General features: G+C 36.4%; 3 protein-coding genes and 1 long non-coding RNA gene across 9 annotated transcripts; 1 reads left to right on the forward strand and 3 right to left on the reverse strand.

The window, feature by feature from the left end:
• The first annotated feature begins 440 nt into the window (after positions 1-440).
• Positions 441-37,998, forward strand: LOC121979952. The gene is made up of 8 exons (XM_042531924.1): positions 441-707; positions 800-1,411; positions 2,216-2,299; positions 13,517-13,585; positions 15,258-15,312; positions 16,224-16,333; positions 36,836-37,015; positions 37,834-37,998. Exons 2-8 carry the CDS (start codon positions 800-802, stop codon positions 37,996-37,998), a joined length of 1,275 nt encoding a protein of 424 aa, XP_042387858.1. The 5' UTR covers positions 441-707.
• A 13,284-nt stretch (positions 37,999-51,282) lies between these two features.
• Positions 51,283-60,958, reverse strand: LOC121981548 (exocyst complex component SEC10a-like). The gene is made up of 12 exons (XM_042534132.1): positions 60,679-60,958; positions 60,381-60,608; positions 60,218-60,292; positions 58,821-58,922; positions 58,616-58,666; positions 58,414-58,519; positions 53,655-53,774; positions 53,458-53,549; positions 51,935-52,103; positions 51,778-51,854; positions 51,576-51,674; positions 51,283-51,465 (listed from the first exon to the last, which is right to left on the reverse strand). Exons 1-12 carry the CDS (start codon positions 60,739-60,741, stop codon positions 51,298-51,300), a joined length of 1,350 nt encoding a protein of 449 aa, XP_042390066.1. The 5' UTR covers positions 60,742-60,958; the 3' UTR covers positions 51,283-51,297.
• Positions 60,959-61,878: 920 nt separating this feature from the next.
• LOC121981549 (ATP-dependent DNA helicase Q-like 5) lies at positions 61,879-81,040 on the reverse strand. 2 transcript variants are annotated; one of them, XM_042534134.1, is made up of 21 exons: positions 79,911-81,040; positions 79,300-79,419; positions 79,164-79,217; positions 78,459-78,571; positions 78,127-78,339; positions 77,949-78,027; positions 73,464-73,517; positions 73,297-73,371; positions 73,099-73,152; positions 72,846-72,890; positions 72,657-72,751; positions 72,451-72,580; positions 71,804-71,902; positions 70,620-70,675; positions 70,428-70,530; positions 69,460-69,588; positions 65,089-65,267; positions 64,984-65,008; positions 64,764-64,879; positions 64,517-64,606; positions 61,879-62,307 (listed from the first exon to the last, which is right to left on the reverse strand). In XM_042534134.1, the coding sequence occupies exons 1-20, from the start codon at positions 80,955-80,957 to the stop codon at positions 64,519-64,521; spliced, it is 2,874 nt and encodes a 957-aa protein (XP_042390068.1). In that variant the 5' UTR covers positions 80,958-81,040; the 3' UTR covers positions 61,879-62,307; positions 64,517-64,518. The 2 variants fall into 2 exon arrangements, with proteins under 2 accessions (XP_042390068.1, XP_042390069.1); XM_042534135.1 differs by lacking the exon at positions 73,099-73,152.
• Positions 81,041-101,251: 20,211 nt separating this feature from the next.
• LOC121981550 lies at positions 101,252-103,641 on the reverse strand. Of its 5 annotated transcripts, none has more exons than XR_006111854.1 (3): positions 102,049-103,636; positions 101,793-101,906; positions 101,252-101,421 (listed from the first exon to the last, which is right to left on the reverse strand). It is a non-coding gene; the product is annotated as an uncharacterized LOC121981550 (long non-coding RNA). The 5 variants fall into 5 exon arrangements; XR_006111858.1 differs by lacking the exon at positions 101,793-101,906 and having other exon boundaries at positions 102,049-102,131; positions 102,256-103,635; XR_006111856.1 differs by having other exon boundaries at positions 101,252-101,906; positions 102,049-102,131; positions 102,256-103,635.
• Between the last annotated feature and the right edge of the window lie 24,650 nt (positions 103,642-128,291).

A 128,291-nucleotide genomic window follows, 5' to 3' on the forward strand; every position in this document is an offset into this window, starting at 1 on the left:
AGTTTACAAATTTACTCATTTCAATTTATGCCATTAAATTCAGATAAAAATATAAAGATAAAAATATAAATATATTAAAGAGATTTTTAAGAATACATTAGTTATAGTTGAAATATTTATGTTTTCTAAGTCTATTAAGCAATTTTATGATATTTTTTTTTACTTAAGGGAGTCTTAAAAATCCATTGATTTATTGATGATATTGATTAATTATTATTATTGCCTAAGTTTTATAATGAGTTTGTGATAAATTTTATTAAATTTTTATAAATTTAAAAATTTATTATTCTTAATAAATTTAGATATAAAAAAATAAGTATATTAAAAAAGTTTTTAAAAATATATTTATTTTGATTTAAAATAATTAAGAGTTTTAGATGCATTATTGAAAGTCGAGGGAGCGGTAGAAATCAAATGCGACGCATGATTTCAATATTATAAAAATAAGGGACTCTGAAACTAGTTTCGTCATTCGGGCACGGTTCAGCAAAATCCGGCGCTCGACGTGACGCCTGCGCTCCTCAGATTCCTAGCGCGCATTTCGAGTCACTGCTTCAAAATCCCTCCTCTTTTTGTCCATTTGGAATTCGCCCTCCCGCGGTCTCTTCTCAACGATCTCCACTAGTTCTACTGTTCCCCTCGCTCGATCGATCCGCGGTTTCTTCCTTAACTCAGATAGAAACCCTAGCTGTTCGCGCGGTTGGAAGGTGCCCCTCCCCCAGTTTCTTAGATTCTTTGAAGTTATTAGTTCATTCATTTATTTTTGTTTGTTGTTATTATTATTGTTGTTGTTGTCCAGATGGTCGGAGACGCGAAGGAGTGCGTTCAAGCGGCTCTGTCGGTTGAACCGCTGACAGTATCCACGAGCTGCGGAGAAGATGCGCCGATGGCGGATTCGTCGCTGGGCAAGGCCGGGAGGCGATTTAGCGCCAGGTTGCTGGGGAAACGACATCATTACGGCAGTCCGAAGCAGTCGGAGCCAGGTCCCGGTGACAACATAGCAAAAAAAATGGCAGGAGAGGGTAGTGTTGATGGTGGAGATGGCTGCTCCCGGAATGGAGCTGCGAAGAGTGACCATGGCGAAGCTGCGACCACTGAGTTGCCCACTGCCAAGGTCGCTACCCGATCCAGTCCCAGGCTTGCAGAGAAACAGCGGCCAAATTGCAGTGACAAGCAACCCGAGAAGGGTCCTAGGAAAGAAATCGTGAAAATGAGGGCCATAAGGGACCTCTCGCTTATGCAAGCTACCAACAGTGAGGATACGGCGGCTCTTGGCAAGGTTGATGCTAACGCACAGGGTAGTGTTGATGGTGTGGGTGGTACCTCCCAGAATGGAGCAGTGAAGAGTGATCAAATGAAGGTTAAGGAGTCACTGCGGGTTTTTAACAGTCACTATCTTCATTTTGTTCAGGTACTGCCTCATTAATAAAATGGGAATATGATATAACAAAGCGCTCTTATGTTTTAACTAATGATAGCATTGTAGTTCCAATTTATATTTGAGAAAGACAGATTGTCTCGGAAAAGATAATATTTAGATTTAGGGAGATCAATATAATAATCACCTAGCATAAGAAAAAATGGCTTTGGATGCTTGTTCTAGATGCACAGTTTACTGTGTTTTTTCATCCAGCTGTTGACAATGTATTCAGTTTATTTGAAGGAAAATGTAAATTTTATATATTTGCATGAACTGATTTTTTTTAATCTTTATTTTTGATTTGGTGCCATGACCAGCTATCTATTAGCTTTTATTATGAGAATGATTGTATAATTAAGATATTTTGAGAAAAGAATCCTATATGGTCACTTACATTACATTTATTTGGTAAATCATGTTGAGTTGTGAATTTGGTGAATTCTTGTGGAAATAACTAGACAGGCAAAAAATGCTTCACTTCGTCCTCATTAATAGTGCTTTGGGTGTTTTACTTAAAAAACCAGGTTCTAATGCCAATGACTTTAACATGATTGTTTTTTTTTTGTTTGACAATGTTTGCCCTTGTATTCATGGTGTTGTAATTATGAACATGTTGAATGTGCTCAAACACACATTCATTTATTTTCTACAATTTTTGTTTGTCAAAGAATTTTGTAAAGCTTGTCATGATAGGCACTTGGTCTGCTATTTAAAAGTTATTTATTTGCTAATCTATTGTTGTAAAAATGGATGATGATTTTTATATAGTATTTCTCTTTTCTCTTTATGACACAGGTGGAAGAGCAGAGAGTAAAGCAAGTTGAAGTCAAACAATTAGCAAATTGTAAGGCTGCAAAAGTCAAGGTTCCAAAAAAGAAGGTTTTGCTCAAGCTATGTTTGTTAATGTGACATTGACAATAATCACCGTAATATGTTTACCAAAATTTAAAATTGCGCTTTTATTAAAATAGTTTGCAATTCTGAGTACTTATTTATGCAATAATAGTTACTGATAATAAGAACCACAATAGCATGAAATTTCAAACAACTTACGGCAGGACATAGCAATCTTTTTGTTGCAATGTAGATTTCTATAATACTATCTAGCTATCTCGAATTATTATCACATTTTTAAATTCTTTTCACCAATTACAAAGTGTGCATAATTGCAAACATAAGGTATCAACAAGATATATCTGCATCACTTTATATTTTAGAAACAAGTGTAAATTAACAAAACTATGTCCATGGCGAATACTTCGACATGGCCGGTTCCAAGGTTGGATAAAGGACGAGGGTTACGTTAAGTTGCCAATCAACTTTTAAACATAGACAAATGCTATATATGGATCAATTAAGTATTGTCTTAATGCTAGGTTATTTTATAAAAAGAACGCGTTGCAGGGTCTGACTATAATGTCTTGGTAAGGACCTCTACATCTCTATGAGAACCTAGGTATAATGTTAAATATGCAAGAGTATTCACTTCCTATGTTGGAAAAGAACAAACATTATAAGCAGTTTTGTAAATGGCGGTAAGCAATGACGGAGCGGCCAATGACCTCGTTGGTTGAATTTTTTTACTATTTTTATATGAAATATTATAAATAGTCAACATTCTTTATGATGGCTATGCATAAATAAGGTTCATATAATACAATACAATTTATATAAGGCACAAATAAATATATAAATGCAACTAACAAGATAATAAAAATTGGGAAGAACACTTAGTCACATTCAAAAGTGGGAATAATATATCGCAAATTGACTTTTTTATGGTTAGGAAGAAGGATAGAAAGATTTGTAAAGATTGCAAAGTCATCCCTGGAGAAAGCTTAACTACCCAACATAGGGTAGTAGTGTTGGATATATGCCTCAAACATAGTATCAATAGAAATAAAATATATACAATTCATAGATTTAAGTGGTGGAAGTTAAAGGATGAGAAACAAAATATATTTAAGGAGAAGGTAGAAGTACAAGCATTAGGTGAAATATATGATGACTCTAATACAACATGGGATAAGATGATATCAAAGTTGAAAATAGTAACTAACAGTGTACTCGGTGAGTCAAAGGGACATACACCACTAAGTAAAGAATCTTGATGGTGGAATGAGAAAGTACAAGAGAAAGTGAAGGAAAAACGAATAGCTTATAAGAATTATATATTTGTAAGAATGAGGAAAACTTAAAAAAATATACAATAGCCAAGAAAAAAGCTAAGAAAGTAGTGAGTGAAGCAAAAAATGAAACTTTTGAACGGTTATATCAAAAATTGGATACAAAAGAAGGGGAAAGAGATATTTATACAATAGCTAAATTGAGAGAAAGGAAAACAAGAGATCTTAGCCAAATAAAATGTATTAAAGATAAATGTAATAGGGTATTAGTAAATGATGGAGAAATAAAAGAGCGGTGGAAGAGGTATTTTCATCAATTTTTTAATGAATGTTTAGGTGACCAACTTAACTTAGGTAATTTAATTAGGTCAAATGAACATAGAAATTTTAATTTTTATCGTAGAATTCAAACTTCAGAAGTAAAACAACAATGGAAAAGCCGTTGGATCATATGATATTCCGATAGAGGTATGGAAGTGCTTAGGGAAACAAGGTATTTGAATGACTTATAAAATTATTTAACATGATATTGAAAACGAAAAGAATGCCTGATCAATGGAGGATAAGTACTCTAGTTCCCTTATATAAGAACAAGGGAGACATACAAAATTGTGCAAACTATAGGGGTATTAAATTAATGAGTCATACTATGAAACTTTGGGAAAAAGTAATAGAAAAAAGATTAAGGAAGGAGATCACAGTGACAGAAAATCAATTTGGGTTCATGCTGGAAGGTCGACAGTAGAAGCTATACATCTCCTTAGACAATTAATTGAAAAATATCGGGAGCAAAAATAAGATCTACACATGGTATTCATTGACTTAAAAAAAGCTTATGATAGAGTTCCAAGAGAAATTATATGGAGAATTTTAGAAAAGAGAGGTGTTAGCGTAACATATATTGAATTAATTAAGGATATGTATGAGGATGTAACGACCAGAGTAAAGACTTCATGCGGAGTAACTGAAGCATTTCCAATAAAGATAGAGTTACATCAAGGATCAACCTTAAGTCCCTATTTTTTTACACTAATTATGGACGAACTCACTGCGCATATTCAAGACACAGTACCGTGGTGCATGTTGTTTGCAGATGATATTATTTTGGTAGATGAGACATGTGAAGGAGTAAATGCTAAGCTAGAATCTTGGAGGGAAACACTAGAAGGGAAATGTTTTAAGCTTAGTAAATTAAAGACAGAATATATAGAATTTAAATTTAGCAATATTAGAAGTAATGAAACAATTGTTAAGATAGGAGAAGACGAGTTGTCCGGAACCGAGAGATTTAAATATTTAGGATCATTTTTACAAAATGATGGAGGGATTGAGAGAGACGTCTTACATAGAATACAAGCAGGATGGGTGAAATGGAGGGGAGCGTCAGGTGTTTTATGTGACCGTAAAGTACCTCTTAAACTTAAAGATAAGTTCTATAAAACCGCTGTTAGACCTGTTATGTTATATGGAGTTGAATGTTGGGCTATGACTCGAGCTCATGAGCATAAGATGAGAGTTGCAGAGATGAGGATGTTAAGGTGGATGTGTGGGCATACGAAGATGGACAAAATAAGGAATGAGAGCATTAGAGAGAAAGTCGGAGTTGCATCTATTGAGGACAAACTCCGAGAGACACGTTTAAGATGGTACAAACATGTACTTAGATGACCAATAAATGCTCCAGTTAGACGATGTGAAACTATGATAAACATGCATATCAAACGAGGAAGAGGAAGACCAAAAAAGACTTGGTTAGCAACAATAAAACAAGATAAAATTTATTTAAATATAGATGATGATATAATGAGAGATAGAGCTCAATGTCGTAAAAGGATTCATACAGCCGACCCCACCTAGTGGGAAAAGGCTTGGTGGTTGTTGTTGTTGTTGTAACAAGATAATAAAAATTCATTACCATATTAATCCTAAAAAAAGTACCAAAAGCCTAAGTTCAAAATTCAAAGTTTCAATCCATCATTGCAACAAACCAATAATGACTAGACTAAAAATAATTAATCTTCTAAATTATCTACACATGCAAAATCAACTACATTCATAATCCTCTCATCATCAGACTTAAAATCAACATCTTCTTCATTCTCCTCCTCTGATGTATCTAAATCCTCATCAAGTTCTCTAATGGGGATGTTCTTTGCGCTTCTCCTTGGTTGTAGCACTTCATCCGCTCCCGAGGCCTTCACCACTGTTCTCTAAGTGAGTCTCGACCTCATCTTCATCACCACCATCAACAAGCCAACCTTGAACTTCACTAGCCAGAGAGGATAGAAGCAAAGGTTCACCCATTTATCTTTTACTCTTCTTCATAAGATTGACGTTGAATTTGACATATATACAAGATCATTTAATCTGATGTCTCAAGCCTACTCCTCTTTTTAGTCTGTATCTAAATAATTAGAAAATTATTAAAAAAAAAAAGGAAAAAAGATAATATAATTTATTAATTGCTATTTACCCCTTTAAATTCGCTCTAATTTCTTTCACACTCTAATGAACTACTTGTTAAAGAGAGAAATCTCATTGTCATTTTTTTTGTAAGTTTAGAGTTTCACCACCATAATTGGACCATCATCCAACTTAAAAAAGTAAAGAGTCAAAAAAATAATAAACCCAAGAATAGGTAAAAGAGACATATATGTTAGTGAATAGAAATAAAGGAAAGAGATGTATCCGAATCAAAGTCATGATATACATCCACCTTCTCATATGCCGCGACCGCCATTTTTTTGCCAAAGTTTTCGGATTTGCTCTTATATTTCAACAATTCATCATTAGAAATGGTGGATTGTATGTCCTCGTTGTCAGGGAAAATTCTCTCAACACAATTTTAAAAATCATTCATAACATTGATGTCATTTTGTATACCTGTATCTTTGAAGTAAAAAATCGGATTCAATAAGTAAGCGGCATAATGGAAAGGACTATGAAGTTTACTCTTAGACTTCTCATCAATCATCTTGATATTTTCTTCTTTTTTTGAAAGTCTTTCTAATTTTTTCCTTGGCTTGTTTAAGTGCACCCAATAAAAAGGCCATTAAGGATTTTTTGTCACCATTAACAAAGGCATAAAACTTTCACTAAAGGGGTGAAAACATTCAAAGCCAAAGAAACATCATTCCAAAAAGAGATACTTGTTACCATCGTCTCTGCCGTTTTCCCTTCACACTACTCCTTAATTTTGTGTTGCTCCACACCTTGGATGTCAACATAAGTCTGATCTTTTTTTGCCTTTGAGACTTTCCAAAGTCAAAAATAAAATAGCAAATCTAGTGACCCTGGGCCTCACAATACCCCGCTTATTGGTATATTTTCTTATAATAGCCAAAGTTCTATGATGTGCATGGATGGATATTATTAGGGCCTTTGCTTTTCTCAAGCATTCGCTAGACTTGGGTAGCTTTCCAATTGCTTCAAGCATGATGTTGATTGTATAAGTCACACAAGAGGTCCAAAAAATTTGAGGTTGTGCAACCTTCAACAACTCTGCTGCCGTCATATTGTTTGTTGCATTGTTCGTCACTACTTGAACAACATGTTGAGGGCTAATTTCATTGATGTAGTTTTCCATAAACTCAAAGATGTAAGTTCTAGTGTGTGCCTTAATGGATTCTTCTATGGAACCGAAGAATGAAGTGCCTAGTTTGCACTTAACACATAGATTCATAATTGAACATTCCTCTTGTGATCCGTTCATATCTGTCATAATTGAACATTCATTTTTTATCCACTCTTCTTCATACTTTTTTAGATTTTATTTGGTCCTCTCAACTTCTTGCTTCAAAAGTGACTCTCGTAAACGATATTGACTTGGAGGTTTGTAGCTCGGGCTAAATTGGCCCACCGCCTCTACAAATTGTCTAAAGCTTTGATTGTCAATTGCATGAAAAGGAATCCTCGCTTCATAAATCCATCTTGCAAGGTATTCATTCAAATCATTTGTAAACTTAAACTTTAATGCATCATTTATGTTTTGTTGTCTTGTCTTTTGTTGGATCGATTGTTGATATCCACTTATCAATAGGCCTCAACTGCTTTGTGTTCTTTTTAGAAGATTCTTTCTCCACCTAACAATCATCATCCTGTACATCAACACTTATATTTACTTCCGCCCTCTCTTTTTTAGGTCTTCCACCCTTCCTCGCTTCTTTTCTTGTTATTTTCAAGATAAGCTTTTACTCTTTTTTTTTTGTCTTCATCGAATGCTTTAGGACATGCTTCAACTTGTCCTATAATACCCGTAATATGACGCTTCATCCGATAAATGCCTCCCTTAATAAGTCTCTTACACAATTTGCATGTGATCGAATCTCTTTTTTCTTTGCAATACAACACTCCATAATCTCAAACAATATCAGTAGACTTTTGCTTCAATTCCATTTGCGGTTGTTTCTCATTTTCTGTCATTAATCTTCAATAATTAAATAAAAGATAAAAAATTAGAACACAAACTTACTTTAAAATATATTAACTAAAAATAAAAAAGTTAATCTCAATATATGTATATATATATATATATATATATAAGATAATTTTATTAGATTTTAATTAAGTTTATTTAAATTATTCTAATCATATCTAGGATTTGATTAAAATCATCAATCTAAAGTTTTTCAATTAAATTCTAAGTTAAGTTAAAAAAAAAATGAAAAACCTCTCTGTTTCGACGACTTCCGCGTCTCGGCTTCGGAGGCAGGATGCGTCGTAGGATCAGGCGATGTGTCTGGACCTGTCGTTGTATCGGGTGATACGTCCGGACTTGTCACCGTATCAGGCGATGCGTCCAACTTGTCGCTTGGAAATGATGAGTCCGGACCCGTCGCTTTGGCCAACGACGAGTTCGGAGCTATCATGTGAGCTTGGACACGTCGTTCGAGCCAGACGACGGGCCCGGAGGTGTCACCCCAACCCGGCGACAGGCCCGAATGTGTCACTTGGGTTCGACGACACGTTCGATGCGAAACCTAAACGCTGAAATGTCGAAACAGAGAGTTAGGTTTTTTGTTTGTCATACTGGAACCGAAATATATAAAAGCCTAACCTAAAGACGATAGCAAGCGATGGCGGCGATAGTAACGATGGTTGCGTCAACGTCGGTGGCCGGCAGCATCGATGGGGTAGTAGCGGCGACGGTTTGAGGCGGATGGAGGGGTGAGTTGTTTTGAAATCACCTAAAGCACTAGGGTTTTTTAACCTATTTTGAATTGCCTAAAACATTGCCTTCCATAAAAGCAATGCGGTTGAGGTCCACCTCCTGCCTAGGCGGTCGCCTCAACCACCATTTAGAACACTGATTATAAGAATACTAATTATTTTAAATTTGAAATAAGAAATGTAGCAATACTTACAGATAAAGTAATGGAATTAGTAGATACTATTACTAGGAAAAGAATTAGTTTTTCATATTTACAAGAGATAAAATGGATAGGAGAAAAGACAAAGATGATAGAGAACTTAAGTTTTATATTATGGTATATGCGAAACAATAAAACAAAAAATGAAGTACTAGATAGTTTGAGGACAAAATAGAAGTAGTAAACAGAGAGATGAGACTATAACATTTAAGATAATGGTAGCTAAACAAACTATTAATATATTTAACATATATGCATCTCACCAAACATAAGATTTTGGAAGACCTACATAAGATTATACATAAGATTTCAATAAATGAGTTGATTTTAATATGAGATCTAAATGGACATATATGAGTAAAAAATAAGGAATATGATAAGGTGCATGAGACTATGTTTTTGGAATAAGAAATGAAGAGCGAAAAGCCATATTGGATTTCACAATAATATATAAACTTATAATAACTAACATGTTATTCAAGAAAATAGAAGAATATCTATTTACGTTCAAAAGTGAGAATAATAAGTTATAAATTAATTTCTTATGATCAAGAAGAGAGATATAAAAAGACTGCAAAATCATCTTTAGAGAAAACTTAATCACCTAACATAAGTTAGTAGTGTTAGATACACGCTTCAATCATAATATCAGTAAAAGGAATACGTGTCCTTATGGGACGAGTCATTGTCTGGGGCGTTGCCATCAAGAGGTATAGAGGTCAATTCTTGAAAGCGAAATGCTTGCTAAGTTCCTGCCCTCCCCCATGCACTGACCACGGTTCAAAAGGCAAAAAAAAGCCACCTTTGATTTACCTCTCTACAAATGATCGTGAGACCAGTTGTGTGGGGTGCCTGGGGTGTGCGTATGACCTTTTGCCACCAAGTAGAAGGAAGACGTGCATATCTCTTAGGATTAAGTGGTAGAAGTTAAAAAATGAGAAGTAAATTATTTTTGAGAGGATAAGAACACAAGTATTAAGAGAAATATATAGTGACTCAGATACAATATGAGAGATGACATAAAATTTAAAAATAGTGGCTAAGCGTGTACTCGATGAGTCAAGAAGACGGACACTACCAACTAAAGAATCTTAGTAGTGGAATAAGGACTGGGACAGGTTTACGGGGGCGTTGGGGGCGAGCACATTCGCCTTTTGCCAACTTAGTAGTGGAATGCATTAAAGAGAACTTTAAAAAACGAACTTTAAAAAGTATGTAGTAGCCAAGAAAAAGGCTAAGAAAGTAGTGAATCAAAAGTAAAACTTTTGAACGCTTGTATTGACAACATGATACAAAAGAAGAGGAAAGAGACACGTATAGAATAACTTAAGCGAGAGATGAAAATAAGATATCTTACCCAAATAAAATGCATTAAAGATTAATCTAATATAGTACTAGTGAAGGGTGAGAAAATAAATGAATGATTGAAGAGGTATTTTTATCAACCTTTTAATAAAGGTTTGCATGACCAACTTAGCTTAGAAAATTTAAGTAGGTCAGTGGTATAAAATTTAAATTTTTATTAGAGAATTCAAATTACATAAGTGGAATAGATGTGAAATGGGATGCAAATGGCTAAGTAGTTGAACCATATCATGTTCCAATAGAGGTATGAAAGTATCTAGAAAAGTAGAGTATTGAATGACTTACGAAGTTATTTAATTTGATATTGAGAATAAAGAAAATGCTTGACTAGTGGAGGGTAATTATTTTAGTCTCCTTGTTTAAAAACAAAGGAAATGTTCAAAATTATGTGAATTATAGGACATTAAGCTAATGAGCCATACTATGTAATTTTGAGAAAGAGTGATCGGAAAAAATTAAGGAAGGAGACTATTACAACAAAAACAACAACCGAACCTTAGAAGGAGACTATTGTGTCTGAAAAATTAATTTGGATTTATGCGTCGATGATAGAAGCTATACATCTCCTTAGATAATTGATTGAAATTATTGGGAAAAGACGTAAGACATAAATATGATATTTATTGACTTAAAAATCTTATGATAAAGTCTCAAAAGAAATTATGTGGAGAATTAAAAAAAAAGGTGTTAGCACAATGTATATTGAAACAATTATGGATGTCTTATTATGTAATGATAAGAGTAAAGTGCGGATTAATCGAAGTGCTTCTTATAAAAAAATGATCAAGTCTAAGTTTATATCTTTTTACATTAGTTATGAACTCACACATCCAAGATACATAACTATAATGCATGATGTTTGTAGATGACATTATTTTCACTGATAAGACACATAAAAGAGTATATGTTAAACTCGAGTTTTGCGTGATACATTGAAACTTAAAGGATTAAGGCTTAATAGAGTAAAGATAAAATATATGAAATTTAAGTTTAGTAAAAGTAGAATTAGTAAGACAATTGTTAAGATAGAAGATAGATAAGTTACCTTTACTACAAGTTTTTAAATATTTGAGATTATTTTTTTTTAAAAGGATGGAGGGATTGATGGAGATGCTTTACATAGGATATAAAAAGGATGGTAGAAAGGGAGAAAGGTGCAATATTCTTTATGGTTGTAAGCTACTTTTAAAGTTTAAAGGGAAGTTTTATAAAATGGACCGATTATATTATATAGAGTTGAATGTTGGGCTATAAAGTGAGCACACGTGTAGATGATAAAAGTCACATAAATGAGGATGTTAATGTGGATATGCGGATATATGAGGATGAAAAATAAAAAATGAGAATATCAAAGAGAAAGTGGGTGTTCATCTATTAAAGGAAAAGACCGAAAGACACGTTTACGATTGTTCAAATTTGTATTTAGGCGACTGTTAAATACTCTATGAGTCCATGATAAATACATATATTAATCAAGGAAGAGAGAGACAAAAAAAAAACTTAGTAAAATATAAAATAAAATAAAATTCATTTAAATATGGATGAGGATATGGTAGAGAATGAGTCCAATAATGTAGGATGATCCAGACTTCATTTAGTGGGATAAAAGACTTGGTTGGTTGTTGTATAAATTAACGAGTATCTTACTAGTGACAACCTACCTCTATTCCACCAAGCTCTAAAATAAAATGAACGAACTAAATTAATTGTACATTTATTTCCACACACTTAACCAAATGAAGGAAATCTAGTAATAAAGACATGAAATCTCATGGGAAGAAGGTGATTCAGAAGCATAAGGAAAGAGGCTCCTAGGGAACACCATCTGCTCCAAAATCCTGAAGGACATGAGGCACTAGAATCATAAATATCAGCTTCTTACAAAATAGGAAAAGTTCCAAGAATCTGTATATATGAGTTTTAACACTTAAATTCTGCATTTCCTAATCATTTTGTTGTTTTCCATTACAAGTATATGCTACAAATATTTACTGCTCACTCAAGTAGCAAATGATTTTCATTAATCGAATCTCAATAGCAGAGATTGAGTATTTGAAATAGATTTTAGCTCTTCAAAATAAAAACAAAATCCAAAAACTGAAGAGAGTATGTTCTGCAATTTTTAATACTCCAAGTAACATTTAGGCATTTGATATTGTAGCTTCTGTAAATGCTTCATTTTGTTCAATACTTCTGCATCCTTATTAAGGGTGGGCCTTAGCATCAGTACCTATTATTTGTTCATTACTGACATCTACTGCGAACTCTTCAGGGAGTAGCCTCACTTCTATCTCACCATCATCCAAATGACTTTCCAAGTCAGCAACTTCGTCAGCTTTGTGAATGGATTTAATCTGGATTGGTTTAAAACCTGCAATCAAACTTGATTGAGCAACTACTCCCTAGCATTTCCTCGTCTATAGTGTTTATTTGGAAAATTTTCTATTTTTATTCTTTTTTTTTAGAAAATAGAATTTGTAAGTTGGAAAGAGAAATAAAATAATTAACATTGATTTATTTTGACACATTTAAATTTATTAAGGTGAAACGGAGTGATAAATTTTTATTTCTTCTTTTCAATTTTCAATGACTTATTCTTAAATCTGCAACATGAAAATAAAAAAAATATTCTAAGCCCTCAATTATAGGATAATATCATATGTAAATATATTAATTTCACTAGAATACCGGTAGCAAGTTGATCTAGCATCAATCCAAAAACTTGTAAAGCAATATATACTAGACAAAGTTCGAGTATTTGTAATAATTACTGTTGTTATTATTATTAATATATTTTGATCACCTCAATGATCAACTATAAATATAAGAGATCCCTTTCTTTTGTAAATTGATAAGCAGAATGCTTATCTTGGAATGCTAGTACAAATTATCCAATAAAATGCCATGTGCATTTCATTCTTATTTTCTCTTGATTTCGTAGGCATCTCATTCTTGGAATGCCAGAATAAATGTCGTGTGACCTTGTTAGCACATGATTCGAGTCGCGAAAATAGCCTATTGCAATGCAATATAAGGAATAGACTGTAGTTTGACCCTTTTCCGGGATCTGCATTAGTGGGAGCTTAGTGCACCGGACTGTTTTTTTATTAGGCATCTCATTACATAAATAACATAAATGCTGGTCTTGAGTTTTATAAATACGGTTTTATTCTTATCGCATCTACTATTTTAAAATAACATTATTTTTAAAAGCAAGTTGGTTAGTGTTTCTACAGATTGTAGGCAGCAGTGAAGATGAAATAAAACGAGGTTCAAAAAGGCCTGATCTCAAAGCAATCACCAAAGTAAGTATTTCAACTTTGTAACATGTTGTTTAACTAGTCTTTTCAGATTGAAGCAGCCACAGGTACTTTTAATATGTTTTAGTTTATAAGATTAACACTTTTCTTTAGTTTAAGTCCTTTTCTCGTTACAAGTGTCGTGACCATTACAATTTTTTTAGAACACTAGCTTAATACGGTGTTAGAATTGAACGATTTCAAAATGTATGCTCTTGACACCCTCTGTGTCAATGTGGTTCGACCTTTCCCATGACCTTGCACTGGTGCTGTTACAATATTGAGCTCGTTTAAGATATTTAGTTATAATAATTATTAAGATATTATATTTATAATTCATGTGATATATATATATATATATATATATATATATATATATATATATATATATATATATATATATATATAAGGCTCATATATAAATAGTCTCGTAATGAACACGTTCGCAAGCCTCTAAATGAAAGCTCGAGCTCGGTTCGATAATGTTTTCGAGCTTGAAATTAGGCTAACTTTTTTTCGAACTGAGATACAAATAACTTGTGAGCGCTTGGCTTGTTTACACCTTTAAAGATACTCAAAATATCATCTCTAAGGCTCCTAGACCCATTTATGACACCTCTGTTTTCAATGCATATGTTCAGGCGTCCACCATCGATACAAAACTCGCTAAAATGAACATAGGCATCACTTGATATAAAGGATGGAAAACATGGAACCCGATTCAAATATCTTGCTATAGTTGGAAAATTACAAGAATATGATATCTAGGTAAATTAGACTCACCTTAGATGCTCATCTTATTCATGCAAGATCCTCCTATGAACCCAAAGGACATTTTTTATACATGCTCTCAAGCTTATCTGATGCTTGAGAACTCCATAGAATGCTTCTCTTGCCTTAAATTTTCTTTAACTAAATTGTTTATGCTTAGCATCTTCAAATGATCTACAATAAAAATTAGAATAACAAATCCAAGACAAAGTCAATCCAGATCTAACTTAAAATTGGTATAAAATATTAAAATGATCAATCTAACTAAACAAAGATTATCCAATATATAATCATGAACCTAAAAGTACTCACATCACATGTATTAAATATGTAAACTACAAAGTATTTTGAAGTTGGCTTTAGTTCCAGTCTGACTGGTATCTTCCTATTTGAGTTACTTTTCACTTATCTTGGATATGTTTTAGAGGTAGTACACACGGTTTTTATGCTGTTATCTTGAACCTGGAAATGTGATTTAAATCTTTATTCTGACAATTACTTGACAAAGCAATCCAATTATCTAATAACATTTGATGCAACTTTTCCAAAATTGTTCAACGCCCTTGGACCTGTGTATAAATCTATGTTGGTTGCTAGATATGTGAATTAATAAATGAATTACGTATGATCTTATGTTGGTAACTGGGATGATCTTATTCTGAATAATCATTCCCATGATTTGATCATTTGAAGATCAGATGTCAAGTTTTCTAAAGTTTCTGTAAACTTTTAGAATTTATTGAAAGCTCGTAGGTTACACTTGTATATATGAAGATGAATATGCCACCATTTATCTGCTTATTCTAACCCATCAATAATGAATGCTATAGTGAATGCCCTATGTGAAGAAGCCAACTGTTCTGATTTTTTGTGTCTGGTTTACTGAAGTGAGTACTTTGTTTGGCAGATGATCGAGAATAGATCTGTTTTATATCCAGAGAAAAGAATAGGCCATCTTCCAGGTTAGCCATTCCAAAATTAAGCTTATTTTGATAGGTTTCATGCAGTGTTGTTTTTTTGTGTCATCTGTTATATTTATTGTGTCATGTATATACACATGAAGTTTGCAATGCAATGGAAAATCTTGCTTTTGATATTTTTTTTGGGATAAGTAAAATAGTATAACACAAATCAGGGGTACAAGAATTGACCTTTATGAGCTACTTATGTCCGACGCAGTGTTAGATCTGAGTATCCTCCTAAGGACCGATATATATGAATTTTCACACTCCAAAAATTCTTCTGTCTAATTGTTCCTCACCAAAGAAACTAATAGCCCCCCATACATAATGTATCATAGAAGACAAGATAAGATGACGGGCCTTTGTCAACATTTTGCTCTCACAGTAATATCTCCCAAAAACTCACATCATCTATCAGTCTCTAATTCGCCTCCATAACTCTGCTATAGCAGGGCATCCAAATAATAAATGCTCTTGTGTCTCCACTTGAATGAAATAATAATAAATTATAATTTGATGTGACGTGGTATTCTGAATTTAACTAAGTAATTTTGTTGCTCAAGTTGATTAAGACACCACTTGAATGAAATAATTTGTCTGTCAAGTGTAAACCTTTACCATAATAATTTTGAATTTATTGAACCCCATCTCTTGGAACTTCACTGAACAGAACCTTACTAATCTTCAACTAGCGAAAATCATAATTCTAAATTCATGGAATGGTGTAAGTAGGTCTAGGTGTAGAAAAGGTTCCAAAACTTCAGTAGGTAACAAACTGAATGTCTAGCGTGATATTATAATTTGCCTTTTTTATACTTAATTGTTATAATATTTCTTCATTTTTTTTGTGTAATGAATGTTCATGATCACTTGTTAGCAAGTTCATGTTGAATGATCTTTTATAATGTCAGGTATTGATGTTGGGCATCAATTCTATTCACGTGCTGAAATGGTGGTTATTGGTATACATAGCCATTGGTTAAATGGAATTGATTACATGGGGATGTCTTATGCTAAGCAGGTAATCATTGGTTAGTCTTTTATAACTATGGTTTTAAAAAAAGCCTTTGCTTCATCTGAATATGCGGTTGTGTAGTTAGACTTAGAAGGGAATCATATAGGACATGGTATGCATGTGCAATCATTTTTTAGGCGAAACTAAATCAACTAATTAACATATATATATATATATATATATATATATATATATATATATATATATATATATCTCTGTGTGTGTTCTAAAAGGTGCCGCCTAGGCGGTGGGTGGCTGCCCACTGCCCCGCCTTTTGCAAAGGCGATGTCGGTAGGCATCCTCACATTAATTGGCCGCCTAGGCGGCTAGGCGTCGCTTAGGCGTAGGGCATCTGATTTTTTTTTTTTAAACAAAAAATTTTCGAATTGATTAGCCGATCAATTGAACACTTCCTATCAATTGGCCAATTGAATGGCGTGAGTTTCGCGAGAAATAGAAGCCTGCCGAATCGATTGGCCGATCGATTGAACACTTTCAATCGAAGCTTGCTGAATCGATTGACCGATCGATTGACAGGAGTTTCACGAGAAATAGAAGGTTGTTGAATCGATTGAACTTGTTAATCGATTGATGAGTTTCTACCAATCAACTGGCAGCGACGAAAGGGGTTTATATTTTAATTTTTGAATCGTTTAAAAGGGGTTTTTCCTCTTCGAGCCGCAGCCGCCTCTTCATCTTCTTCCTCCCCTTCTTCTTCTTCATCAAAGAGGAGTAGCAGCCGCTTCTTCATCTTCTCCTTCCCCTTCTTCTTCATAAAAGAGCATCATCTTTTTTAGTGAATTTAATGACATGAAGCGTAATTTGAATGATGTTGGATGCGAATTTGCGGACTTGGTGGATCCTAAAAATTTGAATAAGTTGAAATGTAAGTTGTGTGAAAAAATTACTAGTGGTGGAATTTATAGGATCAAACAACATGTTGCCAATATCAAGGGAAATGTTGCTCCGTGTAAGAAGTCTTCGGATGAGGATAAAGTACAATATAAGAATGTCATTGAAGAAGCAAGAACAAAAAAGAAACAAAAGAATATGAATGAAATTGAGGTGAGAGAAGTTGTTCTTGAAGAATATGAGGAAGATGAAGGGAGTCTAAGAACAAGAAGAAACCTGCTTACTCTTGGCCCTATGGACCGATTTGCATCCGTCATTGATCTCGAATCTTCATTGAGTGGAAGTAAGAAGACAAAACAACAACAAAATATTATTGATGCATTTTGGAAGCAAAGGACACATACTATGCACCAATATTTAGCTTGATGGGTGTTAAGTCCAGTATTCCTTTTCATGCCATTGACAATGATAATTTCAAGAGGTTTGTGGAAGTGGTTGGTAAATTTGGCCTAGGTTATCGTCCTCTAACTTAATACCTATTAAGGAAGCTCTTATTGAAGGAAGAGGTAGATAGAACTAAAAGTCAATTAAAGAAGCAAGAAGAAGAATGATCTTTAAATGGTTGCTCAGTTTTGATTGATGCTTGGACCGACCAGAAAAGAAGTATTATGAATTTGTGTGCCAATTGTAAAGAAGGCACAACTTTCCTTTCTACGGAAGTATCGGATGAAGCATACACCGGAAATTATATATTTGAATATGTGGACAAGTGCATTGAAGAAGTTGGCCCAAAGTGTAGTTCAAGTGATAACAGACAATGCTTCGAGTAATATGGTGGCAAAAGATTTGTTGAAGGAGAAGAGATCATATAAATTTTGGACTTCATGTGCAACTCACACCGTGAATCTTATGCTTTAAGGAATTGGGAACCAACCTAAGTTCAAAGGGGTGATTGAGAAGGCAAAGACTTGACAATCTTTATTTATACACATCACAAGACATTGTCAATGATAATAAAGTTTACCAAAAAAAGGGATATAGTGAGGCCGGGAGTAACACGATTTGCAACCGCTTTTCTAACTTTGCAAAGCTTGATGGAGAAGAAAAGAGAACTAAGAGCTATGGTTGCTAGTGAAAAATGGAATGCATGCCAACATTCAAAGAGCACAAAGGGGAAGACCGCATATAATATCGCTATGAGTGCCTCTTTTTGGAATGGAGTAAGTTTGACTTGAAGGTGTTTACCCCTTTAGTTAAGTTGCTCCATCTTGTTGATGGGGATAAGAAGTCATGTTTTGTGTATGGAGAATTACTTAGAGTGAGAGAGGAGATTAAAGTGACATTCAAAAATCAAGAGCTTCACTATCGCCGATTATTGATAAGAAAAGTCGTAATCGGCTTGATAGTGCACTACATTTGGCGACCTACTTCTTGAATCCTTATTACTCTTTTAATGACTGGAGCATAGGAAGTGAAGAAGTGGTCACGAATGAATTTTTCACTTGTGTTGAAGCATTATTTCCCGATGATATTGATAGCCAAAGTTAGATAGTAAATGTAGAGTTGTTGAAGTATATTAACAAAGCGGGGGATTTGAAAGGGCATTGGCTATAATTGGATGCATAAACAACGACGAGAAATATGATTCGGGTAAAAACTAAGTAATAATTGCTTACTTTATTTTATAAGTTTTATTACTTGTTTCTTGATTTTGCTTATTGTTATTGTTTGATTTGTTTTTATTTAGTTGGATGGTGATATCTTTATGGAAATAGTGTACTTAAATTGCAAAAGATGGCTAAAAGGATCCTTTCATTAACTACAAGTTCTTCCGTTTGTGAGAGAAATCGGAGTATTTTTGAGGGGGAAGTACTTAATTACTTATTGTGTAACTACTAATTAGTAATTACTAAATGTCTAAATATGTATTCAATATTAATATTTTTTTTAACATAGATCCATACAAAGAAAATAAATAGACTAGATACTGGAAGGTTGAATAATTTAGTTATATTCAATTCAATGTCAAGATCATAAACAAAAAGAGAAGACAAAAAGAAAAGAGTTGATGTGCTACTTGCTAGTGAAACAATTATGATAATGGATTGTTGATTGTGGAGATGAAGATGTTGCGACAAATATTGAAGATGTAAGAGAGTTTCAAGAAGAAGTATGTGTATTGGATGAAGAAGAGGAAGATGTCTTGGATTTTGAGTTTGCATCCGATAAAGAAGTGTTGGAGAAATATGGAGATAAACCAGAAGAAGAATTAGGGATATAAGATTATATGAGTTGTTTTGTGTATTTTTGCTATTTTCATTGTTTATTGAAGTTGAACAAATTAATATTTTCAATTTTGATTAATATTTTGCTCCTTATTAGTTTGTGTATTTTTGCTATTTCGGATTATTTTCATTGTATGTTGAAATTAAATTATGTATATTTTTTTCGTAGGGAAGCCTTCAGAATCGATTGGCCGATCGATTGTACACTATCAATCGATTGATTGGCAAGAGTTTTGCGAGGAAACAAACTGCCGATCGACTAGCTAATTGATTGAACACCAATCGATCAATTGGCAGATTTTCGTGAGAAAAAAATATTCCACCTAGGTGCTGGGCGTCGGACGACTGCCTGCCTATCGCCTAACGTTTTTTAGAATACTGATATATATAGACGTCTACATCTATTTATACAAAGGTTTGAAATCTCATTTTGAGTTGGGTTTTTTTTTATCCTTGTTGGAATGAGAAGCAGAAGTGTTGTGTTGACACACAGTGTCATATGCACCAAAAGAATGGAATCAAGGAGCTAAGGAAGAAGTGAAGAGACAATTCCAAATCCTAGCCCTTGTCGTGTTGATCATGGAAGGCTTGTGCCACTTTAACACAGGTGCACACTTTGCAGAAGCCTCAAGGGAAGCCTTGTGTTGTGTCGTTGTCGTCGTGCATGTTGGGATAATAAAATCGCCAAAGAATAGCGATTTTGGATTGTCATGTTCGTCGTTCATTGTGTTGGTCTACAAGGAGTTAAAACACAATAGAAAAAAATATAAAACAAAAACAACACAAACACAAAAAATTAATTTCTATAGGTAGAAAAACCTCTCACAATTCCTGTTCTTTACAAATAATACAAACAAGAAAACAAAAGATATAAATGCAAATAAATTCAATGCAAATGAAATAACTTTACAAATGAATCTTGTTTTGCTCATTGTATAGTCAACCTTGAGTGACATATTTCACCATTGCTAGCGGTCATTCACTCTTGCCTAACATTCGGTCAACCTTTATGACTTCATCATTGTCGAGTATTTGGTTAATCTTAATTTGTCAGGATTTCTTGTTTCATGTTTAACATCTGATCAATCATGACCTATTAGGATTTCACCATTGCTAAACGTTTGGTCCTCCTTAACTAATTTGGACTTCTCGTCTAAAGGCAAGAGTTTAATCAATCGTGACTCACTTAGACTTCATCCTTGCTAAATCCGGTTGGATTTCTGACTATTAACTGTCCGGTTAACTGTGACCCACTTAGACTTCTTTACAGTCAAGTATCCGATCAATCTTAGTCTACTTAACTTTCCGCACAATCATCCACGTCAAAACCTATCTTGGTCAACCTTGATCTTGTCATGCCTCAACGGTGTGATTCTCACATATTGGGAGGTACCCTATTCGGTGACAATATATTGAAAGAGAACTAAATACCATATAAATAGAATAATCAAGAAATTTACCTAATTTATTTATTTATAACATTTTCTTTCTATATAATGAAACTTTACCATTAAAACAAGTGACAAAATAAAACACATAAAAAGCAAACCAAACCTAGATTCCGCAGGTTAAGATCTTTGGGCAACTATATGTACATGCTGAAATCAATTATAATATTAATAGGGTGCCTGTGCTTGTAAAACTGGAGATCAAGGGGAGCAGACAGTAAGCATAAATTGCTAAATGGATAATCAGAAAAGATATGCATAAATATCATTTTATCAAGAGGTTAAGGAAGCACAATTTCTTATTATAACTTTTAGATCTTCTTTGAGTTCTCAATTTATACATAAATGTAGATTCTTGTATAATTATCATCATCTATTATCATTAATTAAGATAAATTTTTAATTCTCATTATTTAATCAGCACGTATACCAGTCATCAAAGGTATAATTTCTACATGGATAAATATCACCATCATGTGAGTATCAACATTTGGCGTATCAATGATCTAAAGCTGACAAATCAACTAAGAAGTACTGGAGTAATTGTCCTTAGAGTAATAACGTCATCTGACGTATAGGCTAAAAGCCGCCTCACTGGTGGAATATAATAATAACACTGATCACGGGTGACCTCGCTGCCACAACAAAATATGGGTGGTCAAGTACTCTATACTACGATTGACCATGCTACCATAACATGTGGGTGATCGGGTATTCTGATATAAGATTTCAATTTATTCATTTATCACAATTATTCAATTTTCAGATCTTATCAAAGGAGGAGGGTTGCATTAGGTTGATAAATATTTAATGAATGGATTCATTAAACTATTGTGCTAATTCTAGGCTGTTGTCCAGAAGGAACACGTAGTATCCAATTGTAACGTCTCGGCAAAGGCTGCTACATCTCCAGAACTCCGATGTAGTGCTAAATATGCAATAGTTCATATTGTAGGGTCTGACTGTAATGTATAATGTATCAGCAAAAGTCGCTACATCTCCATGAGAACTCGGGTGTAGTGTTAAATAAGCAAGAGTTTTCACACCATACGTGGGATAATAACAAATATTATAGGAAAACTAATAGTCTAAGATTTGAATATGGAACCCTCATTGGTAAATCGATGAAAATAGTAGATGCGATGATTAAGAGAAGAATTGATATTTTCTGTGTACAAGAGACAAAATAGGTAGGTGAGAAGACAAAGATGATAGAGACCTTGAGTTTTAAGTTATGATACACAGGAAAAAGTAAAACAAGAAATGGAGTGAATATTGTTAGATAGTTTGTTAAAAGATGAAGTTGGAAGAGTAGTTAGAAAATTGGATAAAATTATAACCCTTAAAATAATAGTAGCGAAAGAAATTATGAACGTAATTAACATATATGCACGTAAGTAGGATTAGATGAAACTATCAAATCAAGGTTTTGGGCAACCTAGATGAAGTATTACAAAATATTCTGCCAAATGAAATGATTTTAATAGGAGGTGATCTAAATAAGCATGTTGGAGAGAAAAAAATGAATGTGAGATGATACATAGGGGTTATGAGTTTGGAAGGAGAAATGAAGATGAAAAAACTATATTGAATTTTGCGATAGCATATGCCCTTATATTAGCTAGTATGATTTTTTTTTAAAAAAGAGAAGAACACTTGGACACGTTTAAAAGTGGTAATAATAAATTTCAAATTGACTTTCTTATCCAAGGTTAGAAAGAGGGATAAAAAGATTTATAAAGATTGCAAGGTTATCCCTTGAGAAAGCTTAACTACTCACAAGTATAGTATCAATAGAAAACAAATATATACAACTCCTAAAATTAAGTGGTGGAAGTTAAAAGATGGGAAGCAAAATATATTAAGAAGAAAGTAGGAGTACAAGCATTAGGTGAAATATATAGTGACTCTAATACGACATGGGATCGGATGATACTAAAATTGAAAATAGTAGCTAAAAGTATACTTGGTAAGTCAAAGGTACATGCACCATTAAGTATGGAATCTTGGTGGTGGAATGAGAAAGTACAAGAGAAAGTGAAGGAAAAATGAATAGCTTATAAAGAATTATATATTTCTAAGAACGAGGAAAATTTTAAAAAATATACAATAGCCAAGAAAGAGGGAAAGAAAGTAGTGAATAAAGAAAAAAATAAAATTTTTGAATGATTATATCAAAAATTGGATATAAAGAAGGGGAAAATGACATTTATAGATTAGTTAAAGTTAGAGAAAGAAAGATCAGAGATCTTGTCCAATTAAAATGTATTAAAAATGGATACAATAGGGTATTAGTAAACTATGGAGAAATAAAAGAGCGTTGGAAAAGGTATTTTTATTAACTTTTTAATGAATGTTTAGGTGATTAACTTAACTTTAGGTGATACAGTAGTGAAGATGACCCCCAAAAGTGGGTCAGAATAGGGAAGATCGGCGGAAACAGTCAAAGGTCTAGAGTCACAGATCAGGCGAAGTGGGCCGAACTGACCTCCAATGCTGCTCGGATGTGAGAGTAAATTTTTCGGCCCACCGCCCCTGCTGATCGGACATATCCGATCGAACAAAAGGTAGCCCTCCGAGAATAGGAAAGCCAAGTGAAGGACAAGCCGATACGTTGTTCAATACGACCGAGCTAGGACGTTCCTTTCGAGCAGATTCCGGTCGGCTCATAGTGGGAACCACCTACATATCTCATCGTACTCTTTCGGAAGTTTGTGTCGCCGACAACAGAGCATGTCCAGCATACAAATCGTACTTTTAGAAGCTTCGAGTCTATCACATCAGAGATTTGCGTGCTGACTTAAGGAAAAGTGTTAGAGACACTTTTTGACTTGTTTTTTCCTAGGATGTTTTGGAAAACGTGTATACGCTTTGAGATGTATATAATAATAATGTTTTATATTTATATTATATAATATAAAATATACAATAATAATAACATATGGTTGACTTGTATTTTTTTTAGCTTAGTGGGTTGGTGGGTCCAACCCGATATGGACTTGCTGGGTTTTGAATGGGGCCGGGCGGGGCGGGTTGAAAAATTAGGTGGGGTTGGTCTGGGTCCATTTTTTTCTGGCTGGGCGGGTTTTGGGATTAACCAAACTCGGCCCGAACTCGTCCCGTTGTCATCCTTTGTAGGGACGTCCTACCTCGGTTGTACTGAACAGTGTATCAGCTTGTCCTTCACTTGGCTTTCCGGTTATCGGAGGGCTACCTTTTGTCCGACCGGACATGCCATCCGATCGGCTAGGACAGTGTGCTCAGAAATTTATTGTTTGTCTCTTAACCTCAGTTGCAAGTTTTTAGTGGATGGTCGTTCAGACGGTCACGCTAGAGCGGCATTGGAGGCCCGTTAGACCCACTTCGCTTGATCTGTGACTCTAGGCCTTTGACTATATTTGACTTTGACTCTCAGCCGATTTTCCTAGCTTTGACCCACTTTTGGGGGACCCATCTTCAGCACTATATCATTAGGTAATTTAAGTAGGTTATATGAGTATAGAAATTTAAATTTTTATCGTAGAATTTAAATTTCATAAGTAGAATAAGTTTTAAATGGAATGCACAATGAAAAAGCCATTGGATTAAATGATATTTTGATAGAGATATGGAAGTGCATAGTATTGAATGACTTACAAAATTATTTAACATTATATTGAAAACGAAAAATACCTAATTAATGGAGGTAAGTACTCTAGTTCTTTTAAATAAGAACAAGGGAGACGTACAAAATTGACAAACTATATGAGTATTAAATTAATGAGTCATACCATGAAACTTTGGGAAAGAGTAATAGAAAAAAGATTAAGGAAGGATACCACAATTATATTAAAAATCAATTTTGGTTATTGCTTGAAAGGTCGACAATAGAAGCTATACATCTTCTTAGATAATTAATTGAAAAATATCGGGTGCAAAAACAACATATGGTATTCATTGACTTAGAAAAAGCTTATGATAGAGTCACAAGAGAAATTATATAGAGAATTCTAGAAAAGAGAGGTGTTAGCGTAATATATATTGAACTAATCTAGGGTATGTATATAGTAAAAACTTCAGGTGGAGTAACTGAAGTATTTTCAATAAACATAGGGTTATATCAAGGAAAAACTCTTAGTTTTTATCTTTTTACATTAATTATGAACGAGCTCACTGTATACATTCAAGACACAGTACCATGATGTATGATGTTTGTATATGATATTATTTTGGTAGATAAAATATATGAAGGAGTAAAGCTAAATTAGAATCTTGGTGGAAAATACTAGATGAGAAAGGTTTTAAGTTTAGTAGAATAAAGACAGAATATATGGAATTTAAATTTAACAATATTAAATATAGTGAGATAATTGTTAAGATAGGAGATAATGAGTTGCTTGGAATTGAGAGTTTTAAATATTTAGGATTATTTTTTAAAATAATAAGGTGATTGAGAGGGATGTCATACATAAAATAGAATCAGAATGGTTGAAATGGAGAAGAGCGTCAGATGTTTTATGTGATTGTAAAGTACTTCTAAATCTTCAAAGAAAGTTTTACAAAATAGCAGTTAGACCTCCTATATTATATGGAGGTGAATTCAACACAAAGTTGTAAAGATGTGGATGTTATTGGGGATATATGGACATATGAGGATAGATAGAATAAGAAATGAGAATATTATAGAGGAAGTCGGAGTTGCATCTATCGAGAGAGAACTCCGAGAGACATTTAAGATGGTTACTTAGGCGATCAATAAATATTCGAATTAGGCGATGAGAAACTATGACAAACATGCACATCAAATAAGGAAGACAAAAAAAATACTTAGTTAGCAATAATAAAATAAGATAAAATATATTTAAGTATAGAAAATGATATAGTGAGGGATAGAGCCCAATAGCGTAAGAGGATTCATATAGCCGACCTCACTTAGTGAGATACAGCTTGGTTGTTGTTGTTTGTTGTATTAGTTAGTCTGAACGACCAACCCAAGTTAATCTCATATGAAGTATGTTCATTAATCATTATCGGGTTCACGGGTAAAAGTGATAAAATAAGAAGTTGCAAGTGTCATCAAGAAGTACTAATAGTAAGGAAGGCCAAGCAAATATAAAGACAGTTGTTAACGGAAGAGTAAGTTAGAGCATCTATTTTGATTTTAAAACAATCTTTCCCATCTTAATCCTCATATGGTACTTATATGTGAACATAAAATAACATTAATTATTTACCCTCTAGTGGTTTAATTATTTTAAACCCATTTCACTATTTTTAATCATTGTAATCTCATTTTTGAAAATAATGATATATATGCATAATCCAATTTTTTTATTTATTCATGTATAAGAAATTTTATAACGAGTGGTTACAATTTGCCTACTTTTATATACAGCAAAAACGCCAAGTGTTGGCAGATCACTGTGCTCCACTCGACCTCGTTTCTACAAGTATCATATGCAAATAATTCAAATACTCAAAATGATATCCAATAAATGTGTAACATAAAATCTAAACATTATATAAGACTTAAGTCAATGGTTTATTTTTGATCTCGCTACTTTGTAATCTTTCGCATTCCTACACGAGACCTCCACTACAATCTACTTATTTATCCATCCTAAATAGAAATCGCTTAAAGTAAAATATATCTCCTGTGGTTGGAAAAGGGAACGAGAAACAATGACGAGGGAAAACAACTTTTCCCTCTTCGTTGATGGCTTTGGATGGCTCTCCGGCTTCTGCTGCCGAGATGTGAGAAGAGCAAGGAGAGGGAAAACCAAAGGATGGTGCGGTTGCTGGAAAAAGGCAGCAAGTTTGCTGCTGTGAGTGGCTGGAAAAGAAGGCAGCAGCTTGCTGTCCTTGTTGCTGGGATAGGGAAGCAGCTAGGGTTGCTTTTCCCTTCTCTGTTGGCGGTCCGGCGAGCTCTAGCAAACTCTGATGATCTCCGTCGGTGCTGCCAAGAAGCGGGGACAGCAAGGAGCACAGGAGGGAGCAAGGGAGAACAGAAAGAGAGGGAGATGGAGAGGCTGTTGGTTGGGGAAAAAAGGTAGCAGCCCTAGCTGCTGCTGTTGGCTGCTGCAGGAGGAGCAAAGCAGCAAAAATGCTGCCTTGTTGCTGTTCTTTGATGGAGAAGAGGAAGGAGGAGAAGGAGAGCTGCTGCAGTTGTGAAGAGCAGATGGGAAAGAAGAGAATAGATAGAGAAAAAAGGAGAGTCGGTCAGCGATGCATGGAGGGATTTTTCGTGTGTGCATGGCAACGGAGAGAACAGCTGGCGAGCGTCGGTTCACATGTGTGGGAGAAAACCACGGGAGGAGAAACGAAGAAAGAGAAGGGGGGGGGGGGTCAACACTTAACACATTCGATGTCGATTGCACCATCAATCTTCCTCTTCAATAATTTCTCCTTTCACTTGACATCTCGCTCTCAAACATCAAAATCCAACTCGAGCCAATTTAAGCTTGGACCACCTTGACCAAAGGTCTATTGCACCAACCATGCAAGTGTTGCATGAAGAGTCTAACTCATTGTATTGGTCACCATCTTCACATAAAGCCTTGTGTCGTTGCGGACAACAATGATTCACATGAACTGACTAACACTACATAAAAATTTAAACCAAAATTTATTTATTTATTACAATAGTTGTATTAGTAGATGGACAATCTAGGTTTTAGTTTAAAATTTCATTTTGTGTTGGGTGAAACGAGTGAAATTTATCATTTCGCTCACCACCAGACACCGCAAGTTGTAGTTGGGTCCAGGAGGCGCCACGATGGTCATGGAGGCCACCGTGACCTCCGTGGGCCGTGGCGGGGACACCACACTAGTGCAAAAGAACTTAGGTTTAGTTTATTAAACTTAGGTTGATAATTCCAATTAACTCTTATCTATAAATTGGATAATCTAAACCGACTTAACTAAAGTCTAATAAAACTATCTCATTAATTCAATATATATACATTTTATTTATTTTAATTTAAAAAATATATAATACAATTCTTATTTATTTATTTTCTTTTTTTTTAAAGTATTTTATTTTTAAAAAATATTTTTAATATTTAATTTATATATATATATATATATATTAATTTTTAATTCATATATTTTATATTTAAAAAATATTGAAATCATATCGATACGACATGATACAGTATTGAAATCGTATCGTTCCGGTCATGAACTGAAACTCCAATACAATTTGAGATTTTCAACCATAGTTTATCCCTATTAAATGTGAGACCAAATCCCTTGAAGTCTTGTCATTTCCTCTCCATTGTGATCTTCATCCTTGCAATTGGGTGCCAATCATCTTTGATCAAACCACTTTCATGTCATATGGTCCCTAATACAGTAGATGTATTGATAGGGCTTCTACCAAGGGTAATTAGTTTATCCCCCTTTCGGTATGCTATTAAAGCATTAGAAGCTGTTATTCCTTATGGTGTTCCTCATCATTGCAATTGGATGCCAAACATCTTGAACTTCACTATTTTTGTGCGATCTTTGCTTCACCTAAGTAAGATACACATGTGCAATGAATTTGTTATGAGACGTGTTGCAATCTCATTACACAAATCATTATTGACACTGTGAATCTTGTGTCTTAGTGTTGCATAGGTGGGATTCACATGGAGAGGAGACTGGCACTTTCTCAAAACGGATTTGTAGGAGAGTGCACCTTTTTTTCCTTTTTCTCTCTAATATCCCCTTGTCAACATGGGAAGAAAGCTTCAAACAAGTGGACTCATGCCTTATGTGTAAGTGAGAGCAAGTAGTCCTGTCATCTCATGCAAAGGAGTGGAAATAGAGAGAGGCAGAGAAGCAAATGTTCTCTGGACAAGATGCCTAAGAAAATGCATAGAATAAGCTCTGCAGATGGATTCTGGGTACATGTGTTCTTGTTCTATAAGCTGCTCTTCTATTTCCTCTATGGAATGGAATCATGGATTCCTGTCTAAGAGATCTCGATAGCACTGCTAGTCTCTCCTAGGTGGCTATAACTCAAGGGCATTGTTTTACACACGTATAAGGCTGTTAGGTGTTAGCACAAGTTTGAGAAAAAGCTGTTCAAAACAAGGAGACCTTTGCAATGGAGGATTGAGCTTTTGGTTGTATCATATAATAGAATAAGCTCTTGCCACCTTACCTGACCTAACTCATCTCTGGAGTAATCCCACAAAAGTCATCAAGCAAAAACCATTTAGCACTTTCTGATGCAAGCGTAGCCACAAATTGTGAAATAACTCCCTCCGCTGAAATACTATTTTTGTCTTAGTATCTGTTTGACATTTAGATTCATAGAAGTTATAATTGATTTAGCTAATATACATACAAAATTTTGACTTCATTCCTTTGGAGCCATACTTATTATTCTCGAGTCTGTAACTGAAACACTTTGCAATGGAATCTTATAGTACATGATACTTGACACTAGACACTTTACCACTACAGATTTATAGCAGTGATCTTAATCTGAGTTCATTGTAGTTTCACCTTAAGACTGCCTACTAGAACTTTCTATATTTCTTAATACTGCTTCCATTCTTCTTATTGCTACAAGGAATGATCTTCAAAATTGAACTAACAGTCATCGTTTCCCATCGCATACTTTCTTGTTACTACAGTTCTATACTTTAATTTCCTCTTTGGTTTTATTCAAGGTACCATATGTAATCTTAAATGCTCTATTGATTAAGACTATTGGTGATAGTTTATCCTAAATGAAAAGACAATGCTGAATCCAATTGATACATTGGGACTTCTTACCCCTTTGGACAAGTTGACTCATGGATGCAATTGGATTTGGACACCCACTGTTTAAACAACACTTGATGGTTGAGTTGTAAACTCAAAACTTGACTAGTGGAAAGTCCATGCACATATATGTTGTTGACTGTACAGACAATAATATGGGAAAAATGATTAGTTTTGTTTTCCTAGGTAGTCTCCTCTTTCTGTGCATTGCTCATCAATGAAGCAAGCCTTAAGATTATGTGGTTTTTATATTTAAGTCCTTATGTCGATGATACTCTATGTTTAACTAGTTCAATTATATTACAAAAACTCAACTTGTTATGTTACACACTCAATTCTATGGCTCACTAAGGATTTGGGTATTAGTCTGGTAGCAGAGCTAATGAATTAGATGATTATTTCATTAAATCACATTATCTCTCTGATAAATATTGATGAATCTTTATCTTGTTTTCTCATAGAATAATGGATTAGAGGTTATATGTCTAACAGTTTAATTGATGCAGAACAACTTCTTTGACTTTGTGAAATCATGCTCCTTTCTAGCCATCAATTGTGTAATCTAAATGAACTTATTTGTTACTAAAATTATATCTTTATATTCCATCTTTGCACTCAATTTCTCTACAATAATCTGCTTCTTTCTATTCCCAAATGAAGAGAGTAGCTTGATGATGTGGATCTTTTATATGTGGGAGAAGATGCCCATTCAACATTAATACAACAACCAACAACAACTAAGCCTTATCCCACTAAGTGGGGTCGGTTTAAGATTGCTTTGATCCTAAAACAAGAAATCTTTTCTTTGGGCCATTTGTGAGGTATCGTAAAATTCTAAGGGCTGCCTCTCAATTGTCATTATGACCTATTATATCTAGAGCATGACTAATCATAACCACAAATACAATGTTGGGGCTTATGACTAGAAGGTAGTTTAATTTCTCTGCTAGTTTAATGTAATTAATCTTTCTTCATGTTTTGTGACTATTTTAGTTAATGGAAATTCATTGGTTTAATTTTGGTGAAAAATTAAATAAATCAACAGAAGAGGAGACTTGACGCAACCGTAAAATTGTTGTCATGTGATCAAACGGGTTCGGATCCTGTAAACAACCTCTTGCAAAAAAGCAGGGTAAGACTGCGTACAATGGATCTTTCCCCGGGACCCCACATGGCGGGAGCTTCATGCACCGGACTGCCCTTTTTTTTTTTTAATATGAGGTGTATATATAAAGTATCTTGAAATTCTTCATTGGTCTAATCACTTAATTGATAGATGCATTTACCTCAAAACAATTAAGGTAAAAACTCCTCCGTCCTTTGCCCAGCTAAAGCTCTTTGCTTGCTCAAACCAAACTACAAAAAAGAAGCTAAAGCGTTTACTCTTTTATCGTGAACTTTTAACTTATTGTTTGATGACCCTAGACAGCTCGGGTTTGTGCCAAACTTTACTGATTTAATATTTTTTTCTTTAGATGTAAAGTCTTTTAAGGCTTTCAAAAACTCTTGGTCAAAGTGCTTGAAGACCTTAAATGACATAAGTTTGTGCTAAATGAGTATTCATTGCATCCCTAATGGTTCATTGAGTCTTTATGTTTTTTTTTTTGATTTGGAGCTCTCTATAACTATCAAACACTTTCAGCTAAAAGTTTCTAATGACTCTTAAGTGCTCAAATTCATGTTAAATAGACATCATTCAGTCCTAATACTATTCTAGACACTTTTTTAATCTTAATTTATAGCACTTTAGCTTTTGACCAAAAGTTCTTAATGACCCTAGAGGCTTCTTTTATACCTAATTGGCACCATTTCACCCCTAGCGGTTTTCTTTTTTCCTAATATAGAACCCTTTAAAGTCATCAAACATTTTTGTTTTTTGATTTTTGACTGGAGGTGATTAATAACTCCAAAGAGGCTAGCTTTGTGCCAAATGACACGTTGTAACTCTAGCAATTCTTAGTCTGCTTATGCCCCATTTTTCTGGAGCCCTATAGGACATCAAATGCTTTTGGTCAAAAGTTCTTGATGACCTTAAAGTTCTCAAGTTCGTACCAAATAAATACCATTGCAACCATAGTAGTTCGTTACATTTGTCCTTTTCCTAATTTAGAATCGTTTAAGACTATTAAACACTTTTGTTCAAGTGCTTAATGACCTTAAAGAACTTGAATTTGTGCAAATAGGAACCATTGCACCCCTTGTGGCTCAAAATTTAGATAAAAGATCATAAATAGATTCAAAGAATTACTAGGGTCACAATGGTGCCCATTTAGTACAAATCTAAGCCTTTTAGTGTCATTAAACCATTTTTGTTAAAAGCAGTTGATTGCCTTAAAGAGTTTATTTTTTTTTTATATATAAAAATGGCACAAACAAACTTAAGGGATTAATAGAGTCGCAATGATGCCTGTTTGACATAAATTCAAGGCTTTTAGGATTGTCAAACACTTTTGGGTAAAATAAGTTGATGACCTTAATTGTTTCAAAATATGAAAAAATGACATAAATAGACTTCGGACCAATGATGGTTGCAATAAGATTTATTTGATATGAATTTAAGCTCTCTTAGGCCATTAAATATTTTTGGCCAAAATTGCTTAATAAAAGAACAAACACTTTCTTTTCCCGTTGTGATTCGATTTGGTTTGGGGGGTTAAGAGTAGTTTGATGCTTTAGTTTGTGTAGGTAGAAGGATGATAATTATTTTTATTTTAGCAAATAAGTGTCATTTGGTAAATAACAATGCATGAATATTTATTAAATTTTGCTAAACAAGATGATTTAAATAAGAGGAAATCTAAATGGATACGAGTAATAAATGCAGAAATGATAAGGTGCATTAGGGCTATGGTTTTGGAACAAGAAATGAATAAGGAAAAGCTATATTGGATTTTGCGATAACATATGAGTTTATATCATACAACTTTGAGAAAGAGTAATAAAAAAGACTAAGGAGATCATGATGATCAAAAATCAATTTGGATTTATGCCGGGAAGGTTAATAATAGATGCTATATATATTCTCAGGCAAATAAAAATGACAGTCTGGTGCACGAAGCTCCTGCGTCTCGGGGAAGAGTCTATTATACATATTCTCATGCAACTAATTGAAAAATATCATGGACGGAAGAAAAGACTTACACATGGTATTCATCGACCTAGGAAAAACTTATGATAGAGTCTCAAGGTAAATTATATGGAGAATTATTAAAAAAAAGAGGTGTTGGTATACCGCATTTTGAATAAATTATGAATATATATGAGGATGTAATGAGAAGAGTGAAGACTTCAAGTAGATTAACCAAATTGTTTCCTATAAAGATAGGGTTGCATCAAGGATCAACTCTAAGTCATTATCTTTTTACACTAATCATGGGCGAACTCACTTGATACATCTAAAATATGGTACCATGGTGTTTGTTGCTAAACTTGAATTTTGGTGGAAAACGTTAGAAGTGGAAGATTTTATGCTTAGCATAATAAAGACAGAATACGGTACCGTGGTGTATGTTCTAAACTCGAATTTTGGTGGAAAATGTTAGAAGTGAGATTTTAGGCTTAATAGAGTAAAGAAGAATATATAAAATTTAAGTTTAGTAATTTTCGATATAATGAGACAATTATTAAGATAGGAGATGATGAATTGTTAGGATGATTTTTATTAAAGGATGGAGGGATTGATAGAGATGTTTTATATAGAATACAAGCACGATGGTTGAAATTGAGGAGAGTGTTAGATGCTCTTTGTGATCGTTACGTTTCTATATTACTTATTAGACCTGCTATGCTATATGGAGCTGAATATTGGACTATGAATCGAGCACATGAACGGAAGATGAGAATTGTAAAGAAGAAAATGTTAATGTGGATATGCGGGTATATATGGATGGATAGGATAAAAAATAAAAATTGATGTATCTAGGCAATGTGAAATTATAAAAAATATGCACATCAAACAATGAAAAGAGAGACAAAAAAAAGACTTGGCTAATTGATAAAATTTATTTAAATATAAATGATGATATAGTAGGAGATAAAGTCCAATGACGTAGAAGGATCATATAGCCGATCCCACCTAGTGGGATAAAGTTTGGTTGCTATTGTAGAGGGATGTTTTGGGAATATCAATGTTCAAAGGTGTGCCTTTTGATAATTTTCAAAGTATGGCGCATTTGTTGCTAAATTGCATTGTGTCAGTTGGTAATTTTCCACAAACTTTAGCTATGACTTTAATCACATTACAATCTCATAGTGGTTTGAGGGCCTATTGATTGAGTGATTCTCGATTATCATCTCTTGATTAATTGTTATCTCTTTCATTAGACATGGAGTGAGATAGATGGATGAAACACTTATTGTAGCTTATTGTGAATCACAAATATCAATAAGGTTCAATGATTGTTCTATCTTGAGCTATGGTCTATGTTAATCCAAAATTCAAGAGAGTGAAAAAGATTCTCTCATTGAGATCAATATAAAGTTGGCTAAGTTTGTTGAGTTTTCCAAACTGATATTCCATCCTTTTCACTTTTTGGCCAAATTTCAACTAGTTGCACCTATTTTATAGTGGTGTCTAATTCTTTTCTATTTTTATCGTCTTGAGTATCCATTTTTTAAAATCAACGTTCCTGGTATCATTGATTTTTCATAATGATTGGCTTTTGTTGCAACAGACACTACACGAGCAATAATATATAAAACTAACACCTATATTTTTGACAATGTGAAATGTCTCATAAAACTAACATATGTCAGTTAACTCATACAATGTAAGTGTTTAAATTAACAATTACATGCTACCATACCAAAAAACTTACATTAGAAAAGTGAACAAATTCTCGAGTTTGAAAAGAAAAGACATCTTGGGTGAACATTATTTGAAAAGTGATTAGAATCAGAAATAAGAAATAATTATGACTTATTGATTTGGTTTAAAGTAAGCAGGTTTGGATGGACCATAAAAATCTAGTTTTTTTAGGTACCAGTATTCTCCATTTGTATGCATATTACACACTGCTGCAGTCACAGATTGTCTGGTGCTGATGCCAATCACATATGGGGACCACCTATATATGCTATGCAGTTCTTTGTTATATGCACGTAAGTGTGGCATATGTAGCTGTCTAGGATTCTACGCTACTTAAGACATTGCTTTGATTAAGGGATCACTTCCTCATCATTTCTAGATTCTTTAATTAAACGTAAACTAGATTTTTTATGCAACCCAGAACTGGTCCAATTTTGGTTGGAGATACCCAAGTTATTGGTGTATTTATTGTCTTTTCATCTAGTCTATGCATGAAGATTTGGTACTAGTTTAACTTGTAAAATCAGTTCTAGTTGAGCTTAATTGAACATCAAAGCAATTGTAACCTCAGACTTTTTTGCAATATCATTAAGCACTACAAATTTTATGTTTTGCCTCATTGCCAATCATTCTATGGACATTCAAAAACTTATGACCATGATGAAAAAACTTACAGCTACTAATTAACAGAGCACTGCAAAACAAATTGAACCATACATCTCTACATTATAGTTTAAGGAATCTTTGAGAAACTAGCATAAGCAATAAATTGTCTGAAAGTTGAGGCAAGAGAAGAGGAGTATGAGAAAATTTTAGGATAATGACAATTGTGAATGCTGACATGTCCTAGATATATCTGAATAAATTGTATCACTATTAGTGATCACAACTATTCCTATTCATATAGTCTACTGCCACGCCAACCAATCAAGGGTACATCAAGACAAAGTTGAATTTTCTCACACTTTCCCATCATAGATTCTAGGAGTAAATACTATATCTCTGCTCTAACATAGATATGACCACCAATTAATATAGTAGCTTTGATAGTGCATATCCAACAGATAGAATCAACAATTGTCTCACTGAACAATATGTGTGAGGGTCATTCAATGATTTTGTAAATATGACCATCTAATATATAAGCTGTAGTCCTAATTATCATTGCAGTAGCAAGGTTTTAGTTATCATGTTGGCCACATAACATGATATATAAAAGCTTTTTTATCTGTTTGACATGAAGTCTAACGGAAAGCTAACTTGGCCAACATGATATAATATAGTGATTTATACACCAAGGTAATTGCATATAAAAACTTAATATTTTTTAAAATAATCAGAAATAGCAAGAGTCACAATAAAATTCAATCATGTCAAGCAGTAAGCAAACAAGATATTGTGGTGTAACAGTATTTAAAAAGAGTATTGATCTTAAGCAACCCAACATTCTCTCTTCTCAATCTTGATCTTGAAATATTTGTGCTTTTATTGCTTGACAAATCCAAATCTAGATCAACATAGCATAACCATCTAGTACTTTGCAAATTAAAGTTCACAGTTTAATTGCCCAATGGTATGTACAACTCAATTCCTACAATCTTGGTTCGGTTAAGGATCACTACAAATCTAAGAAACAAATTCAAATCATAATAACCCAATGAGATTTATTAATTTCTTAAATAGATTATTGTTTATTTCAACGTATGAGATCAACGAGAATTTGTTCCTTTGACCTTCAATTGTTTGAGCTTGAGGTTGTTACCTCCTTCACCACCATTGCCTTAATCTGCAAAAAAGCAAATCCTGAAAAATAATAAATAAAATACTTAAATTAAACTCAATTAATACCAATCAAAGGCTAGTTAAATTCTAGACCACAATCTTATTGAATATACTAATTTATAACTCATGAAATATTTTTTCCTTCATTAGTTTACATTTTCTTTTTTTCTTGCGATTTTATTAAATACTATTTTTTAGATATCCCATATTATCTAGCGTTATTTCTATTTTATGAGACTCCTTTTTGGAAACTTTCTTAACTTCTTTAACATAATTATTGTCTTATTACATTCTCTCTGCAGTCTAGAACTCAACAAAAGTTGTATAAACCTCCTTAAATATTTTGAATATATATAAATTTATATTTTCCTTTATGATAAACTAAGAACAATAAGATTAATCATCTTTTATACAGTTTTAGTTATTTTTTCTTACTAGAGTTGATATTTGATCTGTGATATGTATGACATCTTATAATGGATATGATTAGGTATTCTATGCCTGTGTCACAAGATATTGGAATTCCCTATTTTCTGCTATGTTTTGGTGTACAAAATACTCTGCATAACTTTATTATTTATTCTTTCCTATTTGGCAGGAAAAATATAAGGGTGTTACTTTTCCACTCGCTGTGTGCATAGTGTTGTCAGGAATGTATGAGGATGACACTGATAACGCAGATGAAATTCTGTATACCGGTCAGGGTGGGCATGATCTTCTTGGAAACAAGCAACAAATCAAAGATCAAAAGTTGGAACGTGGTAATTTGGCATTGAAGGTTTGTTTGAGTGCATCATTGATGCTACTTTATGCAAACTCTGAAGATATATGCTGAATGATTTTTTCTCAGTAGTTCTTATAATATTTAAGTGTGCTCTTCAACTATATTCTCAATTAGAGTGATGCACTTAAAAGAAATTGAGACACTTAAATCTTGATGTCAACATATTTATCTGTTTTCTATATGGCACTAGCTGATTTACTTTGATTTCAAACTTTGAGTTAAACTATCTTTTGGAAATCAAGTGGTGTTAAGTACTTTTTAAAGGCTAATTTATTATTTTTAACTTGCATAGACATATTGGTACCTGACAATAATTATTTGTAGTTCATATTTATAGGCAAGGAACTTGCCATTTTATGAATTTAATGTTGGCATTTATCTATTTTTTAATTTAGTCGAGCTAGGGGACATTGCTACATTTTTTTTTGTCTTCTACTTATGCAAAATAAGTAAACTATGATTGCTCTTGGTGATTTTCTCCATCTCATTCAATTCTTTTTTTTTCCCCAGAGAACCGTATTACGTTATAGGATAAATTTATTTGAGTTGAAAAGTGATTCCTAGATTATGTATTCTTATAGTTATTTTAGTTCTATTTGTGTGGAAATTGACACACTTAATTACAAATATTTTTGATGTCTCTTTTTACTTTTTTTTTTGGGCACTTGCCAATCAAAAGTTGTTGAACTCTTAGTTATATTTTTATTTATGCTCTATTAGTTTATGATATTATGTTTTCCCTTGTTGCTGAATGTTTTTTATTTTTATTTATGCTCTATTAGTTTCATGATATCAGATTTTCCCCTACGCAGAATAGCTTTGAATCTGGTTTGTCTGTTAGAGTTGTTCGTGGACATGAATCTCGAAATAGCTATTGTGGAAAAGTATACACATACGATGGCTTATATAAGGTTTGTGGATGGAAAAGGAATTTTATTTTTTGGACTATGTTTAGATGGTGTTGCACTTTATGCTGAAATAATTTACTTATTATTTTACTTGTCGTAATATGTTTCGAAAAGTCATCTTGCATCATATGCATGGAATATTTTACCTATGGTTTTAATTATCGTATATTATGTTTTAATCTTTTAAATTCTCATGACCCTTATGACTTCATATACTAGTGTGCGAGTTAGAATTTATTTGTCATTATGATAATTCTATTGCATCCACCATGTTGCCTTATTTGTGTGACTAGGCGCTTTCTCAGTAGGTCCTCATATTTTTATAACAACAATAACAACCAAGTCTTTATCCCACTAAATGAGGTCGGCTATATGGATCCTCTTATTCTATTGGATCTAATCCTTTACCATATAATCATTTATAGTCAAATGAATTATTCTTTTTTTATTATTTCTAAGTAAGCCTTCTTTTGTCTTTCTTTTTCTCGATTAATGTGTGTATTTGTCATGATCTCACATAACATGTCCATGCCATCTTTAATACGTCTCTTGAAATTTTCCCTTAATAGGTACAACTTGATTTTTTTTTTCTAATGTTCTCATTTCTTGACTTATCCATCTTCATATGCCCATACATTCACCTTAACATTCTCATCTTTATGACATTTGATTGGGTCCAATCCTATACTATATAATCATCTATATCTAAATGAATTATTCTTTTTAATCATTTCAAAGTAAGTCTTCTTTTGTCTTTATTTTTCTCGATTAATGTGTGTATTCGTCATAATCTCACATAACCTAACTAGGACAGTTATTAATCTCCTTAATACATGTCCATACCATCTTTAATCCATCTTTCAGAGTTTTCCCTTAATCGGTGTAATCTTGATTTTTTTTTCCTAATGTTCTCATTTCCTATCTTATCTATTCTCATATGTTTACACATTCACCTTAATATTCACATCTTTATGACTCATATTCTATTCTTGTGATATCTTCATCACTCAACATTTAGCTCTATATAATCTAGTAGGTTTAATCGTTGTTTTAAAGAACTTCATTTTAAATTTAAGAAGTACCTTATTATCACAAAGAACACTTGTTGTCATCCTCCATTTCAACCATCTTCCTTTTATCATATGTGAATATTGCTATCAACTCTTTCATCTTTATGCAAAAATTATCCTAGATACCGATAACTTCCTATCTTAACAATTGTCTTGCTGCATCTTCTACTATTAAACTTAAATTCAATATACCATCTTTACTTTATTAAGCCAAAACCTTTGACTTCTAGTGTCTTTCACCAAGATTTGAATTCAACACTCACTCCACAACTCTCATCAACTAAAATAATGTCATTTGCAAATAACATGTATTATGATAACTTAACTTGGATGTGTCAAGTGAGTTTATCCATAACTATTGCTAGTGTATAGGTTCTTATAGGTTATTTTTTTTCTTCAATTTCTCGGGTAGTTTTTCATACCACTATTAAATTTTTTTATTTCGTGGTGCTTGTCCTCTTAACTTACCTAGTATGCTCTTGGCCCTGCTTTTAAATTTAATGTTATTTCATTCCATGTTGTATTTGAGTCACCACGTATTGCTCCTAATACTTGTGTTTCTTATTAGTCTCTTTAATGATATTTGATTTTTTATCCTTAAACTTCTACCAATTAATTCTAGGAATTATGCACAATTTTCTTCTATTGATATTATATTTGAAATGCATATCTAACACCACTAACCTATGTTGGGTGGTTAAGTATTCTTCATAAATTACATTGCAATTTTTATAATTTTTTCCATCTCTCTTTTTAATCATATTTTTAATTGTAAGAAAATTAATTTGCGACTTATTGTTACTTTTAAAAGTAATTAGGTGTTCTTATCTCTTCTTGCAAATGTGTTAGAGATTATATGTTCACATGTTATTGCGAAATGTATTATAACTTTTCCTTCTTCATTTCTTATTCCCAAATCATAGCCCTATGTACCCTATTTTATTCTTCGTTTCTCACTTCTACATATCCATTTAGATCTCCTTGTATTAAAATCATCTTTGTCCGAATTTTTTTGTACCGCCTCATCTAGGTTTTCTTAGAACCTTTACGGTGTCTTCATCTAATACTAGTGCTTATATGCTAATTACATTAATAATTTCTTTGCTTTTATTATTTTATGAGCTATAATTCTATTGCCCTTCCTAAATCCTAAAATTCTTATTTTTTACTAAAAAAATTATAAAAAACCCTTAAGTTATAAAATTTAAATTTGATCCTTTTGTTTACCTATCCTTTAAGAAATTAGTTACCTAATGCAAAACGATAGTGGTTTACATAGCTTGCATGTCGACCTCGCGCTCCTAGCTTCTAGTTGTAGTGGTACTACCACTTGACTTTAACTTGCACGGAAACATATTTCACAAGTAGCGTTGTCTGTGGTCTAAAATGCGCATTGGAAGCTCTTTGTAACTCTCATTTGAGTACTTTTAATTGTTAGAATTGAAAATTATATTAACTCAAAAACTTATTTAATATATGAGATCCTTATCCAATTTTATAAATTGATAACATCACCTATTTTTTTATAAATAATAATCTTTTCTAATAAAATCTTAAAAAGTTTATCACACTTTTCTTAACAGATTTATCTAAAAAATTTAGGCATATTTTTACAAAGATTTTATGATGTCATATTTTCTACACTCCCTCAAGATGGCGAATAATTTATCATTTCAGCTTGATACCATATTTTGAAACACTAAGCTAGTTAACCCTATCTACAAGTTGTCCAAGTGTAGATATTTAAAGTGTACAAATCAACCCACTCTCTAATTGCTCCTTGATGAAATATCTGTCAATTTCAATTTGCTTTGTTTGATCATGCTGATTTCTGAGCTGTGCTAATTGAAGATTTATTATCATAATAAAATCTCATTAGACTGTTCCATTTGATCTTCAAGTCTTTTAAGAGGATCTTCAACCAAAATAATTAACACATATCTTGATTCATTGCTCGGAATTCTGCCTCTGCACTAGACTGCACCACTGAATTTTGCTCCACATTGCTATGGTTAGTAGATAACAAGCCCATGCCTATTATAATAATAAACTAGGTGAAATTTAGCAATAAAAGCCTCGCCAATAGAATTTTATCACTAAATTCTAGTTTACGGTCTTTCGACTATATATAATATAAGAATATAGCACTTCTCGGAAGGGTTAAGAACTAAAAGAATGTGTGCTACTTGTATTAATCTCACAACTGTACACAATAAGTGCATTAAACACTAGCTATAGTTTGACCAACTAAATTGAGTGCAGGATCAAGATATCAACATGAATTTTCATTTTCTCAAAATATAAGTGCTTGGTTGTTTTGTCCTTAATGTTCTCAAACAGTCATGCAAAGTTAAATCATTTAACGAGTCGGACCAAAGATTTGCTTTCTTTGTACACACTTTGGAGTGATAGTCAATGCTTGATATGAAGAGGTATGCTATGATTAGGTATGATTTTACCCATCATCATAATCGCATAATTCTGCCCCAAGTGCCAAGACAGTCAAGTGTTTCTCATGTACATCGACCTCGAAATCTATTGCAGTTGTTCTAAAAAAATGTTGAAGGCATTGATAACAATGCCATTAATACATTAGTATGAACTAAAAACAACCATAATGCTTGATTTTGACTATCATTAACTATCAACTTCTATTAAAATGAATTGTTCATGTCTCATATAAATAACACCCAAATACCATGCTTTATAATGACATAATCAACAAAGATCTTACAATTTCATCGTATAAATGTAACCTGACTATAATCACTTATAAAATAGTATGACAAAGATGTGCAAGAGAATGACTAAAATACAACAGGCCAAACACAAGATAATAAGCAAATCGAGGTTCTTTGTGAGGTTGGTTTGTCTAGTCATCCTTAAACATGCTAACATAACTTTAGTTTGATTTTTAGATTAGCTTAAGTAATACATAACTCCACACCTAACCCTACAACAAGTTCAAACTTACATCCTATATGCTTAGATTAAACATTAAATGTCCATCCACACTCATTATTTGATATTTATTTGAGTGCCACATTCTTTTGATTTCTATCATGCACTACACATGTTTCAGTGGTTCAGAATTGATGGTTCAACAGTTCCTAGCAAGTCAATTCTTAACCTTAATCATCTAAGATGGTTACGATTCACTGTTCGAAACTGCTGGTTCACAATTCGCCATGGTTCAATATTATTATAGTAAAAATAAAATAAAATTGTAAATTCATAAAAGTTAATAATAAAAGTGCTTGCACTTGTTTAAGTTACCTATGTATCCCCTTAGGGTATAGGAGAATGAAAGCCCACATAGTCCTCTTACTTTTTTACCCTTTTATCTTAAGAAGTGATATTGCTACTCACTTCTGTTTCCCGTTTCTATAGTATTTGTTCCTTTTGGTATCAAATTCTTTGATTTCATCATCTAAAAATAACATTCCTTTGATTTCATCATCTAAAAATAACATTCCTTGGAGACAAAGTTGATCGTTGTTTATCCAATATGTTACCTCCGATACTGAATGTCTGTTCCACATTGGACATGCTAAAATTTTTTTACGATAATTAAGAGGATGGGAAAGCTTTGAGTTTTATGTGATTATCACTTAAGGATATTGAAATCCGCTTTGATATATGCTTCACTAAAATTAAAAGAAGTCGTACAATAATTCATAAGTTTCTATGTGAAATTTGAGGATTCTCGTGGACATTTCATTCGTTCTTTTAATAAAGTTGTGTTTTTATAAGTTTTAAAATTACTACTAATAGTTTGTGTTTTAGAAATATAAGTTTGAATTCCATATTTCATACTATACTTTTTATAAATATCATATAAATAATGTTTAATATTATATACAATATTATTAGGACCAGGAGAAGAAGAATCTTTAAATGGAATTAAAGCGTCATAATACAAAATTAATATTTTTTATAAAACTTCTAAATTTACATATAGGGTTTAAAGCAAATCTACCTAAATAATTTTGAGGAGTATGACAAAAAATATTTTTCCCATTTTATTTTCATTGCTAATACATAATAAGATAAAGATTCATTGGTACTATGTTCATTTAAAACTAATACTATATTACAAAAATTCATTAAAACTAAATGAGAAGTTGAATAATAAAAATCGGAAAGTTGTTCGGTTGCATCTTAAATACTTTTAAAATTTAATAAATTCTATAAATAGTCTATTGGTTTGAAAATAAATAAATATTAGTATTATTAATAGTTTGTACAAAAAATGAACATAACGATTCTCTATATTGAAATGAATTTTGTAATAATTGATATGTTGAATTCCAACGTGTTGGTACATCACGTGGAAATTTTTAGGTCTTATTCATTATTTTTACAAAATTTATCCTATTGTTTCATTATAGATGGATATGACCATAAATAGGAAATAACAGTTCTAATTGGTTTAATATGATTTTCTAAAATTTTTAATCCATCTTGAACATGTAAATTTAAAACATGATATACGTAATGAATGTGAAAAAAATAAATCACCAATAATAGGTTGACATATGAATTTTAGTTCATCAATTCTAGCGGTATTAGAATTTTCATTATCAAATGATATTGAAAATATTTTATGAATTAATCCATATTCTTCTAAAATTAAACATAATAATTATGAGATATGGTGAGCAGTATGCGATTTATCAAAAACTCTATAAGCTAATAATTTTTTTTTAGATATTCTAGGAGTTATCGACCCAATGACAATTCACACCCATATATGAATGTATTTGCCAATGAACACTCCAAATATTAGAACATAAAGAAATTTTATTATTTAATTTATTAAATTATTCATTTAATTTTTTTCCCTCTTGTTTTACTAATTTTTTAAATTTTTTTTGAAGTGTAGTTCTAGGACATGCTTAGTAGATGATTACAAGATTTTTTATAAAATTTCAAAAGTGCATTTAGATTTAAAACTCAATGAAAGATGTTCTATGAAAACAAATCTAACTAATGATTCTCTTAATTTATTATCGGAATATAAAAATAAACCAAAATCAGTACTTTCACTAATGAAAAATCTAGATAATTATACTTGAGAACGGTCAATTTCATATTCCATCGGGTGCTTCATTTCTACGTGACGTTTCAACGTCCCATAGCTGTCGTCAGCTTGATATTTGTAGGAAGTATTGCAATGATTAAATTTTACACGTAATTTTCCCGACGGAAGAGTGACCTTCTCAAAATGTTTAATAAAAATAGAAAATTTTAAAGGAGAAGCTTCTCGAATCTTAGAAGTAATTGCATCGGTAGTTGTGTTTCAGATGTTGAAAGTTGCGCGGTCTTATCATCGGTAGATTGAATCATGTTGAGTTCCTCCTTTGGATTCACTATTTCCTTACCTGTCCGAGATCGAGATGATGAACCTCCTCGGCCTCCTTCCATTGTAGTGGGAAGTGGGAGTTGAATGCGTGTAGAATTGTAGTCGAAAGCGTCTAGAGATTGCGGAATTGAGAATGAGAGTAGAGAAGATGGTGTGGAAATAATGAAATGAACTATCTATTTATAGAGTTTGGAGAGTAATGAACACTAAATCGTAGCCATTGATATAAAACGGTCAAATAATCTCAACCGTTGAAAAAATACAAACTCCCCATCCCAACAGCTACAACCGGTGAACTAGCGGTTAATTGACGGGCTGAATCGGTGGTTAATCGCCGGTTTGGTGGTTAACCGCCAGTTCGGCGGTTTTTATCGGGTCGTAACCGACCCGGTAGGGTGGTGGTCATTTTTGAAAAATAAAAATAGTGACATTAAAATTTGAAAAAGAAGAATAGTGACCTTCATATCACTATCTAGGAGCTACTTCTGAAATTGTAAATATAAATGGTCATGTTTGTGGTGTTGTAATACCATAATTTGCATAGGTAGGGAGTACTACCTAGGGTTGGATAACCTGTATTAATTTTCCAGTGTACATGATATCAAAACAATCAATTCACACGATCTCCTATGTGTTAAATGCCTCTTAATGATGTTGTCCATTGTGTCGTACAATTTGCGTTGCAAATTGTACCTTACGGTTTTACATAGGCAACTCACTTCCAACAATTGAAGTGGAGAGTTGTGGTGACTTGCATAGGCAAAATTGATTGGTGTTCTCATCGATTGACAAGTGAGATAGCTAGGACACTAAAGCAGAGCTTTGCACAATAGACATAGAGAGGATGAGAGACTAAGGGAGAGAAGAGAGACCACGAGAGAAAAGAGAGGAAAGAGAATGTACAAGAACTCAAGAAGGAGAACTAAGAGAATAGTACCATTGAGAGAGTAAGATTGATGGGCAATAGGTGACTAATGATGGGCGGGTAATGGGGGCACATTGTAAGACAAGTGAGATAGAGCAATTGGGAGAAAAGGAGGGGAATATGCGGAAAGAAACGAGGTAGAAATTTAAAACCATTCTTGACCTTGCAAAAATATTAGTAGTCAAACTTAATACGATTGAATCGTAGTATTATTATGCAAGTTTAGTTTAATTTTAAGATACTCAAAATAAATCCAAATCGATTGAGCTTGAATTGAACCTACCTTATCCTAACTATCGAGTATCCTACTATACCCTTGTTTGTTATGTAGGCTCATGCTTATACATTAGTAGGATCATATTATAGTGTAGGATATATCCTATTAGACCCTTGTTTGTTAATTAGGCTTATGCTTATACGCTAGTGAGATTAGACCAAGGTGTGGTTATAGAGTGTTATATTGGATGAGATTATTCATTTTCTGCTTATCGTTACGTTGGTATATCCTGACGGTCATTATCTCTCATTCGTGATTGAGAGAATCGTCAGCAATCATAATACATACCTACGAGACATTCATAGTAGCGAGTTCGCGTATTGTCCATAGCTAGATAGCTACGTTTATACCCTATCTCCCCACGAGATTGTACGTGGTAGCAAGTTCGCCCATAGAACCCTGACTGCCCACAGAATCATCTGTGATAGAACGTTTCTTCTACGGTCAGTGCTTGTTATATGCTTGCTATATGTCGGTCATGTGTTTGTTCGTGCAGATTTGGATATATTGTATGTACTCTCGACTTGTTGGTTATACCTGGTTGAGTAGGCTAGTGGGAGACGATTATATCGGTGCTCAGTGCTCTTACTTTTGTAGTAAGTATTTTACCTGAAACTGTATTGCCTTTGATCTCTTTATATATAATATCAGGCATTATCTTTTTATATCCGCTGAGTATTTTGTACACAACCCCTTGCTTTTTCTTTTATTTCCAGGTTAGCAGGTAGAGGATGTGTAGTGTTGCTCAGAGGTCCTAGTTGCCCGTCCCACATCACACTCGAGATCATGTTCTCCACGTTTTGTCTTGTTGCTTTGTATTTGCACTTGGTTTTGTTCGTGGATTTTAGTCGTATCGGCATGCAGTCACTTTTAGTTTTCATGTTGTGAGTGGATTGTGCAAATCCCTCTATTGTATAATCTGTTATCTTATGTTTCCTACCGTGTATTTATTTTCGATTTGTAGACTTATATCACGTTGTATCTAATATTGTCACAAGGAGGTACTATCCGTTTTGTTGGACAAGTACACCTCCGAGGCATGACACACAATGTCTACCACTTTTAACATTGATTATCGATAATAATATATGTGATTATTTTAGGTTATTATCTTAATATGATATATCAATATTAATATAGTATAGCCACAAATGATGCTCTCATTGTGGGACTCAAAAATTGAATATCAAAACTACATCAAATAAAGAATCAACTACTAAGGTTATTAACGAGAGCAAAATATTTCAAGAGGCATATGGCTTTTCTGGCTATCCTTTTGCAATGTAATGCAAGTACAAATTAATGTTGATGAGTATAAAATAATTTATTGAGTCATTAGAGACTAATTTAATTTTATTCACTTGTTTATTTTTCAACTAAGTGGAGGTTACAATATAGAAAATCGACCCCCAATCTAAAAAATATTACAATATGGATTTTCTTGCAAATGACATTTTTAAGTGGCTACAAAAGAAATTGGTCAGCTTCCCCCTTATTCATACGAAAGCATGAAATCACCTCATATTGTCATTTAGAGAAAATGGTCTTCATTCACTTTATGCAACTTCGATAATAGCTAAAATAGAAGAGAAGAACAAAAGTCATGTGATGTAGACTCATTTATATCACATTTGATATAGGATGCTAGTGAAAAAAATAATATTAAAGCTTTTGACCCAAAATTTCTATTGTGTAAATCTCTGCCTAAAGATTCTCGAACATCTCATCGTGTGACTCAACCAAAGGCCGCAAATAAATTAAAAGATAGCTTTTGAAATCTCTACTAAAGCTAGAAAAAGGAAATGATCCAAATATATTCAATAGAATCTAGTTGACAAGGGAAAAAGAGAATTCATGATTGGACACAATCCATTTGATGCAATTAATAAGTAAGATCATGATGAGAGTGATAAAACATCGTTTTCTAACATTGCAAACCAACTAGAAGTTTAAATGATGAAAGTGATATCAGTAGCAATACAACTACTAATGGAGACAAGGATAATAGAGATGCATCAAGTGGTAGAGGAGATGCCTTAGGCATCTGTGAAAGGTTACACACATGCAACCTAGGATGAAGATCATGGTGTTAGAGCTACTAAGAATCGACATTAACATTGATATAACAATGCCAAATAAATTAAAACTCAAAATTATCAAGCTATGTGGGAGAGTTTAGCTGAGTTTAATTCTAATTATGGTTCAGCCTTCTTACTATAGCTACGATACATTATAAGCTAATGCATCTAATTAAGGCTCGGGAATATATGTGTATCCTTCCTTATCTGTGACTATCAATTCCAATATTGTCCGGTCAACTCTAGTGGTGAATCAAGATATGCTAATGAACATAGAAAGAAATGACCACACATCCACATATCCTAGGGTAATTATTTAATTTAATATTGAAAATTTATGAGGTGATCTTAAAAGGATGTTGCAAGATTAATGCTGCTGGCTAATACATGACACTCCTTTTAGTACACACAAGGTGGTCGACAGGTAATCGAGATTCTTGGAATAATTAGTAACCTAATGCTCTCAACTATTAATAGAAATAATCATTTTTTTATTAGTATACACTTATGTTTGAAAGTAAATAAGTATCAAAAACATATTGGCACAGCATGATATCGAAACTCATAATTCTAATCAAAGGGCAAAACTCCAGCATAACTCAGAGTTTACAACTTTATAGAATATACCACGTAATGTCAGTTGTGCTAACACTAAGGAAATTGTTGGACCAAGCAAAACATAGTTATTAACAAATCCCACCCCCTCGAACCCTTGATATTTTGCTTTTAAACTTCTAAAAATGCAAACATTATAGAAAATTGAATCAAAATTTAATACAAACAACTCAACAAGATGTTTGCATACAAACAACAACAACAACAACCAAGCCTTTTCCCACTAGGTGGGGTCGGCTGTATGAATCCTTTTACGTCATTGAGCTCTATCTCCTATTATATCATCATCTATATTTAAATAAATTTTATCTTGTTTTATTGTTGCTAACCAAGTCTTTTTTGGTCTTTCTCTTCCTCGTTTGATATGCATGTTTATCATAGTTTCACATCGCCTAACTAGAGCATTTATTGGTCGTCAGTACATGTTCGTACCATCTTAAACATGTCTCTCGAGTTTTTCCTCAATAGATGCAACTCCGACTTTCTCTCTAATGCTCTCATTTCTTATTTTGTCCATCTTCGTATGTCCACACATCCACCTTAACATTCTCATCTCTGCAACTCTCATCTTCTGCTCATGTGCTCGAGTCATAGCCCAACATTTAGCTCCATATAACATAGCAGGTCTAACTGTGGTTTTATAGAACTTACCTTTAAGTTTAAGAGGTACTTTACGGTCACATAAAATACTCGACGCTCCCCTCCATTTCACCCATCCTGCTTGTATTCTATATAAGACATCTCTCTCAATCCCTCCATCATTTTGTAAAAATGATCCTAAATATTTAAATCTCTCGGTTCCGGGCAACTCGTCCTCTCCTATCTTAACAATTGTTTCATTACTTCTAATATTGCTAAACTTAAATTCCATATATTCTGTCTTTAATCTACTAAGCTTAAAATCTTTCCCTTCTAGTGTTTCCTTCCAAGATTCTAGCTTAGCATTTACTCCTTCACGTGTCTCATATACCAAAATAATATCATCTGCAAACAACATGCACCACGGTACTGTATCTTGAATGTGCGCAGTGAGTATTGCATCACATTATAATACTATAGAAAAATTATCCATCTACTTAATATATGAATAGTGAAATATAACTGCATTCTTATTTAAAGAATAGCAACCAAGATAAAAATGGCAATTCAAAAGCTCCTTCTAGTTGAAAATTAAAAAACGTTCACATATAATCAATCACAAGCTTTCTCCAACAATATGATACCTAAACAATAACCGTTTTTTAGAGCATGTCAAACTTTAAAGTTTCATTGTAAATGCATATTTTATTTAACCAAGATTCTTAGGAAACAGATTCTACTTAGGAACAGTCAGCAAACATAGGAATGAAAGTTAAGTTTCTAATTTAACAACCAAATTCAGTTCTTACTTGGCATCTTGATTGTTAGGTCAATTGGGTTCATGTGATCCTAAGATCCTTAGCTCCAGAATGTAATCTATACAAACAATGACTAGAGACAAGAAAAGATATGGATATAAGTAGGTATGGTAGCTATAATACATATGACCAATCATCTTTTAATATATCAGAATCAATAATAATACAAAAGTTATGAGTATAAAGAAATTTGGTTGGACTCAATCAAAGCAAGGGTCTCCCCATATCTTGATAGTTATGGGTTTAATTTAATTTGTCACCCTTTTACTTGTGTTGGTCTAGCTTCATAATTATCAACCCAAGTAGTGTAATGAAACCTTAATACAGTAGTCTATGGCTTAGGTGCTGGAGTTGAAGGTACATATGTTTACAATCACCTAGTGCATCATCACATCAGCAATTCCATTACTACATATATCATTTCAAACTTCACATTGAGTAGTAATATCAAAAGGTGATGGAATCTCTTTGATTCTTCAAGTTCCTCTATATTGACCGCTTCAATAGGATGTTTCTCAAGTCAGCTACTTTTCAAAAATAAAGTTTTAAAATTTTTGTAATTCCTTAGCTTGTTATTGTGGGAGTTGTCTTTCCCTTCATCAATCATCTTAGGCCGTACTTAAGGTTGAGGACATTATTAATGCAACTATGGTTGGGACTTGGGAGGAGTCTTAACAATAACCCTCATTCAAATATTGCATCACCCTACCCTCAACAACTTCACATTTGACTTGTACCCCTTTAATCTATCAAGTTAGACTCCACTGCTTCATCTACCAGATCACACATCAAGCCTATGCTAGTCATGTGCCAATAGATCGCAATACCTGTAAACATCATACCATAACAATAATATAAAATAACAATTATTCAATACAGTTATAATTTACATATAATTACAATAAATATAACATTACAATATATAATTAATTAAGTAATTAAATAATCATATTTATAATGCTAGTTATGTTTGTGCATATGGTAGTATATATTAATTATATATATGAATAGTAGATAATCTATGTTATTTATATATGTGCATGAGTGTAACTATATATCAACATGATCAGGATTATAACTTACTAACACAAATCTGTGACTTTCACTTTGGCTCTTCTCCCCGTTCTGCTTTGTAGACTTGCAACTATTACTGCTCAGCCTTTGATTGACGATAGATGTCAATTCAATTGCTCTTATCATCAAATTCTTTTCGACCTCATCCTTCGTGCATCATTTGAGACATCCGTTTCTGCTCAATATTAGCTTTGTTTTCTGCTTCCTCCAACTTCAGTGTGCTTTCTCATTTCCATTACCACTCATTCACATAAATGTAGATTTAGATATTTCTACTTCTCCACATGAGCTGACCAACTTCTTCTCTAACCTGATAGTCATAGAGATTCTCTCTGCCTTGATCAATACAGGCTTAGAAAGAGTGATACAGGCAACTTTCCACACATGTCGATAGGCACAGGTAGTATGCCTTGCCCATCTCACTCCTATTTGGATTTTGATTGACAAGATGAACAGTAGGCTTTGCTTGTACTGACCAAAATGGAATGATTTCTAAAACCTTGTTTATGAACTACTAGTAATTAAAGAGTAAACAACAATTAGCAACTCATCCAAAATAGTGCACTCTCATTTATCTAGCATGACTGGTGAAGGTAGAAGCCACCAACTTGAGAAAAATATCAAGATATAAAAGCAGTATGTACCTTGAGCATCCAAATCACCACAGCCAACAGATTGTAAATCTTTAGCAAGTTCTTCTGTCCTCTCATATGACACTGCAAATATTCTAAGATACTGTGGATTCGATTCAAACACCAGAAACCAATGGCATCAGTCACTGAAATTTTTACTTAATCTAAAACCTAACTGATAGTAAAATGATGATGTCTATCAGCACATTTTACCTGAAGAAGGCCTCCTTGATTCACAGGAGGTAAGTTCAGAAGTGATGGCTTTTCCAGTAACCTATCAAGAATTGCACTTACTCTTTGCTCTAGAACCCTCTGAAACATATATAAGGTAGATGGACATGCTTTAGTTGTCTTAAAGTTCAAAATTACATATTTTTTTCAACTTAATGAGGAATCACTGAATTCATCGGCGTACCTGCACAAGGCTTGACATGACATCATTGGGTGATGGGAAGACAGCCATTATGGTTGATGCCTCTTTTCTTACAGTCTCTGCAAAGAAAGTAAATAGAAAACAATCAGAACATTATTGATCAAATATCTCATAATAATTGGAGAATGCCAATTGCAACCTGTAATCTCTTTGTATAGTGCAGAAAGTCCACGTGCAATGTTGCTGGTACCAGCTTGTAAACCCTGATCGCCTAGAACTAAATTGATATCTGTGTTCATAACTTCCACGTCAATAAACATTGGTCTTGATGCTACATAATGTTGCATAGCACTAGTTCCCCTGTTAAACTGCAGACACAGAGTGATTCACAAAGAGAAAGTCATCTCAACAAATACAGATACATTTTCCAAACAACAAGCATCAACTTCAGCATAAAAGGGATATATGTTAAACCAGAAAATATGAATGATTTGGCTGCACATAATGACAAGACATGTAAGAAACACTTTAAATTAGGTAAACCTAAAAACAAGAACATGCGATAGAATAAGCATCATATGCATACATATACAGATGAGAGAGACAAGAACAATATAGATAAGGTAAAATGAAATCAAAAAGAAAATCAAATGGTTAATCATATATATGAGAAATATAAAATTTTGAATATACTGATAAAAGAGTAAAAGAACAAACAGCATATGCAGTCATTACATTAATCAAAAGTGTTTCAATTGTCCCTAGGAGGATATGTAAAGTTTCGTTTAACAAAAACTGGGAATCATGAAAACAGTTCTTATCATACATTCGTTGGCCAGAAATGTATACAGAAAAAGTGGAAATCATGACAACAGTTTTTTCCATACAGTTATTAGTCAAACGAATATATAAAGGGTGCAACTCTAAAGGTAACAGGAAGATAAGAACAAAAGTGCATTAAATTTCTCTTTTGCAAAATAACAATAAAGAGATGGTTCCACTCTTGAGCTCTGAAAAATTGGATACACAAACTAGCATATTTATCCTCAAGGAAATTGCACCGAATTCATGTACATCAACTTTTTCTAAAGGGGCATAACATCTCCAAGATGTCACTCAGCCTCTTATTCCATTACTAGATCTTCCCAGTTTTACATAACTAAGCACAGTACAAGACATATTTCTGATTTTTATCAGAATTCTATATAAACATTTTTCTTGCTGCATACTCATGCACAGTGATAATCAACATGAAAACTATGAGGTAAATTAATGCAATTGCACACAACGAACTAAGTCTCTATGTTAAAGCCCAAAGGAGCCCGATTACTAAAATGCCAAGGCGCTTAGGTGAGAAGCTCTTGCTATTTAAGCATGATTAAGAGAGAGGCATTCACTTAACAATGTGAAACTAAAGGGTGAGTTTTATTCTCTTCTTCTCACGTCCTACCTCCCTTGTTACTTTAACAAGTTATTTAACATCATCCCTCAAGCTTAACATCATTAAAGGTGAGACTGGCTCTGGTACCATGTTAAAGCACAAAAGAATCTCAATCTGTCAATCTTAATGTCTATCTATGCATGTGAAAGTCAATTGTCATCAGTTTGATATAGTCAACTTTCAGATTCAAAACCATACAGATAACAAAAACCAATATTGTTTCCGTGCAAGTTAAAAAAAAAGTTTGGTTAGCCACATAAACATAAGCAACAGCTAAGTACCTGAGATAAGATTTTAGCACACTCCGCCATTGTAGACAATTCCCTCCGTTGTGAGGCTGCATCAAACCGTGATAACAATCTATTCTCCAACTCTACAAGGGGAAAAAAGATCCCAAAAGCAAAATAAAGGACATGGAAACAAAATTAAAGAATATATCACAAAGAAACATAAGAAAACAATGTGCTTCTAAACACACCATTACAGTAGTCTTGAAGATTTGCAACTGCAACTTCAAGACCTCTGCTGGCATTTGCAGCACCAACTGCTGATGGCATATTAATTGCATGTGTTCCAACATCCTCTTCAGCAAATGATCCTATTGAAAACAGTGTGTCATGATAAATAAGCTGATGAATAATCAATTGAGCATGTGTATAAAACCAAGTGATCAATAAAGCTAAATACACTCTGCAGGGACCCAATTTTTGACACATTGAAGACATTTTAGCTATATGTCAATGCCAAACCAGTTCATCTTGGACATTTAGGAATCTAGGAGAGAGTAGGCATTATCTTAAATGTTGAAGCATTATCCATAGATTTTACGTCATGCAGAAGAAAAGAAACAATGGAAGCAACACAAGCAGCTTGCTGTTAAATAACTTGAAAGGTTATAACACATTGCCACAGAAAGCCTCTATTGTTCAGCCACCATGGTTGGAATTTAACATCTTGTATATATGCTATTATCCTAGATTGAGTACTCCTGTGATTTTGCTCTCATTTATTCTTTGAAATTTTTTGTATTAATTTATGTTTCAAACAAACATACAAGTAAACTTCCCCAGAGTGAACAACAAAAAGGGATAGAGAATGGACCACCATCGGTAACTCAATGCTAGTGAAACTCCAATTCAAATGTCAATAAATAAACACTATGTGCCTATTTTTGTTGGAAGGCACCACCTCAAGTCTACGGCTGTAAATGAACCAAGCGTTCGTGAACAAGCTTGGTATTCGGCTTGGTAAGAGCTTGTTTATGTTCGTTCAATATACATAAGATTAATTAAACAAATAAGCTTGAAGAGCTCGTTAAGCTAAACAAACAAGCTTGAACACATATGTGTTCAGCTCGTTAACGTTTGTGAACCATATTCATCAATAAAACTCTTTTCAATATGCTAAATAAACAATAAAATAAAATAAATTTAAATTATCAAGCTCAATAATCAATCAAACAACTAAAAGTTTCAAACAATCAAACAAGCTTGAATTGAGAGCTTGATAACATTTAAATGAACCAAACTCAAACCAAGCTCAAGCCAAGCTCGAACCAAGCATAAGCCAAGCTTGAATTAAGAGTTTGATAACATCTAAATGAACCAAGCTCAAGCCAAGCTTCAAACAAGCTCAAGCTCATAAAAAATAAACCAAGCTAAGCTTGAACACTCATTTCAAAAGCTTGATTCATTTTAAACTCGGCTCGGCTCGACTTGGTTACCTTATCAAAAAAGCTTAAACACCCCAAAATTCGGATCGGCTCGGCTTGTTTACAGCCCTACTCAAGTCCATGGGCATCAGATAAACACTATCATGCCAAAATTGCTTGCTAAACTAGGTACCGTCTGTTACTTGATTTAAACCAATAGAATTAGGAATTTATCATAAATTTGTTCACTTGCAAATCCTTATATTATTCCTAGTGCTCCAAGTAGTCTCAATAAGAAATAGCTCACTATTATGTTATCTATAATATTATTGAAGTACATTATCTATCTTCCCTTACAAATTTGACTCCAACACTAAAAAGGTCAGTTTAGATGTAATTTGTACTCCCTAAATACTTTTCGACAACGATAAGCACTTCCCATTAATCAATGAATTTACAAAACAAATCCTATAAGACTTTCTAATAAGATTCAAGCACAATGTGAATTATTAAGCCACCCACCCAATTCAAACGAGAGTATATTGGTCATTCATGGTTAGTACAATTGGTCCCTAAGAGGTTTGATTCAAGGACGAGGTTGCTGATGCAGTTATACTTGAGTTGGATTTGTTTTGATGCGGTTGGAAACATGGTTTGAAGTCTCATACAGTGTTGGGCAAAACGGTCGAAATGTATCATTCCGATAAATTACCAAAACTTGATATTACGAAGGGGAGTCTTGGCGCAACAATAAAGTTGTTGCTTTGTGAAAAAGGTCACGGGTTTGAATCCTAGAAACAGCCTCTTGCAAAAGGCAAGGTAAGACTACGTACAATGGATCCTTCCTCGGGATCCCGCATGGCGGTAGTTTCGTGCACTGGGCTGCATTTTTTTTTACCAAAACTTGATATTACACAGCACCGAGACAATGTCTTATATACATCATTATGCCAATCATGTTGACAACTATCATTTCATGTCAATACTCGACACCCCTTGGTATACTAATTGAGATAATGTTGTTATTTTTATTTTATAGTTATTTCCATACAAGAAAATGTCAAAATCATAGCAATCCAGATGGAATACAAACATTGAAGTTAACAATGTAGCTATTTTTCTTTTTCTTTTTCTTTTCCTTCATCTTTCTACCAAAGAGTATCGTTCTAGTCAAAATCAAACACCGACATGGCTCGAGATTTCGAACCTTGATTGATGATACTATTGGCAAAATGTTTAAGTTAGACATGCTTTATATTTTGACTTGTGCCAAATGTGAAGATGCAATATTGACAGGAAATATAGTTGCAGTTAGGAGAAGAAGTCCCGAAGAAATGAACTCCTAGTAAAATGAGAAGTCTCGGAGGAGAGAGACCTTGTAGAAGAAGTTCATGTGAATCTTGGTAAGCAAGAAGCACTGAAAGAGTAGAAAAAGTCCAAATGGATCTTGCCAGACAAGAAATCCCAGAGGAATGAACACCTGCTAGATGGAAGTTCAAATGGATCTTGACAGATGAGAAGTACGAGAAGTTTCGGAGGTACAAATAGTAGGTTTAATAGATGTCAAAAGTCATCTATGTGTCTAAAGAGATGTTGGCTTATGTAACCTAGATTGAGTAGGACTCGAGGGAAAAAGCACCAAGGGTTGAGGCTTTTTTAAAGAGGACTCTAGAGAAGGAGTATGGTCAATATGAAGACATGTGAGATGACAAAGAGAAATATAATTTTTTTCATTTTGGAATAAGTTTATCTACTTAGGCGTGAACTCGAATCGACGAATTAGCTTGAGGTCGAGCAAGTTTAGTCGGCTAGTATTAGTATTGAGTCAACTGATTAGCCGAGTTAATATTGTTCAACTGTTAGTTTGTTGCTTGAGAATAGAGGCTTTATATTCTAGCTTGCGTCAACTAAATGGCAAAACAGTCAACTAAAGCTATGTAAGTCCCCTACCTAGTTGATTGGTTGGTTTTGTAATTTGAATTTGAAATAGACCTAAAGTGATTGTGTGACTTTTCTTAGCAAGATAAGGTTCGTGGCAGAAGATAAAAGTTGACTGAAGGCACTTGAAGTCAACTGAAAAAAGTCAAAAGATTGTTCGAGTGAGTCAATTGATGGTTTAAGCAATTGATTGATGGCATAGTCGTCTAAAGATTTATCATGAAGCTATCCGGTGGAGTCAACTGAAATTCAAAGAAGTTGACTGAAGGCACAATAATCAAAAAACGAGATTGAATGCTAATCTAGTGGAGTTGACTGTAGGCACTTTAGTCAATTGATAGTAGGTTGGAGTTGAATGGTTATGAAATCGTTACAGTGAATAGGGTTCTGAGATTGATGGCATACTTGAGTGATTGGGACAATTAAGTGTGCTGATGGTTCGCAAACTCACTCTATAAATAGTGAGCAAAATCACTTCAAGCAGATGTGAGAACACATTTTATCACGTCTACTATTCATTTTTGTGTGCTTATTGCAGTTGTTCAACTGTCTAGAAGTATTGCAATTAACCCCAACGAATAGGTACTTCCATCAGATTTACTTTTATTTTGTGGTTTCTCTCTTGCACTCCATTCTAAATCTTTTAAAAGAGAACTAACTCAGTATGAGGTTTCTCAACCTAGGGAGGAAAGGAGGATTATTTCGATTAATGGTTTCAAGTAGTGACTCGCCTAACGAGTTATAGGTCGTGGAGTAGGAATTTAGGATTCCAAACCACATAAAATGTTTGTGTTAGCATTGAAAAAGCCCCCCCCCCCCACCCCACCCCCTCAAAAAAAAACCAATCTAAACGTGCAACAATCCTAACAATTAAAAGTGTAAAAAATGTGGTCATTCACAAGATTATTTACTGAGCCATCAACTAAGATGCTTATCCATCACACTTTGGATATACCATTTAAACTAAAATAGATTATCAAGCATTTGAGAGACATTGTCATTAAAATCTATGCCCCATTGAATGCCTAGGTCCTAACCCACCAAGCCAATAACAAATATACAACAATTTTAGCATTGTTATTACTCTATGAATGGTATAGATCATCTTCCTAAACCATTAGATGTAAAATTATGATCACCACACATTTGTCCTCTTGGGACGGTCTAGTGGCTAGCGCATGAGGTGTTGCCACCAAGAGGTCTGGGGTTCGAATCTCGGCAAAACCGAGGTAAATGTCTCCCTTATGTGTTAGTCATTATTCCAAAGGCTAGTAGCCGTCCGTGATTTACCTCCTCCGTGTTGACCCTAAGACGGGTTGGCGGAGGCGCTGGGAGCGAGCGTATTCGCCTTTTGCCACCATGATCACCACACATTTGAACCAAACAAAAGGATGTTGGATGCATCTTATTCAACATCCTAATCATTAAGCTTTGTTTGTACCTACTAGCTCTATAGCTGGCTATATCACCAGCAATGAGTATGGAATAGAGAAAAATCCCACAACCTTGATTAAGCTTTGTTAAAATTAAAAGTGTAAATTATGGACATTCTAGTTTTAACTTGTAGAACATTATCATATTTAACGATGTACAGGTTTGAAAAGTGAAAGGATGGAAACCAGTTAGACAACAGAAAAAAACATCTTACTCAATTTCTGTGCAATGGAAGCAGCCTCAAAAACACGACTATCATCAGAAAACAAAGGTGAAAGTTCCATGAGGTCACCAGGGCTGCTGTTGAATTCCATCAAGTACTGAAAAAAGTTTAGGATAAATAACCCAAGGTTACTAATCAGTCGATTAACGATAGAGAAGAACATTGGCAAAAGAAACCTCAATTGGTTGGTTACCTTGATAAGATCAATGGTTTGACTAGCAGTTTTTCTCTGAGAATCTGCACTCTATCACTCAAACAGAATAAACAGAAATGTCAGTAATCTATAAAACAAGATCACATGCACCATGCATGTTTCAGGACTTGAAAGATTGTTGGAACAACAGAATCTGCAAGAGAAGAAACATTTTCCTCATTAATCAATCAGCACAAATACTTACCTGCAAATGGTCACCAATTTTAGCAGCAGTCTGCCCCACACTGGAAATTCTAGAGTCTAGCCTCTGAAAGCTCTGATGTAGGCCATCCACACCTTTTTCCAGCTGAAATAATAAATATAAGGGTATATGTCAGTTTTTTCTACAATTCTTGATGAATAGATTGGAAGATAAAAAATTACTTGAGGAAAAAAGTCTACAAACTATAGTATAGGGGTTAAGGGGTCTAGATGCCCCTTAACTATAGTCTATGTCTAGACTCAAAATAAATTAGATACAGAACTGAATGCACTTTGCATATCAACATCAAGTTAGATCTAGATGCTCCAACACTTTACAAGAGAGAAAGAAAAAGTGGAAAGATAGAAGCACAATGAAATGATACTTTGGTATTGAAGGATCTATAATAGGTTTAGAAGCTGATAGGAACCAAGTTCCAGACGTGGGCCAAGTAGGGATGTAAATAAATCAAACGGTTCGCGAGCTATTCAGAGCTCGATTCGGTAAAAAGCTCGTTCGAGTTTGTTCGTTTATCTTATCGAGCCGAGCTCGAGCTCGATTTCGAGCTCGCACAAAAGTCAATTTCGGCACACCAAAGCGAACATGAAGAAATATATGAATTAGTTGAAAACCAGTTCTCACAACTTAGCCATGATTAACTACTGTTAATCACTTGATATAACATTACTTAACTCATGCACATCCGCCTTCTATGCAATTCAACTATTTATTTCATCCTGAAGTGGGCAACAGGGAATTAAAAGACCACCATTTTCAGATTGAAGAGGAGCCAACTATATGTGTTGAGTTCTATGTTGGCCCCATCAATTATACTTCTCAACCGTCAAAACAAGAAATGGTTTTAAGATTTAACTCAGATGGAGAACAGAGAATAAACATAAGATACTTTATTGCATTCTAGGTATATTACTTCATTTTAAAATTTTAATAATGTCACAATCTGCTTAGATCAATCATTAGCACAAAAGTGATTAAGGCAAATTAACAATAGTTCACTCATCTAACAACACAAATTTCCCTTATTAGCCCACAACTTTCCATGTATAACTTAATTGAGGTGCCACACTCATGATATCATTTTGTCAGAAACAACGAAAAGAATAAATTGCTGTCAAAACTTGCTCTTTTAGCTACTGATGAAATTTTATATGGAAGACTATATCGCCATATACTACATTTCGAATCCTATTATCTGAATCCACCTATAATTTCTAATCAAAGATTCCAAAAATGATACCTGTTACCATGGTCGTCAACATATATCTCAAGTTTCATCTTCCATAGCAATATCAAACATATATGAACGGTAAGCATCTTCAAAAACATAACCTTAGGTGAATATGCATAAAATGTTTACAAAAAGCATATGTTGGTTTAACCTCCGCAAGCGTCTTCCGATGCTTAGCATCTTGGACCTCAACTTCCTTCTTCAGATTCTGGAGTCTCCCGTCGATCTTCAACCAAAAAATCACATGTATTCTAGATCATTCACACAAGTCCAAAGACTAGCATATTAAACTAAAACATCACAAGATACACCACCTTCTGCCGGAGATCCACCAACTCCTTGCACGAATCTTTGAAGAGCGCGAGGAGCTCCTCCACTGCGGGGAACATCGGGGTACCCAGTCCCTGCGGGCCTCGTAGAGTCCCATTCTGCAGCGCTTCCGTCGCACCCGTGCTATCCGCTGCATCCGAATTGTCGTCTTGAAATGAAGGCAGAAGCTCGTTCACCAAACCACCAAACAAAGCATCGAACGAGAAATCTCCCTGCAAGATCAAGGTAAGACTCGATCACCCAACTGCAACACCGTTTAAGGACGTAGAGGGAGGAGATCACCTTGAAATCTTCGACGTCTAGGATGAGAGGGAGAGTAGCGGCCGAGGCCTTGGGCGACGCCATAGACGGAGATTGAGACTTGAGACGGAAATGGGCAGGACGAGGGCGAGCGCGAGGATTCAATTGATGGTGACAGGAAGATTCGAGACGAGGTCCTCGTTGGAGCCAAGGTCGTGCGCCGGCGAGCCAGCCGTCGTCGCTTCCTCGCCTGGTTTTGGTTGATCCGATGGAGCCGGCGAAAGGTATTTCTCACTGTGTTAATTCTTTCGAAATTGTTTACTCCGCCATTAAAGATAAATAAAAATCAAATTGTTAAAGGCCACCCGTTTAAAAAAATAAATTAAAAAATCAGTATATTTTTCTTATTTTCTAGATAGTCTCATTTTAACATTGTTATAAAATTTATGTTCTAATATATATAAAAATAAATGAATTTTTATAATATATATATATATAATAATAACTTTTTATTATAATTTTTTATCAATTTGAAAAAAAATATTTAAATTTAATTAAAACCCCTTATTATTCTTTTGCCCGGGACAAAATACTCATTGGGTATTTGAGAACAAAATGATTTACCTATTTGTATTTTGTCACATATCTCCTTTTACAACCATAGATATTAATTGAATGTCACAAATATTTTTAGGATGAATTTAATCATATTAAAATAATTTTAATTAAATTTAAATAATTTTTATCAAATTGATAAAGAATTTTTTTAATATGAAATATTATATATATATATATATATATAATTTTTAATCAAATTAAATTAATTTATTTTTAAATATTTTAATAAGTACTTGTAATAGTTAGTTACGGCGAAAGTAGTATTTTTTAAAAAAGGAGACATCCTTTTTCATGATTATAATAATGGGAACGCCCTTTTAATTTTTATAAAGGCATCGGGAAGATCTCCGTGCACCAAAAACTCCAAATAACACTAGCTAAGAGATTTTCAGAAAATCTAAAAATAATAAAATCAATTGAACTAAAAACTCCAAATAACATTATGTGACAATAGCATTACAATAAAAGGTAAAGTCATATCCCTTCAAAATGACCGACATACTCTAAAAGAGAGGTAAATTATTCAGAATATTTGTCTTAACGCAATGACCTTAACGAAGAAAATCAGGCACCCACTGAGACAACAGTATGATGATATAAGAGCAAACGAACTCAGGTACTAATTCTATAAAAAAAATGCTAACTTTGCTAGTTTGCTTCATCAATAGAGTTGTACAAAAAAGAATCCGGGATCAAAGGTCGGAAAAAAAAACTATCTCCAAACAGGAAAAAAGAGAGAATTATAATAAAACTCTCGTCAGTCTCTCAATGTTTTACCAGGGGCATCATAGCTGTCTAACAAACTTCTACCAGCCTGCTTTTGCAATCACAAGTTTGTCTCCGGAACCCAAAATATGAAGCTAACAGACAAATAATTATCGCATTTTGTACACCAGTGTTATTTCCAACATGGATAACTATAGCCCGGGCCTGTCCGTCAACTCTTCGATATAATTTCTCTCAAGTATTTTGTCACTGTCGTCGCCATCACCTCTGCAAGCCTACCTCTCTTCATCTCTAAACTGCCGGCGAGCAGCAGTAATTGCAATTGAACTAACAAGCACAAAGCATAACAAATGTTAACATGGCAGTACTGATTAGATTGCAAGGAAAAGGTTTCATTACTACAGTACTCCTGGGAGTAATTGAGATGACTTCTAAATATGCCTTCCTGAAATGATACAAAAATCATATTGTTTGGTGAACTTTAGAATGTAGATAATTTTCGATCTGTTGCACAAGCAAGAGGCTACTTAAGATCCAGTAATTTTTATTCTTCAAAGACAAACAGACAACAATCAAAAATAAATTTGAAAGAAAATATATATATATATATATTTAAGCTTCGATTTGAGCTTCATTCCATGCTAAAATGAGCTTTCCACCTAAATTGGATGGAAGTAATATAAGAGAAAATTAATAAAAGATTTTCTCTGTCCTTTGTTTTACTCTAATCTTTCCATTAAAGGACACGGAGGAAAATCACCTTATTTCCTTCCTAAGAAACACATCCTAAGTTATAGAAACTCACCCAATTTGCAGCAGCCCTTGCGATCACCATAATGAAGATAAGTAACATGTTTAGCCAGTCATGTATAATTCATGTACTTCTGCATATTGAAATAAATCATAACATTCAAAATTAAAATACACAGACTTCTACCATAAAAGAAGAATTGTGACATATCCAAATTAAGGTGCATTTAATTTTTCTTAAGAGGCATATTGAATCTTATTGGATATTTATCATATGGTACTTTGAATATATCTTTAATTATGTGATCGTGCTTCTAAAGATGATGTTTTATTTAATCATGGATAACTCTTCATATGTTTAGTTAAACAAATATTTTGTAATAAAGTTGGTGGAGAGATAGTGGATCGTGCTTCTAAAGATGATGTTTTATTTAATCATGGATACATCAATGCTTTTGATATATTTGTTGGTCCAAAGTTGTATATATAGTGAGGCCATGAATTCAACATGTGTTATGCTGACAATACTTATGATATATATGAAGACTCCAATGTGCCTAAAATAACGTCCAAATAGTTGTACGAGACAACAACCAAGGTTGTCATATCATGGTTTGTATCATAAATTTTTTTGCTGAATTAACAATTTCTAAATTATATCAGATAGTGAATAATAAAGTTTAATATCTCCACTGTAATTATAATGTGATTTTTTAGCTCCCCTTTCTCCCTCTACTTGTTTTCCACTAATACCTTCATCAAATTTGATACTAAGAATGTCTTCCTTTATGTTGATCGTTTTTAGGAGATTCATATGGATCAACCTCCAAGGTTTATTACTTAAAGGGAGACTGGTCTCGTGTGTAAGATGAAGAAATCATTGTACACACTAGAAAAATCTCCGCGAGTTTGATTTGTTAAGTTCAGCACAACATGGCTAAAAGTGTTGCAAATCATTCAATGCTCATTGAGATTGCCAAATCGAAGCCAACTATCTAAAGAATTTCTTAGCATAAAGACTATGGATAGCATAATGTCAGTTCTAATGCATGCATGCTAACCAAGTCTATGCAAGATCATAAAGTCAAATAAATTTGTAACAAATTGGTTTTTATATTTGAACAAACTAAAATGGAGTAGTGTTAAACATCTACTTGATATATTTTAAATATACAAAAGTGTCTCTGTAAAATTATACTATGGCCATATAAGGGTGAGTAACCAGGATTGAATACTCTAAATAATTTCTCTATACCAATATTTTCTCATAATTGTATGTATATTTACAGATACAATGAAGCATGCCAACATACTAGATGAGTAGATGGTGACGACAGATAGATAAGGGTTCTCCTGAGCAATAGAACTGATCTCATTCCTTCCATTTTAAATCTTACATCTTGATTCCATCCTCTTTATCAAATAATATTTAAAACATTCAGCAAAACAACGAACTAATCAAACTCTTTTTGATGAAGGCTTATTTTTTAATCACCACAAAAATTCCTTAACATATGAATGATTTCAAAAAAATTTGAGACAATAAAATACATCCAATTTATCAGATAAAGCAGGGCCAGTTCAAAAATCCAGATTGAAAATTATGCATAGTCCTATGCAGTTATTAGTAATAAGCCCCTAGTTATCAGTTTCTACTTAAAGGACAAAGTGAACTTGACAAGGATAGACAGGGGACTCTCTTGGTGAAAAAATAACTATGTATATTTGATCACTTAAAAATAAAGATAGCTTTATGGGTAGCTGTATAATGTCAAATAGAACTTACGTTCAATTTGATTGTTTGCCCACAAAATTCATAAGTTCTACTTTTGCAGCTTCCATAACAATTGCAAAATCAACCTCCACATATCGTCCCCTAGAAAAGGAAAATATCAGGGCGGCAATATATTAAATATAGAAGAGATGCTGAACAAACATGTATCGTTTTTAAGAATGAAGAAAAAGCATGTAGACACAAGCATATGCTTCATATTCTGTACTGAGATGATAACTTGTAAGTAGCCAACAAGTACCAGAAATGGCTTTTGGACCAAAATGAAGAAGTAAAAGCTGGGCTACTGATGCCGTGCATAATTCGCGCAACTGCCCTTGGGGTAAAATTCATACATGAATTACTTCTTAGAAACACCTATTGACAAAAAAGAAAGAAGAGAAAAAAAAAACTGAACCTTAAATTCTAGCAAATATCAGCATATCATGTTCAATGGAAGCAAATATGTTACTGTTGTTCACCTTTATATCTGCTCCCAAAAATGGACTGTGAAGGCAAAAAATGATATTAGTTCATCTAATGGGAGCATAAACATTTAAAACATGGAACAATGAGATAATAGTGACCTTTTCCGTGCCATCTTAAACAATGCAACATCATTCAATGCATCATCCTTCCCATCAAAGTAGTCCAAAGTTTTTCTTTGAATACATGGAGTATGCAATGAATTGGAGCACCCATTGACGCCATTACATTCTTTCACCGCTGACCATGCAACATTGAACATTGCATCCAATTTTTGTACCTAACCAAATAAGAGAAACACTCCTGTCATCAAATTTTTTTTTTTTTGACAAAATTTATAGATCCATGCAAAAGTTTTGTCAACTATTAACAACAAAAGACATCTGAAGCAGTAATAAGCATATCCTGTGGAGGCCATTGGCACTGGAACATCTTAACTATTTGGATCTCATATCAGGGGTCGACAACTACATTGCTCCAAAATTTGTCAAACGAGGTTAGACCTTTAGGATGGTAGGTTGATCTGAAAGATCAAAGAGTACTTTTTAAGACAAGGGAATGATCTCGTGGAGATCTTCCAAACGTCATGATCTCAAGAATCTTATTCGTTATAAAAATGAGGGGATGATCATTGAGAATCTTGAGGGCATTATAATCCATGAAAGATCGGATCTTATTATTGGAAAAATGTGAATGGAAACATGACTTGTGAGTTATTAATCCCACAATGGAAAAGTGGCAATACAGTTGATTGATAGTGCATGAGGAGGTGCGAATCCAAGGCCCAGATAGCACCAAACCAAAGGTTCTTGTGTGAACATTACTGCACGCAGTGAACAGCGGTCAAGGCATAGTATACCCATGTGGATTAGTCAAACTTTGCCACAATTCTCTTTTGCTTGCATGCAATTTGCTTGAACTTTGCATGTAGATCATGTAAGTATCCAGTGGTAATTTTGATCTAATCAACTAAGTTAAGTTAGGTTCTGTTGTGGTTTAATCTTTGTGTCTAAGTGTGTAGGAACTTAGGAGCATAAGAAGTCAAGAGAAAGACGCAACTAGCGAGAAGGACGGTACAGGAGAGAGTCGACGGGTTCGGTGCATCCAAGGGACGAGGTGCTGCTGAAGAGTACGCTGGCGGAAGGGAGTGCGCGGCGTTTTCGAAGGACAAGAAGCCGAAGCGAAAGATTGCTGGAGGAGAAGGCTAGAAAATGAGTTCGGGTGAACCAGACAGTCAACAAACATGTTAATTGTCCAGCCAGTCCGGGCACCTGGACCCCCGGGGGTAGCCAAGGCACCCCGGGTTCGCACCCTGGACGCGGGCTAGGGCAACCCGATTTAAGCGCCCTGACAAGAAAAATCTTATCCTTAACGAGTCGTTGCGACGTGGATAAAGTTTTATCCATGTCCAAGCGTCCGGAGCCATTCCAAGCGCCCCAAGCAGCTCGACCAGCAGGCTATAAATAGAGTCTTTGTCTCGGTAATTGACACAACACACTTTGTACTCAAAGTTCTATTATGTTTTCACTTTCTGAGCATTATTCTCGTGTACGAGGCTTTTCCTCCTCCGACGTTTTGTTCGAGAAGGAGATTGTCTTACTGAGCTTAATTTCCTTAGGGTAGCAATCCCTTGATTGCCAACCAAATAAACGATCTATCTCGTACTCATTCTTGTTATTCTATTTATTACTTTTAATTAAGTGTGTAATTGTGAAGTCCTATTGTTTGAGAAAGGTGTTTGCTTATTTTTATTGTGCAGGGCAGTTCACCCCCCTCTTGCCGATCGCAAGGGACCTACAGTTCACTAGTGGTGACATGTGTGTTTACATGTTTCTTGCTCAAGGTAGATGGGAACTCCTTACAAGGAGCTTGATCCTCAACGGGAAGAACATAAGAAAAAGCAAGCGTGTGAAAAAGAGAGCAAGAGAAAGCAAATGCAAGAAGGATTCCACTTGATCCCTCGTTTCTTCTTCTTTGTCGTGCAATTTTTTGCTTGGTAGATATTGTAATATCGTTTAGGTATACACTCAGTTAGCCACAACAATCTATGCTAGGTCATGTTTGTGATTTCGTCTTTTTATCCGAAGAACAAACATCCAAGCATGACCTCTTAGCACCGTCAGAAGGGACGAATCCGTTTAAGGAGACTGTCTCGCTGCAAGACTCGGCATCTTTGTTCCTCGGGTGACGCTCTTCACGCAACCCACTTGGACTCAGCTTCGAGTTTGTTCAGCATTCGTCCCGAGCACTTGGCTTCGTCGACTCGGCAAATTCCCACTCGGTGTCTCACACTCGGCTATTGACAGTAGTTAATGTCCAAGCTCAGCATCCGCTTGGAACGAGTTGGCGATCGGCCTACTCAGCTAGGCCGACAACTTAATATAATCAGTTCATGTCATCTTGATAAATAAGTAATCTCTGTCCCTCCAACAAATTGTGGATAAAGTTCCAACACTTAAGATGAGGGTGATGCCAAAAGATGAAAGCGAAATTCGCTGAATCAAGGCAACAATTGAACTCTCTCATCTCTCTTTAAAAGGCGATGATCACAAACTTGCCAAGAAAAAACGAAAATTGCTCAAGAAAAGAAAGGAGATACTAAGATTGCTTTTTAATTTTTAAATGACTGAAATGTAAGAAGGAGAGTCTATTTATAAGGATGGAAGAGCACACTAAGAGGTATAAGCCTTAAGTTCAAATTCAAATTGAATTAATCACTAAGCAGGAAATTGATCAAATGGTGGGCAACCCTTTCTATCGCTTATCCATCTGAGACATGCAATTGCATTTCAAGTCAAATTGTTGACCTCTTTGGTCAAACCCTGAGATGATGCAAGAAGGGGCAAGCTCTGCCCCTTTTTTGCATGCAGTGCCTATACAGGGAACTCAATATAACTCAAGATGGTTGTTTAGTCAATGCTAACTTCAAGGGTTGCAACTTTTATTCCTTCTATACAGCTTGATTGCGTCGTGAACATGGCACATGGGTGACCGCATTATACGTGCCCTGTCAAATTTCTAATCCATTTTTGGTCCCAGGCAATCATGTGTTTATACTTAACCAAGAACTAGTAAATGAATTTAGGATCACAAAGAACTAGAGGAGTAGATTAGGGCATGCTAAAAATGAGGAAATAATCTCAGGCATGCAAAAGATAAAGACTTGTTTAGTCGTCGTCAACCCAAAATGAATCTAAGATCCAAATCCCAAGTTAAGATACTCCAATGCCAACAAGATTAGACTATCCCCTAATCTTTAGAATGCACGGGCCTTTCTTGATCCTTTTGATTAACCTACCATCCTAGTGGTGTGACCTCATCTAAGATGAGGGGATAACCTCATAGAGATCTCCCTGGTGTCATGATCTCAAGGATCTTAGTCGACGTGAAGACACTTGTTAAGGATCTCCAGAGCATCCAATCTTGTCATAAAGATGAGGGTGATCCCTAAGGATTGGAGGAAAATCTGTCAGTTAAGGTGAAAGTTGGACTATCTCTTTATGATGAGATTGTTTGTTGTGGTGTTCACAGTGAAACAGTGCAGGTTTAAGATGAAACAATTTTCTTTACATAGTAGATCTCCAATTCTATAGGTTGTCAAACCTTTTACGCCTTGAAACTCACCAAGAAATGAGAGAATGCTCGAGAGAAAAGAAGAGATGTTTAGATTAATTTTTAGTTTTTGGATGAATAAAAATGCAAGAGGGAGAGTCTATTTGTAGGGATGGAAAGGCACCACTAAGAGACACTGATAAGTGTGGTGTGTCCCTTAAATTCAAATTGAAGCTATCACTAAAAGGAGGGAAATTATTGAAAAGGGTGTGATGCCCTTTCTATTGTTTTTCCAGCCATGACATGTAATTGCATCTCAAGTCAAATTGTTGACCTTTTTACCAACTTCTGAGATGATGCAAGAAGGCGATCTGCCCTTCTTTGCATGCAGTGCCTACTATGATAAAGGGCATCCTTTCTTAGAGTCATTGCCAACTTCAAGAAGGGTAGCAGCTTTCAGTTCTTCCATCCAAGCTGTTTATGTGGTGGATTTGCAAGCAGGAAAGTGTGTTGCACCTGCCTCATTAGATGTCTGAAAAAAAAAATCTCATCTATTTTCTCTCCTCATGCAATCATGTGCTTATGTTACCCATAGGCTTGCATTTAGCGCCTAAGGGTCCCTAGATTTCAGTTTTATACTAGCACTTGAGCTTGGTCCCTCATCTGGTCGATTCAGACTAAACCAGCAAATATTTATTTCTTATACACTCAAGAAATTAATTTTATGGCAATTTAGTCACAGAATAGATCATCCATATCCAACCACTTATCTATAATCAATAACCGATCCTACTTGATCAATTGTTTTCAAAAATTAAGTTTCAATGGATGCGAATTTATAAAAATTAACAGATATTTTCTCAGTTTAATTTAATACAGAATGCATTGAACACGTGAGCTATTAACAAGGGATAAATCACCTTGCATCTTTCAACCTGACAGAGCCTTTCCGTGATATTCATTGATAGACAGCAATAGTCATCTGGTCTCTTCCGAATTGTGTAACAGAAGGCTGGATCCTTCAAATCATATGTTACTTCCCCTAAAGACTGAGTACAATGTGAAACATATTTATAAGCCATTAGTTCTTTCTATCCAAAGTAGGTTCTACAGGTATATGATAACAAGAAAACTAGTTTAAAAAAGTCACGATTCATGAAGAAAATCCATGATAGCATGAGGATGATGATAACAAAGAGTTGAAACTTTAGAGCCACGTGACCAAGTTAATTTAATCACTGCAATTTCAGTGAAAGAATATTTATATTGAAGATTTTACTTATAATGTTTTAGATCTGTTGGAACAAATGTTTCAATCCCAAATTGATTGTTTAGTTAGTAGCTATTTAGTTGGGGTCTTAAATCTGAAGGCAATGCAAGGGCTTATTCTAAACATATTTCAGGATGAATATATACCATTCAAGACATTTGATTGCAGTAAAGCTGAATGGAAGATCTGAAACTAGAAACTAGACTCTCATACTAGAATATTAAAAGAATTAAAATGTCACTCTTTCAATCAACATCAACAAATCAAATCTCACTAGTATCTTTCATCCAAACCTTATATATATTCCCTTAAAGTGCCCACAATGTGGTTTCGTTCATTCAAACTCTATTTTGAACATATTAAGCAGTGTCATTCAGTGACAATCAGTAATAAGTAGCATACGATATAATTCAAATTCCTATATACAAACTTAAATTAGACCAGAATTTGATTTAGAAATTCAGCAGAGTGCTTACCCAATATATACACACTGGGATTAAGTAAAAAAGAACACCTCGTGTTTAAATCATCTCCAACCGAGAGAAGGTAACAAAATTAAGCAAACTAATCAAACAAGACATTCAGGAATACTATAAAAGATGTGCCATATTACCACACCTTTAGGTCTTGCAGCATATTAATCAAATCAACCGTTCCCACTAGAATTTTGTTGCTTATTGTCGGTATATCAAACACATAGTGCCCATCCTTCACTTCGGATCTATAATTTCATGAAGGAATCTGTACTTACATCCAGATAAAGATCAAGAGCTGACAGTAAAAAAGGACAAACTTTGGTTGAGGACATACTTGTTTAGAATTGATGCAACTAAAATATTCTTGTCTGCTAGTAACATGGGGGGCGTCTGCATCAATAAATTCCATGTTCAAATTAACCAATATATTTACTTCAATGCATATAGGAAGTGTGTGGTGGTAAAGTCAATTTATTTAATAGTAACGTAAAAGAATGAAATAAAGGTCAACTACATTGGCTTAAGCTGAAAACATATTGTTTGAGCTAGACCTATTAAAATTGATTTAATGATACCAATAAGAAATAAAATCAGTGATCCATTAGTCAGTCCTATCATAAAGAGATCCATTTGTCAGTAGCATCAAGAGGCTTAATTTCTTTTGTTTCAGATGAGCTACAAATGTCAGTAAGATCTGATATAGAATCTGTAAAAGTGTCGCAAGGCATACCAGAGAAAAATTATACTGTGGATAATCAACCAAGCAATGATGTCACAGAACTGCCAGCAATTAATATAAACAAGAAGATCTTGAAACTCATGCAAAGGGATATGTAAAAATATCTCATGACTAAATATTTATAAATGTTTGTTGAATATGAAAATAAACAACTAAAGATGGAAGATAAAAATTGGCAAAGGAGTTATGACATCAAGCACAACAAGATTCTACAGTAAATCAGAGATGGTTGGTGTTTAATGAGGATTTGCATGAGCGAAAGGCAACCTGGTTCAAGAGGTAAATGGTCAGGCCTATTTGTGGAAAAGGTGTTTTAACATCTGAGAACCTAAGCGTTGACTAGAGTATAATGCACGGAAAGGTAAATGAATACGAAGTTACAAGAACAGGCCATCAGCTAGCTTCCTACCTCTCATTCCAGTTTCCAAGAGTGATCAGTATTTTAACAAGGAAAGCAAGATGCATCCTGTATGTTATTTAAAGACACAAATCACTCAACACATAGTATTTACTAAAAGGGATGAGAGTACCTAAGAATTAGGATGGGAACAAAAAGTCACTTGCGGGGGTAGTATAAGTTACCAAATAAATTGATTGGGATCACCAAAGCCATAGCATGTGTAAAAGATTATTCAATCATGAGCCGCTACTAAAGTTCACTTATTGTTGTCAGTGCTATATATAAAATTTTACTTATCCAAAAAAAATGTGTTAAAGATTATTGCTAGAAAAGTAATCTGACAACTAGCAATACTACTTTTAACATCTCTTAAAAATACCTTATGAAAATACAATGAACAAGTCGCATTGAGTGGTGGAAGTAGGGTAATGTATTGCTCATCACTGATCTCAAGTTGGGTAAGGATTGTTAGAAGAACCTGCCATTGGCGATACAAACAAAATCAAACTGTTGGCATTATTTGGATATCAAACTAGAGTTATTACAGAAGGAAAAAAAGGAAAGAAAAGAAAGAGAATAAAAAAAGCCTCAAGAATATGCAGGAGGAAACTTGGGTCATGTTCATGCATTGAATGTGGCTGCAATTATATAAAAAATATATAGTATACGGATAATTTGGTTCAGAAAGTGTCAGTTCCAAATCTCAAAATAAAAGACATTATACTCAACAAACATCCTTTTTCCCCATTTTTTGGTCCAACAACATAGGATAAATGCTTATAATCAATAAATGTGCAGTCTATCAAATATTGGATATAGAGTTAACTAATATTTGGGATTCTGGTAAGGTACACAGATGAATGCAAAAGATCAATAAATTACACTAAGTTCAAAGTGAGACCCAGAAATTCAAGGGGGAAAATCATGTCAAACAAAACACCTACAACTATAAACAAAAACACAAAAGCATGAAGGAAGAAAAAAGGCTGGAAACACCACTTATGAATAATAAAGTTAGAAGTAGACCTCTTCTTTCATATCAAATTTCCTGGACATAGACTCTTTAACCAAGGAGCAAATTTGTCCAGTTGAGTGAACGTCATTAGAAAAGATGTAAGCAAGAAATTTGCTTACTGCATATTCATCCACACCATCACTGCAATTCATGAACTAGACAATCAATAGCGAAATATTGCAAAAAAAGTAAAGAAGCAAATTTAAAATCATGTTACCTGAAACATAGACTGCGAAGCTTATAGCAAGCACTGATATCTAGGAGGAGATGACAATAAGACAGTTTGCCATCCCTTCCAGCACGGCCAGTTTCCTGTGAGAGAAATAGTCTATGAGCTTGGTGCAGAATGAAAAGAAAAAGAAATATGTTCAGGATCCAATTGAAAGATGGTAGTCAGGATGAAGACCTGAATGTATTCTTCCAAGCTTTCTGGCATGCTATAATGCAGTACCTGAAAATTCAAGTTATCTTATAATTTGCAGAAAGAGCATTATTGAATCTATTAGAAGAACAAATATGAGAAATTCCCCTTAAAAAAATACAGAAACAAGTTGACCAAATGAAGCATAGATCAAAAACTTTAAAATAATCAGGAAAAAGTATCTCATTTTTTTCCAGGAATACAGGATTGAGGATGCATAACTGTAATTTCCTCATACCGCTTGAACATCACTCTTATCAAGCCCCATACCAAATGCCACTGTCGCAACAACCTTAATAGCAGGAAAAAAAATAGAATAAATATTGACTCTTACTAATAACATGTGTGCTTCTCAACTTCGTACTAATATGAATTGAAAATGCAACAGCAAATTCAGGTATAGCTTAATTAATATGTGACGAAATCAAGAACCCACCACTCTTAATTTGTTGGAACAGAAAAGTTCCTGTATGCGACCCCGATTTTTTGCAGGAATGCCACTGTGGTAAGCCTGTGTGGAAGTAACAGTTTGCAAAGTCAAGGCTTGTAAAACATTGAAGAGGACACAGTTGAATCAATTGAATGACATTGAGCAAAACTGACCTTAGATGGGATATTGTTGTCACATAGATACTTGCTCACTAAATCAGTCTCATTCTGCAGGGAAATTGGAGTTCAAACAAAAGGATCATTTACAAATGTAAATAATGTAGCATGGAAGTGAATCACGACAGCAGGCATTTGATGAATTTTCATAAACTGAACACAAGCAGCTTGCGTGCACATTACTGGTCTACTTATTGCTATATTTACCCAACCTCAATACTACATGCACTATCTTCTAGCAATGGGTAATAGTTTCATAGCTAAGGGGCAAAGTTGCAATTTCCATTTAAATTTCCTTTCCCATTTGTTAGAGATATTAGATTCATAGGGATTTAGTCCTCATTAGTGGTTCAATAATTAGGGTTTCTCCTTAGTTCAATACGAATGTAGCTATTTTATCAATGACAAGCAATAAAAATTTTATGTTTTACTAAATTCTACATGGTATTGTAGTGACCTTATATATTTTGCGATAGTATATGACCTTATATTAGCTAATGCGTTTTTTAAAAAAAGAGAAGAACACTTAGTCACATTCAAAAGTGGAAATAATAAATCGCAAATTGACTTTCTTATGGTTAGGAAGAAGGATAGAAAGATTTGTAAAGATTACAAAGTCATCCTGGAGAAAGCTTAACTACCCAACATAGGGTAGTAGTGTTGGATATACGCCTCAAACATAGTATCAATAGAAAGAAAATATATACAATTCCTAGAATTAAGTGGTGGAAGTTAAAGAATGGGAAGCAAAATATATTTAAGGAGGAGGTAGAAGTACAAGCATTATGTGAAATATACGATGACTCTAATACAACATGGGATAAGATGGTATCAAAGTTGAAAATAGTAACTAAGAGTGTACTCGGTGAGTCAAAGGAACATGCACCACTAAGTAAAGAATCTTGGTGGTGGAATGAGAAAGTACAAGAGAAAGTGAAGGAAAAACGAATAGCTTATAAGAAATTATATATTTGTAAGAATGAGGAAAACTTAAAAAAATATACAATAGCCAAGAAAGAAGCTAAGAAAGTAGTGAGTGAAGCAAAAAATGAAACTTTTGAACGGTTATATCAAAAATTGGATACAAAAGAAGGGGAAAGAGACATTTATAAAATAGCTAAAGTTAGAGAAAGGAAAACAAAAGATCTTAGCCAAATAAAATGTACTAAAGATTAATGTAATAGGGTATTAGTAAATGATGGAGAAATAAAAGAGCGGTGGAAGAGGTATTTTCATCAACTTTTTAATGAAGGTTTAGGTGACCAACTTAACTTAGGTAATTTAAGTAGGTCAAATGAGCATAGAAATTTTAATTTTTATCATAGAATTCAAGTTTCAGAAATAAAACAAACTTTAAATGAGATGCACAATGGAAAAGCCGTTGGATCAGATGATATTCCGATAGAGGTATGGAAGTGCTTAGGGAAACAAGGTATTGAATGACTTACAAAATTATTTAACATGATATTGAAAACAAAAAAAAATGCCTGATCAATGGAGGATAAGTACTCTAGTTCCCTTATATAAGAACAAGGGAGACATACAAAATTGTGCAAACTATAGGGGTATTAAACTAATGAGTCATACTATGAAACTTTGGGAAAAAATAATCGAAAAAAGATTAAGAAAGGACACCGCAGTGACAAAAAATCAATTTGAGTTCATGCCTGGAAGGTCGACAATAGAAGCTATACATCTTCTTAGACAATTAATTGAAAAATATCGGGAGCAAAAACAAGATCTACACATGGTATTCATTGACTTAGAAAAAGGTTATGATAGAGTCCCAAGAAAAATTATATGAAGAATTATAGAAAAGAGAGGTGTTAGCGTAATATATAGTGAACTAATTAAGGATATGTATGAGTATGTAACGACCAGAGTAAAGATTTCAGGCGGAGTAACTGAAGCATTTCCAATAAAGATAGGGTTACATCAAGGATCAGCTATAAGTCCCTATCTTTTTACACTAATTATGGACGAACTCACTGCGCATATTCAAGACACAGTACCGTGGTGCATGTTATTTGCAGATGATATTATTTTGGTAGATGAGACACATGAAGGAGTAAATGCTAAACTAGAATCTTGGAGGGAAACACTAGAAGGGAAAGGTTTTAAGCTTAGTAGATTAAAGACAGAATATATGGAATTTAAGTTTAGCAATATTAGAAGTAATGAAACAATTGTTAAGATAGGAGAGGACGAGTTGCCCGGAACCGAGAGATTTAAATATTTAGGATCATTTTTACAAAATGATGGAGGGATTGAGAGAGATGTCTTACATAGAATACAAGCAGGATGGGTAAAATGGAGGGGAGCGTCGAGTATTTTATGTGACCGTAAAGTACCTCTTAAACTTAAAGGTAAGTTCTATAAAACCGCAGTTAGACCTGCTATGTTATATGGAGCTAAATGTTGGGCTATGACTCGAGCACATGAGCAGAAGATGAGAGTTGCAGAGATGAGGATGTTAAGGTGGATGTGTGGACATATGAAGATGGACAAAATAAGAAATGAGAGTATTAGAGAGAAAGTCGGAGTTGCATCTATTGAGGAAAAACTCCGAGAGATACGTTTAAGATGGTACAAACATGTACTTAGACGACCAATAAATGCTCCTGTTAGGCGATGTGAAACTATGATAAACATGCATATCAAACGAGGAAAAGGAAGACCAAAAAAGACTTGTTAGCAACAATAAAACAAGATAAAATTTATTTAAATATAGATGATGATATAATAGGAGATAGAGCTCAATGGCGTAAAAGGATTCATACAGCCGACCCCACCTAGTGGGAAAAGGCTTGGTTGTTGTTGTTGTTGTTGTTGTACATGGTATTGTAGCCCTCTTTTAAGGTTAGAATTTTTTCAAAGAAGTATTCCCCTAGGGCTAGGTAGGTTGCTACCTTCATGGCCTCTCCTCATCCTCAATTATTTTTTGTCAATTTTTGTCCATCCTTTTTCAAGTGCTAATCCTTCTGCTTGACCTTGCATGGTCGACACTTGCTTGCCTCCTCATTCACACATACTCATGTGCATGTGCCACATTTTTGTGAGGCTAAGTCTCCTCCGATCCAATCCCTTAGAGCTATCAAGGGTGATAATGATGTAGCCTAGCAGAAGCTTGATTTCTTCCTAATTTGGCTAGGAAATGCTCCCACTGCATCCTAGCCTTGTTCACTTCTTTTCCCTCAAGGTTGGCTCTAGTAATTAAGGTATGAATATATTGACTACATAAATATTTGATATGTAGTGTGTTTGCTGCATACCATTGTATATCCTAGCATTTTGTCAGTGAGTCAACAAAGATAGCTCATTATCAAAAAAATATGGCTGTTGAGAGCATTTATATATGAGGAATATTGCTTAGAATTAGTCATTCTTTGACATGTGAGTATGCTCTACGATCTACTTTTTTTTCATTTTCAAAGATATCTCTACTTACGGTCTGTTTGGGAGGAGGTGAGGGAAGGGGAAGGAAGGGGAAATAAGGGGAAGAAAACTTTGAACCTTGTTTGGGAAGGAGTGAGGAAAGGAAAGGAAAGATAAGGAAAGGTAAGCTTTAACCTTCGTTACCCGTGGAAAGAGAGATTTTCTTACACCCCGAATTGAGGTGTAAGGAAGGGGAAGGGAAAACAAAAGATTTTTTATTCCAATTTTATCCAATTTTCTTAATAGTTTAAGAAATGTTCCAATTTCTAATTTTGTTATGTTGCAAAATTATTAGAGGAGGGGCTCCGACACGTCTTCTAACTGAACAATATCTACTATTTTTTAATTTTTCTATCAAAATTTAATAAGTTTTTAAATAATAGGAATTTAGCGTTATCTTTCAAAAAAATTTATTTAAGGTTTCTAGAATCATTATTTTCATTATATTTCATTTAATTACTTGATTATCGGTAATTCATTGTTTTGTTATGAATAGTATAAAAAGATTAATTTTTTATTAAAAAAATAACCAATTTAAATAATAATATAAAAAATTAATTTTATTATTAAAAATATCTAATTTATATTTATAAAAAAATATTAATATTATGAAAAATGTCTAATTTAAAAAGTAAGGGTATTTTTGTAACTTTATCTATTTAACCTTCATTCCCCTTCCTTTCCTCTCAAACAAAGTAACACATGTTACATTAATGAACCTTCCCTCCCTCTCAAACAAGGAGAAGTTAAATACTTTACTTCCCCTCACTTCCCCTTCCTTCCCCTCCCTTCCCCTTCCGTTAATGAACCTTCCCTCACTCGATCCAAACAGAGGGTTAATCTCATCCAATTTATTTTTCTGTTACAAATTCTCCTCCTAGAAGCTTTTACTGAAAATTATGAACAGAAGAAATGTATTAAAGAAGAAGAGTAAGAAATTACAACCGATTCAATTTGATCAGAAAAAGCAAATCATTTAATTGTGTGAACAGGCATTAGCATCCTTACTGAAACATGCATATAAATAGTGGTAAAGAGAAATCTAACCTGAAATTTGCAGTACACTATAATGCTGTGCATGTCAGTCAAAGGAGAAGTCTTCATCAAAAGTAATAAATCCTTCAATCTGCTGATTCAGGTGATAAAAACCAGTTAGAAGCATGAAAAAAGCCTACTAAGAAATAACTTTGCAATTTTCACCAAGTAATGAGAGAATTAAACTTGCCTATTCTCACTTAAAGTGACAAAGAGCTGCAAGTTTTCTCTTACTTGGCATATCTTAATACGGTTACTAGGCTGAATTTCTAAAGCACACGTGATATCATGAAATGTTTGGACTGTAGCAGTTGCTGTCATGGCAAGGATGCACTGAACACTGAGCTTTCTTCGAAGTATAGATGATTTTAACCTCAAATATGAAGGCCTAAAGTTATGTGACCTGTTAGAACATAGGAATGATGAGTGAAGTATTGCAGTCCTAAAACTATGTATGAAGATATGGTGCATAGTTTGAAATCAAGAGTCCTAGGGATTGTAGCATATTAGTCAAATACTCACCATTCAGAAATGCAGTGAGCTTCATCAATGACTAGAACTGATATAGACAGTCCATCCACAAATAATGATAAGAATTCTGCATTTAGAAGTCTCTCAGGGGAGACAAAAAGCACCTATAAAATGTAAGTGTCCTAAACATTTAGCAACAGAGTTCCATAATGTTCACAATTCACATATCGCTATCAAGAAAATGGATAGAAAGAGGCATTCAATCAACAAAATCTACTGCTGAAATCTTGAAATTTGATGTAAAGAAGGGCAAAATGACATCTTGTTCAAAGATGGTAGTTTAAAAGAACTTTGCAATGATTACAATGACTAAACAGACAGGCAAAAAGAAAAGTTTGTCTGCAAACTAGCATACACTATGGGATAAGATTGTGACTTTCTAATTATGCAACTGAATAAGAATATTCATGTGCACTTTATTTGTGTGAGAACTCCACATATTCTCAATGCATGCTATGCTAAAAAGAGCCTTATGATTTGCCAAAAACTTGTCTTCCATATTACTTTCTATGGACCTTTCAAATCCTCTGTTTTGTCCAATTAAATGCTGACATCTAGATGATAGCATTATAGAACAGAATAGTTTCTTGAATCTTAGTTTTTAATAGGGAACAGAGGATCATGAGACACCTTACTGAGAATAGAACTGAATAATGACAAATTTCTTCTGAATGGGTAAAGACAACAAACCATTACCTTGATAGTTCCCTCGTGAAGCCTTCTCAGGGTTTCAGAAGCCTCCTCAATTGTCTGCAGAAAGAAAAGAAGATCAAGAAAGGAAAAAAAATGGCTCAAAGGTCGTTGGGAAATTCAGAGTCCAAGGTTTAGCAACCTGGGTGCTGGAAAAAAGACCACCAGGTATTACAGAAGGTAGCTTTCTTAACTGATCCATCATCAAGGCGACCAGAGGACTCACAACCAATGTCACTCCAGGTAATATCAAAGCTGGTAGCTGAATGAATCGTATAAACTATCAGCAAAAAAAAGGAAGTGCATTTGATCTTTTGATTTGATCTTTTGCAGTGCAAGTGACAAAGAATTTTGGAACCAATGAGTTCACATTGCCTTATTTCTATTTTTTTTTAATTTTCACATATGGGATGTATGTGTATATAATATCAGTTAGTATATCATTCATGTCTCTCTTACAACATGACGAAGAAAATAAAATGGTTTTCTAAAACCATCAAAAATAAAACCATTAAGAATATGTATACCATACACCTCGCTGGGATTGTAATTCAATTGGTTAGAGCACCGCCCTGTCAAGGCGGAAGCTGCGGGTTCAAGCCCCGTCAGCCCCGAACTAGGATTCGATCCGTTAAATAAATTTATCCATTTATTTAACGTGAAAAAAGAAAGAGGGGGCAAGAGCTAATACCCAGCGGGATCCCTATTTCTTTTCCACTGTGAAGATAATTGAGCAAAACTGACGTTACTGACCTCATAGCACAATGACTTTCCAGCACCAGTTGGCAGCATCAGCATTGTTGATTCCCCTGCAACCACCCGCTTGATCGATTCTAGCTGCCCCTCACGGAATGAATCGTAACCATGAGTAAGCTTCAGCAATCTCAGCAAGTTTTCATCCGATGGATGCTCTCCAGCAGCTGTTACGGCCTCTTCAAGTAACTGATTGCTACAATTGGAACTTCGTCTCTGCTCAACCAGAATGCCGGAATCAAAATCATCCCCCGCTGGAGTCTCATGTTTTCCCGCTACAGGTTTCCGACGATATCTGCGACTTCGAGAGGAGATGGAACGCCCATTATTACTCCGATTCTTAAAGGTGAATCTCCTCCCACGACCATTTATATTCAGGCGAACAAAATTTCCCTCCCTGCCTTTCTTTGGCAGTTTAGCCGGCTCCCTTGACTCGCCAAATCCAACAAAATTAGAATGCACGCGCCTGGGATTTAGTTGCTCATTCAAAATGGTCTTGCCATCATCAGGCCTTCCCACGGCAGCATCACAAGGTCTACCTTTGATTTCTCCAACACAATCCGGCCGCTTCAGCTGCTCTACCGGAGCAATGAACCTGACTCCATTTGGCCGTGAGCGCTTAGGTCTCTCCGGCACCTTTAAGGAAGCCTCTCCACTGCTGGAACTCGCGACGAAATCACTAGAAGATTCGCCTCGGCCACCAATTAAGAATTCAGAAGGGTCGATGGAGGGCCGCCGGGACAAAACGAGGCGTGAGAAAGAGGCGGGCCGATCGGGCACGTAAGCAAGCTGCGAAACGTTGACGACGGGCATACCATGTAGGTTGGCGAGTTCTTCGGAGAGGGAAACCTCCGGCGCAGGGGGATCCGAACTCTTAGGGGTCGATCTGATCTTGGATTTGGAAGGATTCCGGGGGATCGATTTGGGTCTGTGGCTGAGCTTCGGAGGGTTGGGAACCCTAAATCCAGGCTTGGGGGGATCGGGAATAGGGTTCCGGGGAGGCGTGGCGGAGATGTGTGAGGCGTCAGAATCAGATCCGGAATCCATTGCGACGATGATGATGAGAGGAGGAAGAGAAAGAGAACGGCAATGGCGGCGGTTCCTTTCCACATCCCCTCGAATGACAACCTTTTCCCGCCAAAAAAAAATAGCATCTCTCAGTAAAATTTTAAAATAGATTAAAGAATATTAAAATAAAAAACTTTATTAATTATAATTCTTGTTCTTTAATTTAGACGTAGTTTTTTCTATGAATGAGGAAAAAATAGATGATTTACTTTAAAAAAATTGGAATATTCTCGAGTTTCGTAAACAAAAATTTGAAACGTCGACTGCTCAGCGAAAAATCATCTGTGCTTCTATATTTATTCGGTGGATGAACTAGGTCACCAATCTCCAAAATTAATTGTAAATGTGAAGATGTATTTGGTTCAAGGTTATCATAGATAATTTTAGTTATCTATCTATAATTATTCATGATAATCATATTTGGTTTTAGGTTTTTTCATATTCTTCTCAATTTCTACACGTCATTAAACATAATCAATTTTGGCATCTGACCAGAATCAAAAAAACCTTCATCTGTCTTAGTTTTTCTCAATTCTGGAGGTTAAGTAAAAAATATTCCGAAATACTCTAAGGCGTGGTCGTCGAGTTGGGCGGTGCCAGAGGTGGCAGTGAAGTAGTGCTGGATGTGGCAGCAGGCGATGTCGGAGGTCGCCGCCAAATCTTCGTGTGTGCGATGTAATGGAGCGCAAAGGCGTGACAATCAGAACGACCCAAGGCGCTCTCGTCGAGCTGGGCGGTGCCGAATCGATAGCGAGGTTGTGTTGGAGGTGGTGTTGGAGGTGGTAGCGAGACGGAGTCAGAGGTGGCAGCAAGCAGTGTCAGAGGTCGTCGCCAAATCTTCATTTGCACACGGCAACGGAGCGCAAAGGCGTGACGACCAAATGTGGCAGTAGAGGCAGCAGTAGGCGGTAGGTGGCGAGAGCAGGCGACAGGAGCAGGAGCGGGCAAAATCTCTGGAGGAAGATGCAGATGACGGAGATTTTTTTAACTTTTATTTTAATTAAAATCTTAATAAATTAAATAATCAACTTGTTATAGTTGGGATAAATTAAACAAATTTAATTTAAAATCCAATAAAATTATCTAAAATAATAATAATAAATTAAAACATTATCCAATTATATATATATATATATATATATATATATATATATATATATATATATATATAATAATATTATCATTAACAAAATTTTATTACATTACTTAAATTAAACTAAACAAATATTTTATTCCTTATAATTAAGATTATGTGATTATCGGGTAATTATATTATAACGTGAATCAAACGCACTTATTAAATATGGTTCTCTTTACTCCAAAAGATGGTAAGCGTAAAAAAGGAAATTGACAGGAAAACAAATCCGTAGGGGATGGTAAGAGAAAAAAACAGAGTCCATGGCAAAAGAAAAAGGAGGAAAAAAAAAAAAAAAGGAGAACCAAATCGCGAACTCGTTGCGACCAACGGCCTCACACAACGGCAGCTTGCCTAGTGCACGCAAGGTTGCTAACGGGAGTGACCTCACACTCACGAGGCCATCAGCCGAGGCAACATCGCCCGTGTTGGGCAGGCTATTATTCTACGAGGTCGTCAGCCTCAGCAACATTATGCTCGCCAGGCCGTAACCCATGGTGAACTCGTGCTCACGATGCGGCTAACGACCTCACGCACACGAGGTCGCAGCCACATCCCTCTTGCGAGGGCATCTCGCGTTGGTGACGCTGCGACCGCACAAGGTTGCCTCCTCGCCCAGGGCCGCCAGTCGCGAGGTTGCCTACTCGCTCCTTGCGCAAGGCCATCAGCCACAAGGCCATCGCCCGCAAGGCCACCGCCTCATGTGAATTCAATTGATTTAAAACGAGTTTGGAGGAGGAAATTACTTTCCGCTCGATTTAGACAGATACAAAATTGATCCATTGACAAATTCTTAATTTCATCTGTCCACTTGGTAAACATAAAAAGGAAAACAATTCATCCTGGTTTACGGAGTAAATAGAGGAAAGTTTGTTTACTGTAGAAATCTTCTATAATTTTTATTTTCTTCCTCCCAAATAAATAAATATGAATTATTAAAAATGTTTTTTAAAAAAAAGTTTAGATAAAAGCATTTTATATATTCCAAGTATTCAAGTTTAGTATACCTAATCTAGAAGGTAGATAATTTTTTTTTAACTCACTTATCAGATGAATTTGAAATACAATTGACCTCTGAAATATTTGAATTCTAATTTGGATCTTCTTATTTATTCACTTTTGTATTTTATTATTACTTTACATTTTAGTATAATCAGTTATAGTCGATCCTAAGTCCAAATAAAAGATAAGCCAACATTCAAACTATTTTAAATATTCAATAAATTTTAGTATCATCAAAATTATTCCCCTCGGACATATTACACTAGCAAGGTGTTTAGCAGATTAATCAAGTACTCATAGTTTGAATATCAACTACGGTATAATGTAGGATATTTTCCTCCGATAGAATAAAAAATTTAAGATGTTAGTACTTGACAAAGAGTTACTTGTACTTCTAAATTTATGATGGGCGAATCAAGGAAGGTCATCTGCCTCCCACTATTATTGGGCTAAAATTGCTCCAATTTACTAAAATTATTAAATATTTATAACTCAAACTATTTTAATATTAGTTAAAATTGTGTCAATGTAATTAAAAATGGTCTAGTTTCTCAAAAATTAATCCATTATTATCAGAATATTTTTTATAAAATTATTACAATTAGAGTATTTTTGAATAAAATTATTTCAGTGTAAATATTTTTATCAAAATGTAAAATAAGGTTGCCTTGACCCTAAATTATTAAAATTTTATAAATGGCTCCCTCATTGGGAATAGTTTTAATAAAAAATACTATATGAATCTAAACTAAATAAATAAAATACACTACCTGTAATTATTGTATTTTTATATAAAATTAACTATTGAATAAATTTTTAAATCAAAATTATTATATATATCTAAACTATCCAAATTTTATAAATAAATAATGATTGATTTACTAAACTTCAATATAGACTCAAAGTGTCTAAATTTTTTCAATTGGGCAAAAAGCAAAACAAATTAATAATGTCGATACAATTGGCCTCGGGTCAAGATTGACTAAGATCAAGTTGAATCGAGTTGGGTTTAAATTTTGATTAATATGTCAGGTGGCCAAAATAAAAGGTCAAATAGGTCAAAATTGATCAGATATTTAACGGTCGAAAGTCCAATAGGGAGTTAACATAAGATAAGAAGTCCAAATGGATCATGATTTACCAAACACTTGACAACTAGAAGTACAATAGAAAGTTGACATATGATGAGAAGTTCAAGTGGGTCATGGTTGACCAGACACTTGACATATAAAGGAAAATCCAAGCAAGTTACGAAAAAATCGGATACTTGGCATGAGAAGTAAAGTTCAAGTAGATCATGAACGACACTTAGTATGAGAAGCGAAATCTAAGTCGGTCAAAATTGACTAAGTACTTGGCATTAGATGAATGATGAATTCCAAGTAGATCATAGAGGATTGGACACTTGACATATGGATGGAAGTTCAAATAGGTCAGAAAAAAAAAAGAACTAATGTTTGGCATAAGAGAAGTCTTGAGAGGTCAAGGGTATCCGGATGTTAGACGCGTGAAGTCCTGATAGGTTAAGGATTGACCGGATGTTATGCAAAATAAGTTCTTATATGTTGAGACCAATCAGATACCAAGTAAGATGAGAATTCAACCTTAATAAGGCTAAAACAAGAATATTAGTTGATTGATAGGGTGTATCGATCAACTGCTGAACTCTAAATCAAGAATTTAATATTTGAGGAAGTAAAGGTGGTGGTTTGTTGAAACTCAACAATTGATTGCTAGAACCTAGCAATCGACTATTGGATTCCAAAAATTGAATGTTGGAGTTGTTTGAGTGAATAGAGCGTTCTCAACTAAAATAGTTAGTTTGACTGAAGGCTACTAGTAGATTGCTGAGTAATAGCATTGATTGGTGGCACTATTCACACGTATAGAAAGTTCAGAGCTCGACTGCGGGGTTCGACTGTTCGAGATGACTGCTAGACTTTAGTAATCGACTAATGGTGGTCAAACTATGTAAAGCGTCATTTTGCAAGTTTAAATGATTGGATTCAATAGAGCAGTTGATTAGTGGGCGATAGTGGTCTGTTGGGGTTGCAAGGTTGCAAACATAGTCCCACATTGAAAACACATGGAAAAGATCATGGGTTTATAAGAGAAAGATATCTCCATTGGCATGAGGCCTTTTGGGTAGAGCCCAAGAGCAAAACCATGAGGGCTTAGGGTCAAAGTGGACAATATCATGCTATTGTAGAGATATCTAAATTCTTTTCAATCCTACAATTGGTATCAGAGCCCGGACTGCCATAAGGTTTAACCACCGACTGTGCACAAGAGCTATGGTCTGATTGAACCATGTGAGTACAATATTAACCTCCAGACACCAGGCAGGAAGTCCTAGTTGCGGCTAGGTAAGGAAGTCCTAGTAGGTCAGGTAGACCGAGGGGCAGGAAGTCCTAGTTGCGGCTAGGCAAGGAAGTCCTAGTAGGTCAGGTAGACTGAGGGGCAGGAAGTCCTAGTTGCGGCTAGGCAAGGAAGTCCTAGTAGGTCGGGTAGACCGAGGGGCAGGAAGACCTGGTGGGTCGAGGATCGGACGTGGAAAGCCCGTGGTCCTTTGTTTGAGGGGGGGATTGTTGGGGTTGCAAGGTTGCAAACATAGTCTCACATTAAAAACACATGGAAAAGATCATGGGTTTATAAGAGAAAGATATCTCCATTGGCATGAGGCCTTTTGGGTAGAGCCCAAGAGCAAAACCATGAGGGCTTAGGCCCAAAGTGGACAATATCATGCTATTGTGGAGATATCTAAATTCTTTTCAATCCTACATGGTCTACTCCTAGATGAAAATTAGCTCGACCAACAACCTTTAAAAGAGAGTTTCGAGATGATTTGAAGGAGTTGATTCTTGGGGGTTTTAGGATAAAGTACTAATGCATTTATGGACCAACAAGAGGTAATTTAAAACAACAATAAACATCCAAAGTAAAGTTCACTTATGTAAATGTGTTTGTTTCAAATTTTTTTTATTCCATTTATATCTTTGGTTGCTTTTTGTACGAAAACAAATTAAAAAAGGCTTCTTCAACTCTAGAAGGTATTCAAGAAGTAGAATGATAGTGGTGGTAGTCATTAGGACTAGGTCTTGGATGTAATTGATGTGTGTGTCATGCATATGTTTTCGTTCATATTTAGCATGCATTATGACTATCATACATGAGCATTATTTAGTTAACTTCTATCTTACATTGATTTTTATATTTCTAGTTCAGATGATTGCTCTTTGTCATAGTTTAGAGCTCGTTTGGAGACAAAAAGTCATTAGAGCGACAACTCAACATATACATGGCCTAACCATGGCACTTATCATGGTCATGTACCACCTATGGGCGAAGATTTGGCATTAGAGCAATGATCGACACTTCCAATAAACATAGCCAGGTCATGGCAGGTGCCATGACCATGTTACCCTTCGAACCCTTTATGAGGAGACATCTAGAGCCCACCACGGCTAGGTTGTGGTGCCCATCAAAGGTTGTGGCGGGTGCTAGGGTTGGATGGCAGCACATCATGAAAAAAAACAAATTTTTGTTATGTTTTGGTAATTCTTGAAGTCAATAAAAGCAATCAGGGGGCGCTAGTTCAAGGCATCAAAGAATTCTCATGATAAAAAACTCCAAAAGAGAGTCATCTTCGAAGAGATCCAAGGAGCCAGAGATTTCGGCCTTCAAGGAGCACGTGGAGGTCATCCCTAAGCATTACCAACATCTACAAACTAATCTTTTTCTTGCACCTCCCTTTCTTTCAAGTTGCACTAGAACACTTGTTAATAATGTCTTTGGATTGTTTCTCCATCATGATGATGTAGTTTTTTTAATTCTAGTATTACAGAGTAACTCGACGTTGAATGTATAATTGTAATTTATTATTCATCTCTTTCATCGCATGATTTGCTAATTTTTTATTTAGTTGTTAGTATACATAACATGTTAATATGTCTTAACAAACATTAGCATAGATCTTAGGGTGATGAGGAGATAACCGAAAGGCAAACTCCGTATAGGGTCATATAGAACATGAGAGAGGGGGTGGGGTGACTCATGTTTTAAAAACTTTTTTGAGAAGCAAGTGTGCAGAAAGAATACATAATTAATTGAAAGAAGTAGAAAGAAAATAGTCATTTTGTTTTTACTTGGTTTGCAGCCGCAACGACTACAACGACTACTACTCAAACGCCTGTGACCCTTTTATTGGTGCAGAAAGCACCAGACGATCGAATCTAACTTTTGATTATGACAAATAGTTCACAGTTAAGGTTTCTTTTTGTCTAACAAGCTTAATTGTGCTTTTGTTGTTTGTTTCCAAGATTAACTCTTCATGAATCCAGCTAGGATCTTTTTGAATTCCTGGTTCAAGAACTGAACTACAGATTTCAGAATTCAGCAATGCATTCTGAAATTGATTTGTGAGGTATTGGTTTTTTATTGTCATTTGATGCTCTACCTTTTTCAAGTTTCTTGTGTGCAAAACTTTGAGGTGCAAGAAATCAAAGTGCTGATACTTAACCTGAATAATATCCTGCTGGAAGTATACTTCTGAAGCTGGAAACTGAATGTACAGTTTCTGAGGATTTCAGAAATTGGACCTAAATTCCTATTGCAAATCTCAAGCGAAGTGGATCCCCCACACTTACAAAATTACTAGCAGAACTTGGAAATGCAACATTGAAGATCTTCGAACTACAAATTACTTCTATGGGAAAATAAATGGCTACTGAAGAGGAAGAAAAAGCAAAAAATTTTGGAAGTCATAGAATGAATCTCTAGATTCTTAATTTAAAGTCTGCAGAATTGTGATACAAAGTTGGTTTGCTTCTTCAGCCCTACAAAGCTGAGTTCATTTCCCCAACTAAGGAATGACTATGGAAAGGAATGTCAGTTATCAAAATCTGAATTCCGAAAGCAAAATGCATTCTGCTGCTGAGTTGCTACTTAATTCCTGAGACTGGACTTAAAAAAATGTTAAATCTGAGTTTCAAAAATTGTTGAGCAGCTATAGTTTAATATGTCACGTGTCAAATTTCTGTTGCAAGTTTCTGAACAGCAAGAGTTCAAGGGAACTTGATTTTTTCATTACCATGTTATGTGTAGGTAAATGGATGCATGCAAATTCAATAGTACTTATATTCTGAAACTGTCTAATTGCTGGAACTGAAATATGGAAAACCAGAATTCAGCTTCAAAAACTCTCAATCAAGGGAATTCTGATTTTCCAGCAAGAAAAGGAACAAGCACCAAAGAAACTCAAGTTCAGAATGAAACTATTAAGTTGTGAAATTAATGTATCGATCTCAATAGTTGTGCCAATCTCTTGCTGCAAGTTCCTGATTAGTTTCAGAAAATCAGTTTCATTTCTGTCAGCTTCTCCAAGTTCTGAAATCTGTTATTCAAATGAAGAGTGTTTCTTTACTGGAATGAGTACCCAGTTGCAGAGATTAACTCTATTTTAGAGACTTAGTACCTGATGTTGTAATTTCATAAGTTCCTGATTTATGAAACTATGTCCAAATAAACTAAAATCTGCTGTTGAATATGAAATCAGAAGCAACTTGTTTGCTCTAATCAGAAACATTTGGGAGGATTTAGTAACTGATGTAGAATTGTCAATGCATTAGGAAGTGGCAACAACCATAAATAGATCTGGTTCCTGAAAATTCTGTTATCCAAATTCGGTTACCCAGAATTCATGAAATCAGTTTTATTTCTGTCTGAATATGTTCTGAAATTCAAGAATTTGATGTCAGTAACACATATAAGTGGAGCATTTGACATTTCATTTGGTATTCTTTTCTCTCGAAGTTCCTTGTGATGAAGACCTGAAAAATTTCTAGAAGCTGATTTTTGGAACTAATCTAGAAAACTGAAACAAGGGTTTGAGTGAATGCGTTAATTCTTACTGAAGCTATTTTTCAACAGCAACTTTAATTGTCTAGCAATTAGTGTTCTCCATCTATGATACAACTTGTATTTGATTTTTGAATTCCTGAAACATTGAATTAAGGAAGTTGCAGAATTCAGAATGTAATGGCACATCTAGAATATTGAATTTGGATTTGAAATGCTGGAAATGGAATCAGAGCCTAGCATGGTGCTAACTCTAAATGCTGATTATGATCAAAAATAATGTTTGAGCTAATAATTCAGAGAAGGGAAAATAATGATGCTTATGTTTCTTAGAATCCCAATTCTGAAACCTAAACTTCACTTTGGAAAATTCTGGACGAGGGAACTAAATCTGAGTTCTGTAATGCAGGAAGTCTTTAAGTTTAAATCTGAAATCCTGAAACAAACTTCTTGAACTCTTTTGAAATTGATTCCTTTGTCCAAATTTCTGATAGGAGTTGTTATGTTTAGAATGGAGAGTTAAATATCAGAATTTTAGAGACTTTGTGATATGTTCAAGTTTCTGAAAGTTCCAATTATTTGTTTATTCCTTCAATTGATCAGCCAATAGCTTCAGTTCAGCTAGGCATATATTTTGTTTAGGATTTCAATCACACGAAGTGAGTGTGATGTACTAGTTTTTTAGATTTTGTTGCTGGAAGGAAATTACATTGAATCTGTTATGAGCCAAGTTAATTTGAATTTTGGAGGTTAACAAGGGAAACTAAGCCTGGAAGCTGATTCTGAAAAGAAAAGAAATGCAGGAGTGTTTGTTCTTCAACAGAACTTATCAGTATGCATTTAAAAAAAAAACAGTCTATGCCACAAACAGAGAAGAACAGATAGAGATGAATTCCAAGTTATGTAGTGATACATCATTTAAGGATTATAATCCAAGCTTGGAGTTGAACAAATGAAGACAAAAGGGGATGTTTGTTGCAATAACAGAAATAAACAGAGAGCAGGAATTTAGAAAATGCAGAATTCTACAAAATAATAAATGTGGCATTTTTGTGCCAAATTGGGAAATGAATTTTAATGAGCTAGAACTAGTGAAACCTGGAAAGCATTTGAGTATGCATTGATAGGGGTCTTAAGAGACAGGATGAAGAAGTATTGAGATTTTCGTTGGCTAAACAATGCAAAGTTGATACAAAGTTATGTGGAAAATGCTGAAATCTGCACCTTGCTGTGCGGAAAAGGTTTAAAGCTATTTGTTAATGGAAAAATTGAAACCCAACTTTTGTTTTAGTGTTTATAGATGTTGATCTTGCTTCACTAGAGTTTACCTAATTTTTAAACTAAAAATTGAATGCAAATCAGACTCATAGTTGGAGCTGGAACTTAGCACTAGATTCTGCAATCTAGGTTTGGTTACTGAATTGCATTCTTGGGAAGTTCAAATCTTGCCTTCCAAAACCTCTTTAAACTCTGGAGAGAAGAAATGCAGAATGAAGATTACTGTTGTGCTGAATTCTACAAAATTGGAGATTACTGCTGTGCAGAAATGGAAAGCTAATGAAGATCATCAAATTTGGAAACACCAAATTTCATCAAGAATTGCTGGAAGTGACAAGTGAGTTGTTATTTTTTTCAAGCTTTCTTGTGACCATAATCTGGAATCTGGATTCTGAAAATCTGATCTGTGGAGCTGAGTTCAGTAGCATAAATGTTGAGTATCAAATGGAGCTTTAGAATGCCAAGTTTCAGTTGATAGTTGCAAAGGATTTAGGAGGAATTAGATGTTGGTTGTTGAGTTCTAGCTAATAAATTGATATAGAAGATGGTTGTTTGTGGACAGGAAACAAAAGTCTGAGTTTGAATCTGCAAAAAGAGAAATAGAGAAAGATTTGCAGAATGAAGAAAAGGAAAAACAACTAGAAGAGTATCAAGTCATTTTATACATGTTGTGTTTCATTGTCCGAGACGATCAATGTTTTAACTGTGGGGGAGGGAATTCTTCTTCATAAGTTGATGAGAGATTGTTTTTAGTTCCAAGTGATGGAATTAAAGTGGAAAAACAGTGAAGAAAAAAAACAGTGGCAAGACTAAGTGTATCAAGTGTGAAGATAGAGTATCAAGAATTTTGGATTGCCATCAAATTGTAGGAGATGTTAGCTTGATATTTTGAATTGGTAATGACAAATGGTATTTATCTCTTTTCACATCAAATTGGTCAACTCATCAAGTATATTCCTCCAATACTCTTTTCTTTTCAATTTTTCATTGAATTATTTTCTTTTACCAATTTCATTCACTTTCATTGTTCTTTTTAATTTCATTTCAATTCTTGTTGATAGAATCCTTTTGATTCATGTATGTTATGTTTTATAGTGGTGAAGAATTAGAAAATAAGCAAGGTTATGGTAGTGAAATGTTGTGAGTGACATAGAGTAAGCTTCACTTATATGCATGTTTGAGTGTGAGTGCTTGAATAGGAAAATACCTTGTGAACTTGTAACTTGCTTAATTTTTAAATTAGATTGAAGCCACTATACTTACTGATTATTGTTTGGATTATATTCATGATTGTTTGTGATCTTTAGAAGACCTTAGTTAATTACTTTTTACCATCTTCTAGATATTGCTAGGGAATTTTTTGCGGAGGAGATTTTTAGATTTTCTTTACTTGCACGGGATGTCCAAGACTAAGTGTGGGGAATTTGATAATCATGATTTTGTTACATTATTTTGATTCATAATGCATGCTTTTAATGATATTTTCATAGCTTAAACTCATATTTACTCTACATTTCATAAATTACATTTGATCTTGGACTTAATTACAAATTAGTTTATTATCATGATATTTGATGCTAATATTTGATTATTATTTTATAGGCATCAAAAGGATCATGGGTCCACTCAGGTCAGATTAAAATTGGGCTCAAATATAGGGCTAAACGAGACGATCGAGCTGTGGAGCATTATGGACCGTTCATTCAAGATCGGGGCAGATCTACACCATCCATTGAAGATCCAGCCTATCCAACCTAATAAGGAGTAGATCTAGATCGTAGATGAAAATCAGTACCTTTGGATCAGATTTTAGGCGATCTTTCACCGTTGATTGAGCTCCGAAGCATCCCAGCCGTCCGATCAGATTTGAGAAGAATATAAAATGCGAGAAGCTACAGTGCATTCGTTGAGCTCGGCGTTCCTTGCAATTTTCGCACTGTTCACCGTCTTCTTCTTCGCGACGCCGAAGCCTCCCATTCCTCTTCCAGATCTGAAAATCAAACCTCTTCATCTTCGGCGAGCTTGCAATGATCCGACGACCAGCAATCAAGGGACAGAGTGCGATTTGAGGGTGTTCCCTGTTCGTGATCTCGCTTTTCGCGAGTGTCAACCAAGCATAGTTTTGAGGGTGTTCCCCGATCTGATGCTACCATCATCCAACTGAAAAGATTGAGGGCGTTCCCCGTTCTTCGGAGTTCAATCCATCCTCGATTTCACCTCGCAATTCCAAGACATCCTTTGTTCTTTGGCGGCTGGTGAGTTCAAGTGATCCTAAGCTAGTTAGGGTATTCCCAATAGCTTTGGACTTCTCCTGAATGATGCTGTGAGTACAGTTTTTCGTCAGTGATTGCCCGAATGGCATTCCCAGAGGTGATTCTCTGTTCATGGTAGAGAGGAAGGAGTTTGAGTTCAGTTTTGGGTGTGGAATGTTTTTAGATTTTGATTTCTTTTCATTTCTCATATCATTTGCTCAGATCTGAAGATCTGTTAGTATAGATTCCATTTTAATTTCTAGTTTGAATTACCTTACCCGTTCTTTACAAGTTGGTGCTTAATTTCAATTTATAGATTTAGAAAACCCCCTTGTTTGATTCTTAAGATTTGTGTGACAGTGTTCATGCTTGAATGTTGAATGAATCACTTGAGATTTTCATTATTAACCTCTATGAGACATTGTTGAATATGATTGAGGATTGAAGACTTGGTGATTAAGATGAATATTGAATTTGAATGTGATGATGAATGAAATATTATTTTTGGTTCTTGCAATTGTGATGAGATTTTGAATGTAATGGTTATTATGGTTGTGAATTGAAGAGATAGTAGTTGACTCAATTGATTTAATGTTGCATAAGAAATCAAATTTAGTTGATGTTCATTTGACGAAAATTCATTTTGAAGCAATTCTAGAATTCGCACGCACTAGTTAGTTATCCTTGGAAAAATACGACTTGGGACTCCTACTACAATACTTGTCTTAATTTTAATAAGTTTCAATATTAATTAATTTGGAGCGCCTAGTGACATGTGAAAAATATGACTATCAAATTTTGACGCCGTTATCGGGGATATAACTAGTAGTGTGTGCTTATTTTAGAATGTGCATTGATTGATTTATTTTGTTAGCATCTTTTTTGATTTGATTGTTATTCTTTTTGTATTTTCATGTTGGCTTGTGCTCATAAAGTTCCCTAATTGAAAATCTAGAAAGGATGAGATGAATTTAAGTTTAAATTGAGAATTAGTCTAACTTATTTCAAACTAATTAAATTTAAAATTAATTTTAAAATCTTAATTAATTTTGAAATGTTAATTAATTTTAAAATCTTAATTAATTTTAAAACTTTAATTAATTTTAAATTTTAATTAATCTTCAAACTAAATTATTCTTCAAATTCAATTATTCAAACTTAATTATATTAAAGCTCAAAATTAAAATACTTTTTACAAATTCAAACTTAAATATTTTAGAATTTAAAATTTTTAAATTTAGACTTAATAATTTTTAGAATTCAAAATCAACTTTAAAATTAACTTAACTCTATCTCACACATAAGATGAACATATTTGATAACTTAGAAGGGTGAGATGGAAAATAAAAAAAATAGATAATAACTTTTATATATATTTTTCTTATTTCTCATGCTTGGACTCTAGGACCCTCAAACTTAAATAATTTAGTTAATTTTTTTAAGGCATTAATCATGGGGGAGTGAAAGGAATTAAGTTAAACATTTTTTTTCTCAAAGTTTAAGTTTTTTTTTATCTCAAAAATAAATATCTTTTTAAGTTAAAGTATTTTCTCAAACTTTCAAAGTTAAAATTTTTAAAAGTAAGTTCTTTAAAAAGGTCAAAGTATTTTTGAAAAAGTAAGTTAAGTTTTTTAAGGTTTAACTATTTTTAAAAAGAAAGTTTAAACTATTTTTGAAAGACAATCTTAAATATTTTTAAAAAACTAAGTTTATTTTTTTTATATATATCTAGCTAAGTTTGTTTGAAATCTTTTCAGTTAAGTACTTAACTAAGTTTTACTTACCTAAGTTTTTTAAAGTTAAGTACTTAACTGAGTTTTTATCAAAAATTTTTTGAAACTAAGTACTTAACTAAGTTATTTTTAAATCCTTTTAAAAGGTAAGTAACTCCTTTTTAAGCTAGGTTTGTTTAAAGTGATGAATTCAAGGGAGCTTAGAGTTACATTTTTTAAAGAGATTAAAAGTTAGTTATTTTACTATTTTTACAAATTAATTTTCTCTCTAAGTTATTTTTAAGTATTATTTTTTATTTATGTTAAAGGGGGAGAGAAATGGTAAAAGTTAAGTCAAACATAACTTATAATTTCTTTTTAGGACTAAATTAAAGGGGAGCATATTTTATTTGCTTAATTGGTTTATTTATGTTCAATTTACATACTTATGGTAATTTTTTGCTATGTTTTACTTAACTTTAAATTATATTATCATAATCAAAAGGGGAAAGATTGTTGATGCAGAAAGGACCAGACGATCGAACTTAAGTTTTGATTATGGCAAAGAGTTCAAAGTTAAGTTTTCTTGTTGTCTAACAAGGTTAACTGAGTTTGCAGGAAAGTCCTAAGTGATCTTAGGTAAAAGAAAGTCCTAGTTGATACTAGGCAGGTGGGTTAGGCAAGTGGAAAGTCCTAGCTACGGTTAGGTAATGAAGTCCTGGTCAGAGGGGTTGGGAAAAGTCTTGGCAGGCCGAGGATTTTGGGCGAAATCATAGAGTTGAGAACTCTAGGTAAAAATCCTAGGGGTCGTGGACACCAGGTGGAAGACTGGGCAGGTCGTGGATTGGACGTTCAACATAAAATCCTGAAGTCTCTGATGTTGAATAAAAGTCCAGACAGTTTAGAGGACTGGTCTAGCAAAAGGTAATTTCTCCTGAGAGAAGTATGAGAGGACATGTTCCATGTTGAGGGAATAGTAAGTGCCAGTTCAATCTAGGATTTTTGAAAAATCTAAAAAATTAAAACTAGACAGTTCGGAGACTATCAAAGAGTTTTATAATTCATATTTTATTATGCTAACATTGTTTTGCAAGGTATGTTTGATATTTTGGATTAACGTATTTTGTAGTGAGTGCAAAACACATTTCAAGCTTGGATGAACAGTGTTTAAGGGGCCTCTGGGGCGATTGGAGGCGCCTTGGGTGGTTTGGCCGAAGGCTCGCGCGGAGAGGTGAGGAGGCGCCTTCCATGCACCTAAAGGCGCTTTGAAGACCGGATGGAAGGTGCCTTCCATGAACTTAAAGCCGCCTTCAAATGGATAAACTTCACATATTATATTGCGAAAGTTATTATCTCCAACGCTACAGGGATAAGCTACACCACTGGAGGGGCCTTCAATGGGGTTGAAGGCGCCTTCAGTAGTTTATAAAGGTCTTGTTCAAGCAGTGGTTGGATACAACTTGAATTTACATCTACTCTTTTGCGCACTGCTCTAAAGACGATCTGACGAAGCCACAACACTGCTTCGACAACCAAAAGCTCGTAATTCCAACATTGTCGTTGTCAATATATTGTAATTAAATTACTACACTTGTAATTCTGCCATTTGTAAAGATTTTATGAAATTATAGTAATTGCTCAACGAAAGCAATCAACAATCGCGGGCCTTGGAGTAGGAGTCGTCATAGGTTCCGAACTAAGTAAAAAACTAAAGGTGTCAACTTGATTTTCTATTTTCCTTCTTTATTTATTTTCCACTGTACTTACTCTTTACACTTTTGTTTTTAAAAAAATTAGAAAGTCACGAGTGTTATTCACCCCCCTTTTGCGTGTTTTGATCTTACACCTTGTGGATCATTTTTGATGAACAATCCACTAAAATTCTCTTCCAAAGAACTTTTGGATAGATAGGTTAGATACAAGGATGAAGAAAGTGTAATACACTACACTATCCTATGCATGTACACTAAAAATTAACAATATTATTTTATTGACACAAATCATAGTTGAGGATTGGAGCTCAATGTTGGTGTTGTTCTTATTGAAGAAGTTTGCTCAAGTGTGAGTTCAGCATAGTAAGGTTGCAACACAGTAGACACAGAATGAGGGAGCAGCAGTACTAATTGAAGAATCGAGTGATAAAGAGCCGATGTTTGAGCTATGGATGAAGAGATATTTTATAAGGCATTGAGGGTGCCTCTAGTCATCTGAGGATCCTCCATGCATGATGATCTAATCTGATGACTTCAACTTTTATCCTCTTCGGGGCACCTTCATTGATATGGGGTACCCCTAATGTTAGCGTGGCCCCATCATAGTGAAGCTTATCCTTTACACTTATCAACTTTAGGGTGCCTCCAGTCATCCAAGGAGCCACCATTGCTGTGAAGGTCTATCCTCACAGCTTATCCAATTCGGAGCATCTCTATTCACCTAAGGTGCATATGCTCACTTGATGCACCTTAAACTATCTGAGACACCTAGAATGAATGTTTCTACACATGTGTTAACTTAAAAACAATATGTCTATACAACACATAGTTAGAAAGATAGATGCATCAAAACTCAAAAATATATGTGACTCAAATCTTGTCTAGGATCTAGTTTGATCTCAACTTAGATTTCAATTTGGTTCTAAGTTGGATCAACGCCTAAGTCATCTCAAAGATTGGTAAGACTAATATACGAAATAATCATTTTGATGAAGGAGTGTAGTTCATTGATCTAAAATAAATTACCTTTAAAACTCAAAGATTCATATAGTCAATTCCCTGCTTGATTAGTAAGACTAACATTAACAAAGTAATTTGGGATCTTGGCACTAGCATAAACTGTTGGATCGTGAAACGTCGATAGAGGGGGGGGAGGTGAATATCGATTCGAAAAACAACGAGTATAAACGCAGCGGAATAAGAAAATTGAACACAGTGGATTTACTTCGTTCAGAGCCTGTGACGACTCCTACTCGAAGGCCCGTACTCCGTGAGTACTTTCGTTGGGCAATTCACTAGCAATTCGAAATATAGATTACAAGTTAAGTACAATATTTCTAATAAGGAAAAATTACCGACAATAAAAATACTTAGAACAGAAAGGAAAAGCTTGTCGGAGATCGCAGCGCAGCAGGAGCACAAGGAAGCAGATTCTTCGTTCTGAGAGTTGTGTCCTTGAAGCTTACTCACCCCCTCCTTTTATAGCCCTTTGGAGGGGTCTCCAGAGCTTATCAGATCCCAAAAATTTGGATCAGATGAGGAGAGTTCGAATCTGGCTGATCCAAGTCGTCTCCAACTACTTGTTTGACACAGTCATCTTCCGAAGGTCATAACTTTTGACTCCGAACTCGGAATCAAGCTCTGTCAGTTGCTACGCGTGTATAGACATTTGAAGCTCTACATTTGTATATACAAAATAGAGTTAGAAAAATATATGTATAGACATTTTATATAGATTTATGAGTTAGGTCCTGTCTTCTCGAGACCAGAACCTAGTTAGGGTCTCAATTTAGGGATCCAAAATGGACCTAAACTGGACCGACGCCTACTGTCCCTTAACTGGGATGCGTCCTCATAGCCACTCTCCTCCAGTGACTTACCTTTACTTACTTGCCAGACGTTCAGTCAGCCCTTCGACCCGTCTGGACTTTGTGCCAGCTATCCGGTCAGCCAATCGACCTAGCTGGACTTCGTGTCAAGCGTCCGGTCAGCCCGTCGACCCACTTGGACTTCGTGCTAGCTATCTGGTCAGCCCGTCGACCTAGCTGGACTTCTCGCCAAGCGTCCGGTCAGCCCGTCGACCCGCTTGGACTTCGTGTCAGACATCCGGTCAGCCCGTCAACCTGTCTGGACTTAGCCTGCATACTCAATCAAAGCATTAGATAACGACAAACCTAACTTAACCTATTTGTCATTTATCAAAACCTGAGTTAAATCGTTAGTGCTAATCACACCAACATAAACCTCATCCCCTTCTCGATCTACAAGAAACTAGAGTCAGGTGATTTGAAGCTAACGACAATGACTTTACAACTTACAGACCATTATGTTAGATATCATTAGATATTCTAGAGGATGTTGTTGTAAAAGTAATTGATTTTGTGATTCCTATTAACTTTGTAATGCTAGATATGGGTAAGGATATTCAAATCCTTATTATTTTATAGAGACCTTTTTATCCATAGTCAGAGCTATGATTGAAATAAAAAAAATCATAAATTCTCCTTGGTGATCAAAGATAAGATTGAATTTGATTCATCTAAGACCACTAATCAATTGCATGTTATAAATGTACATTATAAGGTTGATTGCTTGTAGAAGGTGAAGAAAGAAAGACCATATACACATTCTCAAGATGATCCATTGGAACCAAGAGACCATGGAGGGTGACCAAAAGAAAAGAGTGGCAGGCACATCATTCTGGCATGAGCGAGGATGAAGACCAAGCTTCCAGACAAAGTTGTTGATAGAGGAGGAAAATATGAAAAAAATGGCATATATACCTCTTTTATTCACTAAATTATGTCATATGCAAAAAATGATGTATGTATCCTTTTTAACTAAAAAATTATGACATATATCCAAAAATGATGCAATGTATCCTTTTTAAGTTACAAAAATTACATCGCATGTATTCACCTTCCTCAATCAAGGTAAACAAGCATATAAAGAAGAAGATTTCTTTCCCTTTCCATTCTCTTTCTATATCCCTAGGTTTGTTTCATCCATCTTTCATCCACTCCTTTAGGTAAACAGAGCATAAAACTCCTTCCTTTTCCTCTCCAAGCCCTAAAACCTTCTTTCCTTCCAATCTTTTCTTCTTCAATATCCAAGAGAATCATTCTCTTCCCCCTTCTAACCCCTTAAGTCTTCTGTAAGCAACCCTTGCTTTCCTCTCTTCCACCTCAAGAGAGCAAATCTCTTTCTCATTCAAGACTAAATTTACTTCAAGTTTCCTTTGCTTTTTTCCTCGCGCAAATACAATGGCCTCGAAGCATCCACATAGAGAAAGATCAAGCTCGAGAGCGAAGGGGAAGGGCACATCTTCTGGAAGGGGTAATGATTCTAATCCCTTCGGTATTGTTTTTCACGATGATATACTCATAGAACTGTTGTTGTACGAGAGTACTAAACAATAGTAAATTGTACAAAAATAGCAAGCATGCAATAAACAGGTAAATAAAAGAGTAAGATTTAGAAATTGGTATCTTCCGGTTAACAAACTAGGCCGCCTGCAAGCGTGAGGCCCACGAGCTGGGGATTTGCACCCCCCTGCGCACGATGATCGCGTGCATCGCGCCCCGTTTATGGATTTCCGGCTCGAAGCCCCCGAAACCACCTGATTTGGACTCAGCCCGCGCATGCGTGTAGGTCCCATTAACTTTGCTAAACAAGGATGGAAGGGATCCATATATAAGGTCTTCCAACCTTCTTAGCTTAGCAATGTGGGACTAAATGCATTCACATATGCATTACCATAACAACTAAAATCAAGAAAAATACCTTGAATTAAACACAAAACTCAACAAGAACTTGATAAGCAAAAAATTGTTAATGCACTAGATATATGGATGACCATGTTCTCAATGCTATAGGACTTAGGGAAGACATATACCCGATGTTAGAGCAAGTAGTTTGGTCCACATTCATGAAAATGAAATTTCCTACTTACATTAGACCTACCCTTGAATTTCCGAGTTATGTTGAGATTAATATCTTGAATGGGGAAGGATTTGATGCATGACACCTCTCATTCTGTTTAACATGGAACATAGACTTGACATTGTGCAACTTAATTCTATTTTTTAGTTTCTGTGTGGTGGGGATAAGAGAGAACTTAATGATTTTCAACTTAATTAATTTTAGTTTGGCCTCACTAATAACCATAGTTTTGATACATCCAGGGCCAAAGCCTCTTACCTTTGAAACTCTTGTTTTCACTATCTCCAACAAGTTATATCCCACACTATCTCTTGTCACAGAGATAGTGATGGTATAGTCTATCATAGTGGGTTGATGTTTTTGTGGGTCATGTTGCAATCACTACACACACCAAAAAAAAAAAAAAAAAAAAAAAAAAAAAAAAATTTTTGCGATGAAATTTTTAAAAAAATCGTTGCAAAAATAATTTGCGACGAAATCTGCAATAAAAAATATTTGTCGCAGAAAACTTGTCCCTAAATATTTGCGACAAATTTTATTTTCATCGCAAAATTAGTTGGAAACACCGTGAAATTTAGAAACGCGGATCTACGATGAATTTTTTTCATCGTAGATTTTGCAACGAATTTTTAAATTTGTTACTGATATTTGCTACAAAAATAATAATTTGTTGTAAAATTTACGACGAATTATATTTTTATCACAAAATTTATAAACTCAGATCAGCAACGAATTTTAATTTTGGCAACAAATCTAGAATTTCATCACAGATTTTGCGATGAATTTCTAGATTTGTCGCAAACTCTAGGACAAATTTCCAGATTTGTTGTAGAATTCTGCAACGAATTTCTAGATTTGTAGCATAATTTGCAACAAACTTCTAGATTCGTCACAGAATTTGCGACAAACTTCGAGATTCATCGCAGAATCTACGATGAACTTCCAGATTCGTTGCAGCTTTTGCGATGAATCTGGAAGTTCGTCGCAAAATCTAGCATTGTTTTTTTATACATTACGGTATATTTGCAACGAAAATTATTTCATCGCAAAATTTATCACAAATCAATGACGAATTTTCAAATTCGTTGCAAAATCTGTGACGAATTTTTAGATTCGTCGAAGAATCTGCGACAAATTTTCAAATTCGTCGCAGATTCTACGACTAATTTTTAGATTTGTCCTAGATTCTATGACAAATTTTTATATTTGTCTCAAATTTATGCGACAATCGAAAATAGATTTGAAACTAAAATTTTTTTCGTCGCAAAATTTATCGCAAAACATAATAAAAAGTAGTCAGAATTAATTAATTTCTGTATTTAATCTGATTAATATAAAATTATATGCATCAAATTCAAACACATAGTATATAACACATCATATCTAACAAAATAAAACTATACATTAAATCAAAACACAATTTATACATCAAATCCAAATATCACAAAATATCCATACAATCCAACCAACATAAGAAGTTCTAGACCATCCATACATCAACAAATATCTAAACATCACTAAATCTTCTCCATCTTCTTCCAATATCATTTTTTTCTGCATCGAAATAAAAATATACAATATCAATGATTACAAGAAATAAATTACTATATATGAACAAAAAAAATAATTTTCACTTATTCGGACATTGATTTTCATTGGGTCTGACCAATCCTATTTTAAACAAATTAATAGTATTAACAAAAAAAAAAGAAACATTTATAATCAAATAATTAACATTCAAAAATACTAATTATGAGATAAATAATAATCATACAAGAAGATTCATCACCACTATATGCAAGTTCTTTTTACTTGTGTTTGGAGGAACCATTAATTTCTGTTAAAGTCAATCATAAAGGAATTTTAGTTGAACATTTGAAGAACAAAAATATCTGTTAACAAGTTACTAATATGAAGAGTCTTACTTATAGTATAGATGCATCATTTTGCAATAGCTGAATAACCCTAGAAAGCAGTATACCATCGTGAATTTCTTCGGATAAATCTTTCACATTAAACTCATATTCTGAAATTGGATTCTGTTAGTAAAGAGATGTTTGTTAAACATACAAAGCACATAGATGAGAAGCGTAAACAAAAAATGGAACTGCATAACAAAAAGTAGCTGAAAGCATTTTCAAAAGATGGCTATGAAATTGGATAAACAAGAAACCATATTACCTACTGGTGATTCACTTTGTAACCCAGAGTGAGAAGATGCTCTAAAAGATTACCTTCTCCATGCATTATTTTTGATAGAAACTCTGAAAATTTTCAAAAGAAAAAAAGAACAATCAGAGCAATGAAGAAATAATAAACATCTCTCTACATTAACTTAATAGAAAATAATGATTAGTGATATCTGCTCTTTCTATTACAGAAACCTACCATTGATAACTTGCTGACTTGATTTTAAATGGGAATGAAGAATAAACAACAAAGGAGAACCACCATCAATATTATCAATCCGATATTTAGTAGGAAGAGTGCACACAGACTTAGCTTTGTCAAGTGAAACAACAAGCAACAAAAATCTCTTCAAGATCACACTCCCCAAAGCTTCATGATAACCTTCCTTATATATGCCCTCAACAAACTTATTATATACAAAAGATCTTGCAAGTTTCACTTAGAATTGTGTTTCTATTACCATCCTGAGGAACAGAAACTCTTGATCTGATTTTCCTTCTTCATTAGAAAGAAAAGAGTCACCACCAAATATTATATGCAATCCAACTCAGAGCCACATTGGATTATAGCTCATTAAGATTCTAATTGCATTGTCCTTCAACCTGAGATCAGTTACAAGTGGGCAGCTTGCTTTCATTTTCAGTCTTCCTTCATCTATGCTCTAAATAATGAAATATGAAATCAGAAATCTGTCATTAGCAATAACAATTTCTTTAACATATAAGAATCACTAGCAAACTTCAAAAGAAACACACTGATGATATTTTAGTCCGTGAAGAAGTACGTATGATATATTAACTAAGCTACAAACTTTACATACAATGATTACATCAAGATTAAATTAACCATTACAATTTCTTCCATAACGTTCCAGCCAAGGCAAGGTACAAAGGACCAGGATTGCAGCTGATAATTTATTCATCAAGCCAATAATCTGTTGGTCTTTGAGAAACTAATCGGGAAGCCACAACATGTGAGGATAAATTGAGCGTTACACAAAGTTCAATAAGCAGTAAAATGTGAATGCAATGATTAAGCTGAAATGTTTCAGTTGCTGCTAACTTTGCAAACTTGACTCATCATAATGGGGGCCTCCTTGCAACCTTTTTGCTCATAGAGAGCTCCATTCTCTCCATCAAGTCTCCCAGGCTACGCACTTCCTTCAACAATGATTTTAGCGATGATACCATAATTAATGCCTTCCGCACAACATCATGACCGGATGTCCCTCGCTAGGAGCAATCCCTCTTGCGCTTCGGACTCCTCCCTTGCCAGGGCCAGTCACAGGTTCCTGCGGTCGGCCAGTGCCAGTCGTCGTCGGTCGAGTGTCGGGAGACTTGTCGGAGTCAGAAGAGAGAGGTGAAGACCTTACCTTGTCGAAAATCGCCACAATGAAATCTCCTTCACGCGCCGCCACCTCCAAGAAAAATTAGGGCAAAGGAGAAAATGGATCGCGTGGATTAAAAACTTAGGATTTTTATGCCATGAAAGTAAATTCGTCGTAAATTTACAACAAATCCAAAAAATTCGTCACAGATTATAGAATGTGTGATGAATATCAAAATTTGTTATAGATATGTGATAGATTTTAAAATTCATGGCAGATTCTACGATGAATTTTAAAATTTGTCACAGATTTAATATTTTTTTTATTTATAAATTTAAATTTTCTGAGATTGGTTAAGATACCTAGAGAGTTCAAGAATGAAATGAAAGAAGTTCCTATGAGTTTTTATAAATCCACTAATTCTATAAATATCCTCAACCACTAATTTTAATCAACCGGTAATTTTTTTACAACGAAGGTATCCAAAAAAATGTTATTCGCTTTCATAAAATCAATGATCTCAATATATTAGATAAAATATACATTCGAGGACATTTTTATAATCGATAGATTTATAGGAACTCATAGAAATTGATTTCATGTCATTTCAAGATCTCTAGATACCTCAACCGACTTCAAAAATTTTATTGTTTCAAAAAAAATTACAATATGTGATGAATTTCAAAATTCATCGTAGAACCTACGACGAATATCAAAATTTGTTGCAGATCTACGACAAATTTTGAAATTCGTTGCAAATTTTACGATAAATTTCAAAATTCGTTGTAGATTTAACATTTTTTTATTTATAAATTTGAATTTTCAGAGGTCAACTGAGGTACCTAGACAGCTAACCTAACCGGTGATTTTTTTTACCGTGAAGGTGTCCAAAAAATGTTATTCGCCTTCATAAAATCAATGATCTTAATATATTAGGTAAAATATGTTGGAACCCCAAGGTTGTTTTGGTGTGATCAACAAGTTAAGTTAGGTACTGTCTTTTTTTTAACCTTGTGTCTAAGTGTGCAGGAGCTTAGGAGCACAGGTACTCGAGTGGAAGACGCGGCTAGCGAGAAAGATGGCACTGGGAGAGAGTCGACGGGCTCGGTGCCGCGAAAGAGTACCCCAGTGGACGAGAAGGAAGCGTGCGCTGGTTCCAAGGGACGAGAAGTCGGAGCGGAAGATTGCTCGGGGAGCAAGAGACGCAGCTAGCGAGAAGGTCGGCACGGGAGAGAGCCGGCGGGCTCGGTGCGACCGAGGGACGAAGACTACGGATGAGTACGCTGGCGGACGAAAAGGAATCATGCGACGACTCCGAGGGACGAGGAGCCGGAGCGGAAGCCTGCTCGAGAAGACCGGAAGTTGGGTTTGGGTGAGCCCTATTCCGGATGGCAGAGATCACCCAAGTAAGCGGATCCGGAACGGAAGACCCGGACCGAGGCGGGACTGAAACGGAGCAGAGGTCCCGGACGAAAAAGTCAACCAAAGTTGACTTTCGGGGGCCGGGGCACCCGGAGCTAACCGGGGCGCTCGGACCCCTCCGGGGCGCTCGGAACCCTTCCGGGCGCCCAGACCAGCCTTTTGACCAGAATCTAGTTTTGACTCGATCTGATCGTTGGGGATAAAGTTTATCCCCCTAAGGCGCCCGGAACCCTTCGGGGCGCCCCGACCAAGGCTATAAATATAGCCTTGGTCCAGAAGTTTTTCTACAATCATGAGCATTTCATTTCCAAACACTTGTACGCTTTAGTTGTAGTTAAGCTTCTGTTCCTGCGCTTCAAAGTTGTAAGAGGCTTCTCCGCCTGAAGGAGTTTTAGTGCTTAATCTTCCTTGGATTAACAACCACATCTAAATCTCTGTGCCTCGTTCTTTTTAATGTTCTATTTACTTTCTGGTTATTATTTATGCAAGTGTTAGCTTAAAGATTTCGAGAAGGGTTGGTTGCCTTTTGTCTTTATAGGACTAACCAACAACCCCCTCCTAGCCGGCCCAACGGTCCAACAAAATATACATTTGAGGATTTTTTATGATAAGGAGATTTATAGGAACCAATAGAAACTGATTTTATGTCATTTCAACATCTCTGGGTACTCGACATCTTCAGGTATTTCAAAATAAGTGTGACTTGTTAAATTACAACTTCCTATAGAAATTTATCTAAGTCTTATGTGCACGTAATTAATTTAGCAAATTAAGAAAAAATATAAGTGGTCAAATTATTTTATACGAGTATTTTTATGATCAAGGGATTTATAGAAATCCATAGAAACTGATTTTATGTTATTCTGAGCTCTCTATGTATCTCAACTAACTTTGAAAAGTTTATTTAAAAAAAATATATTTACAATCTACGACGAATTTTGAAATTTGTCATAGATTTAATATTTTTTTATTTATAAATTTAAACTTCCCAAGGTCGGTTGAGGTAACTAGAGAGATCGGAATGAAATGAAATCAGTTTCTATGGATTCCTATAAATTCATTGATTTTATAAATGTCCTCAACCACTAAGTTTACTCAACCGGTGATTTTTTTACCACGAAGATGTCTGAAAAATGTTATTTACCTTCACAAATTAATAATTTCAATATATTGGGTAAAATATATATTTTAGAGCATTTTTATGATCAGCGGATTTATAGGAACTCATAGGAACTGGTTTATGTTATTCCGAGTTCTCTAGGTATCTCAACCGGCTTCGTAAAGTTTATTTTTTTAAAAAATATTTATAGTTTGCGGCGAGTTTTGGAATTCGTCGCAAATTCTACGATGAATTTCAAAATTTGTTATAGATTTGACATTTATTTTATTTATAAATTTAAACTTCCCAAGGTCGGTTGAGGTACCTAGAGAGCTTGGAATAAGATGAAACTAGTACTTATGAGTTTCTATAAATCCATTGATTCCATAAATGTCCTCAACCACTAATTTTACCCAACCGATATTTTTTTTACTCTAAAGGTGTCTGAAAATATTATTCACCTTTATAAAATCAATGATCTCAATATATTGGGTAAAATATACATTTAAGGGTATTTTTTTTATCATGGGATTTATAGAAACACATAGGAACTGGTTTCATATTATTCCGAGCTCTCTATGTACCTCAACCGGCTTCGGAAAGTTTATTTTTTATATAAAAAAATATTTACAATCTGTGACGAATTTTGAAATTCATCGTAGAATGCGATGAATACCAAAATTTATTGCAGATTCTGCGACAAATTTCAAAATTCGTCGTAGATTTGACATTTATTTTATTTATAAATTTAAACTTTTCAAGGCCGGTTGAGATATCTAGAGAGTTTAGAATGAGATGAAACCAGTTCCTATAAATTCCTATAAATCCATTGATTATATAAATGTCCTTAACCACTAATTTTACCCAACTGATGATTTTCTTTTACCATGAAGGCATCCAAAAAATATTATTCATATTCATAAAATCAATGATCTCAATATATTGGGTAAAATATACAATTGAAGGCACTTTTATGATCAAAAGATTTATAGAAATTCATAGAAACTGGTTTCATACCATTCTAGATTTCTATGTACCTCAAAAAACTATGAAAAGTTTATTGTGTTTTTAAAAAATAATATTTATAATTTGTGATGAATTTTGAAATTCGTCATAGATTCTGCGACGAATATCAAAATTTGTTGCAGATTCTGCAATGAATTTCAAAATTCAACGCAGATTTGACATTATTTTTTATTTATAAATTTAAACTTTCCGAGATCAGTTGAGGTACCTAGAGAGCTCGAAATAAGATAAAACCAGTTCCTATGGGTTCCCATAAATCCATTAATTTTATAAATGTCCTCAACCACTAATTTTACCCAACCGGTGATTTTTTTTACCGTGAAGATTCTCGAAAAATATTATTCACCTTTATAAAATTAATAATCTCAATATATTGGGTAAAATATATATTTGAGGGTATTTTTATTATCAGGGGATTTATAAGAACTCATAGGAACTGTTTCATGTTATTACGAAATCTCTAGGTATGTTAACCGGCTTCGAAAACTTTATTATTTTTAAAAAATAATATTTAAATTTACGACGAATTTTGAAATTTGTCACAGAATCTGTGACGAGTACCAAAATTCATTGTAGATCTACAATGAATTTTGAAATTCATCGTAGATTCTGCGATGAATTTCAAAATTTGTCGTATATTTGATATTTATTTTATTTATAAATTTAACTTTTCAAGATCAGATGAGGTACCTAAAGAGCTCGGAATGAGATGAAACTAGTTCCCATGAGTTCCTATAAATCCACTGATTCTATAAATGTCTTCAACCACTAATTTTACCCAATCATTGATTTTTTTTTTTACCGTGAAGGTGCCTGAAAGATGTAATTCACCTTCATAAAATTATTAATCTCAATATATTGGGTAAAATATACATTTGAGGGCATTTTTATAATCAGGGGACTTTATAATTAGGGGATCAACATATATGCTCCTCAAGTAGGATTAGATGAAGCTACCAAATCAAAGTTTTTGGATGACATAGATGAAGTATACAAAATATTTCATCAAATAAAATAATTTTAATAGGAGATAATCGAAATGAGTATGCTAGAGTGGAAAATAAGGAATATGAGACAACACATAAGAGTTTGGGTTTGGAACAAGAAATGAAGAAGGGAAAACTATATTGGATTTTGCGAGCATATGATCTTATATTAGCTAATACATTTTTTAAGAAAAGAGAAGAACACTCGATTTGGAAATAATAAATTGCCAATTAACTTTTTTATGGTTAGGAAGAGGAATAGAAAGATTTGTAAAGCTTGCAAGTACTAGAGAAAGTTTAATTACCCAATATTAGTGTTGGATATACGCCCCAAGTATAATATCAATAGAAGGAAAATAAATATGATTCCTATAATTAAGTGATGGAAGTTAAAGGATGGAAAGTAAAACATATTTAAAGAGAAGGTAGGAGTACAAGTATTAGATGAAATATATGGTGACTCTAATATAACATGAGAAGAAATGATATCAAAGTTGAAAACAGTAGCTAAGAGTATACTTGTGAGTGTAAGGAATATACACCACCAAGCAAGGAATCTTGGTGGTGGAATAAGAAAGTATAAGAGAAAGTGAAGAAAAACAAACAACTTATAAGGAATTATATATTAGTAAGAACGAGAAAAATTTTAAAAAAATATACACTAGCCAAGAAAGGGCTAAAAAGTAATAAATGAAGCAAAAAAATAAAACTTTTGAATAGTTTTATAGAAAATTGGATACAAAAGAAGGGGAAAGAGATATTTATAGAATAACTAAAGTGAGAGAAAGAAAGATAAATTTTATCTAAATAAAATATATTAAAAATGAATGAAATATGATACTAGTAAACAACGAAAAAATAAAAGAGCGGTAGAAATATTATTTTCATTAACTTTTTAATGAAGGTTTATGTGACCAACTTAATTTAGGTAATTTGGGTAGGTCAAATGAGTATAGAAATTTATTTTTTTATCATATAATTTAAATTTCAGAAATAGAACTAGTTTTAAATGGGATGCACAATGAAAAAGTTGTTAGATCAGATGATATTCCGATAGAGGTATGAAAATGTCTAGGAAAATAAGGTATTGGAAGCCTTACACAATTATTTAACATGATATTGAAAACAAAATAAATGTCTGATCAATAGCGGGTAAGTATTAAAGTTCTCTTATATAAGAACAAGGGAGATGTACAAAATTATGCAAACTATACGGGTATTAAACTAATGAGTCATAGTATGAAACTTTGTGAATGCTGAATCAACGATCGGATGCAGGAGCGTTCCCACAAACGGCGCCAAATTGATCCTGTCAGAATGCTGAATCAACGAACGCTGGGCACGTGGCTCTCTCCGAATTGCTGACGTAGATCTTCAACCTGCCGTATGGAACTCCGGCGAACCTGCAAGGAAGTCGGGCCGGGAGGGGGTTCCCGGCGACGACCCTCCGACGCTCAAGTCAGCCAGACGAAAAATAAGAAAGTGGCTCCCAGGATCAGAGATTTCATACCTCCGGTGAAGTCTAAGGGCTCTTATATAGAGATATGGGAGCTTGGTGCACACAAACCGAGGTGTACACGTGTCCTATACCATACCGCAGCATGGGCTTGTCAAAAGAGCATGTCTGACGTCAAACTGCTACAGTCTGAGCGTCTCCTTGATGGGACAGTAGAACCCTTTGTCGTACGATACTGAGTATGACCTGGTCCTCGAACATGCCTGTTGTCAGCAACAGGGGTTACTAAGATGACGTCCCCACTGTCCTACACTTTTTGACTTCCTCTTCCCGGATCAACCATCAAGCCGCACAGCCAGAACATTCGCCTTTGATCTGGCGTAGGTGGTCGTCCGTCCGGGAAGGTTCAGGGTCGTCGCCTGCTCGGCTCTCATAGCCTGACACCCTGGCCGAGCGGGCAGACTGCTCGGCCTTTACTCTTACCTTGCACCGCGGCCGAGCTGACTATCCGCTCGGCCATATGGTTTTCTTCATTGGAAATCTGGGCTCACGGCCAGATGGTTGTTCTCTCGGATAAAGGTCATTGCCTAGTGATCGGCATGTCCCGCCCGCTCGTTGAGCTCATGGGGTTGATCCCCCTTTGACTGTTGACCTCCACGTGTCCCTCATGAGGGCCCCCGGCCTTACCACCGGATCACTGATCCTGTCCGAATGCTGAATCAATGGACGCTAGGCACGTGGCTCTCTCCGAATTGCTGACGTAGATCTTCAACCTGCCGTATGGAACTCCGACGAACCTGCAAGGAAGTCGGGCCGGGAGGGGGTTCCCGGCGACGACCCTCCAACGCTCAAGTCAGGCAGACGAAAAATAAGAAAGTGGCTCCCATGATCAGAGATTTCATACCTCCGGTGAAGTCTAAGGGCTCTTATATAGAGATATGGGAGCTTGGTGCACACAAACCGAGGTGTACACGTGTCCTATACCATACCGCAGCATGGGCTTGTCAGAAGAGCATGTTTGACGCCACACTGCTACAGTTTGAGCATCTCCTTGATGGGACAGCAGAACCCTTTGTCATACGATACTGAGTATGGTCTGGTCCTCGAACATGCCTGTTGTCAGCAACAGGGGTTACTAAGATGACGTCCCCACTGTCACACACTTTTTGAGTTCCTCTTCCTGGATCAACCATCAAGTCGCTCAGCCAGAACATTCGCCTTTGATCTGGCGTAGGTGGTCGTCCGTCCGGGAAGGTTCAGGGTCGTCGCCTGCTCGGCTCTCATAGCCTGACACCCTGGCCGAGCGGGCAGACTGCTCGGCCTTTACTCTTGCCTTGCACTGCGGCCGAGCGGACTATCCGCTCGGCCATATGATTTTCTTCATTGGAAATCTGGGCTCACGGCCAGATGGTTGTGTTAGGATCGTTCGTACTCGGCTAGAGAGGGGGGTGTGAATAGCCGCCCCAAATTCTCACGTTCTTCCTACAGTTAGGGTTAGTCGCAGCGGAAATACAAGGAAGAAACTAAGGAGAAGAAAAACAAACCGATGTAACGAGGTTCGGAGATGAACTCCTACTCCTCGGCGTGTCCGTAAGGTGGACGAAGCCTACCAATCCGTCGGTGGATGAGTCCCCGGAGAACCGGCTAAATATGAGCTCCTTATGGGTGGAGAAACCTCGCCACAACTACTTCTTGCAACAGCAAGATAAGGAGTACAAATACAAGAGAAACAAGAAGTAAATACACAGCAAATGTAAACAACCCTTGCCTTCTTGTCGACTGTTGAAGAAGCAACAGCTTCTCAGACGCCAACCATAGCAGCAGCTCAGTCGGAGTCCCAGCCGAAGGAAGAAGCTCACGCGAAGCTTGCGAAGAAGAGCTCAACAAAGCGCAGCTCTGTAGCAGAAGAGAAGAGGAAGAAGCTTCAGCACAGAAGATGCCCTCGTCTCCTTTATACCTGCGAAGAAGAAACAGCGAAGAAACTAGCCGTTGCGTTGCAACGGCTAGAACCCTGATCGGTCTGTGGACCGATCAGGCCACAGCTGGATCGGTCCACAGACCGATCCCAACTCTTGGCTTTGAAGCTCTTCCTTCCGCGACATCGTCTCCTGATCGGTCGCCACGACCGATCAGGCGTCTTTCTCGCGGCTACTGATCACCTTCTGATCGGTCTGCAGACCGATCAGTAGCACACTGATCGGTTACTGATCGGTCACCAGACCGATCAGATAACTAGTGACTTGGTTTTTGCCCAAATCAAGTCCCAAGCCTTCCAAACCAACATTCGGTCAACCTCGACCTGTTGGTACTTCATTCCTAGCATCTGGTCACTCCCTCGACCTGCTAGAATTCCCTGCCAAGTGTCCGGTTAATCCCTTTGACCTACTTGGACTTTCCTCAACACCAGATGTCCGATCATCCCTGATCCATCTGGATTTTCCCTTGCCTGGCTTCACTCACCCGGACTTCCACACTGCCTAACATCCCATTTAGGACTTTCTCACTGCCTGACTTCACTCACCAGGACTTTCCAACTGCCTAACATCCCAGTTAGGACTTTCCCACTTCCTGGCTTCACTCACCAGGACTTTCCATACTGCCTAACATCCCAGTTAGGACTTCCTCACTGCCTGGCTTCACTCACCAGGACTTTCCACCTGCCTAACATCCCTGTTAGGACTTTCCCTCGTGCCAAGCTCCCTGCTTGGACTTCTCCGTGCCAAGTCTCCATACTTGGACTTTTCCAGTGCCAAGTCTCCATACTTGGACTTTTCGCGTGCCAAGCTCCCTGCTTGGACTTTTCCAGTGCCAAGTTCCCTGCTTGGACTTTTTCCGTTGCCAAGTCTCTATACTTGGACTCTTTCCCGAATCAGGTCAACCAGGTCAACCTTGACCTACGTTGCACCAATAATCTCCCAAACATTTGTCCCATATCAAGAATACATCTCTTCCACGAGTGTCAAACATCAAAATACAACTCAACTAGGTCAACCTTGACCTAAGGTTGCACCAACAATCTTCCTAAGTCAAACATCAAAATACAACTCGAGTCAGGTCAACTCGAGTCAGGTCAACCAGGTCAACCTTGACCTAAGGTTGCACCAACAATCTCCCCCTTTTTGATGTTTGACAAAACCATAATCAAATTAGGTTAATCCGATAACCTAACTTAGGTTTCCCAATGTTCTTCAATGTTCTTCCTTGAACATTATCTAGAACATTCTCCCATTCTTCAACACTCTCCCCCTTTTTGACACACTTCAAAAAGAGAGAATCAAGGTCAAAAGTTTCCTCCTAATGAAAGTCTCATACCTTTCATTGAAACTCTTAATTTCCCCCTTTATACTAAACTCAACAATCAACTTAGTGACAATCCTATGTCACTCATCCTCAAAAGTCTTAAGGAGTAAAAACTCCCCCTAAGAGTCAACTCCCCTTGACCATTAGGTAAAAACTCCCCCTAAAGGTCAACTCCCCCTTGACCATTGCACCAACAATGTCTTGGAGAATTTCAAACCTTTAGAAACCCGAAACTCAACTCCCAAAAACTGAAATTTCAGACACCTGCTGAGAAAATGGCACGCACTGATCGGTCCTAAGACCGATCAAAACCCTGGATCGGTCCCGGACCGATCCATGCTTCGATGATCGCATCGGATTGTCACCGATCGGTCACCGGACCGATCAGCCTTCACCGCATCGCACCAAGCTCTGGATCTTCTTGGATCGGTGCAGACCGATCCATGCTTCACCGATCGGTCCGCAGACCGATCAGACTTCTCTTCTCCCGAACATCCAACCTCGAAGAGATTTCGAAATTTCCTTCCGAAATTCAGAAACCTCTAGAAAATTAGAAAATTCAAAAATTGTGAAATTTTGAGGATACGTTCCTCATAACATATACTATCATGGAAAAATAGTTTTCTATGAAAATAACTTCCATTTTTCAATCTTGATACAAAGTTCAAAAACTTTGAAATAGTTCAAGTTTAACTCAACTTTGTATCACAATGTTCAATGATGAATGCAATCACTAAGATGACTTCATCAAGGTTTTCCAAATCAATTTCAAAATGATTTTAAACCTTTTAATTTAGGACCATAATCTTAGGGCTAAATGTACATGACTTGTACACAAGCTTTCCCTATGATCCTCCTTTTCTTGAATTAGGCTCATCTAGGTACAAGAACTATGCACCTTGATCCTAATTCATGATCCTAATATCTCACACACATCTAAAGTGTATCAAACACATCCATGGCAATTTTAATGTGAGATATGGGTTTAGGTATCTTAGACTAAGGTCTCATGCATTTTCTAAACACAAATTTGATCTCAATATCAAAATGTGTTTTTCATCCTTAAATCAATTCAATTGATTATTAATGCAAGAGATGATGACATGGCATAAAATGGTATCATAAATGAAAACATGTGCCAAAGTCATGATGTCATGGCATAAAGTTTGAAACTTAAATAAACATGACATAAAAACTAGCCTAAGCATTATCATGACATTTCAAATGATAATAAAACTAAACATGATGTCATGACATGTGAGGGCAAACAATCATGGCAAGATTTAGCATAAATAAATATACCTAGATTACCTATCTAAGTATCCTTAACCACTTGGCTAACTTCAAATTTAATCCTAGATTGCCCCAAAATGCCAAAATCCTAATTTTGACACTTCTTGAACTCTAGATTAATTCATGCCACTTAAAGATCAAATTTATCCTCAAAACTTGGCATGTTTCAATTTTTTGTTTCTCGAGAGTTCTCTAGATTTTCCCAAATTGTGCCAATTGAGATTAAACATGAAATTTCCAATCTTTAGGCACATTTAACTCTTCAAAGGAGTAAATGATAATTCCATTTCATTTTCAAAAGTTCTCAAAACCTTGAAAATGCTCCTTGAGTGTCAATTTCCTCAAAGTTGGGTTAACTACCCTTCTAATCGGAGTTGACACTCTCTAACCCATCTATGGGGTAGAGAAGATGCTCCTAGGAACCCAATACCTATTAGAGCTCATTGGGTTCACTAAATATTCACTAGGGATAACTTCCCTAGCAACCCTCCTAATGACCCTCTTAGGCTTTAAAGCCTTGGTCATTTGGGTCTCATCAAAGTCAACTATAGGGGTGACTCCCCTTGTGACCTTGGTAATGGTCTTCCTAGCCCTAGGTTTTGTTCCATAATCGAATGAAACATTATGATAAGTGAACTTGACCAATTGGGACTTAGGTTTGTGACCCAAACCTTTCTTGTCCTTGGACTTGGGTTTTTGACCCTTAGACCCTAGAGTCAAATTCTTAAGAGCCTTTTCTAGAGAGCCAAGTCTTGACCTCAAGACTTGATTTTCTTTCTCTAATACCTCAAGTTTTGATTTATCATTTTTCTTTGAGGTATTCCTAGGCATGTGTCTAGATGATTTGGGATTTCTATCTAGATTTTCCTTAGCCTTAGATGAGTTAATTCTAGGGTTAGCATTTCTAGAATTGTTCTTATCTAGGCTAACATGCTTGACTCCTAAGCACATGTATCGATTTCTAGTGTTAACATGCTTATCATTATTGACAATGGCAATAAGACTACTAGCATGCATCCTACTAGAATTGCAAGAATGAGCTTTAAATGTTACCTTAGGGTTTGCCTTAGCTCCCCCTTTACACGTGTTTGGCCTCTTGTCCTTGTGAGGTTGCCTCCCCCTTGGACATTGACTCCTATAGTGTCCCCGTTGCTTGCATTGGAAGCACACCACGTGCTTCTTGCTCTTGCATGTCGGGACTCCGGCTTCCTTGACCTTTGGTGCCGGTGGAGTTTTTCTAACCCTCTTTGGACACTTACTCTTGTAGTGCCCAAACTTCCTACACTCAAAACACATTATGTGTAATTTGCTTGAAATCACAGTGTTTGAGTTACCTAGGGTTGTGGATGTAGATGAGCTTTCTTCTTCATCCCTTCCGGAGGTAGATGCCTCTTCTTGCTCCGATTTTGAACAAGAGCTCTCCTCCTCTTCTTCCTTGGATGTTGAGTAGCCCTCAACTCCCAATTCGCTTCCTCCATGATGTGAGCTAATTGGCTCACTAGGCTCCTCTTCATGGAATTTTGCCAAATTGTTCCACAATTCCTTGGCGTTGTTGTACCTATCTATCTTGCACAAAACATTATTAGGTAAAGCAAATTCAATAATTTTTGTTACCTCGTCATTGATTTCGGATTGTCGGATTTGCTCTTTCGTCCACTCCTTCTTCTTGATAGGTTTTCCTTCCTCATCCATCGGAGGGAAAAACCCTTCTTGTACACAAAACCATTTTAACATATTAGTCCTAAGAAAATACATCATCCTTACCTTCCAATATGTGAAGTTGTCGTGAGACTCGTAGAAGGGTTGAATCGTGACATCTTCTCCATAGAGATCCATCTCTAGCCCGTGCTCCCCCGGTGTTGATCCGTCGAAGAGCGGCCATGCTCTGATACCACTTGTTGGGATCCTTCGTACGGAGGCTAGAGAGGGGGGTGTGAATAGCCGACCCCAAATCGTCGCGTTTCTACTGATTAGGGTTAGTCGCAGCGGAAATACAAGAAACGAAAAGGAGAAGAAAAACCAATCGATGTAACGAGGTTCGGAGATGAACTCCTACTCCTCGGCGTGTCCGTAAGGTGGACGAAGCCTACCAATCCGTCGGTGGATGAGTCCCCGGAGAACCGGCTAAATATGAGCTCCTTATGGGTGGAGAAACCTCGCCACAACTACTTCTTGCAACAGCAAGATAAGGAGTACAAATACAAGAGAAACAAGAAGTAAATACACAGCAAATGTAAACAACCCTTGCCTTCTTGTCGATTGTTGAGAAGCAACAAGCAACTCAACAGCAGCTGATCCAGTCGAGGAAGAAGCTCACGCGAAGCTTGAAGAAGAGCTCAACAAAGCTCAAGCACGACAGCACTTCGCAAAAGGAAGAGAAGAAGAAGAAGTAAGAGTGTCTCCACTGAAGAAGCAATAGCCCTTATACCTGCGTTCAGCTGCGAACCTGATCGGTCTGTGGACCGATCAGGCCCTGCGCTGATCGGTCCCCAGACCGATCAGTCAGTGCACAGAAAATTCTGTGCGTACTCTGATCGGTCTGTGGACCGATCAGGCCACAGCTGGAGCTCGGCAAGTTTTCCCGAGCTACCGACTTTCCGTCCCAAATGGCAGACGGCGGTGCCAACACAACCAGAGCTCGGCAAGTTTAAGAGCGATCCAGCCTATCTTCATGCAGCCAACCGGCTGGTCGGCCAGCGCTACAACATCGATAAGCTACTCCTTTCAGGAGTGCTATATATATTCGGCTTGCCCCCTGTCCAAGCCGACCTGCCATGCAGCATGAGTAAGCATTCTTATCGTCCTCTTTCCTTTGTTCTAACTGATTTATTCTTTGATTCTGCAGCTGAAATCATGTGGCGTGCCAAGGCTACCGAGCGGCTTAAGTTGAGAGCTGCTGAGATTGAGGCGGCGAAGGATAAGGAGGTCGCCGAATGGGGGTTGGTCTTGGCTGGCTCGGCACTTGGAGGGGATGAGGGGACTCAGATTGTCCCCGAAGCCCTAACCACTTCTGTCTCTCTCAACGAGGCTGGGGGCGATATCGCATCCTCTGCTCAAGCCGAGGTAGAGGGCCGCTCGGCGGATGAGGCTCCTCTAGCGACTCGGAAACGCAGACGGCAAGAGCAAGTCTCTCAGCCGACCCCATCCGATGAGCAGCGTTCCGAGCGGGGTGATGATGCTCCCGTGATCTCCGGGGCGGTTTCCATAGAGAGCACCCCCACGTCGCTCGGCTCTCCCCGAGCTGCCCCCGAGGTGCCGCCTACCAGTCCTCCTCGGGCCTTGCGTCGCCTTAGACGATTGGGCGACCGCCCCTCCACAATTGGCGAGCCGTCTGGCAAAGCAGCTGCGCCCTAAGATGATCCGAGCGGCTCGCGGGTGATAAAAACTGTTCTGCGATTTCCGTCGGAGGAATACTTATTGGCTGCTGATCGGCCAACGGTTCCCGAATAGCAAATCACTCTCACAGGTCCCCTCGCCAAAGCCTGGGAGGACGCTCAAATTCGCATCGCGCTTATGACCCCCAGCCAACTAGGCGACAGCAATTTGCAGCAGGTGACTGGGGTATATCATTTGTCTTGTTGGTTGCTTTTGTTTAGCTTCTAACTTGGTTACATCCGTTCACAAAACTGGGTGGAGCAGATCGCTATCAGAACCGCCTGGCCGAGCTGGAGGATGAGCTGAAAAAGCTCAAAATCTCTGGAGAAAACCAAGGACAATCCTCGGCTGTTTTGGAGAAAGCCAAGAAGCTCTTGGAAGCCGAACGGAATAGATCTTCTGACTTGGCGAGTGAAGTGGCTCGGCTCGAGGCTCTGGTCAAGCAGCGCGATAAGGAAATAAAGCTCGCGAACAACCGGAAGCGCAAGGCCATCGACGATTTGGACACTATGAATGTGGAAAACCGGGGGCTGGAACAGCGCGTGAAGGACTTGGATGCCGCGCTGACCACCGAACGAGAGAGCCGCTCGACTGATCAGGCTAAATTTGAAGGGGATTTGAAAGGTCTCTAAGCTGCCCTTGACGCTTCCCGAGCCACGTTCAAAGAATATCAAGACGGGGAGCCTGGCCGGTCGGCTGAAGTGCGAAAAGCTTTCGTTCGCTCGGACGAGTTTGGTGAAAAGTTCAGCGACAAGCTGTCCCTAACCTTTGAAGAGGCTATCAAGGTGGCGGTTGATTATTTGAAGACTAAGGGCCACCTACCATCCGAGCTGTCCCCCCCCCCCCCCCCCCCCGAAGATCTGGCTGTCATGATGGGCTCTATCCCTGACGCCCTTTTTAATTTCGATGAGTGAGGAGTATTTGAACTGCTTTTTGTATGCCCGTTGTTCGGTGCGAACACTCTTGTTATTACTACTTTTGTCTGGCCGTCGTTCGACGTAAATGAACTCTGTTTTTGCTTGTTATTTGCTTGCTAGACCAATATTCATCCTTAGCCTTTGTTTCGATCATAATAATTTTTTCACGCTAAGTATTCTTTATAAGGGAGCCGCTCGGCCGTACGATGGCCTTATTCTTGCCTTAATAGTAGGACCGGTTATGGGTCGGCGCTTACAACCGGGTCGTACCATGCAAACAGCTATCCGTCCGGAGGCTTTATAAACGGCGGTTCTTCGCTCGATTTTTAACGTCGGAGCTCGACGATCTTCCGGCCGGAGGGTTTATAGACGTCGGTTCGTCTCTCGATTTTTAACGTCGGAGCTCGACGGTCTTCCGGCCGGAGGGTTTATAGACGCCGGCTCGTCTCTCGATTTTTAACATCGGAGCTCGACGGTCTTCCGGCCGGAGGGTTTATAGACGCCGGTTCGTCTCTCGATTTTTAGCGTCGGAGCTCGACGGTCTTCCGGCCGGAGAGTTTATAGACGCCGGTTCGTCTCTCGATTTTTAACGTCGGAGCTCGACGGTCTTCCGGCCGGAGGGTTTATAGACGCCGGTTCGTCTCTCGATTTTTAACGTCGGAGCTCGACGGTCTTCCGGCCGGAGGGTTTATAGACGCCGGTTCGTCTCTAGATTTTTAACGTCGGAGCTCGACGGTTTTCCGGCCGGAGGGTTTATAGACGCCGGTTCGTCTCTCGATTTTTAACGTCAGAGCTCGACGGTCTTCCGGCCGGAGGGTTTATAGACGCCGGTTCGTCTCTCGATTTTTAATGTCGGAGCTCGACGGCCTTTAAGGCTAATTTTGACCCTGCCGTTCAGCGAAGCTATTTGCCATCCTTTTATCATTTTGCTTCCTGCATTATAAGAACTTGGACGACCCACAACATGTTGGGGTTGCAAGGTTGCAAACATAGTCCCATATTGAAAACACATGGAAAAGATCATGGGTTTATAAGAGAAAGATATCTTCATTAGCATGAGGCCTTTTGGGGAGAGCCCAAGAGCAAAACCATGAGGGCTTAGGCCCAAAGTGGACAATATCATGCTATTGTGGAGATATCTAAATTCTTTTCGATCCTACAATTGGTATCAGAGCCCGGACTGCCAGAAGGTTTAACCGCCGACTGTGCACAAGAGCTATGGTCTGATTGAACCATGTGAGTACAATATTGACCTCGAACAAAGAAAGTGGGGGCTCCTATGTTCGGATCAAGAGGACCAGACACCAGGCAGGAAGTCCTAGTTGCGGCTAGGCAAGGAAGTCCTAGTAGGTCGGGTAGACCGAGGGGCAGGAAGACCTGGTGGGTCAAGGATCGGACGTGGGAAGCCCATGGTCCTTTGTTTGAGGGGGGGATTGTTGGGGTTGCAAGGTTGCAAACATAGTCCCATATTGAAAACACATGGAAAAGATCATGGGTTTATAAGAGAAAGATATCTTCATTAGCATGAGGCCTTTTGGGGAGAGCCCAAGAGCAAAACCATGAGGGCTTAGGCCCAAAGTGGACAATATCATGCTATTGTGGAGATATCTAAATTCTTTTCGATCCTACACAACATATATAAAATTACATTTAGCGCACCTCTCATCCAGCTCGGTACGGTTGGAGATGATTCACGCTCCATGGTCTGTCCAGCCGCCGTCCTTCTTCATCCTCCAAATAATAAGCACCCGAGCGGAGCTTCTCGATGACTTTGAAGGGGCCTGCCCAAGGAGCTTCCAGCTTGCCAACATCGCCGACCGGCTTTACTTTCTTCCAGACAAGGTCGCCAACCTGGAATGCTTTGGGGATTACGCGCCGGTTGTAGTTTTGCTTCATCCGTTGCCGGTACGCCATCAGCCGGATGGACGCCTTGGCTTGCTCTTCCTCGACCAAATCTAGCTCCATGTTCCTCCGCTCGGCGTTATCATCATCATAATTCTGGATCCGGACGGACTCGACGCCGACTTCGACAGGAATAACCGCTTCGCCGCCATACACCAAATGGAAAGGCGTGACACCCGTTCCTTCCTTTGGGGTCGTGCGGATGGCCCATAAGACGCCTGACACTTCATCCACCCAGCTAGCTCTCAAATGGTCGAGCCGAACACGCAGAATGCGAAGAATTTCCCAATTGGCTACTTCGGCTTGACCATTGCTTTGGGGATACGCCACGGACGTGAAGTGTTGCTCGATGCCGTAGCTTTTGCTCCAATCTTCGAGCAACTTTCCCGTGAACTGCCGCCCGTTATCGGAAACAAGTCAACGGGGGATGCCGAACCGGCAGATGATGTGTTGCCATATAAACTTTTTGACCATATGCTCGGTGATCCTGACCAGTGGCTCGGTCTCCACCCATTTGGAAAAATAGTCGACAGCCACCAGTAGAAACTTCCGCTGACCGGTCGCCATAGGAAATGGACCCACAATATCCATCCCCCACTGGTCGAACGGACATGAGACGGTAGCTGCTTTCATTTCCTCCGCCGGTCGGTGGGAGAAGTTGTGATACTTCTGGCAGGAAAGACACGTCGCGAAGGTCCGAGCGGCGTCTGCTTGCAGGGTTGGCCAGAAGTATCCGGCCAGCAGGATCTTCATAACCAACGACCGTCCGCCCGGATGCCCTCCGCACGATCCTTGATGTACTTCTTGGAGGATGTACGCCGCGTCTTCCGAGCTCACGCATTTCAAAAGCGGGCGAGAGAAAGCCTTCTTGTAGAGTTGGTCTCCAATAAGCGTGAACCGACCGGCTCTCCTTCTTAACAGCTGGGCTTCATCCCGATCGGACGGTGTAGCACCCGAGCGGAGAAACCCCATGATGGGTGTCCTCCAATCGCTCGGAAACGCGAGGCCTTCCATCCGGTCGATGTGCGCCACCAAAGATACTTGTTCAATTGGCTGCTGGATGACGACTGACGTTATTGAACTTGCGAGTTTGACTAACTCATCTGCCGCCTGATTTTCCGCTCGGGGTATCTTCTGGATAATGACTTCTCTGAAATTGGCTTTAAGCTTTTCGAAGGCTTCAGCGTAGAGTTTGAGCCGAGCATTGTTAATCTCAAAAGTACCAGAGAGCTGCTGAGCGGCCAACTGAGAGTCTGAATGCAGCGTCACCCGTCCGGCCCCCACATGCGGGGCGACCTGTAAGCCGGCTATAAGGGCCTCATACTCTGCTTCGTTATTTGTAGCTCTATAATCCAGCCGAACGGCTAAGTGCATCTTTTCTTCTTGAGGAGAGAGTAATAGTACGCCAATCCCGCTTCCGAGCCGAGTGGACGATCCGTCCACAAATATTTTCCACATAGCCTCGGGCTCTGACCTTTGCACTTCGGTGATAAAATCTGCCAAGAATTGCGCCATTATCGCCGAGCGGGGTTGATACTGAATGTCAAATTCGCTCAACTCCGTTGTCCATTTGATGAGCCGACCGGACGCTTCTGGGTTTAGCAGCACTCTTCCCAAAGGGTTGTTCGTCCGGACGATGATAGTATGAGCCAAGAAATAGGGACGGAGGCGCCGAGCGGCGAGGACCAAAGCAAAAGCCAGCTTCTCGAGCCCCGTGTAGCGAGATTCTGCGTCCTTTAAAATATGACTTAAGAAATACACGGGTTCTTCTCCGCTCGCCCTCACTAATGCCGAGCCCACTGCTTGCTCGGTCGAAGATAAGTAAATACAGAGCGGCTCACCCACAGTTGGCTTGGCTAACACAGGCAGAGAACTAAGATATGCCTACAGTTTTTCAAACGCCCGATCGCATTCTTCATCCCAATGGAACTTGGTAGTCTTGCGCAAGATTTTAAAAAACGGGAGACTCCGATCGGCCGTCTTTGAGATGAATCTGGACAATGCTGTTATTCGACCGGTCAAGCGCTGTACTTCCCTCAGATTTCTTGGAGGCGACATATCTTGTAATGCTTTCACCTTGCTGGGATTTGCCTCGATGCCCCGCTCGGTCACTATGTAGCCCAAGAAACGCCCGCCTTTTGCTCCGAACAGACACTTCTGAGGGTTCAGCTTAACTCCATACCTCCTCAGCGTTCGGAAAGTCTCCTCCATGTCTTTAAAGAGATCTGCCGATCGGACGGATTTGATGAGAATATCGTCCACGTACACTTCCAAATTACGTCCGATCTGCTCCCTGAACACTTTGTTCATCAAGCGTTGATAGGTTGCCCCTGCGTTCTTCAGTCCGAACGACATCACATTGTAGCAGTACGTGCCGTCGGCTGTAACGAAGCTAACCTTCTCTTGATCTTCTCGGGCGAGCGGCACTTGATGGTAGCCCTGATAAGCGTCGAGCATGCATATCAACTCGCAGTCGGCTGTGGAGTCCACCAGTTGATTGATCCGGGGCAGAGGATAAAAATCCTTCGGGCACGCTTTGTTGAGATCCCGGAAATCGATGCACACTCTCCACTTGTTGTCCGACTTGGAGACTTGTACAACGTTCGCCAGCCAGCTCGGAAACTGAACCTCGCGTATGTGGCCGGCCTCCAGGAGCGTCTCAACCTCCGCTCGGATGATGGCATTTTATTCGGCGCTGAATAGGGCTGTGCAAAAAAACCGACAAACCGAAAACCGGACCGAAACCGGTAACTTACCGGTTCCGGTTAACCGGTTAACCGGTTCGATTTTCGGTTTAAATTTTTTTAAACCGGTTTAACCGGTAAACCGGTTAATCTAAGCTAAGATCAGATTATGCCGACATGTTTACAGGCGACGCTAAGGGATCTGCTAATGCATTAGTTCAAAGAACAAAAAGACAACATACATGAATTAAAAGTTGTAGCTTTGTTGATGTAGAAGGAACCAGTACATTGTTGATGCAATGCTCTTCTGATATATTATGACAAGTGATGAAGAGAAAGCTAAGGAAAATCAAAGGAAGGCTGATGATGAGAAGGCCAATGGACTCCTTCCCTTGGTCATGGCAGAGGAGCTGGTTGAGCAAGGTATGTTGGATATAGCTGCCCTGGCATCAACACTAATTAAGAAATCCACTGCAATGCTACTTGCTTCCTGCAACAACCTAAATCGGTTTTGTGATCTCCTTAACGAATCGAATGGGGTGAAATTTACTTGTTTCATGAAATGAATTGCTAAAAGCAAAGAAGCATTGATCTAGAAACCATTTCAACGATTAATGTTAAACTCAACTTGCACTGTGTGAATTCTTCTTCTTCTTTGCCTGAGTCTAATCTGCCTCTTGTCGCACTCTGATGGCATCGTCGAGGGGAGATGACGTGTGGGAGGCCCTTGATCTGAACAGGTGCTCAAAGATTGTCATGAAGAGGAACATCAAAATCAAGATTGCAGTGACAAGAAATCCAAAGGACAGAGAATTCATGGATGATCCATAGTTCCTGAATGGAGCAGCATTCTTGTCACTTGTTACTTACTAGGTTTACCGGTTCTGGGTTAGAACCGGTTAACCAACCGGAACCGGTAGAACCGGTAATAATATCGGTCGATTAACCGGTTGGCAATAAAATGTGGTTAACCGGAATTAACCGGAACCGATAAACCGGTAAACCGGTTAACCGACCGGTTGAATAGGCATAGCGCTGAAGTCCCTCTTTCTTTGTTTCACCGGCCGAGCGTCCGGTCGGACGTGGAGCTCATGCTGCGCTATACTCGGCGAAATTTCGGGCAGCTCATGCGTAGACCAGACGAAGACATCGCAGTTTCTCTGGAGGCATTTGATCACTTCCTCTTTTTGGGTCACCTCCAGATCGGCCGCCACGAACGTGGTGGCCTCCGATCGGGTCGGGTGAATCTGCACTTCCTCTTTTTCTTCATAAACCAAAGTAGGCGGTTTTTCGGTTATAGGGTTCACCTCGATCCGTGGCGTCTTCCGAGCGGAATTAGCTTCTGCCCGGACCATCTCGACGTAGCATCACCGAGCTGCCAGCTGGTCTCCACATACTTCTCCCACTTTATCTTCCACCGGGAACTTGATTTTCTGGTGGAAGGTGGAGACTGCCGCTCGGAACTCGCTGAGCGCCGGTCGCCCCAAAATGACGTTGTATGCTGAAGGAGAGTCAACCACGACGAAGTTTGCAGTCCGCGTCCTTTTGAGCGGCTTCTCTACCAGCGAAATGGCCAGCCGGATCTGTCCGACCGGCAGAACTTCGTTGTCCGTGAACCCATAGAGGGGGGTTGTCATGGACAGCAGCTCGGCTCGATCAATTTGCAATTGGTCGAAGGCCTTTTTGAATATAATATTGACAGAGCTTCCTGTGTCAATGAAAACGCGGTGAATAGTGTAGTTAGCTATTACAGCTTTGATGAGGAGAGCGTCGTCATGTGGCACTTCGACTCCCTCCAAGTCCTTGGGCCCGAAACTGATTTCAGGTTTGCTCGCCCTTTCTTGGCTGCAGCCGACCGCATGGATCTGGAGCTGCCTGACGCTAGCCTTCCTTGCTCGGTTAGAGTCTCCTCCGGTCGGCCCACCAGCTATAATGTTGATTTCGCCTCGAGAAGTGTTGTTTCTATTTTCTTCTTCCCGAGCGGACGGTCTAGGCCGCTCCCTAGACATCCGGGGATTGTCTTCACACCTCGGAGTATTATGCCGCTCGGGAGTTTGTCTTTGCCACCTGTCGGGTATCATCCGATCAGCTTCACGAGGTCTCTGTCGCCTGTCGGATGATGGCGATCGACGACCACCACTCCGGGGAACGGGATGGGCGATCAGAGGAAGACTCTGACAATCTCTGGTGTTATGCGTGTCCGTCCGGTGGAATGAGCAGAACATTGGGGTCCATACCTTCTTCTTTGGCTTGGGTCGCTCAGCAGCTACCTCTTGCACATGGGACCTCGCATGGGGGGAGCGGATTGCTTCGGCCCTCGGTCCTCTAGGCGGCTGATGAGCAGTGTGCGGCCTCCGCTCGGCAGGGGGCGCCCGCTCGGTTGGTGCTTCCTTCCTTCGGGCTGCTTGGGCTTCCTCCACATTGATGTATTCATTGGCTCGGTGTAGCATATGATCGTAGTCTCGGGCCCGGCTTCCGAATGAGCGAGCGGAAGAAATCCCCGTCCACGAGGCCTTGCGTAAATGCGTTCATCATTGTCTCGGAGGTGGCCGTTGGAATGCCCATGGCCACCTGGTTGAATCGCTGGATATAAGCTCTGAGCGGCTCTCTGGGCTCTTGCTTGATGGCGAATAAGCTCACGCTAGTCTTCTGGTAGTGCCGACTGCTTGCAAAATGGTGGAGGAATGCTATGCGGAAGTCTTTGAAACTTAAGATAGATCCGTCCGGCAGTCTCCGAAACCACCATTGAGCCGATCCCGAGAGGGTGGTTAGAAAAACCCGACACTTCACCCCATCTGTGTATTGATGAAGGGTAGCCGTGTTGTCGAACTTACTCAAATGATCATCCGGGTCGGTGGTTCCATTGTATTCACCGATCGCCGGGGGCACATAGTGCTTTGGCAGAGAGTCTCGTAGAATGACCTCCGAGAATTGCCGATTGATCTGCTCGGGAGAAGCGTCTGCTCGGGGGGCCTTGCCTTTTCTGTTGTCCTTTATTGGTATTTCATCTGACGAAGATCCTCGATCACGATTCACTGCTACGGCTTCAGGAGGCGTGCGGAATAAGGCCCGATGAAATGGAACCGTGGCATGAGGTGCTTCCGCTCGGCCCCCTGATGCTGATGTTGCTTGATGTTCAACCCGCTCGACTTGCGACTTTTGTCTCTGTTCCACAAGCTTAGCGGCTCTTGTCTCGATCAAAGCGTCGAGCTCCTCTGTGGAGAGCATCACCGAGTGCGGTCGTCCAGCCTCGTCCATTGCTTTCGATCGGATGCAGGAGCGTTTCCACAGACTGCGCCAAATTGATCCTGTCCGAATGCTGAATCAACTGACGCTGGGCACGTGACTCTCTCCGAATTGCTGACGTAGATCTTCAACCTGCCGTATGGAACTCCGGCGAACCTGCAAGGAAGTCGGGCCGGGAGGGGGTTCCCGGCGACGACCCTCCGACGCTCAAGTCAGCCAGACGAAAAATAAGAAAGTGGCTCCCAGGATCAGAGATTTCATACCTCTGGTGAAGTCTAAGGGCTCTTATATAGAGCTATGGGAGCTTGGTGCACACAAACCGAGGTGTACACGTGTCCTATACCATACCGCAGCATGGGCTTGTCAGAAGAGCATGTTTGACGCCACACTGCTACAGTCTGAGCGTCTCCTTGATGGGACAGCAGAACCCTTTGTCGTACGATACTGAGTATGACCTGGTTCTCGAACATGCCTGTTGTCAGCAACAGGGGTTACTAAGATGACGCCCCCACTGTCCCACACTTTTTGGCTTCCTCTTCCCGGATCAACCATCAAGCCGCTCAGCTAGAACATTCGCCTTTGATCTGGCGTAGGTGGTCGTCCGTCCGGGAAGGTTCAGGGTCGTCGCCTGCTCGGCTCTCATAGCCTGACACCCTGGCCGAGCGGCCAGACTGCTCGGCCTTTACTCTTGCCTTGCACCGCGGCCGAGCGGACTATCCGCTCAGCCATATGATTTTCTTCATTGGAAATCTGGGCTCACGGCCAGATGGTTGTTCTCTCGGATGAAGGTCATTGCCTAGTGATCGGTATGTCCCGCCCGCTCGTCGAGCCCATGGGGTTGACCCCCCTTTGACCGTTGACCTCCACGTGTCATTGACCTTTCCCTCATGAGGGCCCCCCGGCCTTACCACCGGATCAAACATAATAAGACAATTGTTAAAATAGGATATGATAAGTTGTCTGAGACTGTGGGCTTTAAGTATTTACGTTCATTTTTACAAAATGAAAGGATCTATAGAGATGTCTTATGGAATACAAGCAGGATGATTAAAATGTAGGAGAACATCAGATGTTTTATGTGATTGTAAAAGAGCTCTAATACTTAAAGAGAGGTTTTATTAAACGACGGTTAGACCTGTTATGTTATATGACGCTGAATGTTGGGCTATGACATGAGCAGAAGATGAGAGTTGTAAAGATGAGAATATTAAGGTGGATGTATGGACATATGAGAATGGACAAAATAATAAATAAAAATATTAGAGAGAAAGTTGGAGATGCATTTATTGAGGGAAAACTCCGAGAAACATGTTTAAGATTATACAGACATGTAATTAAATGACTAATAAATTATCTAATTAGGCAATATAAACTGTGACAAATATGTACATCAAACGAGGAAGAAGAAGACAAAAAAGACTTTGTTAGCAACAATAAAACTAGATAAAATTTATTTAAATATAGATGATGATATAATAGGGGATAGAGTCTAACGACGTAAAACGATCCATATAGTCACTCTCACCAAGTGGGATAGGACTTGATTGCTATTGTTGCAGTGTAGCAACAATAATTAAATTAAAATGGAAAATAGCAAAAAAGAAAGGAAAAGCAGTAAGAAAAAGAGAGAGAAAGTAGTAAAAAAATTATCGTTGTACTTTTTGTTGGGACCTGAATTCGAAATTCGATGATCGTGTTTCTATACTCCTATGCACAGCAGAAATTTAAAATTTTATTTGTGATTTGTTAAATCAAAGGAGTGTTCGTATGGTTTTTAAAACAAACATAAATATGATCTTTATCTAAGCATGCATTACAATCTAACTGTATAAGTAAGATTCTAAAAGCATAACAAAGATACACTATCATATGATTGATTCATATAATGATAATTTAATCATTTTATTTAAAATAAACATATCAGATCATTTAAGTATAACATAAATAAAACTATTAACATGCATTAACATATATATGAATCATAGTACGAGCATAAACATACATTCCAAACAACCTATGTTTGGGATGACTCCAACTATTCCAGTTGTAGCAAAATGGCTCATCGTTGTTCTCATGACCTCGTACTTCATTCGTCTAATCCGGTCCATGATCGGAGTCCTCTTTCCAATTAGGGCTGTAAACGAGCCGAGCCGAGCCGAGCTTTGGGGTGTTCAAGCTTGTTTGATAAGATAATCGAGCCG

This window comes from Zingiber officinale, chromosome 5A (assembly GCF_018446385.1).
Source record: "Zingiber officinale cultivar Zhangliang chromosome 5A, Zo_v1.1, whole genome shotgun sequence".
Taxonomy (NCBI): domain Eukaryota; kingdom Viridiplantae; phylum Streptophyta; class Magnoliopsida; order Zingiberales; family Zingiberaceae; genus Zingiber; species Zingiber officinale.

What these genes read in the sequence shown, in the direction of transcription:
- LOC121981548 (XM_042534132.1), bottom strand. Translation starts at nt 60,741, where the DNA reads ATGGCGTCGCCCAAGGCCTCGGCCGCTACTCTCCCTCTCATCCTAGAC. An exon ending in TCATGTCAAGCCTTGTGCAG is followed by an intron (nt 51,675 to 51,777) that starts GTACGCCGATGA and finishes TATATGTTTCAG; the next exon opens with AGGGTTCTAGAGCAAAGAGT. An exon ending in ATCAAGGAGGCCTTCTTCAG is followed by an intron (nt 51,466 to 51,575) that starts GTAAAATGTGCT and finishes TCGAATCCACAG; the next exon opens with TATCTTAGAATATTTGCAGT.
- LOC121981549 (XM_042534134.1), bottom strand. Translation starts at nt 80,957, where the DNA reads ATGGATTCCGGATCTGATTCTGACGCCTCACACATCTCCGCCACGCCT. An exon ending in GTTCCAACAAATTAAGAGTG is followed by an intron (nt 73,153 to 73,296) that starts GTGGGTTCTTGA and finishes CCTGCTATTAAG; the next exon opens with GTTGTTGCGACAGTGGCATT. An exon ending in GTTGCATCAATTCTAAACAA is followed by an intron (nt 70,531 to 70,619) that starts GTATGTCCTCAA and finishes ATGAAATTATAG; the next exon opens with ATCCGAAGTGAAGGATGGGC.
- LOC121979952 (XM_042531924.1), top strand. Translation starts at nt 800, where the DNA reads ATGGTCGGAGACGCGAAGGAGTGCGTTCAAGCGGCTCTGTCGGTTGAA. An exon ending in TCAAGGTTCCAAAAAAGAAG is followed by an intron (nt 2,300 to 13,516) that starts GTTTTGCTCAAG and finishes GTGTTTCTACAG; the next exon opens with ATTGTAGGCAGCAGTGAAGA. An exon ending in GTGGTAATTTGGCATTGAAG is followed by an intron (nt 37,016 to 37,833) that starts GTTTGTTTGAGT and finishes TCCCCTACGCAG; the next exon opens with AATAGCTTTGAATCTGGTTT.